The sequence below is a fragment of the Psittacula echo genome, assembly GCF_963264785.1.
Source record: "Psittacula echo genome assembly, chromosome: 3".
NCBI classification, from domain to species: domain Eukaryota; kingdom Metazoa; phylum Chordata; class Aves; order Psittaciformes; family Psittacidae; genus Psittacula; species Psittacula echo.
This window is the reverse complement of record NC_137736.1, coordinates 49247297-49365767: the sequence shown is the minus strand read 5'-3', so window position 1 is coordinate 49365767 and position 118471 is coordinate 49247297. Positions and strand designations below refer to the sequence as shown.

The 118471-nt window shown below is 40.0% G+C and overlaps 4 protein-coding genes across 14 annotated transcripts; 2 read left to right on the top strand and 2 right to left on the bottom strand.

Moving 5' to 3' along the window:
* Nucleotides 1–8183: 8183 nt before the first annotated feature.
* On the top strand, nt 8184–20765 carry RAB9A (RAB9A, member RAS oncogene family). 4 transcript variants are annotated; one of them, XM_080612366.1, is made up of 3 exons: nt 8184–8381; nt 17601–17798; nt 17945–20765. In XM_080612366.1, exon 3 carries the CDS (start codon nt 17979–17981, stop codon nt 18582–18584), a length of 606 nt encoding a protein of 201 aa, XP_080468492.1. In that variant the 5' UTR covers nt 8184–8381; nt 17601–17798; nt 17945–17978; the 3' UTR covers nt 18585–20765. The 4 variants fall into 4 exon arrangements, 3 of the variants coding, with proteins under 3 accessions (XP_080468492.1, XP_080468491.1, XP_080468493.1); XR_013956366.1 differs by lacking the exons at nt 17601–17798; nt 17945–20765 and adding an exon at nt 8470–14045; XM_080612365.1 differs by lacking the exon at nt 17601–17798 and having other exon boundaries at nt 17945–20764.
* A 1819-nt stretch (nt 20766–22584) lies between these two features.
* Nucleotides 22585–28810, bottom strand: TRAPPC2 (trafficking protein particle complex subunit 2). Of its 3 annotated transcripts, XM_080614317.1 has the most exons (6): nt 28712–28737; nt 28580–28616; nt 27853–27962; nt 25617–25759; nt 24751–24838; nt 22585–24058 (listed from the first exon to the last, which is right to left on the bottom strand). In XM_080614317.1, exons 3-6 carry the CDS (start codon nt 27943–27945, stop codon nt 23960–23962), a joined length of 423 nt encoding a protein of 140 aa, XP_080470443.1. In that variant the 5' UTR covers nt 27946–27962; nt 28580–28616; nt 28712–28737; the 3' UTR covers nt 22585–23959. The 3 variants fall into 3 exon arrangements, with proteins under 3 accessions (XP_080470443.1, XP_080470442.1, XP_080470444.1); XM_080614316.1 differs by lacking the exon at nt 28580–28616 and having other exon boundaries at nt 28712–28810; XM_080614318.1 differs by lacking the exons at nt 28580–28616; nt 28712–28737 and adding an exon at nt 28203–28272.
* Nucleotides 28811–28831: 21 nt separating this feature from the next.
* On the top strand, nt 28832–62615 carry OFD1 (OFD1 centriole and centriolar satellite protein). Of its 3 annotated transcripts, XM_080614313.1 has the most exons (23): nt 28832–28979; nt 29132–29228; nt 31776–31976; nt 32843–32911; nt 32996–33023; nt 33820–33927; nt 35424–35560; nt 37637–37810; nt 39699–39805; nt 40748–40867; nt 42198–42271; nt 42957–43048; nt 43188–43377; nt 44039–44169; nt 44542–44653; nt 46098–46709; nt 49837–49969; nt 54702–54802; nt 58321–58440; nt 59510–59664; nt 60604–60762; nt 61427–61491; nt 62485–62615. In XM_080614313.1, the coding sequence occupies exons 2-23, from the start codon at nt 29133–29135 to the stop codon at nt 62528–62530; spliced, it is 3030 nt and encodes a 1009-aa protein (XP_080470439.1). In that variant the 5' UTR covers nt 28832–28979; nt 29132; the 3' UTR covers nt 62531–62615. The 3 variants fall into 3 exon arrangements, with proteins under 3 accessions (XP_080470439.1, XP_080470440.1, XP_080470441.1); XM_080614314.1 differs by having other exon boundaries at nt 28833–29228; nt 60607–60762; XM_080614315.1 differs by lacking the exons at nt 28832–28979; nt 29132–29228; nt 31776–31976; nt 32843–32911 and having other exon boundaries at nt 32995–33116.
* A 2779-nt stretch (nt 62616–65394) lies between these two features.
* GPM6B (glycoprotein M6B) lies at nt 65395–96535 on the bottom strand (the record flags this gene model as incomplete). 4 transcript variants are annotated; one of them, XM_080613821.1, is made up of 8 exons in its annotated part: nt 65395–65544; nt 67898–67963; nt 68277–68350; nt 70311–70482; nt 73829–73985; nt 77110–77296; nt 88988–89107; nt 96475–96535. In XM_080613821.1, 8 exons carry the CDS (start codon nt 96533–96535, stop codon nt 65395–65397), a joined length of 987 nt encoding a protein of 328 aa, XP_080469947.1. The 4 variants fall into 4 exon arrangements, with proteins under 4 accessions (XP_080469947.1, XP_080469949.1, XP_080469948.1 ...); XM_080613822.1 differs by lacking the exon at nt 65395–65544 and adding an exon at nt 67112–67192; XM_080613823.1 differs by lacking the exon at nt 88988–89107.
* Nucleotides 96536–118471: the final 21936 nt, after the last annotated feature.

Below are 118471 nucleotides of genomic sequence, written 5' to 3'. Positions count from 1 at the left end.
CTAATGAATGCAGAAATTAAATTCTTTAGTTTTCTACAGCTGTTGGGAGGAAAATAGGACTTGTGACAGTCTTGCCAGTTTGCAGTTCAGATTTGCAATGTAAGGTGATGTGTCCTGTTACTGTCAAGAAATTAATGGAGGATCAGACTATTTTAAAAAAAAGTATGTTACTAAATTTATTTAATAAAGACATGAAACTAATCATTTTCTGAATGGAAATTTTCTCTTGAGCTGGTACATCTGTCCTGCACTGAACAAATTCATGTTTTTATATAGTGTAGGTTACCCAGAAAAATTAATATGAGGAACTCTAACAGCTGAAGTGTTTATATGTGTTTTTGTTCCAGAGGCAACAGAATTCCCACTGGCTGTATTCCAGGAGCATTTATTTATTAAAAAAAAAAAAAAGCACCTCAGCATTCTTTTTCTGGAAAATATAAAATGACTTCAAATTCAGCTGAGTACTTAGAATGGAATACATATCAGCAGTTAAGGAGATGTTTCTTTTCTGAACTGGGAGAACCACCCGAGTCTGGGTATCTTTCACAGTTGTCTGTTGGTCTGTAGAAGACTGTGTTCATCCTGTGTGTCCATATTTTGATTTCTTCACTGGTTTTGAGTTACTGTAAATGTTTAAATGAGAGGAAATGGGTCTTTCATTGAGTCCTGATTTTATGAGCACATCAGTGTGTCAACTCACAGACCTAAGAAGATGCAGTGAAGAATAAATCTGCTCTGCCAGCCTGCCTCTTGCAGCAAATCAGTGGTAGTGTCTGGACATGTAACCTTCATAATGAATTTCCTTGTTGGAGCATGGACAAGATGGTGAAATGGGTCAGAAAATTGCCAAAGTCATGCTTTAGGCAGAGAGGAAAGTGTTTAGTTTCACTCTTTTATAAACAATAAAACAGCATAGTTAGCATTAATGGAGGTATCTTTTGCAAATGCTTAACGGGGTTTTTGCAGTTCAAGGCTAAAACGCATCAGCTGCGCAGAGACACCTGGTGAGGGTCTACTGGAGGAATTAAGGGCAGTTCCGTCACCTATCTCGCTGTCACACAGCTGAGGCTGGTCAGCTTCTCAGGGCTGAGGCACTGCTCTGGAGCTCTCCAGCCACATGACCTGTCAGAGAAAGGAGTTGGGGGCATGGGATGAGAAAATATAGCTAGTGGTGAAATAAAAGCCAGCCAGGACTGAAAATAAAAGAGAAGAAGGGCCTTTTCCTGTATATGGTGAAAATAGTGTGTAACCTGATGTTACAAAGACGCGCTTACAGCTACTCTACTGGAAAAGGCCAAGAAAAAATCTTTTCCATTCTGTGAAGTGTTAACTTTCAGAGGTGTGACTTACTGTGATTTACCATGTGAAAATGTGTTTTAATGGAATTCCACTGATGTAAAATATTTAAGCATTATGCCAGACCTCCAGTGTTCAGTTGAGTAACCAATCAGTTTAATAACCAGCCTTCCTTCCCACCCCTGCTCATGTGTTCGGATTGATGCTTGCAGTAGCCCTTCCTGCTTGTTTAAGTGGAAGTACTTCAGTGGAAAGTACTATTTTTAGCTTTCAGTAAAACTCTAGGAAAGCAAACACATCTGTGTTACTGGTTCACAGTAAGCACAAAGTTGCGTGCTGTTGTTTTGGAGGTCGTGGTCCTGTTGAGGTGAGCTATATGCCAGTTCTGTGCAGTGTCGGAACACTGTGTAGCAGGAGAGTTTTATTTTAGCTGTGAACAACAGACAGTTATAAATAATTTCTGCCTGCAGATGGTTTTGAAGCCATTCCAGTAATGTACAGCCCATCCAAGTTTTGTCTTGGCAAAGTGAAATGTTACAAGTCATGGACAGTGGTTTTAACAGAAAATTATATTTCAACGGTAAAATTTGTAACCATTATATTGACTACATTTGTGATGTAATGTTGTAACCATAGAATAGTTTAGTTTGGAAGGGACCTTCAAAGGTTATCTAGTCCAACCCCCTCTTCCACTTGATCAGGTTGCCCAGAGCCACATCCAGCCTGGCCTTGAATGTCTCTGGGGAGGATGCATCTACACTGCTCCGAGCAACCTGTGCCAGTATTTTACCACGCTAGTTGTAAAAAATTTCTTCCTTGCATCCAGCCTGAATCTCACCTCTTTTAGTTTAAAACCATTACCCCCCATCTTTCTTATATGCCCCTTTTAAGAACTGAAATGCCGCAATAAGATCTGCCTTGCATTTTTTTCTCCAGGTTGAACAACCCCAACTCTCTCCACCTTTCTTCATAGGAGAGGTGCCCCAGCCCTCTGATCATTTCTGTGGGTCTCCTCTGGACCCTCTCCAACAGGTCCATGTCTTTCCTGTGCTGAGGACCCCAGAGCTGAATGCAGTACTCCAGGTGGGGTCTCACCAGTGCAGAGTAGAGAAGGAAAATCACCTCCCTCAGTCTGCTGGCCACACACCTTTTGATGCAGCCCAAGATACAACTGGCATTCTGGGCTGCGAGTGCACACTGCTGGGTTATATCCAATCTTTTATCCACCAGTACTCCCAAGTACTTCTCCTCTGGGGTACTGGTGTAACCTCATTTTCTTTTGAACTGCCCATCAATAAATGTATAGTGCTAAGCCATATGTCCCAACAGGACTGGGGTTTTCTACAGATCCACATTTACTGAACAGCTGAGAAAACGTGAAGAGCTGATACCTTAAAACTTTTTCAAATCACTACGCAAGCCTGCCTTACTGTGATCTAAGTGAGTCCTGCCTGCAGGAGCACCAGGGTCATTTGGCTCTTCTTCTAAGATACAGAAATAATAAGATCCAGTTACTAACAACTGCAGTTGCAGCTTATATGGTATAGAAACAACTGCCAGTAAATACAAATTGACAAATAATGGATTGTAATCATGCCACTTTCACAACTGTCCCTGAATTTTCTTCTGTCCATTTCAAACCAAGAGCAGTCAGAAGTCTTCGGGCAAGTCTTAGGGCAAGCCCTAGGGCAAGCCCTCAGCATTTTAAAGTAGTTTTACGTGGTAATACATTGTGAGCAGGCATTCCTCTGTTGCCTTCTTTCCCAATAACGGTTGAACCCGAGAGCTGGCTTTGCAACAAATCTAGTTAAATCTGTACATTAAAAGATGAGAATATATCTGTAAATCTTGTGAAATCCAGTATTTCTGTTCCCGTTTACAGAGATGGAGCCCTTACCTTTTATTCAGGAGTTACCTCACCTAAGCTGATGGCTGCTGGTTAAACACACACATAGTTGCTAGGTTGTTAGTTATTACCTGAAAGCCAGACACAAAATACACTACTGCTTGCCCGAATAGTAGTTTGGGACAAGGAGGAGATCTGGGAATACTGGCAGGAAAGAACAAAAAGTGTTGGGAGGCAGGGAAACTGAACAGGACCTGTTTTAAGTGTGCTGAGAACACAACTCTTTAGGAAATGGAGCTTTGTTGTTCCAGAACTGGTGAAAAAGCTCATCCAGGTTTGGTTTCACTTTATGCCTAGTTCATACTGGTAAACATGCTGCCAGCAACTCTACATGTAACAGTGAAACTGTATACAAAATCATGAATTTATTGTATGCCCTTCTTGGGTTATTTTCACCTAAGATAGTTCATTGCTGCTTTGGCCATTTTTCTGTGTTTGTATTCAATGCTTGTTACTTGAAAGGTTTAATAGAAAACAGATGTCATGTGTAGCATTGTGTGACACTATATATGAGAATATTCTACAGACATGAAGTGTCAAATATGAGATGGTCATTCAAGTAAATCATTGCTCTTATTTAAAGAGGTGTGGTCATAATTTCACTAAGCAAAGTACTGCCCCAGGCTGCAGTTTGTTAATAGGTTATATTGTCCCTACCCAGACTGTGTAACTGCGCAGGCTTAAAATGTTTGACTGGATAAGATTGTGTGCTTTGGCTCAAAATGGCTCTAAAGAGTGAACTTGGACCTACACAGTGTATATGCCAGCAGGAGGGTCTAGATTATGGTAGTTCAGGGAGTATTGGAATCTAGAAACAAGAATAAAAAGGAAAGCTTTGAAAAGTGAGATTCTTATATGTTGTTAAAATTGTCTTTTCTTTTTTTTTCCAGTTTGTCCAGATGTGAAAGAGATCTCTTAACTTTTTTAAGCAGAGACAATTAGTTTTGGTATGATGTTTAGCATATCCATATTGCTACTCCACAAAGAAGCACGATATTAGAGGTGATCCAAACAGACACAGAACAAATCAGGCTAAATAAAAGTAACCAAAAATTAGCCGGATAAGTCTGAAGTCTGTATGTGTTTTCACTAGGTTTTCCAGAGAGACTACAAATTCAGCTGCTTCTTGAATCCTATGATTTAATAGTAGCAAGAAGTTCTTAAACGTAGATTGCACTCAGAGCTCAAGCAGCCTGGGGCTGCAGGACTTGCAATACATGTCTTAAAAATATGAGAGCTAAATTAACAACTAATTTCACACAGCTTTTAATGTAAAAACAAGTATATTATTAAGAAGAGCTCTGCTAATTAGAATCAGTGTTGCTCCTTTAACATCAGTGACAAAACTCATGGTTCCTGGGGATCCACTGCCAGATCAATTCCATTCCATTCCATTCTATTCTATTCCATTCTATTCTATTCTATTCTATTCTATTCTATTCTAATTAGCCTTTTGTATCTCACTCTTAACTCTCTCACTATAGCACTTTTCAGGGAGGTACTCGGCTGCCATTTGTTGTTTATAACTCTTTTTTCCTTTCCTGACCCAAAGAAAATTTGTGCTGTTTATTGTTTATTTAAAGTGTGTTCCTTTCAGTCTGCTGTGCTATGTACATCTGTTACCAAAGACAAGAAATGCAGCTCTTTAAACAAAAAAAGAACAGCTTTTTCTTGCAGAAAGAAAAGTTACCTGGTAACTGGTTGTGGTTAAAGAGCAAGTATGTTGAATTACAGTCCTTCAGGGAATCTTCAGGGTGTAATGGCCCAGTTCACTGAGTGCCTGGAAGATAAGGAAAGAAACAAGAGCACTTTGATTATTTCTTGGATTGCTTAGGGTCTGGCTTGCTGCATTCTGGTATTAACAGAGGCATAAAGGCAAATGACTTCATATCCCCCTATTTTGTACTGCTGTAATTCAGCCAGGAGGTGACAAAGTCATGTTTTACTGAGGCCGTGTCATTTGCCAGGATGGAACAAAGTCTCCTTGCCAACTACAGATGGTAAAAAGCATTATTGACAAGCTCTATAATATGAGAGCTTTGCTGATACAGAACTTTCTCATACACACACACAAAAAATTGCCCTTTATTTGTTATTGGGATGCTGTTTGTGCTGTTTGCTAGCATGTGACATAAAGACCTCTTCCTGAATACAGCTCTGTGAATAAAATCCTTAAGGTGCAGAGTATGCTTTCAGATGAATGTGCACATGAGGGAGCAGTAAGGGTTGGTGGGCCCACTGTCAGGACCTTACACTGGCTGCGGAATTTAAAATTGCAGTGATTTTGGTGTACATGTTTCAAACCACATCTTCTGTCTGTACCTAAGAGCAGGCAGGTTTACTTCATGTGACCAGCTTCATCGACGGCATTATTTGTTCTAGAGTTTTTGGTTGTTCTACGGCAACTACTGGCTTTGTTACAGACATGAGTAATAGTAACAGGGTGGGCACAAGGGAAAAGGACCTTTAGTTCCTGATCCTCAGGCCCACATGCATGTGTTTTAACTGCAGGACTAAATCTATTAATACTCAGTTATGCGTATAACATCATAAGCATAATAGGCCATGGTTACATTATGGTCCTTTTCTATTCTCTTTTATGTTCCCATATAAAAGAAATAAAAATACATCTTATATCAAAAGTTTAAGAATTTTGTTTCTAACTAGATTCTTAAGAATATGAGAGACCTGGACAAGCTTGAAAAGTGAGCCCATGTGAACCTCATGGTGTTCAACAAGGCCAAGTGCAAGGTCCTGCACCTGCACTGAGGCAACCCCCAGTATTACTGCAGGCTGGTGGATGAAGTGATTCAGAGCAGCCCTGCAGAGAAAGACTTGGGGATACTGGTGGATGAAAAGCTGGACATGAGCTGGCAGTGTATACTTGCAGTCCAGAAAGCCAACCGTATCCTGGGCTGCATCAAAAGGAGCTTGACCAGCAGGTCGAAGGAGGTGATCCTGCCCCTCTACTCTGCTCTCGTGGGACTCCACTTTGAGTATTGTGTACAGTTCTGGTGTCCTCAACATAAAAAGGACATGGAAGTATTGGAGCAAGTCCAGAGGACGGCCATGAAGATGATGAGAGGGTTGGAGCACCTTATCCCTATGGAGACAGGCTGAGAGATGGAGTTGTTTAGCCTGAAGAAGAGAAGGCTCCAGGGAGACATTAGAGCAGCCTTCCAGTACCTAAAGGAGTCTTATAGGAAAGATAGGGACAAACTTTTTAGCAGGGCCTGTTTTGATAGGTGTCTGCCCCATCCCTGGAAACATTCAAGGTCAGGCTGGACAGAGCTTTGAGCAACCTGATCTAATTGAAGGTGTCTCTGCTCATTGTAGGGGTATTTGACTGCATGACCCATAAAGATCCCTTCCAACCCAAACTATTCTATGATTCTATGATTTATCTCCCTTAAGTGCATCCAAATGTCTGAGAACCAGTGTTGTCTCAAGAAATACGGTAGCTTCATCCCGCAAGATATCAAGTGCAATACAGTAATTATCTCCTCCACTTCTAAATGCAGGTTGTCTTTATGTTTGTGGTTTTTCTTTGGGGGGGGGGGGGGGGGGGGATAGGTGGGGTTTTTGTGTGTGGTGGTTGTTTTTTTTTTATCATTTTAAATCACAAAATAATGCAATAACTGAATTTTTCTGCCCCTCCAGCACTTACTTGTATTTTACTTTAGCATTGTATGAAAGCAGATCCCAGGAAAAAAGCGTTCAAAAATTTCAAAGTCCAGCTTTATTAAGTAAGAATGGGACTAGTCTCATCAGACGTACCTTTAGCCTGGCCTGCCTTTTAATACTCCTCCTGTCAGTAGGAGGCATTTCCTTTTGATGATACTGAGATCTTGTTTTCCTTTTGTTGGGACGTGTTGTAAATCTGATCCAAAACAAGATGACTCTGCAAGTGGCAATTCCAGTCTGATTGCATCTCCCTTATGATCAGAGGCATGTGATGGCTGCTAGAGCACATGGGTGTATTTCCAGTGCTCTTTCCGGGCACCTGTTATTGCCTATCCCTCTTGATGATGTGGGAACCTCTCTAAATACACATAAACAATTTATGCTCTTTTCATTTTAATTACATTTTGCCCTGTCCTTATGATGGTTTGTAAAAGCACAAGAAAGTCTCTATACCAGCTGCTTCAGACCTTTTTTCCTGTGATCTTGTTTTAACAGTCGACATTATCCTGAATTCCTACAGGAAAAAAAAAAATGCAGTGTCTGACTACTCTTTCTAAATAGTGCACTTTGGGCTTTGGTTAGTTTCTTCAGTGGCATGTGTATATTTTTAAATGTCTCTTCCTTAAAGTGAAGCTGCCTTACAATCAGGAGTTTGTTTACATGGGGACCATGTAATGTGGAGCATGCGATGTGGAGCACAGTGAGACTACTGCCTTTAATAAATAACTCTGACATGTAAACAGCTATGAAAAGGCATTTTAAAGTGGAGTAATTCAGAGCATTATTACAAATACAAGTATTGTCCTTTGCAGTGGAACAGCGCTGCTTTTTTTAAATCATAGAATCACAGAATGGTTTGGGTTGGAAGGACCTAAAGCTCACCTAGTTCCAACCCCCTGCCACGGGCAGGGACACCTTCCACTAGACCAGGTTGCTTAAAGCCCCGTCCAGCCTGGCCTTGAACATTGCCAGCGATGGGGCTTCCACAGCTTCGTGTGCCAGTGCCTCACCACCCTCATAGTGAAGAACTTCCTTATATCTAAACCTGCCTTCTCCTAATGTAAAGCCAGACGTTACAGGCTGGCGGGCAGTGAGAGGTACTCACAGCCCTTCCATCGACAGCCGGTGCTGGGGCGCACTGCTCTCGTTACCGGCCCCACAGGGCCCAAGACTGGCCTTACCCGCAGCCCCGCATCAGACCGGACCCTCCGAAGCAGCAGCAGCTCCGCCGGGAGGCGGGGCCAAGTGCTCACGTGATCCCACCCCTCCCGCCCCCTGCCCTCTCCGCCATGTTGTTTCTTCCTTCAGCAGCGCCCGGTGGCGGTGGCTGGGTTTGGCTTGGCGGTAGTGTTTTTCTTGTCGGCAGGTATTGGTCTCTCTGGTCTACGTCTCACCCCTTCTCCTCGGCGGGCAGGCAGTAGCCGCTGGTTCTGGGGCTGGTGTCTCGGGAGAGGTGACCCGCGCCGGGGGCTTTCCCCTCGTCCGCCGCTGTGAGGTGAGGGGGTCGAGCTCCCACTTCTGAGGTGGCGGGGGGGGGCATCGGTCCGGAGCTCACCGGAGTTTCCTTATTTCCTGACTCCCAGCGCTTCCTCCTCCGCTCCCCTAGCCCCGCCGGCTACAGCCTCCGGGGAGCAGGAGGGGAGCCCCGGCCGTCCGTCATCTCCCAGTCACCCCTCTGCGGAGCGGCCCTGGCCGGGGCAGCTGTGGGAGAAGGCCCCGCCGGTGCGGGCAGCGGGGGAGCGTGGCGTGATTGGGGATCCCGTGACTCCAGGACAGGCGGGAGCTCCGCGGGGAGGCGGCTCCTGCCGGGCCATTTTCAGCGGCGCGCTGTCAGTGTCCGGCTCCGCCGCGCTTCCCCAGCGCACGTAAAGATTTGATCTGCGAGGATGAATTTTGGTTTAGTATCTGTCTCCTCAGCACCTTCCGAACTGAAAAAAAAAAAACCAGCCGATGCCTTTACCGCCCCTTCTTGCTGTGTGCTGAAGAAGGACTTTGTTTTTCCAAGGGGACCCTGAGCAATGAGTTTTTAGTTCTTTTTCGAACCAGTGACTCAATTCAGCTCTCCTCTGCAACGACCGGTTGCTGTTCTAATCCTGGCAGGTGGCTTTGCAAAGATTATGTGGGGATGGCTGAAGGACCAAAAGGGTTAGGATGAGGTAGTTGAATCGCTTAGGTTTGAGTGGGTAATGAGCATTTTTCAGTGTGTATTTATTCCATGCTAAACATAACTTGTGCAAAATAACTGGATAACAGAATACTGTAAGAGAGCTAGTTTTAAAATCCTATACTAGTGGCTCTCCTAGCAAGGCTACATGTAATTAGATACATGGAGAGCACTTAATTTTACTAAGTTGGATAGCCAAGTAGGGAACTCCTTGGCTAAATTTTGTTTTGGAATTAAAATATTTGTCTGCAAATAGCTGTCATGCAGTCTGCTGCCCTGCATGTTGTTTTCCTTCTTGTCCACAATAATTTACAGCTTTACTAAATAAGCATGTGGTTTCCATTTGCCTTTAAAGTGTTGTACAACACTGAAGTTGTTGGTGCTTGCTTTTTCTTAGAGTAAAGGTGGTAGTGTGTGACTGTCTCTTGCAGGGAATATTCCTGAGACTTTTTAGTAGCTTATAGAGGTAACAAGCTGCAGTGGCAGACTGGAGCAAGAGTTGTTTCTCAGATGTACCCAAAATAAATCGAGACTTTTTTAACTTGCACTTTTGTTTCTAGAGAAACCTAACCAAAGGATGGTACGCTACATCTGTGTTTCAGGTTAAACATGAAGCTAATAATGAACTGTTATTTTTCTCTGCTGTCTTTCAGGGTGATTGGAGCTCTGTTTGTTGTCTTAACTTTTAGTAAAGTCTTTTCTGTTCAGCTAAAAATAGGGAGTGTGTAGTAAGAAAAATCCCCTAGCAGTCCCTGTTTTGAGTGCTCAAACAAGCGATCAGTTTCTTTAAATTGAAAATATGTGGGGGGAAAAAAATATTTGCAGAAGGTCACACAAGGTATTTAGATTTCAAGTTGTATTTTATTTTGTGTAATGTAGTAATAAATTATGAGAAGCAGATCTTTCAGCTGCTTAGGATCGGAACTTTACATAAATGTTTCACAATGAATAAAAATTTCCCAGGGGGGAAAAAAAAAAAAAAGCTTGTAAGAATTAATCAGCGTTTTTTAATGCTGTACTTTCTCCTTAATGTCTTGTTTTTGTTTCCATTCTCTATGGAGTAGACAGTATATTGGCCTGGTACAGTGTAGCCCACTTAATCCCTAAAGGATGGTCTTTGGTCACATAGTTACATTGAAAAAAATATGACTGTACAATGTAGCTTGACCAAGAGGCTGGTATTGCTCAGGTTCCCCTGGAGGGAAAGAGAAATTAATGCAAGAGAGAAAGATGAGCATGTATGAGCAGAAATAATTGCTTGATATGTTATTGAAAGAGTAGAAATGGTAACAGATAAGTAGGTTGCAAGGTGTCAGTTAACTCATTAATTGTTAGAAATGTTACACCGAGAGCAGCAGCACCTAAGAGCGATTTGAAGTTGGCTGAAAGTAATGGACTATTTAAGTTGGGAGATGCTCAACTGTGAGCTGCTGAGCAATGTCAACTCTGATTTAATCAGGATTATTCTATTTGAATGTGGGGAACAACATGGAAAAAGAAGACCAGGTGCCTGCAAGACTAAACTAGGAGAGATACAGATTTAGGTATTTCTCCTGACAGGATTTGCTTATTGAGTTTGTGGCTTGTTAAAACAACCAAAATGATTCTGGCAGTAGGTATTGGGATGATTTCATGATCCAGGAGTTATGTGGACTTAAGGATTCCTTCCTTTGGCTGCTGCTTTCATAGTCTTGAGTCGTGCCAGGCAACTGTTTGAACTAGAATCCTGAACTACATAGGAGTTAAAAATAACCTTATAAAGAAACCCCGAAATAAAACTTTTTGGTATACAAATGAGTGGCAACAGCTGCATGTCAGTTCAGTTTGGCTTGTGTTCATACTACAAATTACTATGTGTCCTGGGTTCAGCAGCAGCAGTCAGTTTTTCTCCTTCTTAGTAGCTGGTGCAGCGCTGTGGTTTTGACTTCTGGCCTGGGAATAATACTGATAAAGCCGATGTTTTCAGTTGCTGGTCAGAATGTTTACCCTGACCAAGGACTTTGTGAGTCTCATGCTCTGCCAGGGAGGAGTTGAAGCTGGGAGGAAGCAGGGACAGGACACCTGACCCAAACTAGCCAAAGAGGTATTCCATACCACAGCACGTCATGCACGGGGATGCAACTGGGAGTTTCCCGGAAGGGCACGCTCTCTTCTCTGTCGGGCTTGTTTTCAGCGGGCGGTATCGTATTCTCTTCCCTTGTTATTTCTCTTATCATTATTATTATTGGTGGCAGCAGTAGTGATTTGTGTTATACCTTAGTTACTGGACTGTTTTTATCTCAACCCGTGGGAGTTACATTCTTTCGATTCTCCTCCCCATCCCTCGGGGGGTGGGGGGAGTAGAAACTGTGTGGCTGACTTGCCGACTGACTTAAACCACGACAGTTCTTTTTGGCGCGCAACGTGGGGCCTCTTTAGCACTCATCACTTCCTCCTCTGGTGACATTCAAAAATCTCTGCCCTCTGGCAAGTCCATGATGACTTCTAGAATGCCTGGACGACTGGGATTTCCTATTCGAGCTCGTTGTGTAATTAGTGCAGCCCATTTACTCCATGTAGCATTGGTTGCATGATGTGTAGAGGAGACCCCTGCCTTTTAACATCCAGCCCAGCACGGGCAACTCTCATGATGTTCTGGTGTTAGATGAAGTGTGTTGAGGCTGCTTACAACTAGAGTCAGGTTATTTTCAGATAACCTGTCATCAAATTATTGAAGACCTATCCAACAGAAACCACAAACTATCTTTACAGTGCAATAGTGAAATCGTATATAAAGGAAGGCAGGCTTGCGAGATGATTAGGATCTCAGTAGGTCGAGCTGTATGATTGAAGGGCTTCCAGGCTTCTGAAGAAGTAGGCAGCTGAAAAGTGGCCATCAGTAAAGGGCTGTTCCAGAACTACGGCTCTTATGTCAGTACCCTGTGGAGGCAAAGGTCAGTTTGGAGGCTGACCAATGTCTGAGTTTGTAATGCATTAAATATTACAAAGTGTGGAGCATCTTGACTTCATATCTGTGTGTTTCCCTTTGAATTGAGAGCAAAAACCTTCTAAGGTCAGACAAGCTTGTGGCCTCATAACACTAAAAAAAAAGTTCTTGTGCTATTGGATGAGCAGTGTAACTACTCTAGTGACTGAGGGCTGAGAGATGTAAATGCTCCTCAAACAGTAAGTGTAGTGTTGAAAACTGCTTTATGTAGTTCTGTATTCTGCCCCTTCTGCTGCACTCTGATAGTTCTTGGGACTTTTTTTCAGACATTTTGCAGAGAAGCAATTTATATCATGTTTTTGATGAGCCCCTGCAGCTAACAAACCATGGGAAAATTTTTTCTCCCAAGCTGGCCTGGTAATTGTTGTCAAATGTTTTGTTAGTGTGAAGAAAAAGAATTACTAATGACAGAGTAAATTTATATTGTTATTGAAGGGCAAGTGTTTTTGTCAGACAGAATACTTGGAGTGTTCGTGTGCCTTTCAAAACTATTAATATCTGATACCTGTGGTTTAGCAAAAGAAGATGGTTTAGCAAAGAAGATTGTGAATAGGCTTCCAAGCTGAAATTGATGTATCATATTTGTGTACATTTGAGAATAGGAGGTTATGAAACATGGTCAGTGTTATTGTTATGCTAGTTATGGAACTGCTAATTCTGCTTGTCGTTGACTTTGAGAGTGTGTTTTTCTTAAGTCAAAGATGGCTCCTCTTTTTAAGAAGTCTTGGATGAAGGCATATTAGGTTGTAAATAAACTTGATTAGTTGGAACAAACTTGGTCTGTCTTACCTGAGATTCTTTTTTTTTTTTTTTTTATAACTGTTTTTCCTTCCCCAAGTCAAATGAGTGCTCTTTAACAACTTCAGTTAAAGACAGCTTACTGCATATCTTCAAGAAAACCTTTGTGTTTAGTCTTGATTTTTATACTGTAGGTGGTTCATGGGTGACCACAGGCTGAAAATGGTGACTAAAATAAATTTTCTTGCCTATTTCTAAGTTTGAAAGTAGGTACCAGTGAAGAAACAATAGTCTGGAATTTTGAAGTATCCCTTACATCATTTTTCTCAAGAATACTGAGAGAATTCAGTGGTGCTGTTGCAACGGATCCAGGTTTTGGTGTCTTTTATTAAAAAAAGAGGAGGTAGGGGTGAGATAAGTGTAACTATTTCCAATTAACTTGGTTTGCTTAATAGTTTAAGTGGAGTTGTGGCTTGCTGACATCATAGATAGAATGCAATTATGTGTTGGTTAACACTATTTTTCCACAAACAAAACTGGAGTTCTTCAGCCTTCAGTACTCTTGTATAAGCAGGTCCTCCTTAATCTATTAAATTATTTTTATAAAAAAAGACAAATTCCTAGATTAAGTTTATGTGTTGCTGCTGTGGATTTTTTAGACCAAGAATCTTGCTTTTCTTTGAGTGCTGCCCAGTACATAATGTTAAAAGAGGGGTAATTGCACTCTAAAAAGGCACCTATGAGGTTGACAGTCTTGGAATTAAGAAAACCTAGATAGTTGGATTGGACAAGTTGGATTGTTTCTGTAAGCTTTGCAGAGCTGGGAATCAAAGAGTTTGGAATGCAGTGACTTTTTTGAAGTTGCTTAGCATGCTGGTGTTAGTCTTGCCAGCAAACGTTTGAACTGCTAATGGAAATGTTTCAGACATGTAATTCAGTTCACTGCTTAAAAGGGAGATTCTGGGAGACAACAGTTCAATTACGTTTTGTATTATGGTATATGATTGTATTAAAAATGGTATTTAGTAGAAACAATTCCCTGCTTTTAACTGGAATAATTAATAATAATTGGAGGTCTAAGAGCTTGAGTCCCAGTAAGTCAGTGGAGGCAATTCAGAAATGGTTATCAAAATGGACCAGAATGAGGCTGCTTTTTGTTTATTTGCTCTTTCTTTGAATATTGAAATGATAAAGGAACACGAGGGGAAAATCTTCTCTTTACAGACTTCTCTGTGTACTAGGTTGAGACTACTTTTACATGAAACTAATTGTGCAGCACAGTAAGAAATAACTGGAACAAATTGTTTCCTGTAATTAGAATCATAGAATCGTAGAATAGTTAGAGTTGGAAAGGACCTTAAGGTCATCTAGTTCCAACCCCCCTGCCATGGGCAGGGACACCTCACACTAAACCATGTCACCCAAGGCTCTGTCCAACCTGGCCTTGAACACCGCCAGGGATGGAACATTCACAACTTCCCTGGGCAACCCATTCCAGTGCCTCACCACCCTTACAGTAAAAAACTTCCTCCTTATATCCAATCTAAACTTCCCCTGTTTAAGTTTTAACCCATTACCCCTTGTCCTATCACTACAGTCCCTGATGAAGAGTCCCTCCCCAGCATCCTGGTTAGGCCTCCTTCAGATCCTGGAAGGCTGCTCTGAGGTCTCCACGCAGCCTTCTCTTCTCCAGGCTGAACAGCCCCAGTTTTCTCAGCCTGTCTTCATATGGGAGGTGCTCCAACCCCTTGATTGTCCTTGTGGCCCTCCTCTGGACTTGTTCCAACAGTTCCATGTCCTTTTTATGTTGAGGACAGCAGAACTGTAAAATTTTGTGGTGTCTTGCAGTTCCTGATGATTAAAACAATCACATGCACATTAGGAATGAAGTTTTTGTTTTGTTTTTGGCTATTGAATGATGATTTAAATGGAACAATTATGTCAATAAATCTTCAGAAACACAGTATCAGATGTTGACTGCTCCTTCAAGAGTATTAACGAAAAGCATATTATAGAGATAAGTTCAAAGTATATAATAGGGGAAATAAGATTACTTCTCCCAGTGTCTTAAGGATTTTATCATTATTTTATTTTAAAAATGATAAATTCCTTTAAAAAAACTTATTTAAAGATGTGTAGTAGATGAAATGCAGCAGCCTACTGTGCTGACAACTATTGCTCTGGTTTGTCAGATAATCTAAATCACATATTCAGTGGGGCTGCATAGAAGTCCCTTATATAGTCAAAAATCCTATAAAGTCTTTGCTGCTTCCAAACAAAAATGCTTCTTAATGCCTCTAAACATACTTAAAAGTATGCATTTAAATGACTGAATGTATGTTCTATTTATTTTTTTATTAAAACCTTCATAAAAACATAAGCTGCCAGCTATGCATGACAGCTGCTACTGTTTTCAGTACTGTTTTATTCAGCTTCCGCTGAATGTCCTGAAAACTGGCGTTGCCTGTAGCATCACATTGAGATACTTGCTTATCAGTCCTGGGAAGACTGTTTTTATAGTCTCTGCATAGAAGGACCATTTTGGGTCTCGTTGAAGAGACACTTAATGGTTTGTGGCTGGTCTGTAATTGTCTGCTCGGTAAAAGTGTTTTTTATGATCATCAGTCTCCTAGACCTCACTGCAGTGGCCCATGTAGTTGAAGTTGTGCAAATTAAATTCTTGGGTTCTGGATGCATAGAAGTACTAGATACTGTTAACAGACTTTCCTTTTATTTTGTTTAAAATGTGACTTCATGGAAAATTTGATAATAACTGCAGTTCTTCGAACTGTAGAAGCTAAAGAAACAAGTGCATAGTACCAGTCAGAACTACTAAGTCAGTCATTTATTCACAGTATGTCTTTTAGGGAACTTATGATTTCACTGGGATGGGAGAGAAAAAAAAAGTAATTGTAACTTGTTCCCTGCATTGAAGTGGAAAGAATAGGAAGACACTCAGTACCCTCTGTTCTCATGAATGCATTATTTATGAAGGATATGTGCCTATCTAACGGCTTAGCTCAGATAACTTACTTGTTAACCAATAGTAGGAATTAGGGAGATAAATGAAGACACTGGGCCATTTTAAACAGCATGAACCTGGAACTTGTAGTTCATGTAGTCCAGTGACTCTAAGAAAGGTTTTTACATATATAAAAATGCATGTATTTGTATCCTGAGCAATTATCCCATAGCTCTGTGAAGGAATCGTGGAATGGTTTGGATTGGAAGGGACCTTAAAGCTCATCTAGTTCCACTGCCCCTGCCATAGAGCAACCCAAACCAGGTTGCTCAAAGCCCTGTCCAACCTGGCCTTGGCCCTGAACACTTCCAGGGATGGGGCAGCCACAGCTTCTCTGGGAAACCTGCTCCAGTGTTTCACCACCCTCACAGTAAATAACTTCTTTCTTGTATCTAATCTAAATCTGCCCTTTCAGTTTAAAGCCACCCCTCTGCTCCTTGTCCTGTCTCTACATGAACAATCCACTTGTAGCTCTTAAGCAGTTTTAACATCATTGTAATAGAAGCCTGTACAAAATTAAGGAGTTATAAACATTGTTTTTAATTGCACAATCTGAATAAATAAGATTACTTGCTTTGAACAAATTTTCAATGGAAGCAGTCACTGTTCCTTATATTTTGAAATGCCTTTGTGTTGAGGCTTCAGCTCTTCTCAGACTATAAAGGATTTCTTCTGTCTTACTGTAGGTTGTGTCTAACAAATAAACATTCAAAGATGCAAAGCTAGAGATGAAAAAATTCTTGAAATTTCTTGTTTCTTATCTCGGCCTTAATTCTAAAGCAGCACAGCGTCATATGACTCTTATGCCAGCTTATATCAGGTATTAATTCCACAGCCATACTCTGTGGGTGATGTATATGCCAGTAATGCTAATTACAACTAGCAAGACTGCATTCCTTCTTTCAGAGAAGGGGATGGACTAGGCAACTTATGACCCATTTCCATTTTAAATAGATGCTATTTTCAGAGAAGCCTGTTCTGGTTGAATTACTTTGAGATCTTTCAGTACTGGGCAGGTACAGCAACAGCAGTTCTCATACAGAAACATAACTTTGGGCTCTTAAAACTGAAACTGTACCCCCAAGCAATTAAAACACTTTTTTACACTTTTTACTTCATTATTAGATGATACTGCTGTAACAATGACCAAGCTTGGGCTGGTACAAAACACTACTGAGGTAGTTACTTTATTCTTAAAGGATTTTTTTTAATGGTAATGGTTTGTTTGTTTGGTTGGTTTTTTGTTTGTTTTTGTGGGTGTTATTTTGGTTGGTTTTTTGTTTTTGTTTTTTTTTTTAAGAAGTTTGACAGTAATAAATATAACTTTAAATTAACAAATTGTCAGTGTAGTCTTGGCCTCAGTGCTTGGCAACATGAGTACCATTTAAAGTAGCAATAGTGAATTTGCTGCTGCAGTAGTTGTAATAGTATTCCTTTTCTTGTGGCTCTTCTGCAAGGATTGAACTGTCAAATGCTGAATGTTTATGTACAGGTACCTCGTCACCTGACTTTTAAAATAAAATCACAGCATTTGCATTTGTTCTATAGGTGACTGTCTTCCTTGGGAGTTGATTTAAAATTCCTTGTCTGGTTGCAATTTTGGGTGAAGTGCTGCAGTTATTCCTGAACAAGAGATAGCATCCTGCTTTATTCCTAAAACTTCCTCTTCACTTTTGTGTGTTTAAGTGACATATTTCATTAGCAAAGTAATTTTTAAGTGATTAGTTTAAGGCACCTGCATTATAAAATTTTCTCTCATGCTCATAAAATTTTCTTTCATGCTTTCTTTATGGATCTTTTTCAGTGAACATAAATGAATCGTTGCACTTGCTGAATGTGATGCAGTACCCCTTGTGCCCATAGAAGGGTTTGGGAGTTTAAGGTGTTTGAAATGACAGACCAGTAATGGGTGCAGTGGACTGCCCATGACTGCCATGCAGACTGCAGTCTGTGCAAGAGACACCTCTTAAACACGTGGTGTTCTTGAGTGGGTGTTTTTACTGTGAGTATCTACACTTGTATAGCATAGTCCTCCTGCTTTTGTACATGAAACTTAATGTTGGTGGACTTTCACACTTTCTAGATATTCATCTGCGGAAAATTTTCTTTTAACTCTTTCCTTTTTAATGGTGTTCTTAATCTTTACAGGTCTAGGAAACCAGGAGAATATATTCCTGTAACAATGGCAGCAAAATCATCACTCCTTAAAGTAATACTGCTAGGAGATGGTGGAGTTGGGAAGAGTTCCCTTATGAACCGATACGTCACCAACAAGTTTGACGCACAGCTGTTTCATACAATAGGTGTGGAATTCTTAAATAAAGAGTTGGAAGTCGATGGACATTTTGTTACAATGCAGATATGGGACACAGCAGGTCAGGAACGTTTTAGGAGTTTGCGGACTCCTTTCTATAGAGGTTCTGACTGTTGCCTTCTAACCTTCAGTGTGGATGACTCTCAGAGTTTCCAAAACTTAAGCAACTGGAAGAAAGAATTCATTTATTATGCAGATGTCAAGGAGCCTGAAAGTTTTCCATTTGTGATACTGGGTAACAAAATTGATATCGATGAAAGGCAAGTGTCAACAGAAGAAGCCCAAGACTGGTGCCGGAATAATGGCAACCATCCCTATTTTGAAACCAGTGCGAAAGATGCTACTAATGTTGCAGCAGCCTTTGAAGAAGCCGTTAGAAGAGTTCTAGCCTCTGAAGACAGATCAGATCACTTTATTCAAACGGATACAGTAAACCTTCATCGGAGACCGAAACCCAGTTCATCTTGTTGCTGACTTAAATAATTCTTTTGGCCAAATTACTTTTGACTAGCTTGCTCTATGGAAGGATTGGGAAGGTGTAGTAGATAAAGTAACAAACGGGTTCCACTCTATGCTAAAATTGTAATATTCTGCTGCTTTCTTGGAGGAGCAAAAGAAAAATTTCCATTCATGAGTGACCCATTATTGAATTAGTGACACCTTCTGTTTAGGAAGGTGTCAAGTAAAAACATTAATATAAGAATGTAATTTGCCAACTTTACTCAAGTGATAAATACTTTGAATATAATTAAAACTTGAAAGTTCTAGAAGCACTACTTTGGAGAAACTGTTCTGGAATTCATGCACAAAGATACTTTTATATGTGTATATTTTTATGAAATCAGCATTCCGTTATTGTTTCACTAGAAGTCAAATTTCTTAACAATGCTAGATATTAAACTTCAGTCTCACTACATTCCTTTTGCTGTGGGTGGTACTTCATCTCTAATACATTTATTGTAAGTTAATATAAATTACCTTTGGGTTTTCTCTAATTGCCTAATGTTGCTATAATTTGTATAGATTTTTAAGTAGGAAATAAATTTCCTACATATTTAATATCCATTTTCTTTTCGTTTTCTATTCTAATGCTGTCCTAATTTTCCCAGCAGCTTAATGCAAGAGACTGATGATTTTTTTTTTAAGTTAATACATGTCTTTGCCTTAAGTCCCACTCTAGCATGTTTCTGATCAATAAGGTGAAAAATCAAGAGTAACTGAAGTATAATCATTTTTAGTTATGAAGAAGACACACTTTATTCAGTTAGCTTTAATAGCACTTGAACAGATCCACATTATGATGAGTTTGTAGGAAAACTTTTTGTAAACAGCCTTAAAGTTCCAAACTTCCTGTTCCTGTTAACCTGAGCTATGAATGTGTTTACTAGTAATCTCTGCACTGTGAAACTAAGGATTGGCAATATGTAGAAAACTCAGGAAGCTTTTGACTTACGGTATATTGTGACAGCTTTCAGCACCAATACAGGTAAATACCTACAGCTAGTGATATTTTTTGAATATGGACTTATACAGACACATTTAAGATGTGTTTTATATTACTGTACTCATTATACAGTGATGAACAGAAGCAAATTCTGTGTTTAATGGACAGTCTTTCTGCAGTGATGCAGATGACACCACAGAAGGTGCATTTGAAGTTCTCCATTGCAGTTAAGTGGTAGAATATGAGTTGTTGGTGAATGTCGGCTCTTGGAGTACCCACTGTCCTTGTAATAGCAAACTCAATAGTGTACTATTGCTTCAAATGTGTAATCTGACTGCTAACCAGCATGCACATACTCACATCGTGGACTTCAAAAGGAAGTCTGTGGCCTATGGGAACAGGCCATGTTATTTGCTAAGCTACACAGACTCTGTTTTCCGTACAGTAAGGTTTTTTTGTTCTGATAGAAAAGCCTTTCTTGAGAGTACAGTAACAGCAAAAGTTTTCTCTTAATGTATCTCTTCAGTCTGTATCAGGTGTAATTGTATGGAAGTAAAGCTTACAAAACAAACCCTGCTTATGGCTCTTAATACATTTTTCTGTATTGTATTCTTTCTTGAACCTTTCCAGGACCACTTTACTCCATAGATCTGCTGCCTCTGCTTAAAATCACTTAAAAGCGTTACATTTTTGTACATTCCTAAGGCTCATTCATTCTTGCAGTCCTGCATATACAGCAACAGAACTGTTACAAGCTTTCGTCACCTAACAGCTAAATACAGGGTGAGCTGCTACTTCTATGTCTAGTGAATTAATGAAAAGATCTGTGAAGAAAATAAATTCCTCTTAAGATTAAGCCAAGAGCAAAAAACTTTAAAGATTGCTTGCATTGGGAACTACTAAGCTAGTGATATGAAATTGTTGTAAAACTCCTACATTGCTACTAAAAGCTTCCTTTAATGATCATTTTGGCAGAGGTTAAGGTTGAAACAAACCAGGAGATTAAGTTGCCATGACTAGAGTACTACAGACATGACTAAAATGAGATTGCTAAAAGAAAACAATTAAGGATGCTAACCATTGTAGTCTTTCTTATGCCTAAGCGTCCATCTGTGTTTCAACATCTGTCCTCTTTTCATGTAACATCACAGCTACCTCTGCCTGAGAAGTAGGTTTAATAAAATTAAATAAAACTTAATAGAAGTGTATTACTTGTGCCTGGGAGCTGCTGTACAACTGTACACTAATCACAAAAGTGGCTAGTAAAGGTGGGAGGAGTTACATGCTATAGAAAATATGGCAGTATGAGAATTATTTTTGAGGTCAGGATTTGGGCTTAGAGAGAGACTGTGGAGTACCTGAAAGAAGCAGAAGTCCCATGACAAGCAGATGTAAATGGTGGGTACAGGAAAAAAAAAAAAAAAAAAAGACAACAATGCTCAATTTTTGTACCTTGTGTAAACTTTGGTATCCATCATTCAATATGGAGGTAAGATAGGTGCTTGTGGCTTGTATTTCAATTCACTGATTGATTTCAAATACTAACATACCACAAGCATTAGGGGGTCCTGTTAGCAATATTTAGAGTTCTGCAGAGTGACAGGGAATGCTGTGTAGTATGTATCTAAAGTTGCAGATGTCCTTCAAAATGAGAAGCAAAAAAGTACTGGCATGGCAAATGGATGGGATTGATGAAAGCTGCGCATGTTGGAACAGACAGCAGAATGAGAAAGGGCAGAAGCAGCTAGCTAGGATAGCTAATGCCTCATGTTGAAGCAAAGTATACAGATGTTTAGTGTGAGACTGCTTCTAGAACCAGGCTACTTGCTTTGACAGGTCTTTGCACCTCCAACAGATCTTTAAGTCAAGTCATAGGACAGGTTACCTAAATGGTAGCATAACCTTGCAGAAAGGTGAGAATGAGTTGCATCTCCACCTTAGTTTACTTAAGGCTGGTTCATGTTCTTAGGTTATGTTAATGTTCTCATTTCCTTATGTGTAATTTTTGTACTCTCTAGGGTAATTCCAGTCCCTTTAACTTACAAACTTTTTTGTGGCCTTTATTACATAATACAGGTTATCTGCTGCTTTCTCATACTGCAACAGATTTCATTTAATTTTTATTTGTAAGCCTCTGAGGTGGGGCAGGAACATAATACTTGTTCAAGGGAGACCTGTCTCCTGCCTTGTTCATAGAGGAACTGTTCATTGTCTGATGCACTAGAACTTCATCTTTCAGACCTCGAGCAGACTGTAGCTGATCACAACTTTTCACCTGTTACTTTCCGCTTATTGTGAGAAGTCACAAATCAAAGCATAAACAAGTGTTCCCTCATACTACAGGGAAATCACAGCTACCTAGCCAAGGTCCCTCAGAGTTCTGAGACAATGTTCTTTAACATAAATTTTATAATGATTGATGTAATGAGTTCAGACAATTCTCCCTTTCCTGGCCAGTAACAGTCTGTATAAAGCCTAGAAGGACTTGTGAGACTGCATTTCCCATTCACAACTCCTATATACAGAAGAAAAGAGGGAAAACATACAGGGGGTGTAAAACCAGGCACCATTTGGTTAACTGCCTTCAGAGATCATTCAAGAGAGAAAATGTTATATTACATAACTTGCTACTGTATGATGGCAGAAAAGAATACAATTATCAAAAATCCCTAGTTCCCAAAACTGGTGGAAACTTCTAGCACTAATCCTTCATCTCTGCCAAAACTCTTCTTACTGCCACATATGATTATTTAACAGAAGCATTTCCTCAGTGAATCTTAAGTGTTGGTATTTTTCCAACCATCCTGCTACTAGGGAAGAGGCAGAAAACAGTGTAACAGCTCCAGCTTAATGATTCCTTATTGCACGAATGAGAACATCTCAATTGTGTTTCTATTGTTTTCATGTGTATAGCAAAAAACCCCAAACCATTTGATTTATACAAGATTACATGACATTATCAAAATGTCAATATATTTTTGTACAATGCACTTTTTATGAAATAATAGTGCAAAGGCAAGTATTCCCATCTTCACTTGCCACCCCACCAATAAGGTAGTCTTACCATGATCATTTAGTCTCCTCTTAGATAATTTCAAGTATACCCAACAGGCATCCATTGTGCATCATTACATGTTTTATTTAAGGTATATTGCACCTTTGTATTGTGTTCTTTTTCTTGTATAGTATTTTACAGTGACAGTGTAGCAGTAAGTGTAAATTACAAAGAAATAATGACTGGCTGTACGTTTAAAGCACATACACATGTGGTCCCTCTACACACACTATGCAAAATGTAATTCTTAGAACAGCATACCACTTCCTTTGAGAATTACTTCTCAGACATTTCAAAGAGAAGTCCAAGAAGATAGCTTACACAGCTTCACTGCAAAAGAAAACAGACTACTTAAAAGACTGTGAAACCAACAAAAATATTAGGTACGTATATGCCAAATGGCCCGTTTAAAAATTACTGTTTTGGAATGATGGTGAGTTTTGCAAAAGAGTCCCTAACTACATTTTGCAATGGAATAGTAGCCAGACAGGCTAAATAATGCCATTCTGAAACAACAAATGAGATTCATGGTTCAAAGATCCTACTCTTAATATATTTTCTTTTCAGCGCTTGCAGAGAAAATGGAAATACATGGGTTTAAACATTTAAGTTTAGTTTTCTTCCATATGTGAATTAGGATTAAAGTCAGGCCAGATATGGGTGTTCTGGGCTACTTCAATCATTTCACTTGATTCAATGCTGCAGCTAAACATGCATCACTAATGTAAACATCTAGTAAGTTTGAAGCTTTCAGTTTTAAGCTCTAAAACATTAGAGTTTTTTTCCCAAATTGAAATATGGAAGACAGAGCTTTGCTGATACACCCTCTTTTTATTAAACGCTTTATAATACCTACAATATAAACATGGACCTAATTTAATACCACAAAGAGTAATGTTAGTCTGATTAGTCTGCAGAGTATGTTCTCTAGCAAACGTTTGTAAGTAGAAAAGTGTATAACAAAATTAACCCCTTAGGCTAAACAGTCAAGATTTCCCTTTTATTATTTATTTGTATTAAATTGCATGACTGGAGATGTTTTTTGTGTTTAGATCTTGATTTCCGCCCACCGCATGTAAGAGGCTTACATTTTGCATATGCACTGGCACCCACATGTCTCAGTTTGTACCTATTCCATAGCACATAAAAGGAAATTTCTTAAGTTACACATGTTTTAACCAGAGAAGTTTGGCTATTCTGATCTCTATTGGCAACAGCAACAAAACAGCTTCTTCAATATCCAGTTTGTCAGTCTTCAGAAGATGAATATCAAACATGCTGAGAAATAACCAGAACTACAGTTTAAATAATTGGGGAAGTACGGAAAAAGCACTCAGGAAATTAATTTATTCAGCTTAACAGGTGTTTCTTCCCAAGGAACTGTACTTTCCTTTCAAAGGCACTGGATCGAATAGGAGAATTAAGTTCATAAAATGGATTCATTGCAAACTGAGGAAAAAAGAAAAAGGTCATCAATAAGCACAATGCCCAACACTAGCAAATGTTACTTCAGATGACAGCTACTATTAGCTTTCAGCCTATTTAAAGCCACTTGAGAGCAGGGAGATCCTGAACAGTTGCTTGCTTTCCAGGCCCCTGCATTCACCAAATGTACATGCACAGCCATCCCTTATAGCAGCTCCTCGGAGCAAATCCATCATGACTCGTGGAAATTTCTAGTTTGGAAATAAGTGTCAGTTGAGTGCCCGGAGGAGGCCAAGATGGCACTTCTTCCAATGGGTTCTCGTGATCGCCCCATCTAGTGGAAGTACCTTCAGGCTGAGAGAACAGGGGCCACTTGTTCTGAGAGCAAAGCACTTTGACCAGGCTTCTGTACAACAGCCTTTTGCTTTCCCTGTTCCCATGAATGACACAATACTGCCCCAAAATCACTGGACTAACATGAAGCATAAGTTCTGAAGGAGCACAATTTATAATAATTCAGAAAAATCTGTTCTGTATAATAGAAAATACAGCCTTTATGTCACATGTTATCAACTCTGGCTCATGTGGACTGCAGGGGTTCTTCTTCACTTACATTGGCCCCCATGAGAAAACATGCTAATACAGGCATGCCTGAGCATCTACGGCACAACACACCTAGAAGTACTGCCGTGAGACCATAGGAAGTGGGTTCTTACCTTTATATATAAGTCATATACGTCATTAAAGAAGTTCTTAATTCCATCTTCTTGTCTTACATCATGAAGCATTATAAATCTCATATGTAAAGCAATTAAGAAAAATTTATCTTTCACAAAGAAGAGAGACATTTAACATATCCTGAGATAAGCATTTACATCTTATTCTGCATACACTTAAAATATTTAGCTGTACATGAAATAGCAGTGACTCTATAGGAGGAAGCATTTTAAAGAAGTAACTGAAGCAGTGAAATTTAGAAAGCATTACCTTTCTGTTTAAAAACTCCCCTGTTTGAAAATAATCACCTCTCTAGTCAAGATTATTCTTTTTAAAGCTGCACAATTCTGAATGGGGATGACACTCAGCAGCACTGCCATAGACCCCTGAAGTTAAAATGACATTCAATGTTACTTGCCACATATAACAAATATTTCATAACAAATGCTTCTAGGATGACCTGTATATGAGATCGAGCCTTGACACTGCATTGTCAAGATGGGTGTGAGGGACACCAAGCATGTTTATCCCTCTTTCTCCTGTCTAGGACTATTCAAGGGTTGGGAACAGAGAATCATGAAAGCTTGCTCCGAGTCATACCTCTTTCCTCTATTCCAGGTAAGCTCCACATTTCATTAGGCTATTTCAGCTCTTCCAAAAGGAAAAATCCACCTTTCCAACTGGTCCCAGTTTTAAACACCTTCTGTGCCTCTTAATTTATCCTGAAGCTGGTGACTCTCTCTAACTATAACAGTGATGAGCAGCCAGTGAAATTTGTTCCAAACTCATTGTATCTAACTTGTCCCTTTCTGGCAAAAGAATTTACCTATATAAATATATGGAAAGAGAAGAGGGAAGGATATGTCCAGCTGTGACAAAAGCCGAAACAAACCATTCATTAAACTTGTCCACAGTCTTCAGATACATGTTGTTAGAAAGCCACATGTTCTCATCTACTAGGTCAAGAGCAGCATGGGCAATGAACTGGTTGAGATGGCGATGATCATCCTAATGTATTTCCAGAAGACAGAGTATTAGTAATTCAGTGAAAGGAATGAAATATAAACAATAGTTTGCTCAAGTTGCTAAACAACTAGTCATATATACACCATTCTTGTCTGTTACATATATGCCATCCTGTAAGTGAAACTAGTACCTATTGTCATGATACTTAGTTTCAAGAGAAAAAAAAAGTCATAAAAGTTCATCACAAAACCAGCCATGAGAGTAGTAAAACCAATAAAGCCTGTATTTATGCCTCAGGAATGAATTCAAGTAGGAATTCTTTTGTTTACCAATGAGTAATCTCTGACTGCAAACTTATTCCACAACAGAGGCCCTCATAAGTCATCTTCTCTGCTTTCCAGTCACCTGCTTTTGTGAAATTTATAGCAATTTTAGTATTTTTTGCACCATAAGGTCTCTGTCAAATTTGGCAGAAGTTGAGCAATACAATGCTACAATGTTAAAATGTGTAAATGTTAAAATGTAAAACATTGTGTTAAAACACTGTAAAATATTACAATGTGTAAAAGTTGGGGGCAGATGGGGAAAGCAGAGAAATACAGAGGACAGATACACTGATAAAATTATCACCTAAAGATTCTGGGTTTTAAGGTTATTTGCCTAGAAACACAGGATTGCTTTATTCTTTTGGGATTTTTATTTTTCCTAACAGCTAGCGCAGAAAAGCTTCCTGCAACTTGTATTAAATGTATGCTTGCAGATGTAAATTGCACCTCTTCCTATAACAAACATGAATGGCCTTCATAAGACTGATCACAGTGTTTGGCCACAACACTGCAAGACTTGTGTAGGCAAAGAGCCATTTACTTTGCACATGAACTACACCACCAGAGGACACCTGTGAAGAAGAAATGCGGGACTAAAGCATACTGTAAGCTTGTATTAGACTGGAAACATAAGTGGTCTTGCACTGTTTCTCTCAGTGCACTATGTTTTCCCAGAAACCAAGTTTGGCTCAGGGCATTTTTTGGCTCAGCTTTGTAAGTTCCACTAAACCATACTGAGGAAGAGACTAAGTATTGAAGTTTAAGGGGCAAAAGCTCATGCTGATTTACCATGTAAGTTATGCAAACCGCTTACTTTATCTGAAGTCCATTACTAAGTGCATCTGAACTGAATTCATTCTTTAATGGCATGTCTCAGAAACAGAAGCGACAACTGCCAAAACATGAATGTCTAATAGTTCTCTTTCACTGTACATCAAGTTTAGATTCTCTCTTAGGGGAAGAATTAGTATTTCAACCTCAGTCAGAAAAGAAGCTTACCCAAACCAAGCTATTTCCAATAGCAGAATGTAGAAAATGAATTTTTCCACTATCTGACACATCCCCACATTCATTGATTATGGTCCAAACAGCCTTATCTTTATGGGACACTAGATCAAAATACAGATGACACCATGCTGTTCAAATCAGTGACAGCACAGACTTCAATTTTTGGACAAACTCACAGATCTATGTCCTTTTATTCTGCAATTTATCTTTTCTTTAATGTAATATCAGATTTGTTCTTTTCCCACTGGAAACACTACTTACTCAATAGTCTGACATTCTCACATTTAAAAACTTGTATTTATCAATATAAGCTTTAAACCTTTCTAACTTAAAAGCAAATATTTTTTAATCATCCCATTAGTCATAAGATGGTTTATAGCATAAAAAATAAAGGACTAAACAGAGGTTTCAAACATATGTTCCTCACTTTACCTTATAACTATTTACAGAGGCCTTAGAGAATGACACAAGCATAAATAACAAACAGCTATTACAAAAGCTCTACACCCTAAGAGCAATGATCAAGCATGACTAGCACATACATTCTTCATCATACAGCATCAAATATTTAAGGAAACCATGTTTTATGAAGAACTAGTATGATCTGACAAAGAACTTCTAAGACACTCCAGAATGCCAGAGTTTACTCCCTATGACAAAGTTTCCGTAAAAAAGCAGAAAACAGCAGACACTAATAACACTTCAAACAAAATGCTGGCCATACTTCTAACGCAGCATAAAGTTATAAAAGAAAAAGCATCATAGCTACAACATAGGAGTATCACAGGGGAAAAAACACACCTTGGACTCCACTTTTCCAGGAGGCAGAAATTCCATTTCAAATATGGGATTATCATGATGACCAACTATCACAAAGTAGAAGCTTCCGGACATTTTCCAAAGTAATGCTCCTTACAAGAAAAAGACATGCTGATGAGTCTACAGGCAAACTCTTAATCCATGTGACAGTGCTGTTAAAAATCAGCCAACATACTTTCTATTCGTAATTACCATAGGCTAAAAAGAGGTGAACATTTTCCTAGGTATGCCCATTTATACTCAAATAAGGGGAGAAAACATCCCTATGAAGTGAAACATCTGGAAGTGAAGCTACGTTACTACTGCCTAAAAACGCTTACTCTACAACTCACTGATCTATCCCCTGACATCCCTCCCCATGACTTGCACAGCAACGATCCCGTGAAGTAATGTGGTGCATCTGCCTCTGAAGACTCTTCTCGCCTGTCTCTCCCTCAGGGGCCCTATAAACACGCAGCAGAAAGAGAAGGGGTGGCAGATGGCAGAGTCCCATATCCCAGCTCCGTAGAAGCACAGAACGGTTGGGTTGGCAGGGACCTTAAAGCTCATCCAGTTCCAAACCCTTCCCACGGGCAGGGACACCTCCACTAGATCAGGTTGCTCAAGGCCCACAACCTGGCTTTGCAGTCCCCATCCCCGGGGACTCCAGAGCTACCCGGGGCAGTGCACCCCGCCGCCGCGTTCCAGCACCCTGAGGCCCGCTCCTCACCCGTTGTCCACAGGGGAAGGGCCAGGTGCCGCAGAAGCTGTCAGCGGAACCAGCGGGGGAGGGTGAAAAAGAGGAAGGGAGAGTGGGGCGGGGGAGAAGGGCTGTCTACGCCCGCAGGGGCCCACCGCCTACCCTGCGACGATCGAGCTCCAACCGCTCCAAACGGCCTCCCGGAAGCGCTCTTTCAGCATCCGGCGCATCCGTGACGCCTCAGCGTCACGCAGGCAGCCCTCACACAGTCGGAGCTGGTGGGTCGCGGCGTTTTGCTTGACCGGCTTCCGGAACGCGGTGGCACGGGCTGCCGGCGCCACACGGGGGTCGCTCGCCGCCGCTTCTCAGGCAGGAACGGGAGGGTCGAGGCGCAGCGCACGGGAGCGGGCCGGGGCCGGCCGCTTTCCTCGTGGGTAGAGGGAGGCTGCCCGGCAAAGCCTGGGCCTGCTTGAGGGAGAGGCCGGGCAGGTGAAGCGGTCGCCGGCCGTGGATCGAGCTGGGAGTCAGTAATGCGCCTTTGTGTTTTCTCCCTTGTTTCTGTTTCCTGGTATTGTACGGCAGGATGGCTTCGGTTGAAAAGGAGACGCTTTCCCAGGATGAACTCCGGAAAAGGCTCTATCAGACTTTTAAGAACCGAGGTGTACTGGACACACTTAAGGTGTGTTTTATTCTCAGCAGGTGCTGCCTGTGATTCACTGTACTGCTTAACATTAAAAGCAGTAAAAGTCATGCTAAATAAATGTGTTTCACCCTCTTCCCAAATGTATTCTTTTTGTCGCAGCCTAATTTGTGTTCAGCTTTTTTTTGTGGGGATTAGCCTGAGTCTTTTTCAGGAGGGTTAAAGGTCTATATCAGGTCTTTGAATTTTCATGCTTGGCGAAAAAAGTCAAGCAAGGAAGAGAGGAGTAAATGGAAATACAGGGTTGGAAAGGATTTCATAGAGCACAGAGTCTGTTATCTACTGTAAGTAAGCACACTATAGGAATTATCCTCCTAAAATTCTACAGTTCTGTTTTAAAACTATTTGAGTCATAGAATCATTTGCGCTGGTTTCTTCCTGTCTGCTTATTTAGGAGAATATTTTAGACTATGGTTGTGCTCGAGAGTGAAACTTTGTTCTGGTTTGTAGCCTGGGTTTATTTATGGTTGCTCTGGCCTTTATATTGTGCTGAAAATATCCTTCAGTTTACATAGCTCTTACTCTTTTTGATGATTTATAGGCAGCAGTCGCTTCAGGATTCTGTTCTACAGTGCTAAGCAAGTCGAGGGGCAGTAGTCTCATTGCTAGTTACCCCAGCAGTCCTCTGCATCACTTTGAAGTCTTTCACCCTTGTTTTAAAGGAATTAGATTGTGATTGTTATGAGCTTTCCAGACAGAGTTTAAAATTATGTTAATTTTTTCTTATTTTTGTGAAAGAGTCTGTGGAAGGCTGCATGTATCTCTTCTTGAGGCATGTTGCATTTAGAGTGTTTGTCATTATTTGATTGTTACAACCACATCCCACTTTTTCGAAACAAGAAATCCCTTGTGTTACAGCAGAAATTTGTATCAGGCTTTAAATGCTGAAATGTATTTAATGCAATTTCAGTTGTTGGCTAGTCTTTAAAAATTATCTGACTGCCTTTTTCTAAGTCTTGGTCTTCTGTACTTTTGTACGCATCTTTACGTCACCAGCAAAATTTTTAGCTCCTGCTTTTTATGTCAAATTCATTAAAGTTTAAAAAAAAAAAAATCTGTATTTTAAGAATACCATTGATAATCTTATGGCCAATAATTCTCTTTTTCAGAGCAACTTGTTTTTCCCTCAGTGATTTCCATCCAAAGCTTGCAGTTCTTGAACCATTTCTTGTCTTGTTTGGCTTAACTGATAGTCTGTCAGGTGGCAAGCTATTTAAGTCTGTTTTCCTGCTTCATTTTCCTTGTATAGAAGGGTATACAGTTTTAGTTTTTCTGAGCTGCAGGATTAATACAGTTACGGATTCTTACTAATTTCTTAAGGATTCTTATGGTTTACATCTTCTAATGAGAATGCTCTCAAATTTCTTGTGGTCTTATCTGTCTGTCTCTGCTGGAAAGAGGCAGAGTGGATCTGGAGCTGTAGGCATGGTGAATGGCCAACATGTAAACAACTGATTTCTGCCTTCCTTTCCCATAGTAGGTATGGTGATTTAGCCCTATGTTTTCCACCTGTGCTTTGTCCCAAGATGTGTAAGATGTTACTGGTCTCAGTTGTTTTTGAGACAATATCATCTCTGTCTAAGTTGACTGAAACAGGACAAGTTCAGAAATTAATAACGAAAACATTTTTCAGTTGTCTTAATTTCTGTTGTCAGCCTAATTTCTGTAGACAGCCATGCTAAAATATCAGGCTGGTCTAATGATTTAGATTTCTTAAGTTTTGGTAAGTATTTTGTCCTGTTTTTGTAAGACGCTACTTCTTTCATCATCTTTGTCACTGTTGCGTACTTGCTGTTGGAAGCTTAAAATTCTGTTTCTGTTGTAATCTTCTACTACACTGTGAACAATTTCAGTAATTATATAATAAAAATCATACATCTTCCTTTTGTAGGAGGGAGACTTTTTGATTCCTTATTACTTTTTTTTGTTCTATTGTAATTTTATAGAATGCAAATAATGAATAGAAAATGCTATTTAATTGTTATTAGTGCCTGTAGGGTTTTTAAACTAGTACTCTTGCTTCCCTGTAAAATTTGTGTTAAAGACATTGAATTTCCTGTTTATTTTCCCATCTGCTTTTGTGATGATATTGGCAGCTTCTCAATATGAGACTCAGAATAGTACTAGTGAGTTTTCCAGGGACACCTGAAATTGAGCCCACATCAGGCAGGCTTTATTTAAGCCAGTGAGAAGGAGAACAGAAAGGCAGTGATGTAAAACTGAAGCTGGGGGTACTAGAGTGGAGGTTATGTGAGTTCTTGACAAAACAATACTTCTTTTCAGTTCTACATTTGATACATTGTGAGGGGAAGTAAAACTTCACTGTAGCCACCGCTAGAATATTTTGAAGAAAGGCAAAGTGTCCCAAGCACTATTCTGCATTTTATCAACGCTGGTCTGCCCATTTCTGTTACATAGGTTGTAATGTAACTTGTACAAGTAATATGAGACTCACTGTGAATTTGGAAAAGTAAAAACTTATTTAATAACTTGTAAACTGAGGTTATAATGTCTTTTCTATATCAGACACAGCTCCGAAACCAGCTAATCCATGAACTAATGCACCCAATTTTAAGTGGAGAACTTCAGCCACAGGCTGTTCCAAGTGAAGGGAGTTCACTTTTGATCACAGCTTCTAACAGTCTGGTAGCAGATCATCTACAAAGATGTGGCTATGAGTATTCACTTTCTGTTTTCTTTCCAGAAAGTGGATTAGAAAAGAAGAAGGTAAGTTCAGTAATTTACCTCTTCTAAGACTTCTGTAAGCTTTGCTTTCTAGGGGTTGTCATATTCCAACAAAATTAAAAAAAAAAAATTAAATCTTTTTTTATGATAGTGAAATGCAAACACAAGTGCAGCTTCTGATCATGTCCATAAGGGATTTCTTTATTCAGGGCTGTTTTCGTAAATGCTGGCAATAAAGTAATGATGCTGTTCTGGAGAGAGACAGCACAAGTCTTAAAATTGCACTTGCTTCACCCATAGCTGCAGTCTGACATGACTGAGTGTGTGACAGAGCTCTTGGAGAACTGATCCCTACTAAAGCTAACCTCTTGTTTGGCCGTTCAGTTCCCTGAAAATGTGGTTCATGATCAGTTTAAGCTGTTTTGCCTAGAATCTGTGGCTGAAAAGTACAGTCCCTGCCCTCTCTCTGTTTCTTCTCTATGAGTATGTGATGGGGTGAAGCTGTTTCTAACTGAAGATTAATTTTTTGACCTGATGAGTGGTTAGTGAGCTCATCTGACTGGTGTGATAAATCAAGAAAAGGGGCAAGAAGAATAGCAAAAGCATGTATTCAGGGTGGGGAGGAAACTGAACTCTCTCTTTTAACAGCTTCAGTTGATCATGTAACTACATGCTGACTGCTGTATGTCTTGGGTAGTGGAAATAAGTAAATGAAGTACCAGAACAGCAGGCCACTGAAAATTGTTTTACAAGGTGATAAATAGGTCTTTTTTGAATGGAAAACATTCTACAAATATAAAACAGTGCCTATTATGTATTTGAAATTATTTTAAATTGGTTAACCTTTAACCTTTTCTAAATTACCATCTCCTCTTTCTCTCCTCCTTCCCCTTCCCCACCCCCCAAAGCTGTGGACTGTGCAAGATTTTCTCCAATTTATGAGGATCAATCCAAAGTCCAGTCTTTACAAATCACTGGTAAAGTTATTTTGCTTTTGAAAATAAGCTTAAATTACAGTGGTGATGAAATAGACTGTCTAAAACATCTTTTATTTTTTGCAGACTTCAGAAACTCGGAAGGAGAATAAAGGTACAAGATGTTTCTACATGATGGAGACAAGGATAATTGTATCAGCTTCCTTTTTATTAAGATGCAAGCAATAGAAATTCAGATTTCTTGAGTGTATGTTGCTATGGAATAATGTGGATTCAGTCAGATTTTGAAACTTGCAGTACACCAGGATGATGAGTATTATATTTCAGGATTATCCAGCTGCCGTTTGTGGTGTGAATTAAATCTTAACATTCACCTACAAAATAGATGACTTGGGTAGATATATGGAAAACGTCTGTAATCAGATATGAAATATAATGCTCTTGAAGCTCTTCATGGTAACTTGGCAAACTCAGACTTTGGATTGTGTTTGTAACTGCTTTTATTAGCTTGCTAATGTACTTCAAAAGCTAGTTAAAGATTTAATTTACTTTACATTGTTTTATATAAGAAATAATTCCTATGTTTGTATGATGAAATCTAGCTATATTGTACAGCCTAAGGTATCTTGAACTGCAGAAACCCTGTTACATAGTGACCTCATAATTAAAGTAGTAAAAATCTCCTCTCTCAAATGACGTCGGAAATCAGAGGCAGAGACATGAGTGAAGGGAAAAATTGGAAAAGGACAACTTTTACAGCGTGAGGTGGACTGGATTATGCTTATAACAAAATCTTAAGATCTTACTAGTATTGCTTTTTACTTAAATACTTGGTTCTTTCCATAAATTGAATAGGTTTGGTTGTATGATTATGGTGGTTTCATTAATTACAGTCTCAAATTCAGTTTTGGTATGAAGTCAGGCCTAACTAATATATTGGATCTTGACAGGTTTTCTCATGCAGATTTTAACTGGGCTTACAGAGCATCATCTAAGCAAGGAAACTCATGACACAGAAACTCAGACAAACTCAGTGCCTCCTTACAGAGAATCTCTTGGTAAGTTTTGGTAAGATTCTATACACAAGTCTCCCCAGATATTTCATATTGATCATAGAATCATAGAATAGTTAGGGTTGGAAAGGACCATCTAGTTTCAACCCCCCTGCCATGGACAGGGACACCCCTCACTAAACCATGCCACCCAAGGCTTCGTCCAACCTGGCCTTGAACACCTCCAGGGATGGAGCATTCACAACTTCCCTGGGCAGCCCATTCCAGTGCCTCACCACCCTCTCAGTAAAGAATTTCTTCCTTATATCCAAACTAAACTTCCCTTGTTTAAGTTTGAACCCATTACCACTTGTCCTGTCACTACAGTCCCTGGTGAATAGTCCCTCCCCAGCATCCTTGTAGGCCCCCTTCAGATACTGGAAGGCTGCTCTGAGGTCTCCACGCAGCCTTCTCTTCTCCAGGCTTAACAGCCCAAACTTTCTCAGCCTATCTTCATACAGGAGGTGCTCCAGTCCCCTGATCATCCTCGTGGCCCTCCTCTGGACTTGTTCCAACAGTTCCATGTCCTTTTTATGTTGAGGACACCAGAACTGCACACAATACTCCAAGTGAGGTCTCATGACAACAGAGTAGAGTGGCAGGATCACCTTCGACCTGCTGGTCACGCTGTTTTTGATGCAGCCCAGGGTTGGCTTTCTGGGCTGCAAGCGCACACTGAAGCCGGCTCATGTTCATTTTCTCATCCCCCAACACCCCCAAGTCCTTCTCCGCAGGGCTGCTCTGAATCTCTTCTCTGCCCAGCCTGTAGCTGTGCCTGGGATTGCTGTGACCCAGGTGTAGAACCTTGCACTTGGCATGGTTCTATTAATGGCATTCTGTTAATTATATTCATTCATCGCTTACTCAAATGCAGCCTGAAGTAGTTATAAGTAAAAGTCATACCTGTCACTAATATGTTGATTTTCTAACCTTTCTTAAAATAAGGCCAAAGTCCTGTAACAATTATTATTTTTTTAATCACTCAAATGTTTTCTTAGGCATTTACCTAAAACCTGTAATATCTTAGATAGATTATAAGTGTTATGTGCTGCGTTATGTTCTGAAAAACATAATTGCAAATGAGTGTTTTTCTTCTCTTCCTACAGTCGTGTTTCAGTGATAGGCATATATTGGGAGTTCTTGTGTATTGCATGCTATTAGGATATATATGCATGCTTATTAGTAGTAAAAACCACCTTAACTTTGCATGCAGAAGAAAATTCTTGTCCATCCATGACAAAGAGAATGAATGACTATGTAATAATAGCACAAATAGTGCTTACACAGCAAAGTGCCTCCTCCAATATAAGTGTTTTGTGGCACAAAGCTGATAAATGGTGTTTCTTTGCTGCCTCTGCTTCAGTAGCACACAGGTTTGTCTTTCTATGACAATGCTATTTAGGTAAACTAAGGAACTTCCTACAGAGAGACAGGTTCCTACAGTCTTTGGCAAGATAACTATGGTGTCTTAAGTTATGATAGATGTGTTGCTCTTTTTGTAGCTGAGAAGCTTCAGCTGATTGATGAAGAGTTTGCAGACTCTTATCCCTGGCATCAGAAATACGAATCTTTAGAAGCTAAACTTCATGAATATAGAAAAGAAATAGAGAAGCAGTTTCAAGCAGAAATGTGTCAAAAGGTATAACTCTGGTCATTGAATTTGAGAGACATTTGTTAATTTTGACTTTGCACATTACAAAGTTTTAATGCTTAGTGTAATTTGAAAGAAGAAATCTAATAGTGAGTTGCAACAAACACAAAAGGCTAAGTTAATCCAATATCAATTGTTATTTTGATGACATTGCATATGTATATTTTCCGTTCCTTTTTTTTGAATGTGCACAGAATGTTAAGCTTTTTGTTCTGATGTTAATTTGTAACACAACTTCTTATTTTGATTGTTGTAATTTGGTAAATTATATTTGCTCTTTGATGATTTTGTTTTATAGAGACATGTTTACTCTGCTTAGTTAAACTATTAATTTTCCTTCCCAGTTAAGATTTTGAAGCTTGAATTTCAGTGTAATGCATAGCAACTGAGAGGTGTGAATTGCTGCTGTGTAGCTTGACAGATAATTGATTTTTAATAGTGATGAGAATTTACATACTATTTCAAAACATTACACAGAAACACTAAAATCATAAGAGACACTATTATGAATTCTGTTTTTTTTTAATTTCTGAAATTGAAGACAGCTCTTTTAGAGAATTTCTCTTTATTTTGTGAATAAAATTAATTTTTTTGCCACATAAACCCTCAATAATCCTTATGTCTGAAAAATGGAGCAGAAGAATATACTGCAATTAATTTAAATATGGATTTTTTTCCCCTTAAATTTCTGTCAAAATAAATACTTTGTTTGCTTAGAAAAAAATTAAATTAACTCTAGTTCATTCAAATGTGGTATTTTTTCCCAGTAATTTCTGTCAAGATTAATAGTCTATTTGGATATAGAAATGATACTCTGGTAATAAGTTACAATTCCTAGATACACTTTTAAAGGTATTCATCTGCATATAAACTGTTTGATGAAACCAGATGCGTCGTATTTATTCAGCTCGACTAGTAGAAGGATGGGCAGTTAAAACTTCCTGTTCCCTTTGGTCTTTATTCCCCAACTGGCACTGTCTTTTCAGCATGTAAAACATGTTAATTTGTGTGTCATTAAGTTTGTTTAAGCAAAGTAGTTGAAACAAAGGAGACTGGAATCTTAACCAGTTATACATAATTTCTAAATTCAATTACCTTTACACAGATTCCTTAGCAGTGTGATGTGAATTACTGTAATACGTTTCTAAACCAGTTTGTGTGTGTACAAGTGAAACTGTACTGTCTCACCATTTCTTTTTTTCACAAATTTTATGCTCACAGATTAGACATTCCTACTATGCTTTTTCCTCTCTTTAACCTTGTTTTCTTCAGTCTCATAATTTTTCTGTCATTCTCTTTTTATTCTTTTGTTATTTCTCGTCTTTTTATCTTGTATGTTTGCTTTCCATTTACTTCCATTTTTTTATTATAATTCTTAATAAACATTTTTTTTCTTGCGCATACTGCACTTCACACATTGTACGGACGCATGTTCCCTACAATTCTTCTGTGTAGTTGCCAGATTCATGTTTTCCTGTTTGTATGCATTTATTTTTTTATTTTTTTTTCTGTTGTGCTAAGAACTCCGTGAATCAGGTCTTCTGTTTCTGTAACCCTCTTTGTGTGGAGTTCTGCATATTTTTTTTTTTTTGACATGTTCGGAATTTCTTTTGTGTCCAGATGAATTTCTGTTGTTCCTGAGCGATTTGCGGTGGGTTTGCTTCTGCCGTTTCTTGCATAATCAGTCAGAAGTGGTTCTTTGGGAAAGGGGCAAGAATAGAGGGTGTCAGAGAAGGAATTAAAGAGTATGGCCATACCTTAATTGCAAGCAGAGTACCAGTCCTGCAGTGTGTTTTAATTCATAGGTCTCTGTTCTGCTGTTGCCTAAAGCTATTAGTTTTGTGTAAGATCTGCTTTGGGATTCCAGATAAATGCATGAAAAGTATGTGATACATGCAAATAGTATGTGCTGCTAAGATGTTTTTATCACAGTAATTTATTTTCATTGAATTATCATTTCATAATAAGACTTTCTAGGTGAAATTTAGAATTGTCTGAGGAGGGATTGTCTCTGTCAATTTGAAGATGGTTCTACTTAACCCTGTCTTCCTCTTTATGTAAAAGCTAGAACATTTTAAAGAAGTTGAAATAGCAAAGATTAAGATGGAGGAGAAAGCGCAGACCCAGAAAGAAATCTCTGAGTTGCGTCATGAGCTAGAGAGAGCACATCAAGCAAAGGCTGAAGCCTTGATTTCTCGTGAAAAGAATGCTATTGAGAGGCTTCAAAAGCAGCAAGAGGTAAAGTTCCAAATATTTTTTTCTTAATCTAGTACAAAATGATTCAAGGAGTTGCTTAACCTGTCCTTTTATCTTTGGGAGGTTTACCTTCAGATCTTAGTTGGCTTATTAGTGAAAGCTTTGAATTTACTTATACTCTCATAATTAGGAGAATGCATTTAGCAACTGCAAGAATGAGTGTAGGTTGGAAAAGGAACAGTTCTGCAAGTTAGTATTGAAGGGTTTAAATGTAATAAATACTTTTAAATCTGTTTTAATAAGTTGAATGTTGCTTTTAGTTGTACTATAAATTGTTTTAGCTCAGAGGAACACTAAACTAAATGGAATATGTAGACTGTATGGTATGCATATGCCATTTCTCTGTGTCATTATATGTTGTATATTATTAATAGCCACTCTCTTTACTATGAACTGTCATCTCATTTTGGTTTTTTGAACACTTTTTCTTAATGAGTTCCTCTTTCGGGCTGTTAACTCTTGGTGTTTTGACAGAGCAGTAACTGTTACTGCAGCACACAATAATTTGTATATAGTTCTAAATGTCTTCTCCCAATTTCTATTACCTTTCAGTTATTGGAGGAATAGTTTAATTGCTGTTCTGTTTTCTGTTTGCCTAGCCATTTCCCTGGTCTCAGCAGTAGACCTCTCTATGCAAATTATAGCCATCCGCAACTGCTAACCACGTTTTTGCTCTGTTGTGGTGGTGTGGTTTTTTTTGTTTGGTTTTGGTTTTGTTTTGGGTTCCCCCCCCCATGGGAGCATGGTATTAGTTAGCAAAGCAATCATGCAGGTCTCTCTATATATTATTATCTATGTAGATGGTATCTACCATTGCCCTCCTTCCAATCTAAAAATTAAACATCACTATGATACGAATTGTTTTCATGGTTATGTCCTTGGAAGTTTACAAGAAGACCACCTGTTTTATGCTGTCAATGTTCTTCTGTGAGCATGAAATTAATTCAGTAATTAAAACAAAAAGAAAAGATTACTAGGTCAACATATTTGTCTAGTATTGTGTATGAATATCTGGTTGGTCTTGTTGGTGCAACTCACTTCATTTACCTGGAGACTCTTTAACAGAGACCAGAAGCTCTGCTGAGTTGAAGTATATTTAAACTAAAGGTAGAAAGTCATTTAACCTTTTACTAAGGTAACTTTAAGCCCAGGCAGTATGTCTTGACAAACTGCTCTGTTTTTGCACCAGAAGCAGCAGCTAAGTCTTTCAGCATTGTCAAATGCCCGTGGCTGCAAACTTGATATGACCACCCATATGGCAAAATCATAATTTTATTCTTCTTAGGCACTTATTATTTCTTTGGAAAGAAATAATGACTTGTGTGCTAAGAAGATATGTGGAGTTTGGTATTAACATGTTCATCACTTGGAGAATCCGTTTTCCAATTTGTTTGATTTCTGTAAATTAAATGACAAAAATGGAAAGACTGCTGGTTTACTCAGTTTCAGTTTTAAATCATGCTTTATCGGGGCATTTTGGCATTTGCTTTTTCAATTTTGTTTTTATGAGGCGCATACAAAACTATTGTTTATTTAAAAAAATTCAAGTGTTTTGAACATATTAATCATTGTAATTTTTTTAATTTTTTTTTCTTTTATAGAAGTTTTAATCTATTTCTTAAAGGAAAGTGTTTACAGATAGACTGCAATGACTCCATCCAAACCATTTTTATTCAGGATAAAAGCAGATAAGGAATTAAAAAAAAATTACAATTGATCCTGGATCTTACTTTAAATTATGACTATATAAATAATATTTATTGGAGTAAGACCAATTCCTGAAGGATATCTTTGAAAGTTTGAATGTGTTAAACAGTAAATACCTGTATAAAGTATGAAGTAAAAATAGAAATAATATTTTCTGATTTAGATAGAAGCAAAGGAAGTGTATGCTCAGAGACAAAGTCTACTGAAAGATATTGAAGTCGTAAGGACCAGAGAGGCAGAACTGAAGCAAAGAATTGAGGCATTTGAAGTGTAAGTTGCTGAAAGGCATATATAATGCTAAATGATGCTATTGTCCTTTTTCTGGAAAGCATGCTTCAAGATGTTGCTACTTCTGTGACATTGAAATAGATTATATATCCCAGAAGTTATGTTCTGTATTTTGAGCAGTATTGTGTACTGTCTCTGTTAGCAGGGATACTCCATAAAAAAAAAAAAAAGATGATTTAGGGTTTTTTAATATGCCACCTCATCCAACCAAACCAGTGCAGCATCACATTGGAGGCAATGAGCCAGATGTTCGTTTTGAAGTGCTTAAATTAAAAAAAACCAAACAACAAAACCAACACAGTATGTAACCATAACATTCATGTAGCATATATATGATATTTTGCTTCTTTGGAAAAATTTAGAAGCAAAATATCCTTACTGGGTTTTTTTTGTTTGATTTGTTGTTTGGTTGGTTGTTTGTTTTTTTAACTTGTCCTTAGTAAGATCATTTTTTTTTTGGTTAAATAAAAAATATAACCGTTTGTAGACAGGTTTTCTATACTACTTGATGTCATTACTTTGTCATCTGGCTTTTATAGCAAAATGAGCATCCTGCTAACAGAAACTTGGGTTTTTTTAACAACCCAGCAGAGGGTGCTGGTGGAATATCATGCTTAGCACTATCTCCTCTGAAGCATTTCTGGTGTGGGAAACTGAGTTAGGGTTAACCTGAGTTAGCTGCATAATTGGTTGGTACTGGATTTTAAATAGGGCAATTTAATTTCTGTCTCATCTCCTTGTTCTTAATGAATTACAGTGACAGATTCTGATGATAATTTTAAATTGCTACAATGTTCCAAGCAAGCGCATTACCCTTTGATGTCTCTAAGTGTTATTAAAAAAACCAAACCAAATCAAAACAAAAACCAAAACTAGTTTTGGCTCTATAACTGGTCATTGTCTGCATATTTATGGATATTTCAGCTCTCAGAAACTTCAGGAAGAGAAAAATAAAGCTATTGATGATGCACTTCGACGTCGGGAGGTTGCTGTGAAGAACATAGAGGACACGTATGACCAAAAGCTTAAGACAGACCTCTTAAAGTAATTTTTTCTTTTGTTTCTAATAGGACACATGCTACTTCTTGTGAAAACAGAATAATAAATTCTGTAGGATTTCTTTTGACAAGTATAACAAAGCAAGGACTTTGAAAAAGGCAGTCGTTTTTGTTTTAATCAGCTTAAATTTTTTCTTAGCTTAGCTCTTTGCTATTAAAACAAAATGTTCTATCAGGTTCAGAAAAAGCTTGCTATAGGAAATAATTCTCTTTATTAGAGACTGCATTATGTTGCAGTTTAAATTCTGTGTTGCTATCTGGGAAAGAGATGTGACATTAGTTGCATGTTTAGACAGAAGGATTTGAAGCAGTATTAGTGACTTCTTTTAACCGTACTTAAAACAACTGATCATTGTACAAATGCAGAGAAGATATGGGAAGAAATTAGCATTAAAGAGAGATTATAGGCTTCTTGGAAAAAGGGTGAAAGGCACACTAGCTCACTGTACAGACAGATTGGCTCTTAACCCATCCCCATTTTTGGAGAGGGATTCTCTGATATAGATCACCCTGTTATATTGATTACCATCTGCTTGAACATGGTTTCAAACAATTTGCTTAGAAATGCTCTTTGAAAGCTTAAGACATCATGTGTGACTGCTTTTGAGGTGTTGCAGTGAGCATACCTTTCAGGTATTGGTGAAGTCTGTGCTAGAAATACCATGCCCAGGATTGTGCTCCCCAGTTCAAGAAAGTCATGAGGAAAGTGGAGGTGGTCTACTAAAAGTCTGGCAGGATAGTACTGGAACTATCAGATGTGACTTCTGAATTCATATGGCAGGGACTGTAAATTGTGTCTTGGGAGATTCAGCTTGGACATGAGGAAAAAAAATTCCTGGGAGGATAGTGCAGCATTGGCACAGGTCACCCAGGGAGGTGATAGGATATACATTCTTTGAGATTTTTTTAAGACTTTGGTAGGAAGAGCCACAGGTGACCTGCTCTAGAGTTGGTGGAACTCTTACTTTTTGGCAGGTGGTTGAACGAGGTGATTGGCAGGGCCCTTTCCAACTGTTTCAGTGAGGCTTCAATAGCTGATTTTGTCAATAAATAATTGTGTGATTGTAATTTAGTCTCAGAAAACTGGAATTTACACAAATGCACACATGTGTGTACACACATACTTTGGGAATCACAGAATCACTAGGGTTGGAAGGTACCTCTGAAGATCATCTAGTCCAATCCCCCTGCCAGTATGGGGCCACCTAGAGCAGGTTACACGGGAACATGTCCAGGCATATTTTTAATGTCTTCAGAGAGGGAGACTCCACAAGCCCCCTGGGCAAATTGGAATACATAATTCTTTTTACTTTTAGATATCAGCTTGAATTAAAAGAAGAATATATAGCCAGAACCAATAAAGTTACTGAAGATGAAAAAAAAAATAAAGGTAATGAGCTCTCTCAGATTAGTAAAGTTGCTATTTTATCTCTAGAGCTTTTACTAATAGGTATTGAAATACTGTTGTTACTGAGCAGTCTCAGTGTTCAGTAACAGTGGGATAACTGACAGAAAAGCCATCAAAATAGATTTTGAAAACATGTAGCAGGTTCCAGTGACAGGTCAGCAATTCCTTGCTGTTCAGAATGCAGTGGGAACTGTGAGCTGTTGCTTCACACAGAGGCTGCAAAGCATCCGTGCTTTTTCAGTTTCCCATCTCCTTCTGAAGTCCTGCTAGCTCATTCATTCTCTAATTGAACCCTTGTACAGTCTGGTACCATACCCTTGAATGGTTGCCAGCTTCTACATTTATTGTGCACAAGATGTTTAATTGAAGCTTGGGGAAGAGAGCTGGGACAGATTACATGTTTAGACTTTTAATTTAGGGGCATGTGAAAGAAATGGTATATCATGTGCATATGAATTTGATTTGCTTAATTCTAAAGGAGTATATGTATGCATATGAATATATTCACACTGTGATTTACTTAATTTTGAAGGAGTGTGTATAACATACAGTCGTGTTGAATTAAATTGAATGTTGGGCTTAGCAGCTTAAACTCTTTTTGCTGACACAGTTTTTTTACTGTAATGCTCTACTAATTTTAATTCAGCATTTGTAATCCTCCCTACAGAGAAAGCTTTGCTTTTGCATGAAGAAGCCATTGCTGTTAATTCCAAAAAAGAAGAGCTCAAGCAAGCTATATCACGCACAAAAGAGCTTGAGGTAACTGTAAACATGAATTTAAAGAAGCTGTATTATAGTTAGTGGATTTGAGCTATATTGAAAAAAGAAAATGTGAAATAAAAGTAATTCTTAAGTAGTACAGCAGTTCATAAGCTTCTAAACTGTTCTTTGTCTGCAGCTGGATTTAGAGTCAGTGACGGCCCAGGTTCTGTTGCTGAATAAACAGAATCAGTTGTTGACAGAAAAACTCAAAGAGTTGTCAGACTATCCTTTGCTGAAGGAAGAGAAATTGGAGCTCCAAGTGCAGAATAAACTCCTTAGGCAACAGCTGGATGAGACTCGCAGTGAAAATCAGCATCTTCGAGACAGTCAGTGTGACTGATTTAGTAATTTTCTTGTTTATGTTTCCCTACAAGTATTTGTTTAGAAATAGTTTTCATTACAATCCATTGGTTGTATTAGGTTTACTAGTGTTTGCAATAAATCCCAGCTAATGTTTGAGTAAAATGAAACAGTCCTTGATATTTAAGTTTATTTTCTTTAATATGCCTGTACAGTAGAAATCCTGAATTAAGTGTTGGCTATAATATGAAGAATATCCCTTTCACCCTTTCAGAAAAGCAGTGCAATATTTCTAACCATAGCATTAGTATAATTAATAGTAGTAAAAGAACATTGCATTGTTATTTTGAATTGCTTACCTGACTGTAGTTATAAAATGCCAATTGTTTTTTATGTGCATTTGAGGTTATGGGATGATAGACATATACACCCACTTATGTAAGGTAATGATGTACATTTTTCTTCCAGAATAGGACATTCTGGGTCTAGTTCTTAGATGACCACACCAACAAAAGATTCCATCCTTTGTAAAAGGAAGAGAAAAGATCCCTAAGTATTTTATTCAAACAAAGCTTTGTTATGTTCCTAAAAACAAATCAGCTTGACATTTTGAAGGGAGTATCGTGTAGAAAAGTACGCACTTAACTATTTTACAGCTGACTGTCTAGTATGTCTCTTTCTGGGTAGAGCTGTCCCAGCCCTCAGCAGAGCATCTGGCCTGCCAAGTGGAGCTGAGGAGAGTGGAACATTCTAAGAAGCTGGCACTGGATGAATTTGAAAGTTACAGGCAGACTTTGGAAAAGCAGCTACAAAGTGAGGTAAATTATTCTTTCTAAATAATTTTAATTCTTTCTTCTTCCTGTCATCTTGTTCATATTTATCTATGTACCTGTACAGGCCGTTTATATTTTGGGGTTTTTTTTTATGCTCTGTTTATTTTTATGTAAGCAACTCTAAAGAAAACAAACCAAACATCACCAAAAAATGACCCCAAAAACCCCAACCAAACAAACATAACCAAACTAAGTCTTTTCAAGTCATTAAGTTGCCAGCACTGACTTTCAGTAGGATACTATGTGTATGTGGTTTGACTGGACCTGAAGAACATTTAGGAATTAGTATTCAGACAGTTGAGATTACTCTTTTTGTTTGAATTATACTGATTTTGTTTTTCTCTTAATTTCCTATAGGTTGAGCGTTGTGCTCAATTAAAGGCCCAGCTGTTAGACTCTGAAACTACTGTCAGGAAGTTAAATGTGCAGGTTGAAGAACTGAAACTGCAGGTGAAACAAACACAGGCAGGTTTGTGTCTTACACCAGAGCAGTCCTTTATGAGAAGTTCACTTACCTAACCAGTGTAAGAATTTTCAAAAAGCTTCTTCCAAAAGAACCTGCAGTTACATAGAACTAATACAACACCAGTGAGTGGATTTCAAGTTTAAAATAAAAATCTATTTAAAAGTCCAATTTAAAAAGTACACTTACTACAAATGGAAAACATACATACAGGAAGAAGGAAAAACATTCCTCCTTGAATACTTGCATGTTTTTCTTGTTTTTCCTCAGCATAAAGGCATTAATGTTTGTTTTTAACATAATAACTGTTTTCCAGGAGGCAAGTTGTGTTTTAGTGCGTTTTGATTCTTGAATGTTCGTAATAAGAATAACCAATTTGAAACTGTATTACATACCTCCCAAATTTAAATCACACTTTTGAGCAGTTGTTGTCAAGGCTAATCACTTATGCCACCTTCTGTGGGCATTAGAAAGAGAGAGGTGAAAGCCTAAATTGCCTAAAGCAATTCATTCTGCTGAAGAAATGCCAGTTCTAAAGATGCCTATGCCAAATTGCTAATATCAAGTATGGCAAATACAATTTTGGGATGTATATTTAATTTTAAAATTCTTCAATGATTGCACCACAGTTAGGTATATCCATACTTTATATTATTTGCTAGACCAACATGTGCATTTTTGTATATGGTACAAGTATTGGTACCATTTGGGAACTGGAAATTTGTTAGTGTCAAAATAGCAAGTATAAATTTTAATTAAATGTCTGAAGGTACTGAAGAGACTTTTATTTTGCATCAGAGTTAAGGATGTCATTGAAGAACCATTTATGTAGAATAAAACCAAAGCTGTTAATTTACTGAGAAAAATACAGCCCGATAGATTGGTCTTTTGAGCTTGCTGAAGTGTAGAAGTGCAAGCCAGGTAGCAGACAGCCCCAGAACGTTCCATTTAACTGACAGTTATGGAGAAATAATTAAAAACGCCCACAAACAAACAAACTCAAAGCAACATTATCTATTTACTGTGTTGGTTTTCTCCACTCTTTTTTTTTTTTTTTTTTTCTTATCTAAATAGAAGGAAACTGTTAAGACTTGTTGCCTGCCCTGTATCCCTCACCCTTTAACAGCATGATTGGATTTTATGTGTCCAAAGTGGTGACATTTTCATTTTTATTTTTCATTTAAGCATAATTTAAGAAATAACAGTGTAGAGTGCACACTTTAGGTAGTTTTACGTGGAAGAATTATATATTAAAAAAAAAATCAGTTATTATTTGCAGCTGTTCAGCTACATTAAAAATACATTTAAATCAACTCATTAAATTCTCAAAATTAAGTCAATTCCATGTAAAAGTAATTTTGATCAAATTGGAATTTGAATGCCATGTTTGACTTTTGTTATCGTCTCCTCTCACTGTTTACTGTCACTCGCTTTCATTGCTATCATTTAGCTCTGGAAAATGAAGTGTATCGGAATCCAAAGCCTTCACTTGTTGATCGCTCTGTCCTTGACTTCACTGGTGACAGAGCTGTACCTCATGATATTTATGTGGATAGTGCATTCCTGAAGAATCAGGTTTTGACTGATGCCATGAAGGTAAATGCTGTTCCAAGAGCTGGCTATTGGCAGCAGCTACAGCCATGCAGTGCTTCTACAGATTCTGACCTGGAGTGTATGGCACAAACCCGGGCTAGAATAAAAGAACTAGAAAAAGAGGCAGAGTGTTTGGAAGAAGCCTACAGGAACTACCGACGCAGTGTCGTGCAGGATGCAGCTGCAAGCAGAACACTGAGAAAAATGGAGTCTCCTTTACTCCTACAGTGTGCTGTCAATAGACCACCCTTGTCTGCCCAGCATGAAGTTCTTGAGGATAATCCTAGGTCCCAGCATTCCCCTCTGAGCAGTCCAAGAGGTGAAAAAGACATCAAAAGAACTGGGTCGGTCGATGTCTTTAAGAATCCCTTAACTCCACCACACAGAAGAACGTCTGTTTCAAGATGCCTTTCTTCTACTCCTGTTTCCAAAGTGGAAAGAGATCTCGGTAACAAGAAAGTTTCAGATGGTAAGTCACAATGAGGGCAGGCTGAGAGCTGGGGTTGTTCAGCTTGGAGAAGAGAAGGCTCTGGGGAGACCTTATTGTGGCCTTTCAGTACTTAAAGGGAGATTATACGGGAGATGAGGGTAAACTTCTTAGCAGGGCCTGTTGCAATAGGACAAGGGGCTTTAAGCTGAAAGAGGGTTTAGACTAGATACAAGGAAGAAAGTTTTGACAGTGAGGGTAGTGAAACTCTGGAACAGGTTGCCCAGAGATGGGGTGGATGACCCATCCCTGAAAACATTCGAGGTCAGGTTGGATGGGGCTCTGAGCAACTGATCTGGTTGAAGATGTCCCTGCTGATCGCCAGGGGATTGGAACTAGAAGACCTTTAAAGGTTCCTTCCAATCCAGACTATGATTCTGTGATTGTTAATGTCGTGTGGTATTGGACTTTTCCTTATTGTTCCTCTTGCGCTATGGGAAGAGAAAGATTTAGCAGTGTTAGTCTTTCACTTACTTGTTAACTGCTAAGAGGCAGGAGAAGTCAGAAACAAAATATGCTAGCTCCTTGGAGTGTGACTTCCTCATGGAAACAGATACTGGAGAAATAGATTGAGGGAGGCTAAACATACTGTACTTCAGGTAGGTTTAAGAGAAGATTACGCCATGTAGTTCACTGCAGGTGTAACTTTATATGTTATACTTTATAGATATGCAGAGTTTCGTTCAAAACTAGCAATCAAGTGTAACTACTTTGCAACATTACTTGTAACTTCCTAGTTTTAATAACCTTCCCTCTGTATTCCTATACTTTCATTTAACACTGTAGTTAACATGTGCAGCAAAAGACTGCTTCATCTGGCTTCTCTTAAATTTTTTCCCATCTGAAAAGTCCAGATGTGATTTTGTTTGTTCTTTTTGCTGTGACATCTTTATCAAATATTCCTGAGCAGTTTTAAGGGGGAAGGGATTAATGTTTGGAGAATTGTAACTTGCTATTAATTTGACAGTGCCTAGTAATTATTAAGTCATGTTTTTAAAGGGGCAGTATTCATAAAAGCAAACAAAATAGAAAAGAATTGAAAATTAACAGTACGTTGTGTCAAATCTGCTGTACGTCTGCTTCTCAAGTCACGCAGTTCTTGTTGCCCTAGCCCAAAGTGGATTTAATGGGATGTGAAAAAGAGATACTAACAAAACCAAAAAAAGATACTGAACAGCTTCTGCGTGAAGGAAGGTTAAATACAAGAAAGGCAGCTTAGTTTGGAAAAAGAGTTGGCTGAGGTGGGCTGTGGAAAATCTGGAAGGCAATGAGTGGTGTAGAAAAGGTGAAAACAAGTAAGTTAACCGCTCCTTCACAGACCCTACCATCTTGTGAAATTGAAAGAGAAGTAAGTACTTTGTTATACCATGAGTAAGTTGTGGAAGTTATTGTTCCAGTGGCAGCAAATGGAGATTCAGAAATAAAACTTCATGGTCGGGAGGACCTATCTTTGAAGGATGAAAGGAAGAAGTGTGTCCTCCTGTAAAAATCTACTAAAAGTAGGAGAGGGTCCTTTTCTGCTTTCACCTGCTTACTGTCTGCAATCTGTGGGCAGTAACACAGATTAACAAATAGTTTCTGAGGAGAAAATTCAGATTGTCATCTTATTACTTGATCAGTACTTTTCACCTTAATCATTACTTGATCAAGCTTCATACCTTCTGATGAGAAAGAGCAAGGTTGGTGTGTCTTGCACATAGCAAACTGTGAGCCAAACTCCTCAGGTGTTTGTCTTCTAGTAGAAAATCAGTAAATTCAAACCTACATCATTTCAAAGTGATAGTAGGTTGTAGTAGATTATGGTATGAGATGGCTGGTGTGCAGTCTGTCTTCTGACAGGCAGTATGTGTTGCACTGAGGAGGCACTAAGTACTTACATGCATAGGTACTGCATGCTGTTCTTGTCCATTTGTTCTGTACATGAAAGTTTGACAAGTTATTTTATAAAAGTTTGGATGTGGGTGAGCTGAGGGTTTCCACCACTAACAGATACTTCTGATACATGAGTATGACGTAACTGCTGGGGCCTGTTCTATTAGTGCTCAGCTTCCCTAGAGGGTGTTCATCTGTGGTGCGTGGGCATAGGGGCTGTCTGGAGGTAAAAATACATGGGCAACACCTAGTCTGAAGCATCCTGACTTCTGCAGTGGGATGTGCACCGTGAGTTGGGTCCACTTCTATACAACCATCTGAAAGGACTTCAAGTATAGGAGTGTTAATAATGGCTTTTTATCTATTTCTTGAGCCAAATTAGCACTGACTACTGTAAAAGTTATTTAGTTAATGAAGAGAAGAAAAAGAAAACAGTACCTGCCTACTGAGTGAATATCGTATCCTATGGGAAAAGTAATAATTCATAGTCTAGTAATGAAAGACCTGTACAGCTGCACAATAAAGGAAAATTGGAATTGCAAAGGAGAATTGAAAATGCAAAGTAAAATTTAACCAAAGCGCTGGACTTTGCAAATTTGATTAAAAGCCTTTTTAAGTTTTTTGATTTTAAGATTTTGGTTTTTACCTTGGTTTCTGAGGAAACTCAAGACTGTCTAGTTACACTCTCTCTTTCCTTCTGTGCTGACTTTACAGCTGTTGATAAGAGGATAAAACCTTCAAAGATTTTCCTCCTTCCTTCATCACCTATTTTCACAAACCTGTAGAAAAAACCTTTCAGGTTTAATTTCCTAATGAAGCATCGCCTTTGAGAGGCCACAAGAATTATCTTTTGCGGGCTAGTAGGCACATCCTTAACTTGAAATCTGGGTCCATAACTGCTTCCTCTAGTGACCAGCAGGGGAGAAATTCTTTGGTGTTTTGCAGAGGGGCTGCAGTTTGTGGGGAGCACAGGGCTATGGGTGATGAAAATCATGGCTTTGTAAGGAGTAAGATTATGATGGTGAAGGCCTGTAAAGGAGAATTGCCCACAGGAAAACTAAACCAAACAAACCCAAAATAAAGAGATTACCAGCACAAGAAGTCAGGTTAAGATCTGAATGTTAGTTGTCTTATAGTGATGGTGTCTGCACGGTTCAATGATGCATGTGCAGCCTTGTCTGAGAAATGGTAGGACAGATAACTGGCTAATACTAATTGTGGGATTTTTATTCTGCAGACACCAGTCACTTGAACCTTACCTCTTCACAGCAGAGTGTTGACAAGGTGCTCTCTCCTATTTCAAAGCCATATCCGCTTTCATCTTCTGAGTCTGTTTCTTCCTCACCATCCAGTCACGGCCAGAAAATCAGGTAACATTGTTTACAAAGCAACTTTTTTAACCTGCTTTTTAAAGAAACATTTTATCTGCCTGGTCATGCCAAGCTCTTCTTAAAGATGGATAAGGATTTCCCTTCTTGAATATCATGCCTCAGGAGGAACTTAGTTATAAAAAAAACAAACATCCCCCTCACATCCAAACACCTTTGGCAAATATGATTTAATATTTTTCATTTCTGTTAAATTTGCGCTTCCTTACAATGCAAAGTTATGTGCAGTGAAATACTTAAGTGCATTAGAAACTTCAGGTGAATGTGGTGTTTCTTTAAAAAAAAGTAAATAAAAAAAGCCTTGTCCTGTGACAAAGTAAAACTTGATTGATTTACATAGTGTTCTGTAAAGTGATTTAACTGTTGTAGCTGAGCAAAGATGAAAGGTTAGAAAGGTTCCCTCTGTTGGGGCAAATGGTAATGGCAGCAGTAGACCCAGGGCCTAAAAAGTCCAAAAGTGCTAGGCAAAGGACTGGCAAGTCAAGTCTGGGGAGTGAGAACCCAAGGCATCCTAAGCACGTGTTAGTTTAATGCAGATAGAATAAATTGATAAACATCCATCACTGAAACTTAGCTCAAATTCTGCCATTTAAGGATATTAATGTGTAGAACTGTGCTTCTCAGTCCTTCCAGGTTGTGCCACTTCAACCAATGTAAGTATTGCTTTGTTGCCATGTGTGCCTTTGAAGATAGCAGGTGGTTCATTTGGTGTGCAATGCCACCACTAAGGCACAAGTCATAAAAAGGTTAGATGTTCGTGGGCTCAGGACTGACTGACTTTGTTGTTTTTCAGACTGCTGTAGATATCTACTTAGATTTTACAATGAATTTTGCTTTTGCCCTTCTTTGCTTCTGCCCCTGTTTGCTTTTCAGCGTTTCCTGTGTCAGTGTTCTGAAAAACTTTTGAAAGCAAGGTTTGCTGTGGATTCTCATATTTCGAGTTCTGCAGGGCTTGAAATCTATTGTAGTGCTGTAGTCCACCTGTTCCATTGCATTTCTTTACATAGTAGACCATTTTCAGGCAGCTGAATAAAAGATGTATTGTTAATAAATAACCGTTTCATTAATCACTAATTTCAGAAAATGGCTTTTCTAGAAGTTTAAACATTCCAAAAATGTTTAAAATCTGCTCCTAAATGTAAATTTGAGTTAAACAGCCACTGACTTGTATGACTATGATATCTATGAAAAAGTGTTAGTTTTTTAAGCGGTGAGGAATGTATGCATATGTCCAAGATGTATCTGACTTTTCCTGGTGTCCTATAACTTTGGACCATATTGATAAGTTAAAAAATCTGGACTGTGTACTGCTTAGGTAAAAATAATGCCTGAACCATGTTGCAAATGGGAATTTAAAGGTACTGCAGTAGCCAATTAACTATTATTTGGCATGTCTTTTTCACAACAGTCCTATCGGACATCTCACCCTCATATGAATTGCCCAAATGTGAATGTATTTTTAGCAGTTTGCTGTCATGAGCTTTTTTGGATTTGACAGTTTAGATTCCTCTAGTAGGCTTCTATGCCATTCATATAAATTTGGTTCCAATAACACTAACAAGAACTCTTACTGACATTGTAGACTAATTTGAGAACAAACTTTGTTTCAGAAGACAAAGTTGGGTCTTTAAGGAGTAAACTTCATTTTTCAATGACTAAAAATTATTTTTCATCTTCCTTATATCAGAACAGGTGTTTTGAATACGCTTGATGTTCAAAAGCTGCCAAGGTTATATTTGATGCACACAAAACCGCTTAATAAAAAAAAAAAAAGGCCACTAATTCCTTGAGCAAAGCTATGTCTCTTTTATTGTGTCTCTATTTTTCACATCTGTGACCTGACTGCTGAGCTTTTGCTGATTGAAGCTGGGTAGTTTCTGCTACCTGAGAATTTAAATCAAGGCAGTTGTACATTCTCACTTCATTAACAAGCTGTAATGCTAACTTTGTTGTTGTTGTTCTCTGAAGAGCTTGTTCATGTGTCTATCTTGTAATTTTCAGAATAGGAATTCTCCAGTTTCCTTTGCGTGTGAGAAAGGGATGATGGGTAGCAGAACTTCTCTCTTTTCATTTGTTTTTTGATTGGTTTGGTTGTTGGGTTTTTTTTTCTCTTTTTCTTTCAAGTAAATGAGTAACTTGGCAAAATTAAGCTGCGTAAGAATGACTTCTTTTTTCTCTCTGTTTCTCCTATTTCCATGTATGAAATTCTTCTGTTCTTATAGTAATTTGGTGCCTCCTCTCTCCAAAATTGAGAATCCTGAATAGGTGTCTTCAGAAAAAGCTCAAATATTTAATTATTAGTGTTTCTTTCTTTAGAGAAACTTGAATTGGCCTTAACCTGCTAGCCATCACTCTGGATTTGATGGCTGAAGAAAGACAGCTTGTCCTGGGGCAGCTCTAGCAGGCTTTCTTATTTTGTTGTTATCAAGTCCTCAATAGACTAGGTATTTCATGTAGACAGGGTCTATTCTGTGGTTAGAATTTGGGGAGAGCCTTTATGATCTTGGCCTTGAAAAGAACCTGTTGGTATTTCCAGGGACTGGAGGGTTATTTCCTTGAAGTGGCTGTCTCTTCTTTCCCTGCTTATTCACATTTTCTGCAGTATGTCTCAGATATCGTGTATTCCTCTGACAGACCTTACAAAGCGAAGGCTGAATGTTAACCTGCATGTTAAGGTGACATGGGAAAATGCTCTAATACTGTGAGGGACTGTACTTCTTTGAAGGATGTTATTGAGTCCAAGCTGCTGGAAGAGTGAATAGCATGAGCAAGTTGTGTTGCAAAGAAAAGACCAGGGTTTGGGCAGGCAGCAGTGGGTTGTAGTTGTGTTCTTGGGTTCCTTGTGACAAAGCAAAGGGATTAGTCCCAGCAATTTTCTTGAACTTGCTGCTTTCCCAAGGCCTTCCTAAAGGGAAAACATTGTTGAGGATTTCTCAATTTCTTGTGCCTTGGACTGTTTTCTGTTACATAAAATATTTGAGAAATGCATGTGTGGGCTTTTCCAGTTATTTACTCTCATTATTGGGTAAATGCTGCATCATTGGTGTGTTGTGGGATTAGTTTATGACTTGTAGATTTTAAGTGGCAATGGGAACTTTTTTGAAAAGAAAATATAATGCTCTAACACCAGTAAGCCATTACAAGTTAGACCAATGTCAGTGGGGCAGAACAGTTGCTTCTGTGACTACAGGAGCTCCTTGTTTATTTATATTTCAAGATATGAGTGTTATGAAGGAAGCCAATAAACACAGGAAGACTGGAGTTATAAGGCAGATTATTATCTAAACTATTCCTTTTTTTATTTAGGAATGAAGAAACTGATCGTGAGGTTTATTACCAGTTTTAGGCTAAAAAAGTAATTTTGGACATTAACAAAATAGTTTAGATGGTGGTGATTGGGGTTTTGGTGAGGTTTTTTTAAACTTTAATGGTAATTTTATGCATACCCATGCAATTTAACAATTTGATGTGGACTGGCACAGCAGTCTTGTTTTATGGAATATTGACATTAAGTACAGCTCAGGGCTTGGTTGCCAACTTTGCGTGATGGAATGAATTTTGAAAACTGTTTGGAAGTATGTGTTTACCTCTCTTCATGGAGCTGACCTCTTCAGTTTGCTGACTCAGAGGCAGTGTGTTGACTGTCTGTCTAGCAGGACACGATACTGAAGGAAGTGGCATGGATGTCCATGAACCTTGCATACTTAAAAAGTTATTTAACACTTAACTGTTTCGGTGAAGGAAAGGCTAAAAACATGGCATAGAATTCCAAAAACTTCAAGTTCCATTTACTCTGCTGCATTTAATTTACAGGGTGTTTTCCCCCACTGACTTTATTGAACTACCTGCTGGCAATGCAGTTTTAATTGTTTGTCCACCCATTTACATTTTTGTTGAACATGTCTCATTGTGGAGGGCATGTTTTCTTTGTTCTCCACTTTTGCTCCATAGAAGACCTGAATTCCTTAGATTGTTAGTACAACATATTTATGTGGTGGTGGAGAGCACCAGCTGGTGTGGAATAAGCTCCTTTATGAAGCTCTGCTGTTGAATTTCATTAGTGACCTACACTCCTTTTTTCTGTTCCGGTTCTGGTCAGGGTTTAGTAATTGGGTCACATGGGAGATACTGTTCTTTCACATTATCTTTCTGATGAGATAAATGGGGATTTAGAATGAGGGCACTAACCCCATTTTTCATAGCACCCAGATTTTCACCCCTGCATATATGTTTTGCCAGACATCTAATCCTAATATACTTCAAACACATCTGTTAAGATGACATCAAAGTGGGAATTAGACTGTAACACAGAGCCTAAAAAGGCAAATTTCTTAATTTCGTTTGACTAAGTGTCACAACTCATTGTATTTCTCCTTTTTTCTTACTCCTTTTTATGCTTTTTGAGAGTGCAGTTTGTTTTAATATAACGCCTTTATGTTATATATAGGCCTTAGGGAAAGGCAACATGGAACTGGCTATCAGAGAGGTGGAGCTGTCTTTTGGTAAACGTCATCAAAATACATTTAAATGTATTTAAATATCTCAACCTTTGAGACAGAAAGTTACAGCATTCTGGTTGCATGTTTTTTATGTTTGGTTTAGTCTGTTTCTAAGCATGTAAGTAGTCCTTGTACTTAAATCTCAGATTGCTATTTGCTTTAAAGTTTAGCATTTATATTTATTAAATTGTTTATGTCCTTCCTTTTTCTTTCAGACTTCATAATCAACAAACAGATAAACCAGATTTCAGTGACATTCCCAAACCAGACAAACTAATATATGAGGACCTTGAAGAATGCATTTCTTCCCTTGAATGTAAGTGTTTGTGCATTTTAGACAGTTCGTTTAACACCTTAGTGCTTAACAGTTGTGAGACAATTGTCTTGATAGCTTAAGACTGTAGTGGGAGAGAGTAAAATCTGACTGATGTTGGAAATAAGAAAAAGAGTCTCTAATGATGAGAGACAAATTTTCTTCATATTTGCGCATTTAGGAGGAGATGGGTATGTAGCAATAAGTACACACTAAAATCAAGTTGGTTCTGAATTTTGAGAACTTTTTGTTCCAGAATCTTGCATAACCTTGTTCTGATTAACGCATGTGGGTCTGACAGTTGTTTCAGAGTGGTTTAAAGTTGTGTAGGGTTTGGTTTTGGTTTTAAACAGCAAAGTATATTAGTATATGAACTAACTTGAAGCTGTTTCGTATTTGCTGCATAAAGTAAAACTCCAAGGAGTGTTTCTTGTGGACCAGTATCAGTGTGCTATTACCAAGCTGTAATTTTGAAGATAAGTTTCTTGCAGCCATTACATGTACTCTTGTTGATTTTTCCTTCAGTAACTGAGGCTTAAATAGTATTATGAATTAGGAGTAACTTTAGAAGTGCTTGTAAGCGTGTAAAGAACAGTTGCAATTACGCTATCATTAATCAGCATCTTTGAGTAGTTTTGGAACATGTGGTTCAGTTACTGAAACATCAGTGTTACCCTGTTGGTTTTGGTTTTTTTTTCCCTCTGAGGTCAGCATTTTATTTGTTTACATTTTTGTGCTTTTGCTGATTGCAGGAAGGCCTTTGTCATTATGTCAATAATGGTTTGCATTGCGTGCTGTTTCCTTCTCTCTATATGCTGCAGTAAGCCTACAGGGGCAGTTCCCAAAAATTTTTGATGTAACTGTGGTACTGTAGTAAAAGGAGGATAATTGAAGTTAATGCACTTTATAGCCATTTGTGTATTGAGAGTAAAATAGGAGCACATTTACTGGCTGTATTTCCTAGTTTTTCAGCATTTGAGTGACATCTTAATGTTGGACCTTAGCAGAGTTCTGTCCTATGAAACTGGGGATTTAAAGCAAGTGAAACTCTCAGTAAGAAAGATGTAGACTGCAAGCTAAACACCTTTCCCATTTCTAAATTTTGATAGGTCTGTAAAGTCTTGATACTGGTGGAGATACGTCAGTAGGTGGTATGATTAAATCCACAGTTGGTGAAGAGATTCTAATTATTGTATGGGAGAGTTAGAATCACTGATTTCAAGGAAAATATCTCCAACTGGTGTGAGTTAGGTCCCAGACTGGCTTATTCTTTCGGTTGTGGTTAGGTAGGTGGAGTGATGCCGTTGCTCATGCTCCTGAACCTATGAGTATACAGCTTTCAGTGTTTTAAAAGAACCAACCCCAAAAAATACTATTCGTTTGAACAGCAATTGTGCTGATAGTTTTTAGTGGTAACTAGCAGAAGCTGATGACTCATCTGTTCATTTCTCTGTGAAGTCTTACTCAGTATATTCATTATTTTTTAATTTATCTCATTTACTTTTCTTTTTTTAAGCTTTAAACACATTATTTGAATGTGAGTCAAGTCTGTAGCCACTAATGGTTTCTACTCATCTCATATTTTAGTTAGATTTAGATTTACTTGTTTAATTTTGTATTAGAGACTTTAGGAATATATTAGATATTTCACTTTTATCACATATGAGGCTAAACTGGCATTTCCTTGGCAAATCTACCTGAGTAGGTGCTGTGCCCAAGTGAGTTACCACTGTGTCATTAAGTGATGTGGAGTAGTTGAAAGGATGGTTTTAAGAGCTTGCATATGCTGATGATTTCTCAATCAACAGTACTTCAGCTGGGTCAGACTGCATCACAAGACAATCTCAGTATGCAGAAGGAAACCAGAATGGCTAAAAAAAAGGTAACCCAGGAGAGACTTGAGACCGAGGGAGGATAAGGATGTAGAATCTAAAAAGTAAATGTAGAGTAAGATATCATTAAGGAAGAAGTTGGTAAGAGCAGGAAAAAAAAAATTGAGCGAAGAAGATGCCAGAAGATGTGGTGGAAGCCTTTTAATCCTGCTGTGAGTGAGCTCTAGCGAGAAAAGATTGGAATTTCTGTTGGCGGTAATTGCTTTAGTTGATGTGCTTGTCTTAAGGCAAAATGCATCTCTTGCTGTCCACCCTTACGTAAAGCAGTGATGGTGTACAAAAACTGTTACCTTTTTGTCCTTTGCAGAGTAGTTAAAGATACTTTGTGCTATATTGTTTTGGGTTTGGTTTGTTTCCTTTGTTTGTGAGGTTATCAGACCTTTAGAATTTAGATACAATATTTATCAGGAACCTATTCGTGAAAGGAACTTTTTGACTAAACATTACTTACCCCAGAAAACATTACTGAAGTTTCATGTGGAAATAATGATGTTGATAACACTGTAATTTAAACCTCAAGTTAAAGAGAGAGCAAAAAAACCAGAATAGCTTTTCTTCTGAGTGTAATAGCTCATCATCTTGATCTTAGGTAAAAGTTGCATAGAACTCACTTTCCCAGGTGAAGCTGATAGGACTTCTGGTGCTTTTGTAAGAAACTGAAACAGTCTTGTAACTTAGCTAGACTGACGGTTTGGCAGACATTTTCTCTGATGCTTTCATCTGTAATTCCTTTAAAATATTTTAAAGAGATTCAGAAAGAGAGGCTGATCGGTTTGGGTGTCTCATTTTTCTTCATGCAATATATTTCAGTTTTATTATAATGTGGGAAACAAAAAACTTGAAACCCTGATAATATTTAAAGGATAAGAAATTTCAAAACCTTTACCTAAAAATGAAGGATAACATGAGATATCTGTACTATGGTACACCAAATGCTTTGAAAATGGTCTTGAGTATTTGAGGTTGGCTACCTAGAGGTAAAGGCTACATCTGACTTTTTATTTCTCTTTATTTTCTCTCATAAAATTGAGATAATAGCAGCCTGCATACTTGGCAAATAAATAATCAGGAAGCAGTTAAGTATCACAGCAGTGATCACAGTTGAAATGCAGTACTGTGGTTTTGTAAATTCAGAGCCACACTGCACAGGGAGAAGAATGTAAAGTAGAATATGAGAATTAGCAGTATCCATCCTGTGCACTGAAGAAGACAAGGATCCTACTAAAAAAATAGTATGCAATCAAATAATTAAAGGTTGTTTTATGTGCATAGGAAGTATGAACTGAGCTAAACTTGGCCATGTAATTTTTCTGTGACCTGTATCTTACATAAAGAAATTGAAACATTATGGTTTTCTGTTATATATTTATTCATGAATCTGTTTTGGCTTTGTAAACAGATGTGTTCCAAGAGCTAATTTCAAAACTAACAATTCTGTAATTAAAAAAGCAAGTACAGCCTATGATAATTCTTAGTCCTCAGGGAAATGACCAAGTTGAAGGGAAAACGCTCAATTAGTGCTGATATTTATGTGTTCTAGTTCAGCCATTCCCACACTTTGTGTCCACTGCTTTGCTCCGCTATTGTGATTACAAAATAATGAAGCCATTGTTCAAATTTCTTCTCCAGATCAGGGAGACATTCCAGAGCAGTGTGAAAGTGATGCCTTGCATCCGTGTGGGGACATCATCAATGGAAACCATGTCACAGCCACTGTGCCAGCAGCAGCCACTTCACTGCAGGACTTAAGTGAGTTTTCCACTCAGAAACTAAAATGAATGCCCTTTTCACATATCATATGTGTAACACAAAAAGCCAAAGATTTAACATTTGGTAGGTATGTATGCTGGTGTGATGGAAAAATGTCCAAAAGCCCTAATTATGTGATCAAGAGGAAGTAAAGTTTTCTGTTGCTTTACTGAATTAGGATGACTTCACCCTTGTTTTGGTTAAATTTGTTTTTAATTTAAACACTTTTGCCACCCATCCTACCCTTCTGCCCGGCTTTTGGAGGGTTGATTTTGTTCTTTTCAGGGTAATTATTAAATATTCTTTCTGCTGTTGATAGAAATAAGACTTGAAAGATTTTTGGCGGTTGTGTTTCTGTTTTACATGTTTTATATAGTGCTTGTCTGGACTTTTTTCATTTTTCTTGACTGTGTTCGCAAACTGTATTACCACAATGCTGTGTTCATTTTTCAGGTAGATGAAGATGATGTCAGTGCAGCATATGACACTCTTCTAATTGTCCTAGATAGAAGCATTATGATTATTTTTATTTAGGGATGAGCTTTCTAGCTTCTAACAATTCCCAGTATTTAGTTTGCCTATCTTATTACTGTCCGAATGTTGTCCTACTTGCACAGCTTTTTAAATATGCTGGTCACATCAGCAGCATGTCCTGCAATGATTTTCAAGGGGTTTGTAAGTACTTTGCTTTATAAATGTAAAGAATTATATTCAATCATATTTCTGAGGGGGAAAGAATATAGAAACATGAACTTTAGGGTAACAGAGATTTAATGAGAAAGTCCATGACAGGAATGAGAAGTGCATAGGGATTTGTCAGCTCTCTGGCCTCTGCTTTGGCTTCACTGTTTAGCTCTTAGGGAGTCATACATCAGCATAAAAATGTTTAGAGGTGGGAAGAAACATTACCAGATACCTAAGAATAACTTTGGTGTATATATATAAACAATATATCCAGTTGTTTTTCATTTACTAGTAATGTTACAGAGGAACCTGATACTTACTTGTATGCTCCTGTAGTAAATAACTGAACTACATAGGTCACAGATCTTAAAATAATTTTTCACAGCGGTGCTGGATCAAAGACAGATTGAAGAACAGGATAGAGAAGTGGAGAAAAACTTGGAAGAAGAAGAAAGGAAAGCAAGAGAAGAAAGGGGAGAGAGAGAACTACAGGAAGGTTTGGAAAGATGGCATAAAGAAGAGGAAAAGCTTAACAAAGAGGTAATGATTTAGTATTTTAACTTCTGACAGTAATGCAGCTTTGTAGTGTCGCGTATTTTAGGGTTGCTGTGTGTGTTATTTGATTTAAAATAGACTTTATTCTTTAAGTGAAAGTAGTAGAGGCAAAGTTCTTTTGTGATTAACCAGCCTTGATAGAATTTCTCCTTATGCCATGTAACTTTTTTCATAGGAAGCAGATGGTTTTTCTTCCATGCTTCATGCAGCTGGAATCTAGTCTTATGGCCAGAACCATGTTATTGGAACAGGCTATACAGTCACTGCCTTTCTGGTCTGGACCGTTCCTGGTGGGACACCACTGGAACATGTTCATGTCCATCTCTTCACTAGCTTATGTCAGGGTATCGAGGGTACACTGGAACATGTTAATGTCCACCTCTTCACTGACTTACGTCAGGGTATCTAGGGTACTTTCTTGGAAGCAGATATTGTAAGGAGACCTTAAGGAGTTTGCTTAAATTCCTTTGAGCTGACGTGGCATGTGTTGAAATAGTGTTGGTGGACTTATAGGACCAGTATAAATCTTGGATTTTGCTCCCTACCATTTCTAAACCTTGGTTAATTTGATTCAGCCGTGCTCACCCTACCCTTCACACCAGCAAACTAGGCCCGTCAAGAAAGTGGCGTACCTGTGTCAGCTCATCTTCAGTTCACATGTAGGTGTCACACACAAATCTCAGGCTTCACAGCATCTCAGACACCCAGACAGAGTTAGGAGTGGGATTTTGCAAGTGTCATGTTTGTAATTGAAGCAATAGCTTAACATTTCATCTTGAAGTGCGTGTAATGGGTTTAATGTTGTTTAGACTGGCATGTTTTACCCACATTAATGTAAATTCCTGCTTGTAATGCAGGTGTTAAAATATAATGGTGGTTTTTTTTGAGTTGATCAGTATTTAATTTTGATTATGTGTCTTAAAGCAGATTCAAGACTCAATGAAAATAGATGAAGAAAAAGAAGATAAGGAGGGGGTAAAATCTGAAAACAGTAATTCTGGTGCTGAAGATAATGGAAAGGATCCTACTCCAAATCCATTAGAAAAGTACATGAAACTAATTCAGCAAAGGAGGGAAAACAAGGTGATTATTCTCAAAATGGGGTTCCAAAAATAATATTGACTGAATTTAGGTCTTGCTAAGCATGCTTCCAATGAAAACAGTATCCCCATTTTTATTTCTTTTCCTTCATTCAGAAGCTTTATCTAGCAACCTGCAGAAGTGTGTTTGGATTTGTACTGCAAAACTCTGTTGACTCAAAAGAACAAAATCTGAAACCTTTCTTCTATAAGGGCTTCTGTTCTGTGTCCTGTGGTAGGGGTTGGCTTGTTTGGTTGGTTTTTAGGTACTAGGACAATATTTACATTTAAAAGTCCTCAGTTTTTAGTTTAAACTGTGCTTAAATAGTTCGAATCTAGACAAGTCAGTTTGTGTTCCACTGACACAACTGAAGAGAATTTTTTTTCTGGCAAAATGGAAAATTTGATCTTAAAGAACAGGTGTGTATGGGGGTGTATCACATGACTTTGGTGAAGGAATGTAGCGTATTTTTGTTGAGACGTTATCCAAACCGGATTTTTCCAAAGCGTTGTTATTCTAGATCCAATGTAGCGTTTGTAGAATTAGGGTATCATCTCCTTTGGAGGACTTATTTTTAGTTAGGTGCCTTAAAGTACAGATTCTTAGTCACTTAAACCTTAACTGAAGAACCAATTACAGACAATGTGTTTTTCCTCCTGGTTGCCAGGATTCTAAAAAAGAAATAGAAGTGTCACTTACAGAGGGATTTGGACTTAGTGAAAAAGATGACAGGTAAGGCTCATATATTATTATTCATCACTTCTGTTACTCCATATAGATAGCTACAGTATGAATTATGGTTAAGAGACATCTGCCTCTTAAAAGAAAAATAAACCAGTACTCAAAACCAAATGTCTGGTGAAAAATTGAGGACCCTTCCAGTTCTTACACAGGTAAGGTGTGGAATGATCTGTTTCAATAGCTGAGGCAATTAGCCCTTTTTATCTGCATCTGGGCAGCATCTCTTGATTCTTCACACTGAGCTGAAGTATGAGGGATTCTTCTTGGGTTATGCCCCTGTGAAGGTTCATCAGTGCTGCACCTTGCAGATAGTCTGTTACTAGCATTGAATCTAGCTTTGAGTTATCAGGAGCATTATAGGCTTTTAACAAACAAGTTCACACTTTTTGTCAGAGAGTTCACACTTTTTTGCACTGCTTGCACTGGATTACACTGCTAGGGCATTTCCTCTGGTTCTTTCTAGACACTGATAAATAAGGATATGTAGTTTTTAGTTGCTTAAGAGGGGAAAAACCCCACAGCCCTCTATCACATCTTTCAGTTTAATTGAAGATGTAGAAATGAAAATATGTATAAGAAAAAAATATGGAGCAATTAAAAAAATGAAATGCTCACTGCAACAGTAGTAATGATTCAGTATTCTGTGCCCTTGAAGTGCTGCTTTATATACCAGACCCTACCCTGTGCTCCTGGATTGGTCCATGTGCAGTATTTTTACTGGGTGAGCACCACAGAAGGAGCAGATAGACAGATAGATCGTGTGCCTTTTTGGTAGGTAGGAGATGACTTTCTGTTCATTAAGGCCCAAGTCTTCACCCTTAAGGGCTTGCTTATTGCCTTCAGTTCTCTGAAACAGCAAGAGAACTGCAGCATATGCCATCTCTTCCTTTTTAAACAAATTTTAAAACAAATATTTATATTTAAGATATGAAACTACTTTGGACTCACATCACTTTCTTTCTCTCCCTTCTATCCTTAATACAGCACTGCAGACATTTCTCATGGAGACATGGATGAAAGCTTCTGGTGAACAATAGCTGCTGCTAATTATTATTATTACAATGTTTTTAAAGCAGCTTTCTGCCTGTAACAAGTGTCAGGCACCAAGATTGCAGACTGTATAATTATAAATTAATAAAGCTGTTTTGAGCTGTCTCATCGCTTCAGCCATTGACTTCAAATAGTGAGTGCCAGGAGAAGGCTCTTGGGTGGAGCAAAAGAAAGGACAAAGCAGTGTGAAGAAATTAATCAGCATGTCCAGGTAGACTGGCTTTGGCATTGAATTCCTGTAATTTCTATAAACATTGACAGCTTTTCAAGTGGGGCCCTCCCCCCAACCCCTTCCCCGCTGCAGGTCAAAGTAACAGTGTGCAGGTAACAGAAAAATGCAGTCATCATGACCTGTTTTTAAAGGGGTCTCACAGGGACAAGGTAGCTTGGGTGGTTTCCAAGTGGAGCATGACAGACCCGAGCCAACATGTCCCTTTTACTGCTATGGCAGGGGAAGCAAACAAACACTTGTAGAAGCAGCCTTTTCTTGTGTATCACCTTGTTGGTATTAACCAGCCCAGAATGGAGAGATTAAAATAAAAATGCTATTTAACTCATCTTTATTTAAGCTTTGTATTTTGTAGGTAGATTATAGGCAAGATCATTAAACTTTATTTACAGTATAAAATACAGTATTTTTATCAATGAAGTGATTTTGAGTGGCAGCATATATTACAACTTGCACTGCATTTGAGGCTGCTCAGCTTGACCTAGCTACAAGAACATGAAGCCAAGTTTGACAGAATTTAGGGGCAAAAAACAAAGCTCTGTCTTGAATTCATCAGAAGCTGAAACGTGTACCACAAATGTGACAAGAAATAAACTTTGCTTTTAGAAATCAAGCTAGTATGTAATCTGGTGGCAAGTCTAACTTTACATGCTGCTTAATTTGGTGCTGCAGCAATGCTGGCATTTTGGATATTTCTGAGAGGCCTTCTGTTTGATGCCCAGAATGGGACAGGTAGTGCTTGTTGCATTATGCTGGTCAGGAACAACTGCCACCATTTCGGGCTAGAGCCACCTGCTGATTTGCCACACTGAAGCGTATGCCGCCAGGGCCTCCTTTCCCACTACAGGAGCACCTGGATACTCCTGAAGAAAACATCTTTAACTTCAGATAGGAACAGAAAGCCTGAAGGTGCACCAGGACGGAGCAGCTGTAAGTCTGTTTTCAAATAAGCGTACACAAGTGTTTTCTATTATCTACAAATATTTATTTTAACACTTGGATGTAACTACAGGAAGCCCTTGGCACTGATAGAAAATATTGATTCACTGTTAGGTTACAAAAATTTATACATAGCAAAATTTAATGCTCTTTACATAAAAATATTAGACTACTTAAACAAAACTTCAAAAACTCCCAGTCATAGCTACACTGAATTAGAAAAGAATTAGGCTTTAAGACACTGCCTCCATTTTACCCTTATGCAAACACTGGGCTAGAACATCACCTGCATTGCCGTAGAAATGTCTCCTTCATGCAACAGGTAAGAACATACACTAGGCTATTTTGTCATATTTGCTCTACATTGATCAACTTACTTTGCCCCTGTTTTGAAACTGTCAAATTAGACTTCAACATTTAAAAAAAAAAAGATTCTATTTGAAGTTAATACCCCCCAAAACGCCTTTCTCTTAATACTGACTTGAAGGAATTTGTGCTGCCTTTGCTTTATATTCAGCAAACAGTCAAAACTATCAAACCACACGTCAGCTTAACATGGGTATGACTTGAATGTTTAATTTTTTCAAATGCTGATGTATTTTACTCCCCCCAACATTTATATATATATATATCATATAGAACAAACACCAAATATACCATCACTAATACTCAAGATATCACTGAATGCTTCTGAAAAAAAACATTAATTAGAAGGCAGACTTCTATGGGAAATGACTTTAAAATGGCACCAGTTTGTTTGTTGTTGTTTCTCTGAACACCACATTTTCTTAATGTGCTAATTCATTTGTAAAAAGGAAAACACAGAAGCACTGACTATAATAAATTTGCTAAGCACCAAGATAGAGAAAGGTGGACAACCTGTATTCTGCTTTATGGCTGTAATTTGTATTGTTTGTGTAAATCTCTGCAAACTTTCTCATCCGCTCATTTGGAATTGTCAGATCAGTGTCATTTTAATAAGGTAACACTTTTCACATACTTAAAATGTAGGATAATGGTCTCCTGCCATTATATAAATGCTAAGACATTTATAGAAAATAAATATTAAGGCAAAGCTGACATTTATTTTCTAAGGAGGGGATCATTATCCAGACCTAGGGATCTACATTCCATTAAATACATAATAAAAAGATTAAAACTTGGGACCTCTACTCAGCACTCCCATGAGCACAGGAGCGCAACTGCTTCATCATAGAAAAATGTGGCACAAGAGCAGGGCGCTGTTCCTGCAGCCCAGGCCAGGAGTGTTCCAGGGCAGCCCTGCTGCAGCTCAGGAGACTTTAGGTCTTTGCCTAAGGTCTGCACAGCGGGCGGCTGCCTGCTGGTGTGGAGCACCTGCCACAGCTTTGTGCAGGGCTCAGGGCTGTAGGAGCACATCAAATGCTAAATATCAAAAGTCTCGAAGAATAGTAATTTGGTCACTTAGTGTGAAGTGTTGCCTTTTAAAATGCCTGGAATAAAACCTCCATTCTCTATAAGAAAGGATGGAAGATTACCCACGGGAAGATTTCCCTATGAAAGTGTTCCAGGAGCTGGAATGTGAAGCTTTTGCACTTCTAACTTTGTTTGGTAGACACATATCTGTACTGCAGAGCAGCTATTTGTTGATTTGTCAGAGCTACAGAATTCTTCTGCGGAATTACTGTGGCAAACATCTATGTGTAAGAATTGAGTTGCTCTTTTGACCGAGACTGGATATCCTGAAGCTCCTGCTCTTCTTTTGCTTTGATATCTTGGTAGGCCTGCATTTTGCTGGCATCCTTTAAGTAGGCCCAGTTAGAAGACAGTATCATGAGGAAGTGGATCTGGAAGAGAAGGGTGAGCATGATGGCTAGTGAGCATGTCAAGAGGCAAAGCAAGCTGCTAGTTAGATTAATAGACGCTCTTCGAAATAACAACCAAAAAAATATAAAGTTACTCTACGTTAATAAGCATTCTGTTATGAAAACAAGCACAGAGGCTATTTCCACAGGTCTCTAGGATCTGGCATGCTAACACTTCAGTCAGTTATTCACAATTTAGAGGCAGTTAGTAGAACAGTAACAAAATGAGCTACAGAGTTGTACGGATCAATTAAAATGCAGAATGGGGGAAGCAGGAAAAAGGTTTTGTACGTGGCGAGACACGGCATCCATAAACTACGAGGTGCTCAGGAGAACTGCTGGCTGAGGTTGTGCTGGTTACGCATATCCAAGCCCAGATCCCGGCAAGTCTTTTCCCCCAACAAGCAGATGAGAATTCCACCCTCCCCCTGGAAAAAGCCTGCAACTGTAAACAGTTTTATTTACGTGAACAAGGCTACAGTAACAGAGTGAAAAATTAAACAACAAAACATGAATCCAAAACTAAGCAAAAGCATGCAATCTCTGGGTTAAGAAGTCTTAATCATGTACTTTTATAGCTACATTTTAGATTTCCATTGTCTAACCTCAGGTGAAGAGTTTTGTACCACATGTAGCAACCGGTTCTTTTTCTTTTAGTTACCGGGTAGATTTTTCTAGTTTGTGCCTTCGTCTCTTCCCAACTTCTTTTCACCACACTTCATGCAACAAAATCTACATCTGAAAACACTGATTCACTTCTTTTTTTTCCCCTCTTTCCCCTAACAGTGTAAAAAAGTCTCTCTGGCCTATGCATGGTTTTGCTTCCCGTGCAGTCATACTTACATTTTTGAGATCTGGCTACTGAGAAATCAGTTACTAAAGTGCAAGCTGTACAAGAGCAGAAGCTATTTATAACCTCGTTCTTACTAGTTCAGGGTCCCAAAGAAAGAATGTGATTGTTTTACGCAGAGCTAATGCAAGGATGTATTTCCTTCCAGAGAGAGTGTGATTTGGCAGTTACTTGAAACTGAAGTAAGAGGAAATAATCAACTTCTTCATCCATGGAATCACTGGAAACACAAGCCAATTAGTCCATTGATACCTGGGCGTCCGATTTCTGCCAAAAGAGATTGGCACTACCTTATTACTCCTTTTCTTTTTCATCATATATATTTTGTATGCTTGGGAGGGGGTTGTATTTGATGAAGAATAAATTAACGATTGTGACCCTGAACTGTTCCAGTACTTGTTTTAGAGATGACTGTTAGAAAGCCAGTGGAGACTTGAACTGAAAACATCCCATCTTCAGAAGGATGCTTTAGAAACACCCCTACAGTAACTGAATCCTCTCGACATGAAAGAATAGCCAGATCTCATCCACATCATAGTTCATATACAAGAAGTCATTTTATTAATCTGATCAGCTAAATGATGCTTATTGAAGCTATTTACAATTACTGTCACAAAATTCAGAAAGCTAGACTTTTAGCCTAGGGTGTCAGTGGTATTTCAAGCTACGCAAAGCAGCTCTTTACTGGGCTTATACAATTTAGAATTTAGTGCAGCAATCTTCCCGACTCTTAAACTTCAAAACAGCATAGTTATATGTAGTAGCCATCATGTAGATCAGCTGGTGGAAGAGAACAAAATACAGGACAGTAAGATACAACAAGGTGACGGCTCAAGCCCACTTGGGCAACTGTCGATACTTTTACAACAGACGTTATTCTGAGCTTCTTCCAGGGTGAAGATGCAAGATAAATCATTTGCCATTTATCCCAGAGAGGATAACCTACATACAGACCTAAAGGCTATTTCATCTACAAATATTTGGGTTACACCTCGGTTGGCTGACATGAGGTTAGAAGCTGGCAGCAAAAGGAAGCATTAGATGTATGAATAAGTCGTCTCCTTAACATCTCCTTTTTCCAGCTGCCACCTGTAAGTGGCATTGCAGAGTTGGACTAGCCAAACTGCCTGGGCCCAGACAAAAAAAACCAAGAGGTTACAAGCAACTGATCAAAGAAACTACAAAAATGAAAGGAAATAATGGATATAAACCCAGAAGTAGTGGGTAGAAGTAGGATTTTCAAAGGATATGCAAAAATTTTTTTTCTAAGGATGAGGGAGGTGGGTTACAATGACTTCTTACAGCAAATGTTTGGGACCTGCTGACTTGCAATGACCAAACTGCAGCAGCAAATAATGGTGATTACAGCTCACTTTCCTTAATGTTTACTATTACTATTTTGAAGATAAAACAAAATTTAATCTTAAAGCATCTTAAGCCTGAAAGGAACATGTTTGCAATAAACCATCAAAAAATACTACCCACCAATGCTATGACGGTGGCACCAGCTCCAGCACAAGCCACAATGAACAGGTGGTAAGACATGTAGAACTAGGGGGGAAAAAAAATGTTAAAAACACTGAAGTAAATGAGAATAATGCAATATGTATTCCAACTGTTCTCAAGGATAAGGATAATAAAGGCATCTTCACTGCAGGGTATTCAAAGCTTTAGAAAATAAAAACTGTTCTGAAATAATTTTCTTTTATTGGATGACCTAACAGAATAATCTCAGTGTTGCATTTAAATCAATCTCTTTATACTACCAGGATTAGTTTTCTCCAAAGTTTTTTATCAAGCTATTTATTACACTGTGCCTGAGTGACTTGTAGGCAAAAGCTGCCAACAGGTTATATTTCTGTACCTCATTTGTGTTGCAGATGTTCTCTAGAATTGGGCCACAGGCTTTGCCAGGTACAGCATTCCAAGGGATAATACCTGAAATACCACAGCAAAAGAAACCACTCATTTTAGCGATCAACACACACTTTCTGTTCCTCTCTCCTCTTTTCCGCCCACCTGCCAGTTGTGTTCCCATTCTGGGCATCCGCACGTTGACCAGCAGAGCTCTGAGCTGGCAGAAGGAATTAAAACAACTCACTCAAGATGCGCCTTCTCCTCACACTGAGGCTCGCTGCCAAGGCATGTTCTCAGATGTGGTTTTCCCATATGGCAGCCAAATGGTTGGTTGGGTTTTTGCACTCCAGGTCCAGTCCCATACCGCCTACTCCCCCACTCAGCACTGAAAGGGATGAACTGCACCTCAGAGGTACTTGGCACCTTTCAGGATAGCGCTTACTTGCTAGATTAAGATCTATTTGAAATTAGGAGAGTGTGAATATGGAGCTAGACAGTAGAATTACAGGATTTTTTTCTGGTTTAAGTTCTGACAGGTAAAAAGCATTTGGGGAACACTGCTACAAGGAAATTCAGCCTGCCACACCTCACCTACTCCCAGTTCCTTTTCTTAACATGACTGAAAATCTGAAAAGTCAATGGCATCTAGCAGATTTAAAATAACCTAAGCTCTTCGACCAGTAACAGATGTAAAGCTTAAGCAAAAGCCATTTGAAACAGGAGAAAACCAGCTTGTCTCCCCCATCAAGCTTGCATTTCAAACTCAGCTGGCTGGAATTAGCAACTCTGCAAGGGGCAGGTCACTGAAATTATCTCAGGATGGTTTGGCTTTCAAAGAGATTTCATAGGTTTTGCTTTAAAGCCAGCTTCTTCCCTGCAACTGCAATATGCACTTGAAGCCTTTTAGCTACTGCTTCCAGCCAAAAACATGAGGGCAGTTCAGTGACACAAGTTGCCGGTTAAGGAGCTGCTCTCTCCCACCACGCACTGAAACCCAAATGATTTTACTGATCAGAGGAACAGCCAAGCCCCATGTGACGCTTGCACAGCTGCCAAACAACAGCGAGAAGCAGAAAGGTGGAGGAGCACATCTCCTCCCTGCACTCCCAGGCTCTGCTGCTGAAGGAAATGTCTTCCCAGCCTCTTGCTGTCAGTTGTTAAAATAGGATGCAAGCATTTAACTGATTTGGGACTTCTTGCTTTTAACATGAGTATATATCTTCTACTGGACTTACAGTCCGGAAAGCAAAGCAAGCCCAAGCTTTCTTATTTTTTCAACTCTGAATCCGTTTCCTCAGCTGTCATGGTTTGAGCCAGCTGAAACCAGGACATGGGCTTTGAATGCCTTAGTCCAAAGAAAGAAACATTCCTAGAAAACACTTGCTAAAATGATGCCAAAAGTCCTGGTGACAAAAGCTCTTCTGCACAAGGGAAGCTGCAGAGATTAACTTCAGACAAACTTCTTCTTAAGGAATGAACTACTTTGAAAAGCCTGACCCTATTTTAAGCTATTGTCCCACTCTCTCCTCTGCTATCTGCACACCCATGGGATTGCTGTGTCCCATCAAAGCAGCGTTATTCCAATAACTGCTAAGGCAGATCCCTGATTGCAGGTTTTTGGTCTTTTAAACTGAAAGTAACTGTTAGTGCAAAATTCAGGTGCTAACTTCCTATTTAAATATAAAACCATCTTTTTGAAAGGAAAAAGTTTATACATGTGAGTTCAAAAACCAGGATCTGGTTATCTATTTCTCAGCGCTGGTTCCAAGCAGTTTATTTTGAGGCTGATCTATTTTTAAACCTAATATTATAGTATTGGAAACCACCACAAAATCACTCTAGATAAATGACTTGCCAGTTCAGTTAAATTGATTGCATCTGGAAAGAGATCAGTGTAATCTGAATTAATTAGAAAAGTAATAGCACATTCAGAGATACAAGATGCTTTTGCATTTGGCTCATTTGATAAGGCTGAGACAAAACTACTGAAGACAGTCCAAGGAGAAAGGATAAAGCATTTAATCAGGATTAAAATGAGTACCGTATTGCCTGATATCCACGCAGATCTGGTCCCCTGGAACTGTCACATTTGTTTGAAGAGATTTGATGACTTCGCAAGTTGACCATATGTTATAGAACATAAAGACAGGCACAGCAGAGAAGCCAAAGACCCCAAGCCAGGCCACTCCAAGCACATAGGTGAGGAAAACAAACTGGGCAGAGAAAACACAAGCACTTCACATTTATTCTTTGAAAATAACACTTAAATTTTCCTTAACAAGACTTCAAAATAATCTTTAAGCATACTTTTGGAAATCAAAGAATAAAACATTTGATTTCCAAGCATGAATAAAATCAGTATTCTCATTGCTTACAATTACTTTGGTAGTTTGAGTGCTACTGAGAAAGTAATTCAGGCGTTTCCTTTTTCATCAGCCTGCTTGAGCAAACAGCTTGCCCTCCTGAAAGAGCAGTCCATTAATTCCTCAAGATTCTCAGCTAAGCAGGGATGCTGGCTGTAGGCTAAACCCAATCACATTCCAACAAAAATCAATTCAAGGAGTTTTTTAATTAACTGTAGTATACCAGCATTTCTATGCAACTTGCAAATCAAAACAACAGAGCAAATCGATGCTCGCAGAGCTCTCCCATACTCCCTGATTTATTGAAGTCAATTTTGAATGTAACATTTGCGAATGCCTATTTTTTAAAACGTACCACAACCTTTACAGCAGATCAGAAGGATGCAGTTGATTTAATACACATTTGCAAAGAAGAAAATGAGAGTTACTTCACCTTAGAAATACACGGATTTTCCACTGAAATTTGCTGGTTTGGCTTCGCTCTTTTTAAAAATAAAAAAAATGCTACATGCATTTTCTTTGGTAAGATTACAAAGTATGGCACTCATTGCTCTGGAAATTTCCAGCTTCCCACTCCCACTCACTGGACTGCTTCCCTTTTCCCTCTGCTTCTAAGTTTCATGATAAAACTGAATTCCCTGGCATCAGTTCCTAGCTCCCTCCTCCTGGTGGGACAAGGATTTGGATCCCACTTGGAAAGTGGGGGAACACTGTGACATCTTCTGTGTTCCCTGTTCACTGTTATTTAACTGTAGGTGTACTGGAAAGGCTTTACTTGCACTGGTGCTGCACTGTCTTACTTAAAACTTGTGTGCCAGAGAACAACAGTGAGCATGGAAAAGGCTCTGATGCGGGAGAAGGTTCTCTCAGCCTTACCCAAAAATGACAGACTGAACTAATGCTGCAGAGGTGGAAGTTCACATCCACACAGGTATTTGTCCAGATGTGCTGAACAATACTGCAAACATTACAGCAAAGGTTGAGCAACTGGTGAAGCTTTACAGTCAGTGAAGGCGGTGTGTGTGGGGAGGTGGGAGAGCTTGCAAACTAAGGCACACAAATAACCTAGCTAGCCTATTTAATTTATACACAACTGAACTGAAATACCCTATTTCATATTAGATAGTGCCACACACCAGACCTGTGTGTTTTACGTGAGAATTGAGAATTCTCTCTCTGGATTTTGGATAAATGGACCAGTTTACAGGATTTTTATAGATCCACATTTTATGATGAGTATGTTTGCATGCATGTATGTGGAAGTGTTCATGCAAGGAAGAACATAAAGCCTTTAACTCCTAAAATAGCCAGGAAAAAACACACTCATTCTCACATTTAATGTGATAACTGTGGGAAATGGCTATTTTGCATTACTACAGCCAAAACAAATAATTTATGGAAGTTGGAAGTCTGTCTTCTGCTATAACCTTATGCAAGATGAAAGGGACAGCCTTTCAGGACCTCGCTCAGGAATGTAACAGAGACAGGAGTAGATTAAAGGAGGAAACAGTTAATAAAAATAATTACTGTATATCTAAAAGCTTGTTGCCCATACCCAGCTATGGCCAACATTCTGTTAAGATATTTTATCTCCTCGCAAATCTTGTTCTGACCCTGGTGTTTTAAGCAGCTCTATCACTACACAGCAGCATACAGGCATTTTTATGCCATGACTGTCACCACTAACACTAATGTGTCTAACCAGAGCTCCAAGCAATTATTCAGCTGCTAAATTCTCTCCTTCACTTGTGTGGACAAATATGGGCAAACACGAAAATACATTTTTCCTGTCATATTTCTATGTGTCACACTGGTATTTGTGTAAGCAGCTGACAATCACGTGCCTGCAGCTACTCAGCTTCACAAGCAATTCTCTGCAGTAATTAGATGCACATATGTGTATATTTCTACTATAGTTTGGATCTTTGGAAAACACTGCTATAGATCTAATTTTGCTCCTCAGTGAAGACCACACTTGCTAGAAAAAAAAAAGCAAGTCAATAGCTGCTTGACTGGAAAATGATTGTATGTCTTCTTTTTATTAGCTCTTGGAAAATTCAGTAACTACTCAACAGCACAGTGGAAAAATTGTTAACCCTCTTGAAAATAAACATGCATTTCTTTTGTATTTAACCAGCTGAAAGTACATATTTTTAAAGTACAGGATATAGATTGTATATTAAAATGCAACAATCACATCAAAAGCCTCTTCTCTTTTCACCCACACTTTCCCGTGGGCGATCTGTCATATTGCTTAGCTTCCTCCATAACTACAAGCTTTGAATTCAGATTTTCAGAAATAGCTTTGAAATCCTGTCTCAGAAGCATGGTTATGTTTCTGTTCTTGCAGAGTGCGCCCTGGGGGGCAATGTGGGGGAGAATCTGAAGTTTTATTTTTAGTTAAACTTTGTTTAAAATTTTGTTCTCATACAGAAGTATATTGAAGGGAAGATGGATTGTAACTTTAAGGCTTTAAGTGTTTCAGCTTTGCAAGAAAGACTCTCTGTTATATCTATCATAGAATCATTGAATGGTTTGGGTTGGAAAGAACCTTAAGCTCATCTAGTTCCAATGCCCCTGCCACAGGCAGGAACACCTCCCACTACAGCAGTTTTCTCAAAGTCCCACCCAACCTGGCCTTGAACACTGCCAGTGATGGAGCATTCACCTCCGTGCCTTTTGCCATCTGCAAAAGGAAGACAGCAATACTTGATTCAAGTGCAAAGATGTTGCGAAGCTTCATTCATTACTGTTTGTCTGAAGGATCCAGACATCCTCAAGCAGAATTGACTGTAGAAGTCATTTACATTTATAGTTTGCTATTTAAATAGCTCTGCAGACCACAGCCATTTTACAGTCAGCCTTCAAGCATCACTAGTGCGCTCCATGTTTAAAAGCACAAACTTTGGTTTGTCTCACACTGTTTTAAAATCAGCAGTCTCCAGACCAGTGAGTTCAGCTTTATGACATGGGAGGCCATGGTAGCACCCTGACAGTACAGCTGCAGAATTTGGATTTGACCAAGCATCCTTGGAGCTCAAGGAAGGACCAGCAACAGGGACTGACTCTGATCACCCATAAGGAGTTAAACAAAGAAGGCAGCAATATGCTGTTGTTCAGAAAGACAGGAGTCAAACCAAGCTCAACAGGTTTTGGCTAAGTGAGGACTACTGTTCTCATTTCTGATGCTGCTTACCATTCCACTGATGCAGCGGCCACAAGCTGTTGTTTTGAACTCTCCATGCAGCTCCTTCACAGCACTTGTTGTATAAAAACCTTCTGCCAAAAGGATTATTCCGTATAAGAAGAAAAATGATGCAATGCCGTAAATTACATACTGCATTAGCTGAATTCTAAAATAGAAAAGAAAAGATATAATTAGATTTCAATCCTATAAAAACACAGTCAGTCCTCCCAAATCATAATAGGTATAAGATAACTCCTTTTCCGGAAATACAGTTCAAGGCTGCTTAATGCATTTTAAGCAAGCAGACTGCAAAAGAGGCCAGCATGACTATCCCAGTTCTACAGGTAAGCAATACTAATGTGCATTAGCCTCGTACATGCTTGGGGCACATGGTATAAGCACTCCTTCAGATATTATTTGAAAAAGTTCTCAATTCCTTAAAGATCTACTACCTGGAATGGCACTCTTATGTCTAGAATAGGTAAATGGAAAGAGCAATTTCTAAATATTACCGATCAGATTCAGTATCTGAAGCTAATTGTTTTGGAGGACCAGAATGTCAGATCTTCCGCACACCACTTTTGGCCTCCAAAAGTCATACTTCGTTATTAGCACAACTTCTCCAGAACTTATGCCTTCTTAAAAGTAATTTGGGATGGCTATTTCAGATGAAGCTATTCAAAGGACAGAGAGGTTAATTTTATAAATCCATGCTGCCAGTTTTCTAAGGATAAATATATTTTTCCTCAGATGTCTTACCACTCTCCACTAAATAGCTGCTAACATAGATCTCCAAGGAGCATCTGCATGTTTTAGCTTAATTTAATGACTACCATTTATATAGTTGAACGTTATCGAGACAGATAGCACATCCCTTGTACCAAAATAAGATCTTGCTCATTTAAAATTATATGTGGGAAGTGTTATGCTTGTTTTCCAAACTGATTAAAAATAACAGGATAAATCTGTTGCACCTGTGCTGTAAAGCATGAAAAAATTAAGTCAAGATTTGAGAGAGTACAGCAGAATTCATTTCACCATCATTAACACTCTAGGAGAAACTCATTGCATGTTACTAGAAATTAATAATATGAAAAGCAGTTTTAAAAAAATCTGTTCCAAAGGGTGCCTTACTAGTATAGTTTAATTTATTTTATGTCTCTGTGGCCTTAAATTATTTGCCCCGTATTAGCACCTCCCTTGCCTTTCTTGCTAGGCCTCTACCAAGTCCAAGACCTCAGCTGCTTTGGTAGGAATGACATGTTTCCCTGGGTGCTGATGCTGCCTTGACAAGAAATAATTGTCAAGAATAGTTCAAAATTTAAAAGTCGCCGCCTTTTATGGCTGCCTTGGCCATTTCTATCTTGCTTAAATGAAGACTGATATAAGAACAGGGTGTTTTGTTATTTGGTTACTGAAGAACGGCCATTTGCTAAATTTTGTGGCTAACTGCGGGGTTCTCATGGCTCGTGCACTGGAGCTGTGGACGCAGTACCCTGTCCCAGGGTGTAATGGTGGGCAGTGCTTGGATAGGGGACCCTGGCAGGGTTCAGTCCGTGTGGCAAGCCTGGACACAGAGGGTCTTGCAAGGCAGGGAAGCCCTGAAATGGTGCTGCAGGACTGATGCCAGTGATCCCAGGAGATGGGAAGGGGTCAGTTGCGCATGCAAACCGTCAGGTCTATGTCTGCAAGCATATAGAAGCAGCGATGAAAGGAAAGAAAAGAAAAAGAAACACATGAGAATAAAGTGTGTCAAGATGGACCCTGACAGCAAAGTTTTCAAATAACGCCCTAAAAGCTTCATCTTAAGGGCAGGTAAGCAAAGAATGCGTGCCTTGTTTGCTGCTAGTGCATCCCTGTGCACACAATGCAGTGTACACCACGTAGGCCCCCTCATCCCAGGTGCAGGTGGCCTGCACAGGGACCCCTCCCAGAGCCTTCAGATGGCTTTCAGGTTTGGCTGCCCTCCTTCACGCTGTCCCACTGCCTGGGACTGGTTGTGCACTGTGCCTGTGGCCAGTGCTGGCCTATGGTAAGCAGCAGGCAAGATGCTGAGCCCAGACCCAGCCAGCATCTCAACACTGGTGTGCAGCTGTCATGAATCACAACGTGTGCAAACTTCCTCAGTGCCATCACAAAAAAGCCTTTTCAGACTCTGGCAGTTCAACAGGAGGGGCCACACAAGACCCAGTGTGTTCAGACCATCAGCCCAGAGCCTGGGACCCCTGCACCCCTCAGTGCCAAGGGGAGAGGGACTCATGCCGGTGGGGCTGGGTGCTGAATGCAGGCCCTGATGCAGGCCTCATGCTGGTTTCATGGAGAAGCCTCGGGAGCACAAAAGCCCCAGATATTTCACAACAAATCTGCCCTCTTTCAGATTAATATTGTTACCCCTGTTCTGTCACTACAAGCCCTGGTGAAAAGCATTTCTCCATCTTTCTTCTAGGCCCCCTTTAAGTACTGGACGGCTGCTATATGGTCTCTGTGGAGACTTCCCTTCTCCAGGCTGAACAAGCCCAACTCTCTCAGCCTGTCTCCATAGGAGAGGTGTTCCAGCCCTCTGATCATCTTCATGGTTCTTCTCTGGACTTGCTCTAACAAGTCCATGTCCCTCTTATGTGGGAACCCAAAGCTGAATACAGGACCCCAGGTGAGGAATCACAAGAGCAGAGTAGAGGGGCAGGATCACCTTTCTTGACCTTCTGCTCCTGCTCCTTTTGATGCAGCCCAGGATACAGTTGGCTTTTTGGGCTGTGAGCACAGATCGTCAGCTCATGTCTGAATTTTCATCCACCAGTGTCCCCAAGTCCTTCTCTACATGGCTGCTCTCAATCCCTTCATCCCCCAGTCTGTATTGGGCATTCCCCTGACTCAGGTGCAGGACCTTGCACTTGGCATTGTTAACCCTCATGAGGTTTGCGGGGCCCCACTCCTCAGGGCTGTCAAGGTCCCTGCGGATGGCATCCAGAGTGAACTCTGGGTGGCATTCCCTCAAGTGAACTAACTGCACCACTCATCTTGGTGTCATCTACAAACCTGCTGAGGGTGGCTGCACTCAGTCCCACTGCCTATGGCAAAGATGAAGATATTAAAGAGTGTTGGTCACAATATAAACAGGTTAAGCAGGACATACACTCTGGTTCTTTGTGTGTGAACACCAAGAAGACCCTGAGTGCTTTGGACAAACAAGCAACCTAATACTCAGGGATGGGGACTGGGGTTTGAATCCATTTCTACCCATTTAGTATGAGGGTATTATGAGGAATAATGGAAATGGGAGGCATACTTACACTTCACTCAGCAAAGCATGGTCACTGGCAGTCGTGGAGAAGTGCTGCTCCAGGATAGACACAGTTCCCGTGAGCGCCACATGGCCACAGCCACAAAACAACGCAACCCCCGAGAAGCAGAGAATGGTTGCCACGAGTGAAGCATATGGCACTCCTCCTAGGCACTTAATGCAACATTCAAAGCAACCTAAGCAGAACAGAGAAAGCAGAAGAAATGTTATCAGCAAAAAGCAAATTATGAGGAAAAGAACATCCGTCCTCCACTTGGTAAAAGCCACAGGGACTAAAAGGCCCAGGCATTGACATGCTAAGCAAAAATCTATAGGTGGTGCAAGACAACATCACCCTCTAAAGCAATGACCTACAGATCTGTTGGTGTGGACTCAATGCCCAGAAAGTGTGCTGAGTGCTCCTATCTTTACAGGATCAAGAGATCGATGAGACAGCCTATGAAATGGAAAAAGAAAAAAAATCACTTGTCTAAAGTGATCCATTGCAACTCAGCTGCTCACACAGAGCTCACCACGTTTCAGCATTACTAATCGCAGGAGCACCAGCTACACTGGCACCATTCAAGAAGCCAGAAAAGCAAATACTCAAAGCAATACAGCCTTTTGGAAAGCTAAGAGACACTTCGCACTTGGAAGAGGAATACATTTAAGCCTGCAAAACGTAACTACCTTACACTCTCCCGTGACTCCCAAGCATCTTTTTGTATAAATCTGTATGAGGTTATAGGGATATAGATATTTTAACAACTGAAAATGGAGAGCCAAAGAGTTTATGGGAGCCAAAGAGTAGCAATTTATATTGCGAGCAGCAAGATGCAACTGTATTACATAGACAATACATTTCCAGCTTTACAGGATACACTGGATTTTCAGTGATCCCTGAATACAGTCTGCAGTAGCATAATCGTAGTCTTAATGAAATGTATCATTTAAGCAGTCTGACTTAACAAACCACCATCCCCCCCATCCTCCCCAAAATGCTGTTTTACAAACACTGCAAATAAGGAGGTTGCAGCTGAATTGCCAGGTTCCTTCCAACCGTGTGACCTGAAAACCCATCTGCTTGCAGAGCTGGGAAATGCAAATCGGAAACAAACACAGCTTTTAACTGCGCTATAATGGTAATGGCAATCCATACCAATTCATTACTTCAGGGTGATGGCATTAAGCTGTCTCCATTAATGTGCATTTCATACAACTGCGCAAAAGACAAGCCATTAAGACAACGCTTAATGGAGTGACCAGCATTGCATGTCACAGGAACAGCCCACTGCTTCTCTGGGAAAGCGCCAAACGGACAAAGCTTCTGAAGGCAGGGAGACAGCTGGTGAGCGTGTACATCACATCACATCTTATCTTCCCACCCCAAAAATTCTTCACAAAGATCAGCAAGTCTCCATCCGCCACATGAGGCAAGTTTATTTTCATTCCTCCTCCCTTTCCCACTAATGAATGAGTTGCAGAGCAGGCACTTCCGTGGAACACTGGGGAATAATATGCATCCGATAATTGAAAGCTTTCTCGTTTCACAAGTGGGAAACTCTTCTTTTAGAGAGTCACTAGCAAGTGTCCTGGTCAGGCTTAAGCAGCTATCACCACCGGAATGACTTATGAAACGCCACTTCACTAACTGCAAACAAGATTTAATTGTCTAGAAACAAGCCTGGGAAGATTTTATAGTCAAGCCCACAGCTGGAGTCCATTCAGTAGGAACTATCTTCATGACAAAAAAACTGCCGAATGAACAAACACTGCAGCTTAGCAGTGACAGGGTAAACAAAATCCAAATGCATGCTATCAGAGGAAATAATTTCCAGGGTTCATTTTACCACAGAGGTCCAGAGACGAGTTCAGACACCAGAGCTTGCAGAGCAACACTGCTTTGGGGAATCTGTCTGAGTGCAGCTTACAAGCCACATGCAACAGCAGCCATACATGTGAGGCTGGCTCGCCTCCACAGCATCTGCTCCTGGGTCAGGCCCAAACCTCCAAGAGTTAATCCAAGGAATGCTTGCACCTGGCACAGGATTAGCAGTGAAGGATTACCTAAGAGCAACCACACTCTCATCCAGCAGGCAATGCTCAACACACGTGGCCACAGCCCAGTACAAAACAAATAGACTTTTGAGCCACACTCCTAAACAAGATGGTGACTAAATGCCAGATCATTGCTTGGTGTGGAGGAGAACCTAATCATGCTGATCCACAGACTGCTTTGCAGAACGATCCCATCAAAGACAGGAAAGAAAAACAGCTGGAAGCAAAGCCAAGGGACTGTCAAGGTCTGAAAGAAAAGCTGATGGTTTCAGAAAATGAGAGCAGCCTGCATGATGAAACTAAACACTGGTGTAGACCCAGGACTGATGATTAACACCCTACACTGCACAGGCAGCTTTCCAGGCCACTGGCAGAACTCACCCTGGAGAATTTGCTGGATCCCTTACCCAAACACGACAACATCTGCCACTAATCCACAGACCCTTAAACACAACCCAGCAGTGGCAAAGCTCCTCTCATCACCCAGCGCCATGCAGCTGCACAAAGCAACTTTGTGACCATACTCTTTATGTCTTCCTTTATAGCCCAAGTGAAAAAGCATTACAGTATTTGGGTGGCCTTCATTTTATCAGTGCAGATGATGGCCAAGGGGTGCTCTGAGAGGTGTCTAAAGCAACCACACTATTTTGGGCAAGGCACAGAAAACTGCCCAATTGTGGAGCTGCAGATACTACTCACTTTTGCAGCACGTCTAAAGCAGGAAGCAGAGGGACTCCAGTTCATGGAGAAATAGTAGGCTGCTAGTCTGCAAGCACAGGAGGCATCCCAAACTAGTACATTTCTGAGGGACAGCATGCATCCATACACAGTCATTCTGCACCCAAATTGACAGCAGAGCTGCACAGCTTCCTTCCAGAGGGTAACTAACTGCATGACGCAATCTCTTCATGGTGCTGAGGCTGCCAGACCCCCAACAGCTCCCACTGCGAACACTCTTTATGAGCAGCTTAAATTCATGCCTAGCTTGAGCAGTACAGCTGGGTTTATAATCTTGTTTTAAAGCAAGCCTAAAACAGTACTGCCATGAGCAGCTTTCAAAACCAGCTAAAATTTGAAGCTCATGAAGCACTTCTATATGCTTACCAAGCCTCCCAAACAAACACTGATGTAAATTGAAGCATTGCTGAAAAAAATTAAAGCTGTCCAGGAAACCTGCTTTGTGATCTTTCTCTGTAACCCCAAGTCAGCAAGTATCTTCATGCCATACAACTGAAAAACCATGATGATGTTTGCATGGTTCATGTTCACAAAATAACTTGCTAATGCACTGATGACAACTGCAGGCCGGAGGCCTGTGAACTCAAGCTGACAAAAAATAAGCAGTATTAAAATATGTTTAGTTCCAATTTTCTGCTAGCTTTTCCTTTCCATATGGCCAACACGCTGAACTTTTCAGCTGTACATCCACTTCCAATGCAACAGTGTAGAACGATTTAAATATGAAACTGTACAGCACAAACACACATCACTGCATCTCCCCTTTCAATGGCCATTTTGTGCAAGGCATCACTAGAACCTTTTGTGCAACTCAGCAGAATAAAAACATTTTTTGTCCTCAGGCTGGCAAGCAGCAGTTGCCATGGAGGCAGGTTAATAACAGCCCAATGATTTGCCAGAGCTGCCTGTGATCTTGGCTACAGATTTAACACACTCTCAGAAGGAGGCCAGCTAAAACAAGGGCTGAGATTATTCTCTAGGGAATGAATGCTATTAAACACACACACACACACAAATATTCTTGCTAAAGGACAAAAATAAAGAGAAGAGAAAAAACAGGAACCGCCTATTCTTTTAATCTCCTGGAAACTATCAGTCACAGGAAATTGGTAAAGGATGAACCTACATATGTACACAAACAGGCAATTGGTTGCTTAATGTATGAAGAATAATTATACAACCTACCCAGCAGTGTACAGGCTATTGCATATATACAGGGGCTTAGCCATTCAATTTCCCATGTCAAATGGCAATTGTGTGGCTAAACCTTCTTTGATACTTTAAGTACGGCTTTAAGATTTAAACTCAGAAAAGCAAGGTAATGCAGAATTAATGGAAAATGGTCTTAAAAAAAAAAAAAAAAAAAGCCAGTCTCTGACTCTAACTCACCCTACTAAGGTCAATTCTGTGCTTTGGAAATTACAAAAGACAATGCAATGGGATCAGGTAGCTGTCCTGAGTATTCCCAGGGCTTGCTCTGGAAGTTCACACATCAGCTGTCAAAGCCAGACTTAAAAAGCTGAGACAGACAAAGCCATCACAAAGCCATCCCTCAAAGCAAAGCATGGAAAGCATGAAGTAAGGGAAGAGTGTCCACACCTCTTGGACAGAAAACCAGCCTGTCCTCTAACATCCCAAACTCCTCCTAGGTTGAATTAGTCCCTCAGTGTATCTCAGGTATGAATCATTGATCTCATAGTCAAGGTTACTGTGGAACAAAAAAAACAAGGAACAAAGCCTGAAAAGAGGCTTGAAAACCTCTCAATTTCAAGGATCTAAACCTCCAGGCTCCCATGGCCATTTTCCGAGTTAGTTCCAACTCTCTTTTCCTTAGAAGTTCCATTTGTTTCCCTCCCATAAATCAATCTTGCTGTTCTGAAAGATGAAGCAACGAGCACCATTTTTTCTCATCACTTTCTGTAACCATGTAATGCATTTCTAGAAATCCTGGCATTTTGGACACTTGCTCAGTTAACATGTGGTAGAAATTACATGACATGTTCCACCACAGAACCAAGATCTCTGTTGGCTTCAGCACCACAGCGCAGGGAGCACGTGTGGAGAAACTGCTGTAACAAAGAGAATGTTGCAAAAGACCCAAGGAAAGGAAAAGCACAAGATAATACCTTAAATTAAAGCACTAGATAGCATCTTAAATGCAGCCATCACATCTAAATCGGGCTCATTATTACATATCCACAGGAGCCCAGGCTCCCAATAATGTTGGGAGCATTATTCCCAATTCACAAATAAATGTAAGAGGTCAGCACTTCAGATTCACCTCCCATCTCCCCAGTGCTGAAGATTATTCAATATCAAGACTGCATAATAGCATTGGAGTCCTAAACCACCATGGATCTTTGTCAGAAAATGAACTGCAAGTCAGTGAAAGCAAATGCCCATTTTACTTTCCGCCACTGACTGTATTATTTTAAATCTCCATTATGAATGGCTTATGCATGCTAGCATGTACATTTTCATACTTTACAGCATGACTGACAGCTACAGGGAAAGCGGTGAGGGATGCAAGAATACACTACTACCTCAGAAGCAAAAATGGAATTTACCTGCTTCTTCCCTGTGTGAGAATAAGCCACTACCTGGCAGTAAGATAACTTTACTTCCCACATTTATCACCTACACCAGCAGCCAAGGGTCAGTGGCAACAGTGCAATAAGATAAAACATTTAATCTTACATGGGTAAGTTTAAAGCGTGTGACAAATTTATTTCCCCACATTAATAGGGGCACTAAAATAAAAAGGCTGTGTGTTAAATCACTTGGAAGTCTTTGTTGAAGCTCTATCCTTACCTGTTCCTGTTCACCTTAAACGTTGCTGATTTCTAAAACATGACACAAAGCTAAAACCTCTATAATTAATTACAATAAATGCTCACCCACCACACACTTTTGGATTAAGTACATTAAACAGACTAAATAAATAATGAGCTCAAATAGAGAAAGTCCTTTATTTTCCTCCCACAAATCTCTTAAAGCTCTTCCACAGATAGCTTCATTTCAAGTTCAGCTTCTCCTAATTTTGCCTTTTTGTTCTTCCCAAATCAGAAGTTGTGAAATTAACTTATACTAAAAATGAACTGCTCATGAGAGCCAGAAAACTTAATGCAAGGGTACTTTGGTCTAGAAAAATTGATAATCTCCCACCCTGCATTCACATCCCCCTCTTCCAGCTGTTAATCAATAAATTCTCCTTCCTAGTCAGTACAGTATCTGTGATGGAGAAGACATGACCTTTGGAGACCACAGCCATCAGGGCTGCCACCAAGGACCAGACCTGAAATCCAGCAAGACCACCACTCTCATCCATCACAGTGGCTAGCATAAGATGCTTCATTCAAGTGAAAAGCAGTGAGACCTGCAGTAAGTCTGATCCATCCAGTAAGTCTCATCCCAACCTGTAATATTTAAGAGCTACTCGAAGAACAAGTAGATCCTTTCTGAAGGTTTTCAACATTAATGGCAACCTTTTCAGATATTCTTGATACATATATGACAGATGTGGTTTCAGCACTGCATTGCAGCTAGGTCCTCACTTCTGAGAATGTATTTATTTTCTTTTACCAGTTTTACACCTGCCATCTTTAAACTTCTTTAGAAGCTTCCATACTCTAGTGTAGCAGAGAACTATAAAGCCTTGCTCATGCTTCCTGTGGTGGAACCAGTGCAGAGAAATCAAGAGAACTGGTACACACTAGGAACAGAAAAAAACCCAACCCAAATACCCCTGGCAGAGGTTATCAATGTTTATCAACAGCAAAAGGCAATGTTATGTTTCCTCTCATTAATGAAAACAAGACCTCCAAATTGGAGAAAAGTCTGTTTCACCAAGTCAAGATTTGTCTCTTCTGAATGCTGTTAAAGGACAGAGAGAAGACTCTAAGACAGCTGTAAACATAAACCCCATTTTTCTTCAAATCTCAGGTCCAAAGCAGACCTCTTCTTAAAAAAAAAAAAAAAAAAAAAAAAAAAAACACCAAAAAAAAAAAAATCAAAAACATTCCCACTGTAGGAATCAAACCAGTTTCATGGGAGGACAGATGATCTGCATTGCCTTTCACAGGCTTTCTCTAATTCATCTTCTTCAAATTCACTGAAATGAATGCATACACTCCCTGTCTATATCATTCTCAGCCTCTGTAAGGCTCATTAAGCTCACAGGTGTTCTGAAGGCATCTTTTTCAGGCAGTCCAATCTATGAAAGATGAATCACTACATTCATGCTTATTGCAAGTGCCTACACCAGGCGTTTGCTGAGTGAGAGCAAGGAGTCAGACCTGCATGGCGAGAACACCGCTGTCCCGCGAGACAGTGGGACAAGAGAGTTGCTCCTGTCCAGCTCTTGGACAAAGATCAGGCAGAACTTTAGTCTTAATTCATGTCTTGTCTGTTTTACTTTTGGCTTATGAAACAGTGGAAACCACAGCAGAAGAAAAATACCTAATTTATACTTTGGGAAAGGCCTTACTTGAATCAGATTTATAAGGGAATCCTTATGGATCAAGATCTTTTAGCTGTAAGCTACTTCTGCACAGAAAAAAAGTAAGTTGGTGATTTAAAAAGAGACTTCTCATATAAGGGATGGCTCAAGCAGTACTCATATAAGTTTTGGCATTATTCCTCCTGGGGACTCATTCTACTGTTTTACTATGCAAAATAACCCTTGGGACTTTTGCACAGCCGGAGCATGTGGAAGAGCTCATTGACACACAGAGCTCAAAGTTCAAACACATTGCACCAGCAAGGGCAGCTGCTGCTCCAAACTGTGGCTGTAACTCTCAAATGACATAGCAACAACTCACTGCAAAACGTGCCTGAAGACATTCCTCCTTGGTGCCCTTACCCTGACCTACCTCCCTTCCTTCTTGCAGAAACTTGCTGCAGGATCAACATGCAAGAACTGCTGCATCAGTAGATGCCAGTCCAGGTGATGATTTTGGACAAACTCAAGCCAAGGAGGTAAAACAGATGAAGCAATGGGCAGACTGCCAAAGATAATCAAATGCCTGAAGGCCTAGACAAGCTCACTGGGGGCAGTACAAAAGCACCTAAGCATTTCAGTCCCCCGGGCTACTTCAGCAGTTTTGCGAAACCTTCTGTAAGGACATTTGATTCAACCATCCTCCAGACCCACCTGTACTTGGTTGGCATGATTTTTAAAGCTGACTTTAATCAAAGGTGAGTATCTTACCTGGAAAACTGGAGTTGAGACTCTTAGCTCCACCCTTCTGGCAGCTGTAACTCACCTCACTCTCCATCAACCTTCAGAACTCAGCAGGAGAGCAAGACTTTAGCCACACTGGATTTCAGTCACCGCTATGGACCACTTCCCCAGTTGACTCCTCCCTAGCTACAAAGAAGCAAACAGAACACAACCTGTCTCTCCCTGGACCTGAGGGCCAAAAACTGGGTGGGGGGGTGTGTGTGGAATTTCAGCCTGATGGATATAAGATTTGGAAGGTAAATTCTCCATTTCAGAGACAACTGAAGATGCCAAGGTCTTCTCAGACATTTACTCAACTATGGAACTAGGGAGCGATAAGAAACTTGAACCACAACTGCAGAAATCTTTTGCCCTGCAAGAGCTTTCATGCAAGTATTTCTCCAGTTGAGCCACCACCACATCATTTTCAAAATGTAAGCTTGCTTCATTAAGGGAGCAGGCTGTTTCAGTGAGATACTCCACATATGCCTTCATGTGCTCACAAAGCAGTTGAAACACCTCCCAGCATCTGGGGGAAACAAGTCAAGGGAAAAAAAAAGAACAAAAAAAAGATTCCCATAAAGCAAACAACACCCACCCCGCCTGGAAGAGTGCCCAGAGCTAAGCTCATGTTAAACAACCATTGCTAAGTTTCTCTTAGTTAAGTAAAAGATGGTACTTTGCTTCCTGGGAAAAAAATTGTTTTAGGCATTTTGAAAGGCTCATTAAGCTTGCAGGTGTTCTGGGGATGTCTTAGCTCCAGCACCACAGCGAATATCCCATGCTGACAATTCCCTCATAGCTCAAGTGCTGCATAAAGCTTAAAAAGGAAAGGAGATCGTGTCATATGTGGAGACCCTGAGAGAAGAGATGGGTGCCACGAGAACTGCCACAAAAGTGCTCTCCTAGTGATGTCCATTCAGACACTGACAGAGGAGGCAAAGTAAAAATATCCATACTGCAAAGGCAACCAAGAAATAATGCGGCTTCTCAGAGAAATGGAGAGTTTATCTCAGCACAGTAGCCAGTGCAACCCAGCAGTGGGGAGCTGTATGCCAGTACTGAAGGGAGACATGTTACGGCTGTGACTTGTCTTGTGACTGAAGCAACGTTTTCCCTTCAATCTAAGGGAAAGGAACAAAGACCAATATTTTCACTGTGGTTAATCCAACAGTGGTAGATTAGTCTTATTTGAAATCTGTTTCATCACTGCCTAAAAACATTTTAATTTCTTTAAGTGCAGCCATCTAAAGAACCTTCCCTTTGAATTAGCATTTCTGGGCTTTGTTAGTGGGGTTTTTTTAACCCCTTTTTCAACTTCTCCATGACAGGCACCACATTTACCTGCATGTTACTTCAGGAAGATTCCCAAGGCAGCCTGAATAGCGTTTGGTTGCCTAAACAAGGGTCTCTAGCACCATTTTGGGTGTCAGACTCCCAGCTGCTGCAACAGAAGGCTATGAGTCTCCTCTGTGTCATGGCTCATCCGTGCCAGCACATATGGACGTGTCTCATCACTGGGACAGATGAAGAGCCAAAACACATTGATAACCAGGGACCTGGCCTGCTCCCTCCGTGTCCTCTACAGCCCAGGAAGCAGCATTCGTAACCAAAGCAAAGCATTTGACACAGTCTCCCACAGCATCCTCATAGCTAAATTGAGGAAGTGTGGTCTGGATGATCAGGTAGTGAGGTGGACTGCGAACTGGCTGAAGTACAGAAGCCAGAGAGTTGTAGTCTATGGGGCGGAGTCCAGTTGGAGGCCTGTATCTAGTGGAGTGCCTCAAGGGTCAGTACTGGGACCAGTATTATTTAATATATTCATCAATGATTTAGATGAGGGAATTGAGTGTACTGTCAGCAAGTTTGCTGATGACACTAAGCTGGGAGGAGTGGCTGACACGCCAGAAGGCTGTGCTGCCATCCAGCGAGACCTGGACAGGCTGGAGAGTTGGGCAGGGAGTAACTTGATGAAATATAACAAGGGAAAGTGTAGAGTCCTGCACCTGGGCAGGAACAACCCCAGGTTCCAGTATAGGTTGGGGAACGACCTGTTAGAGAGTAGTGTAGGGGAGAGGGACCTGGGGGTCCTAGTGGACGGCAGGATGACCATGAGCCAACACTGTGCCCTTGTGGCCAAGAAGGCCAATGGCATCCTGGGGTGTATTAGAAGGGGGGTGGTCAGTAGGTCGAGAGAGGTCCTCCTTCCCCTCTACTCTGCCCTGGTGAGACCACATCTGGAATATTGTGTCCAGTTCTGGGCCCCTCAGTTCAAGAAGGACAGGGACCTGCTGGAGAGAGTCCAGCGCAGGGCAACAAAGATGATTAAGGGAGTGGAGCATCTCCCTTATGAGGAAAGGCTGAGGGAGCTGGGTCTCTATAGTTTGGAGAAGAGGAGACTGCGGGGGGACCTTATTAGTGTATATAAATATATAAAGGGGGAGTGTCACAAGGATGGAGCCAGGCTCTTCTCAATGGCAAACAATGATAGGACAAGGGGTAATGGGTACAAACTGGAACACAAGAGGTTCCACTTAAACTTGAGAAGAAACTTCTTCTCAGTGAGGGTGACAGAACACTGGAACAGGCTGCCAGGGAGGTTGTGGAGTCTCCTTCTCTGGAGACATTCAAAACCTGCCTGGACACATTCCTGTGTAACCTTATCTAGGTGTTCCTGCTCTGGCAGGGGGATTGGACTAAATGATCTTTTGAGGTCCCTTCCAATCTCTAACATACTGTGATACTGTGCGATACCTATTGCTCCTTCCTGAAGCATTTCTTCTGTGTATAAAGTATGCTGTGTGCACTGATCTGAAGTTTGGAATGTCTTTTGGCAGCCAGTCTGTCACCCAGGTAATTTGTCATAAAATACGTCTAAAAAGAATATTGATATTGAAGACTGAGATCATGAATTGCAACCTAAGTATCTGAGGGAGAAAAAAAAAAAAAAAAGCCATTCTAAATTACATAAATATTTGAATCCTAAAGAACAAAAGTGTGCAAATATAATGGAAAGGTGAAGGATGAGGCAGCAAGCTTTGGTGAATATTTCCCTGCAACTGCTGTTAAATCTCTAATGCGGAGGCAGACACCTCCAGCAAACAAGCTGTCAAGCAGGCTTCAATCAGCTCCATCAAGGGAAGAGGATTGCTGGACAGAGCTAGCTGCAAATACTGTCTTTGAGCATTCATATCCTTCGCTGTGCTAACTCTCAGACTGGAATTTTCCAATGCAATCAATCATGTGCTTGATTTCAGGTGTCTTTCTGAGATGCTTCAAAACTAAATTCCTCCTGAACTCTTAAAGCTTTCAGAAAACAAAGCAGGATCTTTTTGAGGTCTCAAGCCAGATACTGAAAGAACAGGCATGTGGAATTGCCAAACCATTTTTAAAGCCTCAGCTGGAATCCTCCTTTAGATTCTGACATACACACTTACTGCTTCCAGCAAGGGAAAAATGCAAACAAAATCACAGAACATTTCTAGGAAGTGTACTGTAGCAGACCAGTAAGTCAGATGTGCTGTGTGTCAATTTAGTATCAATTACTGCTGTTGTGACTGACGAGTTTGATCGGCATAAAAAACCCATACTACGCCATCTCATCTGTAAAAAATTTGAAGCAATTGGGCAGCACAGTTAAAAGTGAGGTGTTCCTCACCACACATTATTGTCTTTCAAGCATTAACAACCAAATTTAAGTTTATGGTAAGTATTCAAACGGAAGAACTAGACTCTTTACACCCTTAACAAACAAAACAAGAAAAATAAAAGGACATTTATCTTAAATAGTTAGGACTAGTGCAAAGTATTAGGTTTATGCTACTACCATTTCTGAACTCTCCATTTCCCTTTCACCCAGCCCTTTATTTACCTTGAATCCCCAAAGGACTAATATTGCCTCTCAATGCTGGCACATGATGGTACCGGTGTGGCCTTGAACTCCTGTACATCCAGTGGTACCTGCCAATTTCCATTTCTGGTCTGGTGATCACTGCCAATTTTAGGTGGTAAAAAGTCAGTGTCACCAACAAGTTTTAGTTCAGTACTTTCAATTATTTAACTTTAAAAACTAACAGCCCAGAAAAAAACACTGTAGTTTCAGAAGTGAAACAACATAAGCTTACAAACCAAGGGAAGGGTTGGGAGGGACAATCGACAGGAAAATGCTAACACAGGTGTTAAAAAAGGTTGAATAGCTAAAACTCCAGGTAGTATTTGAATTAAACATGTAAGGAAGGACTCATCATTCATTCCTCCCACCCACTCTCACATCTCTCTCTCTTTGTCCATGGTGAAAAGTGCTGTACCAGAAGTAAAGGAAGACAAAGTCATGAAAAGCCACGTTACCTGTTTTTTTAGAAGACTCTAAATCTGTTAAAGAAAATGGTTATTGTGATGTGCAATGGTAAGGCAAACACATGAGATTGCCCCGTTATTTTCATACATTAAAAAGTAAGTCACGGGCTTTGTTTCACCCAGGCTCTGCTCACGTTCAAAAATCTGAGCCAAGTATGTTAAAACAGACTTGTTCTAAGTTCACAACAAAGGACAGCAGTTATTCTTCAGAGAACAGCTGAAGCTCAGCAACAAGATCCCACATGCAGAACCACACCTGACCCTCCTGCACACTCATCACACACTCACCAGCATGGGGCTTCCAAGCCCCTTGAAAGAGGCCACTGGCAAAACAACATCAAACCACTTTCGAACTGACACATCCCCCTCAGCACTGCTATGGCTTTGTCAAGGCTGTCAGGGTGAGACGGACAGGTCTTTATTTAACATGCACTGCAGTCCCACAATCAGAAAGCAACCATCATCTCTGTCCAAAATAAATTCAATTCAGCAGTGTTCGGGCATGTGGAGGAAGTGAAGGTTACAATGCTGAAAATCTATCTGCTGTAGACTCAATCAGAAAGAAATTCTGGGGGCAGGGGGAGAAGGAGTACCATGTATTTCTGCTCCCTGAGGGGCTAAGGAAGGCCCTGGACTGGTCCCTCTCTCACATGGTTTTGCTGGTGCTGGTGCAATGAGGAGTTTGGCACAGCTACATTTGCATATGTCAAGAAGAGAAAAAAAATCTCAGCCTCAAATCCAAATGCTGGATCTAGAGATTTGAGACAAGAATTTTTTTGTTCATCTCCTACATCAGCAAATAAACTCTAACACAGTCTTTTGGGTTTGGGATGCAAACCTAGTATCAGTGACTCTCTAAAGGATATTTTGTGGCTTGGCACACCCAAGCAAGTATTAGGCAGTGTGTTTTTCCTAAAATACATTATTCCATTTTGTATGGCTTACCTTCCTTTTAGGAAAGGCAAATTCCACATCTTACAAGCATAACCAAGGCCAAAAGGTGTCAAAGGTATTGTTCCAATATGTTCCAATATTCCAATATCAGAACGATACCATCTCCTTCTGCTTGCACAAGAACAATCCTGTTTATGAGATCTAGACGATCTTAAGGTCCTTTCCAACCCAAACCATTCTATGATTCTGTGATCAGAAGGAACACCATTATAAAATTACTTGAATATAAAACTGAAAATAACAGAAATCCTTGCTGGTACTGCATACCATTTCCCCCCTCCCTCCCAACTGTCTGCTCCCTGCTTTTTGAAGCTACTTACTGGATATTGGTAAGAGATTCAGATTTAAAAATAAATAAATTAAAAAGACTGGTTATTTTTTATATTATTTATGTATTTTAATATTACTTAAATTTTTCTTTTGCACTGCAATAATATCTAGACCAAACTCTTGACACCAAAAGGATTTTATCCTGCCATAATTTATCCTGAACCGACAATTCGTGATTTCTCCTGCAGTAGCTACAAAATCCACTTGGATCTGGGCAGCAGAGCAGGCAGCTTGCTTTCTCCCTTGGCCTGCGGAGACACTGGTGAAGTCACCACTGTCTGCTGTGGGATAAACATGAAAACCGTAAATGTGGAGACATCATCATTTCTGTAAGTGAGAATATTCTATGAAGTTGGGTTTTTTTAATTAGCAATTTCTGATTTTGCAGTAACAGGGCTTCTTTTATTAGGAGCCAGTTCAAATTCCATAAGGAATCTCAGGTTTTCTGCTGCTCTACAAAGAGTCACTTAGCAATGGCTGTTTGTTAGCCCTTACTGCAATCTGAAGTTGAAGAGCATCTTTGGTGCTTTTGCTGGAACTCACCCAGGCCCATCATCACCAGGTCAAAAGCCCCACAGTTTTCAGTGACGTAATAACTACTGCACACAGTCCGTATGAGTTAGAAGTTTAACTCAGTGCCCCAGCAGTTAAGAAAGGAAATAGCTTTAAATGACTTCTTTGCCTTCTGCTTTCTGAGGAACTAACTACACTAACTGCATTCCCAGGTCTAGGTTACAACACTCTCCATGCACAGCCAAGCTCACGCAGCTCAAGCCCTGCTGTCAGCACCAAGTTGTACTCGATCCTGCACAGACACAGTAGCTACAGAACTGACGATGTTTTCATGTCACATCATGCAGGCACAATGATGGCGACTGTGGTATTCAATATTCATTGGGACGAATCATCTTGCACGCCTGTAATAAAACTCCCAGTGCCCAACATCCTCATGCTTGCTGCCTTTAGCATATGGTTTTAGAACAAACAAACAGTTATGACATTCATCTGTTGCAGCTGGCGAAGCAGTCCATAGGAGCAAAGAGAGGGCTGTCATTTGGTCATTTATGATCTGGCAACCTGGTGATGAATACTGCATTAGGAGCAAGGCTGGTCAGAAAACAGGGAAGGGTCAGAGTAACCGAAGGGGACTCCCTTAACCTCTCTTTGCTTCCCCTTTTTAGCCCTTTTGCTCGCACTGAAGAGTCCATTGTGCACATGCAGTGCCATCTGGGCTCCCCTTCCCATTACTGTATCCTGTGGCACATATGTCTGGGTTTTCTGCTTTCATGAGGTTGTTCAGACCAGTATGAGTATGTTCTCTGAGTGTTTTTCAACCCCCTCCTATTTAGAAACCAAATCCTATTCATTAAAACCTAAATCACTAAGCCTACCAAATTATTATCCCCAGAATATCGCGTGTCCCAGATTCTCTCTGGGCTGGACCTCTCTTGCTACAGTCGTACTCTTCAGGGACTTATACTTAAGGCAGTTAATTGTTTTCAGGGCATCTGAAACACCAATAAGCTGTATAAAATGGGAAAAAATATGCAGCACACTACAAATCTTTAAACGGCTTGACGGCTCTGATACCACTGTGTGAGCCTAACATTAAAGGGGTATGCTTGAAAATTTTGGTTATATATCAAGTAATATAACACATATCCAAAAAATACAATTTTTTCAATTTGCTGTCACGAAAAGTACATCTACCTGTAACACATTAAAAGGTCACAAGCTCACTGCACAAAAAGAATTTCACTACAAGTTAATAAACTGCACATTACCTGACCCCTTTCTCACATCACACTTCAGCAGCTTCATTTACACAGCCACACAGTGTTCAAGTATTTTCTGTCTATTTTTGACTAGCATATACTTGTCTACTTAGAGTTTAAGAGTAGAAAGATCGCTTCATATATGATGAAAATAATAAAGCTCACAGCCATTCCTGAGCACGAGGTCATCTTTCATGGACAGCAAATTAGTAGAGAAGAGCCAATTAAAAGTAACCTTTGGTACAGCTGCTCTGGCTGGTTTTCATTATTCTCCAGCATAGCATATACAATTCAAACATCGTATATGCTCATATAAGGAGTCTATATCCTAGTGTAATAGCTTTCTTCCATCCTCCCATGCGTACCTGGTGAATAGACTATGGTCATTCACAGTTGAGGTGGGGTTTTGTTTGTTTGATTATTATTTTTTTTTTAATTTTGAAAACTGGTAGAATTTCTCATAGTTTAATGTAAAGGGAAACTTCTTGTCTCTGTTAATGTGTATCAGGATCTATATCCTTCCCTGCTGATGTAAAACGGCATTTCGTTTTTCTTATTTATTCCACCTCAGTAAATCTGCCTGCCCAGACCTCACATTTTGATTTAATTTAATGCCTGCAAGATAAACTCTGTCATTTGTAATAATTTGCAAACCTTCATCTTTAAATGCATCCAATCTGTCCTGCAGCCCTGCAAAGTATCTGTTAAACATTTTGCTTCAGCTTGCTCATGGTGTTCTCTTCTGATAAGGGCTGCTGATACACAGTATATAAAGCTGACTTCTTTCTTATCTCCATCAACATGGGTGTTGCTCCATTTCCAATTAAAAAACTGGGGCAGCAGCCACTCATCTGGGTGCAGAGAAACAGATGTCTGATAAACACTGAATCCATCAGCTGGGTAATATCACTGCCTGAATCAGGCAGGATATTCATGATAATAATTATTAAAATCTAAACCTGGAATTCATATAAAATTTTGCAAACTTTACAATTCTAAACAAGGTCAATCATTTTCATTTATCATTCAGTAATTATTCATAAAGCATATTAGCATGTGTAAATTGTCTCAGCTAGACTGCAATCTGAAGTAACTGGCCACCCACATTTGCCACAGGTATGGGATATGAGATACCACTGTTCAGATCTGACTGTACTATGGCGCTTGAACCGAAAATAGATCTCGCTGCTCATCCCAAGTGCTCGGGCAGTTACTGCTCTCCAGAGTTCTCCTGACTATGGGGAGCCCTGTATACAGACAGCATGTAGTCCCAACCCAATTTCCCCCAAGTGTGTATTCTATACAAACACAGCACATCACTGAGGAGGTCCTTTCATTAAAAAATCCAACCTGGAAAAGTGTAATTTAAAATTCTGTTACAGGGAAAAACCTCTTAGATTAAAAGTACATTTTGCTATTAGCTAAATGCAAATACTTTCCCCAAAACTTGGCAGCGGACAGTATACTGTGGGTGAACCTGAATACCCAAAGTGGAATGCTCAGGACCTCTTGGCTCAATCTTAGCAACAGTGACATCCCCCTTCAGATGACTCCTTCAGATGTTCGGTTATCTCCTTGGACAATTCATTTCTGGAAGGAAGAGTTAAAAGACTTTGTGATAGCACTTCAATTGCTTCAAGCTGCGGCGGCTGCCTTGCAATCACTGGATCTAGGGCATCACATAAAGGATGGCCATTACACTAAGTCCAGGTAGGATCTTAGAGGGAGAAGCAAATGTTGCAAGCCTAGCAAGCATGTAAGGCACAGAAAGCAAGGGATCCAGTCCAGACAATAAATGGAATCATTTTTTAAGGTGTCATCTTCTATTTCATACTCCCAAAATGGAGCAGCAGCATTTTCCTGGAAGTTTATTCACACAGAGAAAAAGCTCATTTTTCTCCATAAGAACTGTTCATGTTCTTATACCTGCTGAGCCCATCTGAAAACCCAACTGGGCTCAACAGCCTTAGCACTTTGGAAAATCTGTCGTTTCCCCCCAAATCAAATATGCCTCCTACATCACTGCTTCATGGCAGTAACTTTGCAGGGAGACCTGGGCTAATTATTTTGCTATTGAAACTAGGAGTGGGACTGTTTCAGCTTTCTGCATTTTAGTTTGCTGTGAAACATATTGGGAATTTAAGCAAATAGGAAAAAAAGAGCATAATGTGAGAGACCATGTGTTACTTTGAGAAATTAGGGAACTGGCAAGAACAAAGCCTTGAAGTGTTACATACACATACCTATGTAACAGATCCAAAGTATAAAATTATCACGGAAAAACTAGGAAATGGTGGTAAAATTAAGATAGGAAGTTCCCCTACTTGCATCTTATGAAGGCAACAGATCAAGCACCCTGACTTGGTAACAGATTTACTGTTCTACATGTTGTGCTTTCATCCTTGCCAAAACAAAAGGGAAACCATAAATTCATCATAAACACACTCAGCAACAGATTTCGTTTTGCACAGCTGCTGATGCATACGGATAACTTTCTTTGGTGTTTATTGTATATGAGTTCCATCAGTTTAAAGGAAACTCATCAATCTGAAGCAAAAAATGCTGTAATTTTCGAAGACTGATCTATGAGTTCTAAGTGGTTTTACAGTCAAGGTATTTAAGACATTTTGTACATTAGTTAATCAACATCTACAGTGAGGTGAGTTATTGTCCACATACACTAATGGCTTTCAGAGTTTAATCTCTTATCAGTGGACCTCCTTTTGTGAAATCCCTAATGGATTATGTAGTACTATGTATAATCACTTGACAAATTTCACTTACTTGAAACTGAAGCTAGGTTTGAATCATACAAAGTGTGTAGGAGGAATCAGATTCGAAGTAGGAAAACAGAATCTGGTACTGGACAGTACAGGGATTTGTCATTACATCCGTATCTGAACTGTTTTAACAATAAATGAAACAATTCCACTTGGGAAAATGTATTAGTTGTGTATCAGCTGCTTATGCCTCTGAAATACTTAGATTGCTTATAAATGACACACAACAGGTTCAAAAGTACACAACAACTCACGTAAAAAGGCAGTAGAAATCTCAGTAATTTTGTTGCTGCTGTATCATTTTGCAAAACACCATAGCTATAATTCATACACAGTCTGCCACACTGAAGAGGGACATTTACTTGGCATAAATTATATGATGCAGAAACGAAACATCTTTTGGTAGCTGAATTTACCCTCTGAAGTTCAGCACTCCAGACCAAATAGATCACTTGTAAGGAAGGCTGGGATGGATGAAGCACCTCTCTCCTTCTGCGCCTCCATCTCCCTAACACAGAACCACTACTATGGAATTGTTCTCTCCATTAAGCAACAATTCCTGGTGATTAACAGACCCTGAAATCTAATGTTATGAAACTCATTGCATTATTCCCCATTACCGTACCACAAGCAGATCTCTACAACAGCAAAATATGCCAGATGACACCACAGAAAAGGAATTTAAACATAAGAGCAGCATTTGCATCAAGCTAACTACACAAAGGTTATGAGATATTATAACACATTATATGTTATTATAACTTAGGTCTCCCACACTGCATTGCAAAGCCTTGCTACATGGCCAGTCTTGATGAAGACACCAGATTATGGCTCTGAAAACAATATGCAAACACACAGGCACATGCTACCTCTGTAAACCAAATTTACCAAAATCTGTCAAAGACACAGCAATAACAAGACTTCTTTTGCAAATATCATTTTGGGTAAGGTTAGGACAGATTCAGAGCAAATACAGACACAGACAGAAAGATTGCTGCTCTATTAATTTGTTGTCAAGCCATGCAGGAAAGGATAGCTGAAAGCCCGAAGATGCAGCAATGATTGTTTAAGAGCTATTTGAAAAAGTGACAGAACTGGCCTAAACCTTTTTAAGCCCCCTGAATGAAAAGATTTAAACAGGCTATTGTTAGACCCCTGGGTACCTTTTTTCTCTTGGCTTTGTTCTGCATTTTCCTCTGCTGCAGTTTCCATGGCTGGCTTCATACCATCCACCAAAAATGCCGCCCCCCCCTCCCCCCCCAGCAAGCACTTTTTCTCTTCGCCTCCTTTCTCACTGCCTTCCGTCTCCTATTTACAGCGGCGGTGATTGAATGGCTCTGTTCTCCCCTACAGTAGATTGCAGTCCTTTCCAAAACGCCAGAAAAGTCTTGTCAGCTTCAATTTCGCTCCGCTGACTGGTCCACGAGGAGCGGTGCCAGCAAGCGCTCAGCCATACGTCACCGCGGTCCCCAGCTATAAAATAGCCATCCTGCGCCTGACCGTGCCTCCACTTGCCACGTCCTGGGGACCAGCATCACCAGCTCGTGCCCCCTTCCCCTTGCCCTCCGCTCTCTCCACGAATGTTAATCAATTCTCTGGGCGGTGAATGGATCAGTGACATCGGGAGGGGAGATGCAGGCGAGAAACAAAGGAGCCCCCTGGCCGCCATGGGGTGAGCCCCCCAGCTGCCGTCTCTAAGGGGAGTGCACGCCAGCACACAATCGCAAGGCTCCCTTTCCCATGGGACCTCGTTATTATGCTTTGCGTTTTGATTTATTCCACATGCCCTCTGCTCTTTCAAGGAGCAGGGGGCGATGGGTCTGCTTGCTCTGTTTGCTTTCTTTGCTGACTAAGTTCCGCTCACCCACGGCAAAAGACTCTGTGAGAAGCATAAAAGCAAAAGTGGGTATGTATATGTATATATATAAAATACATGGAAAATGTAAATTCTTTCTCTGACCAGCAAGCACGATGGAAAAAAAAGGCACAAGTAGAAAGGAAGCAAGCTCAAGCGACTTAAAATGCATGTGCAATACTTTAAAGGAAAATATGTTCAAGAAAACACAGCTTGGGTTTTAAACGGATGTCTGTCATTAGAGACCTAAAGCCAATGCTTAGAAGTGAGTGCAGAGCTGTTGTTAAGGACATGTTTGATCGCTCCCCCAAATCCAGAGAAGCTGCAACACGATCTAACAAGCTGCACTAACCTGACTCTGGCAGCAACAAAGCCAGGACACATCTGTGCTGCGCTGTGTGAGGTGAATTTAGGTGTGCCCAGCCTGCTCTGAGCTGCGGAGACACAGAGCAAGGCAACACCATGCAGGGCTTCCTTCCAAACCCCAAGATAACACATTTAATGCGTACTGAGGCTAATTAATCTTGCCTATCACTTTGCTTGTCTCAGTGGCTTCATAGCATGCCACACTGCACAGAGCAGACATGCCCAAAGGGACCCTTTTTTGTGTGTAGGATGATGGAGCAAGCATGGAGCAATGGCCTTTGCAGTCTGGCAGGCTTCGCTGGTCCAGCCACCACAGCTGATCCTGCAGGCTGCAAAGACGCCTAGCATATTCAGCAAATGCTGGGGATGTTAAAACCTACATGCTGCATGTTCCATATAACAGATTCAACCAGGAGAGTGGGAAGAGGGAAGCAGTCCAAAGATTTGTAGCTGCAATTCAGCCTCTTCTGGCTGAAGTTACTACACCCACAATTTTGCTGTGCATTTTTATTTCTATAGACACCTAGTGAAAAGCACAAAACAACCCTCAGACCCAACCTTTAGAGAAAGTTCTCTTCTCTTGCAAGAAATCAGTGCACAAATCATCATCTCTTAACCACTGTCACCAGAGCTGTTACTTTTCTTTGGGCATTACTGCTCAAACATATGCTTCAGCTCAGCCGCCAAGAGGTCTTGGACTTACCCTAAGGTTTCATAACACACCATCAAAACTTGATGTCAAGCATTTGTCTAAAAAGCTTTCTTGTAGCCCAGGAAAAGTCTGCAGTTGAAGCTCCCACCTCAACAAACTTTTTTGTAAGCAGGACGAAGCTAGTATGTGCAGAGGACGGGAAGTATCCTCAGGAACCAACATGAGACAATGCTGGTTCCTGAGGATAATCAAATCATCAACCCGGGCAGACACCTCAAACCAGGCGCAAGTCATATGTCTCCTATCTCCTTCCTCAGTGCTCACCCAGTAGTCCATATACACATTGAAATCCCTGCCCAGCAAAACCATGTACTGCAAACATATTCTCTCAAGAAAGTAGCTGAAAGGTGAAATTGTAGGTGATGTGTTTGCTGTATTCTTTTAACCATTACTAAAAGTTGTTCAAATCCCACAGTCAAGAAAGGAAAGACGACTTCTCTACATTAGGGATAATGATTATACAAACAAAATGTTATACAAAGAGTGGTTTTTGTTCTCTATTTAACCTTATTAAAATTGAAAAACCATAGCAAACACACCCTACTCGCTAAAAGTAATGTAATTTTAGTCATTGGTCAAAACAGTTGATTGTCTCCAATATTAAAATTCCCTTCTTGGAATTTCTCATTGCTCATTCTGTACTTCTGCTTGCTACTGTCACTGTCCAGACCTCCATTTCTTAACAACTTTTGCTTACTTTGGAAGGTCTAAAAGTTTGAAAGATAACCCCCTCCCCAAACAAGCAAAGAAGAAATCAATGCACAATACCACAATCAACTTCACAAAAGCTTGAACTGAAGACTTGAAATCCATCAATCCCAACTATTCAAAAGCATTAATTCTACCTACTAAATCATCCTCTGAAAGCTTCAAGTGACGCATGAGTGTAAAGTTCCACCCCCCCCTCCCTTCTTACTACTTTCCAGATTGCTGTAATGTATGATGGGTTTTAAGCACTTATCATCTTAAGTAATTTCTTAATCTTTCAACCTCTCTACTGTCATTGATAAACACAGCAGATAAAACAAACAATATGTTATTTCCTTCAGTGCCAACATGGGTGCTGGTCTTGAGCTTTGAGCATTAATCTCAGCCAGAAAGTTGTCTCATCCAATGCTGCCTCCCTTAATCAGATACATCCTTTTCGTAAGATGTGATGAGACTGAGAGACATCAAGTCTAAGCGTATGACAAAACGACAAAAGACAAAGCCATAAAGGCAGAAAATACAAAAAACTTATTTAAAGACTGATATTCAGCAAAAACCTGCTGTACAGACCAGGCTGATTTAGATAACCAGCAACTAGGGAAGGCAGCTGGTTACATTTCAGGAGTTCAGCCCCGCATTTGATTTGCAGACAAAAATGAAAATGAAATGAGCAGAGGGCCTGAGCAGTAAGGGCTTCTGCTGCTAAAGCACAGCTCCAAGCTGACAGCCAAACCTCAAGATGAATAGCAGTGAAGTATTTGAAAGCACTGCAGACCAAGTCACATTCACTGCAAAACAGTTTTTTTATAAAAGGTTTTAATCTATTTTATCTAGGGTTTAAAAAGCATTTAATAATTTTGTTCAGTCAAGAAAAACAGCACAACTGCAGGAGTTTAAAAAGTTATTAAAAAACCAATTCTGATCATGTGCCAATTCCTTTTGAACATCTATCTTTAATGTCACTGCATCTAGTTTACATTCCTGAAGGCTGAGAAGCTCTATCATGAGCTACTGCAAATTCTTCACAAGCTTTCAGGAGATGAATACACACTTGCCATTCCTACAAAGGCTTCACAGAGCTGTAATAAAGACTGTTCTCACGTACTTCAAGAGCAATTTAAGATTAGCCTATGAGATCTGAAACTCAAAAGCTAAAATACAGGACTGTCCCTCAAACAAGATTGACATGTATTCCAAACAACGAATCTTAAAGACAACTCGTAGAATGCCTCTTTTTTTCTTTTTTTCTTTTTTTTTTTTAAGGAAATATGCAAAAATATTCAAGAGAAAGCACAAATCCACATGCAGTAATTTGGTGTGTCTCTCAAAACACCAACTGCTGATGTTCAGACCAGCTTTAGACCAGTTACTTAAGACTTGAGTATAAAGCCCAATCTCTATGCTTACTCAAAGGCAGGAAAATTTTCCATGTGGATAAAATCAAAGCATGGCAACAAGCTTTTAGTTGTGCAGCAGTCATATACCTGGCAAGGACTTTAAAAAAACAGATTTGGGGCTTGTTCTTTCAGACATACTAAGTTACTGGGAAAATGAAACCCAAAGTAATGAACAAGTAACAGTGGAAAAAAACCTTCAGTTTTACCACAGTATAAAATATAGACTGCTGAAAAACATGAGTCTACACTGCACTTAGGGATCTCAATCTTGGATTTCTATAGAAAGGGCAAAACTAAAGGCTTAAGCATTAAGTAGTTATCTTTACAAACGCAGAAAAACACTGAATTAACTGATGCAGGTAAGTCCAGGAGGGTAAGCAAACCTTAAGAGCATGAAGGTGCCAGTCCTGTGACCCTCTTAATAAAGCCCCACAAAGATGGCAGTAAGTGCTGCCAAGCTACATGCCTGTTGGCAAGCAGGCAGGCAAAGTAGATGTCGTTCATTTGTTGCGTTTCATGCATTTGTCTGTCCAGCCTGCTAGCTTCCAGCTGGACACTGCTTCAGTTAACTGCAGTAAGTGATGAGAATCAAAGGCAATAAACAGCCTAAATCCAGAACATACACGGATGCCTGACCTTTATTTGGAACATAAAGGGTGTGTGTGGGAGGGAGGGGGCAAAAAACTGTTGAAGAGTGAATATATGGTTCTGTATGGCTTTTCTAGTAGCTAAATCTGATCAAGTTCTAGTCTCAAAGATGACTCAAATGGCAGAGATGTGAAAGCGACCAAAGGAGAAAGCCTGAAGAGCTATAATCAAAGTAAAAATGAAAGCAAAAGTTGATGATGTCCCTAAGCAGCTGGGAAGTCCATTTCTGCTTATGAAAGGCAGTCAATAGCATGAAAGTAATTTAAAAAAATGCTACATATTATTTCTTTATACTAACTAATGCCTTAGTAAGGTTTACCTTACTAAGAAGTAAGAAAGGTATAAGAAAGTTGTGTTTAAAAAACATAGCTGGGGAAACTGATAGAACAGGACAATCTCAATCATGCCAAAGACTTTTGAGGAAAAGCAATAAAAATGAAAACAAAACAGGCTACATTTGAAACTGAGCTGGAAGCAGCATCAGCTCCTGCACTCATCTCCTGCAAGGCGGCCTTGAGAAGCATCATGGTCTTGGCAAGCTATAAAGAAATATGCTGACAAACTGGAGCTCATTTACACTACAGCTGAAAGAGCACGGAAATATAGGAAACAAAAAGCAAAGACCTCCTAGCATCTCCCCCAGCAGAAGCTTTCATTCAGTAAACAACATTCAGAGTACCAGTCCTGATGGTCATCTTCAGCTTCTACTGCAGCTCAACCATTTTATGGCAATATGTATAGTTTCCTACAAGTGTAATGCATGGCAAGTTTCAAATGCTTTAAATTTAAAATTAGGCAGCAAAACAAGGCTTTGAGTTACTCAATCTCATATGCACTTTCTGTTCCTGCAGTGGCAATATCCTCACATTTCATGATTAATGTATGAAGCCCTCCAACAGTGCTTCAAACACTCCTGCATCACTGTAAAGGCTAGGTTCTGCTAGGAGTTTGGGATGCATAAATACCTTTTTTTTTTTTTTTGCCCTGTCACCTTCACAGCAGAGGGAAGATTCCCAGATGTCATGCCTCTGCCTCAAATCACACATTCGGCAGCAGCAGGAATACTGCACTGCAGCAGAAAAACAATAGGCTCAGGTCTTTTGTCTTTGTTCCCTTAATTTTGCACCCCAAAGACAATCCAACCTACTTAGCTTTTGCTATGAATCCTCTTCTCCAATACTGTTTCCAAAGCCTACTGCCATCTCAGAAGACTAACAAGAGTTTCTAAATGCTCGGACATACTCAAATAGCATCCTAGATATCTATGTCACACTTGCTAGCACTTAAGTAGAAGTGCCTCTTGTACTTGTAGAAGAGCTATTTCTGCCAGAGTTTTAGAAGGCAGCAAAGGTATCATTATAATACACTCCTGCTAATACAGCTGCTTAGTCTCAAAACACACAAGAGTTTGAGGCAGAATTACTACTGGGAGGCTACCTGTTGATTTTTTTTTTTCCTCTATCTATAAATAAATCTAAACATCACTGGGTTCAGCCTTGACACAAACTTACTCTTTTGCTCCACAAAGTCAGATTTAACCAGACAATCCAGTGTTAACTTTATATCCAGTTCTGATTTTCAAAATTGCCCTCCCACTCTTTGCATAGACTTCAGCATCCCACCTACAATCTCTCATCTATTCAGTGCTCGTTTTGTTCTTCATTCTTGGCCTCAGTCCAGTCTTTTCACAAAGCATGGAAAAAAGCAGGGAGATATAAAGAAGTACAAAACTCTACAGCTCCCCAGAAAGAAACCAAGGGCATTCATTATGAAAAAGTACCCCACACTGGAGAGGCATGGGGAGAGACAGGGATGAAGACTCCTCCTGAATTTCATGAAGGATCCATGCATAAATCATAGATACAGATGTGCGTGTGTACACGTAAGAAGAAAACACATACGTATCTGTAAGCGTATGTAAAAGAAGAAAGCATACGCATGATTATATACATATTTTTATCGAGCAGAAAACCATATCAACATCATTGGAACCACAACAAGGAATGCCAAATAATTTATATAGTCATGCAGTAGGTAATCAAGTTGATAGTGAATACACACCAAAGCACAATCCGAGTGCTACAGCCTCCTCCAGCTCAGGATTTCATGGCTGAAAACCAAGTCATCCAGTGTCAGACTGGAGTTTGAGGCAGAGCTACACCACACAGCAAGAGCACCATTTCTTAGGCACCATTACCCACTCACCTCAGTATCCCAGGTTGAAAGGCTGGCCCTACCAACACTAGGCCCAGCTATATATTGCTCCAAGACCCACTCATGGATTATTGGGTAGTTGTGTGTTGATGTTTTGAAAAACCCATGTAATGTGGCAGTCAAAATGTTGATGTCAAAGAAAGCATCAAAATAATGACTGGTACAAGGTACTGAAATTCATTGTTTAAAGTTTCAGCACCTTGTAAGTCACCATTACTGCAGCTGTTTCCCTGATACTGAAAATTCCCATTCTAGTGTAATTAAACTACATGTTGGGAAAGATCCTGGACTGGTTCTGACATGCAGCCCTGGACTGCCTGTTGAATTGCAAATATAGGTTCTGTTCACACACAAGGCACTAGTCATGAAATTCTCAGTTAAGACACTAACGAAAGAGTCCACAATTAATCACTGTATGCTTTGCAAGACCAGATACCCTCATTAGGAACAGGGCAGGACATTAACAAGTTCCACTTTGAGGGTGTCCAATTAACTCATCAACTAAATATGTGCCAGGCAATTCCGACTGGGCTAGCTTTTCCAATCTCCTCTTTCTAGCTGCATCAATTGGGATCCCAGTCATGTATAAAGTAGCGGTTCTTTCTGTGCTGTACAATGCCTTTCAGAATGCCACTGGTGGACAACAACCATGGCCGCTGAAGTGTTTAACAGGCCTTTCACTTGCAGCCATAAAAAGTTAAGTGTGCATTTTGGGAGTTCAGCACAATTAAACAGACCCCACCCTCTACCTTATAAACAGCGAATAACTTAACCTGCCAACCACGAGCACGATTGGAGCTCCGTCTGGATCATGTCACGCCTCAATTTTTGCCAAACCTCAGCAGTGGGTGATCCTGCATACAAAGCGAGCTCCGAGACAAAAGTGCTGTCGGGTAAGTTAAGGACAAGGTAGCAGCTTTCAACCTGGATTCCCAAATAGGCTGTCAAGTAAAATCCTTTGCCAGGGCAGGATTATTCCCTAGAGTATACATTTCCAATACTTTGTCTCACCTAATTTTAAGCATCGTAAGCTCAGAGCATTTCAGTTGTTTTGTGGGAGCAGCCATCCTGCAGCCTGGCAGGTTTTGACGCCCAGCACAAAGGAAGGCTTGCACAATGGCCAGGCCCCCGCCACAGTTGAGGCAGAAAGAGCAAGATCTTGGCCTCTGAAATGGCCTCCAGTCCCTCCACCTGAAAACCACATAGACTCTCTATTGAGCAGTCCCACCCTAACAGTGCCTAGTTACATCCTCATTTCCCTGTTTCTTTCCAAAGATGACATTCACTTGCTTTAAAGAGCTGAAAGGCATCATTTCTGCACTATATCATGACTCAGAATGAAATTCATTTAGCATCTACTCTCCTTCATCTGTTCCTTGCATCATTCCCATCCTGTTTTGCTTCTCTTTCTGGGTTTCAGCACATTTGCAACCATCTCTCTTGCGCTCAGAGTTTTCCAAGTGTAGCCACTAAGCGTTATCATTATGTGTTTGCTCTGGAGATCCTCCTATTCATTACTGAAAATGGCACCGGGTATTTTTGCTTTCAGTAGTAATATAGAGACACCTTGTGTATCTATTACCACTATCGATTCCTGAAATACCATCATCTGCTCCACCTTTCTGTACCATTTGGAGAGGAAAAGAAAGCAGCTAAGGAAGCAGGGAAAGAAAGAAGGAATGGATATATTGAAAAACAAACACATAAAAATCCCACAACCCCCTAAACTCTAAACCAATGGAGAAAAGCAAAAGGCAGAAACAAAGGCCAAGCCTTTGGCTAAGGTTATTTCTTTGGTCCATAGGAGGAATTGTGTCTCCATATCAAAAAACTGCACTACGTCAATTGTGCACTCACCATTCTAGAAGTGACCCAAGTCATGTTGCTGAATGTGGGATAGAGCTCCTTTAACTGCAAAACAGAGTCTTGCCCATAGGCTGCAGAAAAAAGATCACAGCTTCTCATCCCCAGCCTGAATCAACAGGCCTGATTTGGCTGTTCATCAGTTTCTACTACAGGGAAGAAACTGAAGACCAACCACAGCTCTAAAAGTATTTCTAAGCACTTAATTCCAGCTATGGTCCTCAGAAATATTTAAACTGATTGTGTGTTTGAGTGCAGCACACACTTCTATTGCAGAAAGAACATCACCAGATTGCAAATGCAATCAAAAGCCCATTTTCTTAGTTTAATTTGCCATTAGTACACTGCAGGTTTATAGAGACAAACAACCAACTACAACTAAATTCTCATTGCCATTTCAAACTGTTTCCAAGTAAATATCATAGCAACATTATCAGAACCTCGAGTTCATTTAATCCCAAATTCTTTCCAACAAAACAACCCTAGCACCTGTTGAAAAGAAAACAGTAAATGGAGTCATCCTGGGTAAACTGAGCATCTCCCCAGCTCCAGACCAACAAGGTCAGGCTCCCGATATAAAACCCAACTTTAAAAAAGACAAGAAAAACCCCAAATTCTAGGTTTTTATATATATCACACAGTATTGGAAGAGTAGGGTTTACAGATTTTTACTATATACCAAACACTGATGAATGCAGTTATTTAAACCTAAAACATACTCATATAAATGAGCTGTAACAGACTAAGTAGCATTTCACAGGTTCCCTTCTGTTTCATAACCGTGAGGAGAAAAGCCACCTCAACTGCAGCAGCACCCATTTCCTGAGTTTAAGACGTGCCTTCACTGAGGGAGCTCAGTGGCGCACAGCCAGCAAACACCACTGCCCCACAGCCATCAGCAGCTTGTAAAGGAAGCAAGGAGGCCTTGTCTGGAAAAAACAGTTATTTCAGATTCAACTGCACTTAGAGTGAACAGAAAGTTGCTGCCTGTGTTACCCAGAAACAGATTCTGGGTTACAGGGCTGCAGCATGGGTGATGGTGGCTGGCACTTGCTAATACTGATGGCAACCCTCAAGCTCCTGTCCTGGCTGGCAGCAGGGTGGCTGACACAGGGAACACCCTGGAGGACTCCGGCCCTGGCAGCAGTGATGGGGTCCCAGCAGGGTTTGGGGGCAGCTGGCACCCATGGGAATCCACACAGCCCTGGGGCTTCACGGGTGACCAGGCTCGTCAGCCCTATTCAGCCCCTCTCCCTGCGCACAATAACCGTGCTCCCATAGATACAGGCCTCCCCCTTCTCCCCGCTTTTATCATCCTTCATATCTCAACGATGACAAGACTGAAAGGGCTTGTGATGGGAAATGTGCTTCGAATTAGCATATTTCCCCCTGCATACAATGGAGGCTTTAAGCTGCTGCGTTTTGAAAGTCCAAACAAAAGCAGCCCAGGCTGTTTTTAGCAGCGCTGTTTGAAATTTTATTCCCCCTCTCTCTCAAGTTGCAAGCATATCTAACAAATTTCACTATTCTGAAAAGAAGGAAGCACGACTGATAAAAGCTTCTTAGTAAATTATATTATTTGATACATTTCAGACTTTAAAGAAATTTAAAAAGCCACTCTTCCAATGCGGCAGAGAGCAACATGGTGTTCATGCAGTGTTTCCACTGAACTACAGGCTGAAGGTACACCCCCCGGTGAACTTGTCTGGCTGACCCCAGCACTAGCATGAACCTTGTCATCAAGGATTCTGGAACTCAAACACATTCACAGTAACCCACTATAAAAAGTCCTGTACCCACAGCTCAATTTCCCCCCCCATACCAGGGGCACACTGCTGAAAGTACCAGTTTTCAACAAGAAACTAAATCACTGTGGTACAAGAAAAAACAAACCAGCTCCCCCACCCCTGGGATTATCCTTTGGTTTAACTTGAGGGTTATGAACAGGATAGCTGTACCTCAGAAGTACAATCTTTATGGAATTGCTTCAAATTAGAAAGTGAATAGCTATTTACCAGGGAAAGGAGGGCAGGAAGAAGGAGATGGAAATGACACACATAGGGAGGAGAGGACAATAAAGCACTTCCATATCAAAACATCTTTGAGCAACAGTGGCTAGGAGAACAATCTACCTCAGCTCACTGTGTTGGTCTGTAATTGCTCATTAGCATAGCTGGACCATTAGGAAGCCAGTTTGTAGCTTTCCTGATAAAGAGGCATTGCTGTTTCTCCCCGTGTTAAGCAGATTTTTCTCTGAGGAAGACATAAGATTCCTCGGTCTAAATGTTTCTCAGAAGAAAGGTTTGGTGTTCTGGGGCTTGGTTTTCTTTCCTTCTTTCCCCTCCTAAGATTTCCAAGGTATTTATGTAATTTTCTATATGCGGCACAGCTAAGAACAAAAATCACGTTCCTCAACAACATGAGACTACAGCAGAAAAGTAGAATGCCAATGAGATCCCAGGCAGGCAGCTTGCAAGTGAGGTAGATATAGAAACTGTTCAGAAAAAAATCCTGGGATGCAGCCTGCAGAAGGAGTCTTGGAAGAGAAATGTCTGCTTTGTTCGGAGTCTTCTGTTCTGTTTCAGGGAATTTTCCTGAGGGTCAGGATCCATCTCCATTCCTTGATTTCCTTAGCAGCAAAGCTCAAGATACTAAACAGTCTCTGCTGTGCACAAACACTTTGCTATCAACCATCCACTTTTCCCCTGTCACGTGCCAAGCAGCCCACGCAGCGCCGTGCTCCCTCCCGTAGAATGCTAACCCAGTGGTTTTTGCAGATCTGCACTACCTGGCAGGACAGGCGTTTCACTTGCTGATTTCCATCAGAACCAAAGAGTTCCTGGCACTAGTACGGTATGGTGTCCATATGGCAGCTATGCAGCAGGGTCTGAGGTCTAACTGTAGACATATTCCTCCCTCTGGCAGATGTTCTCACACCCTTCTCACCAAAACATCCTTGCTTCATCAAGCATCTACAGCCCAAGGGTCTGTTTGCCGATGACTAGCACTGTCCTCTGATGCACCAGCTCTGCCAGTAACAAGCCAACTTTCCCTCCCCAGGTCTCCAATAGCTACACATGTGCTTTAAAGATGTGTTTGCTGTACTTGAGACCATGCATAACCAGATGGTGACTTTCTGACCCAAAGGGGCTAAAGGAATCTGGTTGGAGAATACTATGCATTATTTGGAAGTATTTTGCTACCACCGCTTATAAATTGCCCGCAAAGGCAGGACACACAATTTTCCAGGCACTTCACAACTTGGTACCAAAATACTTGTCAAGAGTTCCACGTTACCACATGAAAGGTCTCATGTCAAAGCAAAAGGAGGAAGGCCTTCCACTGCCTTTCAGAAGCCTTCATTCAGTCATTAACAGCTGGATGAGAGTAATTAAGCAGTCTAGTCAGGAGAAAGGGGAATTAAAGTTCAAAATGGAGATCTGTTTTCTCACTCATGCGAGGATGAGCAGAACTTCACTTTACAAGCACTCCTTTCAAGATGAGTTGTCCAATCAACTGCCATGACAGCTTAGCACAGAAACAGACTTCAGTTCTGTTTACAAATGGATGTACTGATTAGGAAACACTACATCTCACCCCTCTAATTTCTCTTCAGGATGGCTGGGATGTGGAGAAGAAAGGAAGTTAAAGAAGTCAGAGCAAGGTAAAGCAGTGCCTTTCTTGTTGCTGATGCTCCAAAGGGACCTGACCACAGTACTTTACCAATCAAGGAAAATATCCTCAAATTCCATTTATTCTTCAGATTCACTGGATTCAGACCAACGATGAATGCACGGCACATGCTGCCATCCGCTGTGGCATTCTGGCACAGGGCAGCACTCTACCAACAAAGGCACCACTCTTCCTTTCAGAAGGCCTCAGAAAGAGCGCTCTATTCTCATGTGATGAGACGGGCTTTTACAAGTCAGATCACTAGAGGGTATTGAACTCTGACAGTTCTCCTACCAAAGGTTCACTTGCTTTTTCTTGGGCCCCAACAGGTATGATACCTGAGCTAAAATCAACCATCCTCATTACATTCATTTTGGCATAATGAGTCGTAACCTTGCTGAAACAAAACTACCTTCTCACCTCCACACTGAGTAAGTGTTACTAACTTTCCCAGCATCCCACCTACTGCTACTTTCTTCTGTGCAAGTCACCAATATAGTATCCCAGAATACGCTTCATGCTCCAGCTTTCAGTGAGACGAGAAGGCACAGAAGATGTTCAGGACATACTATACCTGCTCCTGCAGGCAGAAATAGTTTCTGGCCTTCTGTATTAATCCCATGAAAAAACAAACCCCAAAACTACTGGCACGCAACTAGAAATTGATTTGCTATGAAGCGGAACATGTCCCTCGTGTCTCCTTTCTTGTCCTATTAACTCAGTGTAACAAAATTAACTTCCTGGATATTACTATTTTTACTACTTTCTAAACAGCGCTCTAACTTGCGGAATCTAGCTGGAAGTATCAAGTTAAGGCATAGGTGATTTTCAGTGTTATCAGGATATGGTAGAGATTTGCCAGCCTCAAATTTCTGCTCTAAATGTAAGAGCCTCAGCACTTTTTTAGACACACACAGAGAGATGTTACATGAAAAAGCATTCTGGGTTCCCAAAGCTGTTCTGGGACAGAGGAACAGGGTCCCATAACATAGGAAAATGCTTTCAAATCAAGGCTGGAGAGTGGGGAACGCCAAATACTGGAGCTGGGCCACTAGCCACATCATGTTCACCATCAGGACAGTGATACAAGTTGGCACACAGCAGGGTGAAAGGAGAAAGAACTGCCTCCCCACATCGCATCCTATGCATCCTGCTCATTCGTAGTTGAAGTACAGTGCCTGTATGGAGCCCATAATTCACATCACAATTCTTCGTGGTCACAGGCATGCTGCACAAGCTGGTCCCAAACTGGGGAGGAATATCCTGTGTCCTGTTACAGTGGGACTTTCTCGTACAGATGTACCTCTGAACAACTCCAGAAACACTCAAGTGCCCATACGCTTTGAAACATACAAACCCTTCTCTCTCTAACAGCCATGCTCCTGTTTCCTTTCTACCTCTGCTATACCTACAACACCACAGGTGCTGACAAGGTATCATCCCTCTTCTAAATATTTCAAAGAGAAAAGGTTTAGAGCTTCATTAAAAAAAAAGAAAAAAACAAAGAAAAAGAAATCACAATTAATCAAAGATATAGCAACCAAGTATGCGAGATGCCCTAACACAAGTCAAATGTAATTCTCCCACAGTTTTGAATCATCTGATGCAGCGTTACACATGCTGATCTACCCTCACTATTGCTCGAGATTATTCCTAAGGACACAAAATATCTACTAACAATACACAGAGGTTCCCACTTTCCACCCCTCCAAGCTGAAGCATTGTTATGGATATGCTGTGCAAATAAGGCCTGTGCAGTCCCACCAAAAAAAGAAATTGCACACCCAAAGCTGAGCAGATATTCAGAACTGCAACAGAGAGGGAAGTCATGAAAGCAGCTATTTCTATCTTAAAATACTTGTAATTTCTACTGTGCAACTCATCATTTTCTTTTTCAAAAAGCCTTAGCTTCTCAAAGCTGGTATAAACCCTGAATTTGGAGACATGGGGAAAGAATATATATTCCTCCACAGTATGCATTTATAGAAGGAGTTTCTGCCTCCCTCTCTCCTTCAGACCACATTTCAGCCCAAATTTAACCTTTCTTTGATATACAGCATACTTGATGCGCATGTAATTGAGTAACATTAGAGGGAAAGTATGTTTTTGCTTGGAAACATGCCACTACAACAGTGCTGGAAAACAAAGTACATAAACCCAAAAGACTCTCCTTTACTGTTTGCTCAGACAATTCGCAAATGTAGGACAGGTGTATTATCCTTTTAATGTATAAACTAGGCCAGAAAAATTGTTTTCACGAGCACTAAAATCACTTTATTGATCTTTCACAGTAAATGCCTAGATTTCCAGATGGACTTGAAACTACAGGGGTCAATTAGGTGCAACAGATACCTTTAAACATACCAAATTATCTGAACAGAAAATGTTAACAAATGAAATAGGTTCCCATTCATGTGTGCTACATCTTTCAGGAGCAAGAAAGCTACTTTCAAGTTATTCCCAAGGAACACTTCAGTAATGTTTCTCTGAATTTTTAGCTAAGCTCGCTCTTTCTTTCACATATTATTTTTTAAAACTTTGTAAGAGTTTCCTAAACTCTTCATGCTAATTAGGTTCTACCACAGTTCACAAGATGCGGGCAGTTATCAGTACTCTTCCCATTTAGGACTCATGATTCAAAAAAATACTGAAGCTGCTTCAGTTCGTCCTTGGCAAGGTAGCTCTCTTCAGCATTTATCTCCTACAGAAGTATAACCCAGGGACTGAAGTTAGCAGCACAGGTTACATTTCTGTTTTATACCAAGTTTCTCCTCTCAATAGCTTTTGTATCATTTACCATTTATTTAGGTTTGTGTCTAAATGCAACATCAAAAGCATGAACTATTTTCAGCTGCAACAGCAGTATTTTATCTCTTACCAATGTATTCATCAGTGTTTCTTTTTAGAGAAGATTTTACAGTCAGAGGCAAATGCAAATGCAGTTTTAAAAGTGAAATGGTTAAGACTCAATACAGCACTTAGGAGATACCCATGCAGCAGGGACAATAACTAGCAACTATGACATCACATCTAAACACTGGTACTCAATATTTACTCATTGGTGTCCTTCTAGCATCTTGCTCCTTTTAAGAGGTTTCATTCTCTTGCCTTCAAAATAGCTATGATTTGCTTATACATGACATGTCTTAAACCTCCTCTGACAAGCTCTACTGATACAGTCATGTTTTTTTCCCACTTGTATTTTCACATCATTTGAATGCATGCATTGTCAGCCTCCTCTGCCTTCACCTCTCCTACATTATGTGCAGCACCCATTTGTTTCAGATTATAAAAAGCACTGGTAGATTCTAAAGCCACTAAAAAGAAGTAGTCACCATATGGGAGCTGTGGGAAATTTGATCTAGTAAGTGAAATAAGACTCAACTTTAGAATTAACTGATCAACAGAAGTTTCAAATATTATTACTATAGGATAGGTTGCATTTTCCTTTTGAAGTTATACAGAAGAACTGTGACCATCACCCTTGAAGAAAACTGCAAGAAACCTGGGGTTTTTTTAGGAACAAGACAGATGGCCCTGGTTTCAAATATAGAAGGTCTTCCTACACAAAACAGAGGTGATGGCACATGATACGTGGGTAGAACGATTTTTCTGGGTACTTTCCCAGGAATGTATGCACCCAAGAGGTGAAACAGGATAAGAGAGAAAAGGCAGGGGGGATGATGACATACAAAGCTAGGAAGGAGGAAGCACCAAAGCAGCTCAGAATGGATGCTGATACCATGTTTGTGACCAAAGAAAATGCAAAAAAGCATAGCTTTGAGCAGATGGGTAGCACAAATGTACCTTTACATGGGGATTCAGGTTACCACACTGATGACTATTTCTGGATGACTACAGGGGACTTGAGATGTGAGCAAAGAAATTACTTCAGTTCAGATGCAGGAGATGGCAGAGCTTTGTCAGACTGCATCCACCTCCCACATAAGTGGGAAAGCAGTGCTTCAAGTCCTGCAAGAAGGAAGGGTTGTGCCAAACCCACAGTGGGCTTCACCTCACAATTGGACCACCTCAGGAACCCAAACTGGAGAATCTCCTGCCCAAGCAGCAACTCTGAACAGTTGTCTTATCGCTCACTGTCTTCCTCCCCTGTCATGACCATAGGCTTGCTTTCTTTGTCTCCCTTCTGAGTAACTCCTCCTGCTTTCAGCCTGTGCTTAATCCTCCAGGAAATCTCACTCTCCCGAGAAGAAGAGTGCTTCTGTACATAATCTCCAGACAGCAGCTGTGACCCCGGCACCCAGAAAGGGGATCATTGTGCAGAACCATGGTATCAGGGATGAACTTCCCCTCTCCCCCCTGCCATTTATTTAAGGGCTGCTGGAAGAGTGCTGTTAGTTTATGCACACACACTGCTGGCAGTGATTTTTGCTGGCAGCTGCGGGGTGCTTGTCTCTTTGCCCTCATTTCAGGCTACCCTCAGAATCTGCACAACCATCTATTTTTTTTTTATTTTTTTTTTTTTTTAATTTTTTATTTTGCATTTTAAGGGATTAAACTTCCCACCTGCCAACAGAAGGAGCACTTGTTTTATGCATTCGGTCCTTGAGGCTACAGCAGTATGACTGAAAAGTCACTCTGTCCATTTTTAATACCCAGAAATACAGAAAAGCTGTACTTTCGCATAGTCCTTTCGTATAAGAGTGGCTCAGAGACAATATGAAATCCAAGGCTGACAAGGCTCAGACCTGAACTGCCTGAAAAACACACCATATCCTCCCCACCACCTTCTAAAGTCCTTTTTTCTCTTTTTCTTTTACACTTTATACTAGTTTTCAAGACACACTATCCTACCAGCACCAGTCAGCAGAGCAACAGGCGTTATTTTAAAGCACAAGACATTGAACAACCTACTTCTTCACAGCATGCTTATCAGCCTTTCAGCACACTCAGCTTTTATTATTCTGACAAGAGATAAACCTTACGTAACAGCACAGAGCGTGCTAATTTACGGGATAACAACATGGATATGGAGTTCAGAACACTGCACTTTTGTTTCAGACTGTGGATATTTCCCATACCCCTAAGAAAGGCATATGCTGCGCAAACACTTTAAAAAGCATCCAAGTGGAATTCAATACATTGAAAGAAGCTAAAGTACTCTGGAGTGATTAACAAACGCACTTCAGCAGAATGGCAGAAGAGGATAATTAAGGACTAAACCCACAGAGATACTGAGACAACTAAAATATCTCCAGTTTCTTCTGGAACTGATCAGAAAAGCCCACTTGTCCATTGATGGTGTACAGGTGGATGTAAAAATTACTCCAGATCACTGCAAGTGACTATAAATCTTCCTATCTTCTAACACAATCCCCACTTTCGGAGGATTTAAGTGCTCCTGTTTGGAGACATTGAGCTGAACAATACCTATCCTCTGCCTCCTTCCTTGGCTAATGTTTTTTCCTCATGTGCAGAAGAGAGCTGGAAGCCATCCACCCTGGAGCTAGTCTCCAGCAGAACAAGAGTCAGAGCAAAACCAGTATTAAAAAGACAGAGCTATCTGAAACAGTAAAAATTGCAGGGAGGTAAAATGATGAGACTTCTTATTTTTCCAAAATTAGCCTGTTTCATCTGTCCTTCATATCAGAGGACAAACACAAAACACCTCAAAGACAAAGGAATGTGGTTTTTCCTCCAGCTCAATAAAAGTTTTCCAGACTCTGCTTACACAATCCAAGGCATCATTTCCCCACTGAAACAACATAACTCTGGTGAAAGGTAAATGGTCACCACTCATCTTATAGAAATAGATCACAGCAAAGCTATCTTCTTTGCTCTGGTCCTTCCCCGAGTCTCCTATTGGCTCCTTGAACTATTGCTGATATCCAAGTCCTCAAGCAGAAAGAAAAACAGCCAAAAAGCACACGCAGCTTTTTTTCGAAGGCTGAGACAGATTTCCAGAAGAGATTTTACACTGAGCTACTACTTGTCCACCTCTATAACACCCTCCTTTCTTTCCCTTCTCTTCTTGGAGAGAATTGTACTTAAAAGGTACATGCACATACACATTCCTGCTAGCTTTGCTACACACAGTCAGGATTTGTGGACCTGGTGATGAAAGACACTTTGCAACCATGGGCTGGAGAAAAGCTCCCAGCTGTAACTCCATATAGGTGAGCCCTTTGCACTCATGCCTGCTTCCCTTCTCTTTAAAGAGAAGCACTTGCTTATACACTATCTACCATGCTAGTGCTGCATACACAGGCTGCTCTGAGTATCCAAGCATTTATATGACAATCCAGCCCTCCTACAGATGAAGTGCCTCCAACCAGTCAACAGGCTGAGGACCCCATTCCATAGTGACAAAACGTGCAGGCAGCAATGGGCCATGAATATTAATACACTGTTGTATCTGTTCGTGTATAATCAGTGAGCATCAGTGTTACTCCAGGTGGCTGGCACCAGCTCTGCCTTCCTCATCAAGTGAGTAAGCAGCTCTGAGGCAGATCTGTAATAATGAAGATGCTGTTCACCATGTCTGCACAAATGAACATATGGCCTTCTAGCACAAGGCCAGCTTATACAGTCATTGATTAGATACAATTTCAGCCTGTTCAACATATCCAGTACAAAAAACTGCCCTCTAGTAGGAATGCCCTTGTGCTTTAGAAACTTTCTCTCTGTGAATTGCCTCATCTGGTGAGGAAGGGTTAATATCTTTGCTTGTGACCAGATAGATTTCTGTTACAGACTTCTATTACAAATGTAGGTAAAGCAGCAGAAACACACCCAAACTTGCCAGCGGGTTTCTTCTTGCTTTCTCTAGTTCTCAGTACAAGTAGAAGACAGGTGCTCCCCTCTCTCACTCCAATATGCAATACCCAAGACATTCTCCAAAAGCACCATCACAGCCCAGCGTGCTTTATGATGCCAGCAATTCAGTCATGCTGCCAGAGCTAGTCACCAGGCTCAAGGAAAGCTCATGGAAGTAATCAGCCCATATGTTGACATACCTCATGCCTCTATATGCCAAGATGGACTTGGTGAATAGTTGGAGTTTAGTAGGTTTTAAGTGCATAATCAGAAAGAGGATTAGTTACAGCTGAAGACTTGGAAAAGTTGGCATGCAAAACATATTTTTGGTAAAAGGTGGTAAAGTTTTGCTCAGATTTTGTCTCATTGCCTCATTTTCTCACACAGCACCACTAGAGGCACATATAGAGCCCCAAGACTTGACTGCTACTCAGAAGTAACCAGAGCACATGAGAACCTCACCAGGGTTTACTCATCTACCCACATGCAAAGGAGGACTTTTAAGTCACGCTGTCTTCCTTCATACCTCATAGTACCATATGGAAGTTGGAAATATAGCACCGTTTACAGAAAAGCATATCAAATTCATGGAGCTCATGAGAATTTCCTAAGATGAGATGAAGTGCAAACTGCCAGTTAGTAAGGAGAAAGACCTGATCTACAGGCATAGTCTGGCATTAGTGAGGAGAAGACCTTCAATGTAAAGTGTAGGGAGTTTTCAGCAAAGCAAAGCAGGTATTTTACGGAGAGGAGTGAAGATTTAATAGCAACAAAATAAGGCATTTGAGGTATAGCATCCCATTCAACTAGTCATCTTTGATGGCACTGAACTATTCCTGAATTACTATAAAAGAACTTTTTAACTTTTCTTAGTAGCTTTTGATTGGACACCCACTGCAGAACAAAAAGACCCCAACAATAGTGGTTCTTCAAAATACAACGATGGGTAAAGGTACTTTTCTGTGGAAACAGATGGGCAATGAGACCTTTCCTTCAGAAGCAAGCTGGTTCGCTGGTGTCCTCTCAAACCCTGTAATGGTTGCATATGCTTATTTTTAGCTGAGCAAATAAACTTACTTGAAAGTGCATTGAACCCCTCCTTCATGTGAACTCTGTCAGCTTTACCGAATTGTTTTGCTAGAGATACAGGTCTCCCTGAGAGCTGAGTAGTCACGAATTACATACATGTACTGATTATTATGAGAGGAAACTAACTCTAACTTTTGTTGTGTTTCATTACAGTAGATTTTTTTTTTAAGACTAGCTTCCAGCGGATTCTCAGTGTTAGTAGAAAAGTTGTATTTTAAACACCTATGGTATATGAATAATGCTGTGCTTCTGTAGTATATTCATCCTTTCTCAATTCCCAATTTCCAATTGATTAGGACTTAGTAGTGACTATTTTAATGTAATGCTTCACTATCAACTTCTGAAGTTGGGAATCATTGTCAGCCGACTGCTGACACAGGTGTTTTCCTCATGCCTCTCTCCAGATGAGGTACTTTCAAGCAGGAACAAGGCAGAGCTCAGTGGTGTACATACAATCTAGAATTCCTTATTATTCTATTTTTTTATGCCTATAGACTGTATCAAGATCTCTACAAACTGAGGAGCTCAAGTTTGTTTGACATCTTTGCTATGTCTATTCCTTTATCAAAAAAGAAAGTTGCAAAGAACAATGTCAATGAGCTGCTAATGAAGAATCACTAAACAGTGTTGATATTCATGTGGAAGGCTCTAGAGAAAGATTTGGTACCCAGAGATCTCAGTCTGCCCTAATAGGCTGGAGACAAATCACTAAACCAGACCACCACCTTGTAATAATGTGCTGTAGTAGGTCAGGGTGTCACAAGACAGGTAGGAAGACAAGACTGACTGCAGCATCAGAAGATAACTTTCTTATTGGCATTTAACTGGAGATAATACTTCCCACATAAAGACTTGCCAAGCTAGACAGAGCATGGTACTCCCAAAACTTACAGGACACACGTTTAAATAGTACTGCAGAGAAGTGAATAAAGTGAAAAGATTCAGAGTATGAGAGATTTCAGTTTCCCTCTCAACATTTGTATGGTCTACATTCTGCATCTCAAACCACATGCACCTGCCATGAGGGGAGCAGAGGCCCTAGGAGGTCCCCTGAAAGGACACCTAAATCAGTACGAGGCCAGCATCCATTTGGGTGTACATAATGATGACAGTCAGGTCTCTGTGAAATCTCTGTGACAGGGCACTAGCCCAAAACTGGCACAGTTGAGTCCAGCAGAACCTATTCTGATGCAATGACGCATAGAGCTTCAACCCAGTCACAACTGTCAACAGAAAATATTAAATGATTTCCTAAGTTGCTTCTGAAAGTTTCCTGAAGAGTGGAACTTAACTGCATGTAAAAGCTTCCAAGATCTAGTCTTGCACATTCTTCTCTGCAGGGCACTTATATGGATTTTTGTTCTGTATATTCTTCTGTTTCCTCTGATGCCCAAACAAATGCTCTGCTAGAACAGATTATAATGTGCATCATCCCTTCCTGCAGTGAAAAGACTATGAAGCAAACCCACATTTCCTTCCACTGCCAAAACCACTTAGACTTTTTGGCAATGTAGGACACATTCTTTATGTTAACTGGCAGCTACTGTCTGACAGCTGTTCAGCAGCCTATCTGAAAAAACCTGATGGCCTTACTCCAGTTCCTGACAGACTTATTCCAGATCATAAAGCTTCCAAATTATTATAGCCCATAAGACTTCATCCAGTGAGTCCTCCATTATCTCACTGTCTTCCACCTTTGCTGCAAATCTATAAACTTATACCATTTCTTCTAGAAGAAGACTGCTAACCTGATCTCTTTAAAGACTTGACCAGATGGGGAACCTGCCAAATTTTTGGCTTACTTCTTTTATAAATGAATCAACAGCATAGTACAGAGTATTACTTATTAGTAGCATGCA

Bases quoted from the DNA above. Each gene is read 5' to 3' on its own strand.
- RAB9A (XM_080612366.1), top strand. From the start codon at position 17,979: ATGGCAGCAAAATCATCACTCCTTAAAGTAATACTGCTAGGAGATGGT.
- TRAPPC2 (XM_080614316.1), bottom strand. From the start codon at position 27,945: ATGTCCGGAAGCTTCTACTTTGTGATAGTTGGTCATCATGATAATCCC. The intron at 25,760-27,852 runs GTGTGTTTTTTC...GAAATACATTAG, and splicing joins CTGGAAAAGTGGAGTCCAAG to GATGATCATCGCCATCTCAA. The intron at 24,839-25,616 runs ACATATCCTTCC...CTTAATTGCTTT, and splicing joins TCGGCTTTTGTCACAGCTGG to ACATATGAGATTTATAATGC.
- OFD1 (XM_080614313.1), top strand. From the start codon at position 29,133: ATGGCTTCGGTTGAAAAGGAGACGCTTTCCCAGGATGAACTCCGGAAA. The intron at 40,868-42,197 runs GTAATTTTTTCT...TTTTACTTTTAG, and splicing joins CTTAAGACAGACCTCTTAAA to ATATCAGCTTGAATTAAAAG. The intron at 46,710-49,836 runs GTAAGTCACAAT...TTTATTCTGCAG, and splicing joins TAACAAGAAAGTTTCAGATG to ACACCAGTCACTTGAACCTT.